The sequence below is a fragment of the Jaculus jaculus genome, chromosome 10 (assembly GCF_020740685.1).
Source record: "Jaculus jaculus isolate mJacJac1 chromosome 10, mJacJac1.mat.Y.cur, whole genome shotgun sequence".
NCBI classification, from domain to species: Eukaryota; Metazoa; Chordata; class Mammalia; order Rodentia; family Dipodidae; genus Jaculus; species Jaculus jaculus.
This window is the reverse complement of record NC_059111.1, coordinates 28,958,798-29,080,420: the sequence shown is the minus strand read 5'-3', so window position 1 is coordinate 29,080,420 and position 121,623 is coordinate 28,958,798. Positions and strand designations below refer to the sequence as shown.

The following is a 121,623-nucleotide window of genomic DNA, read 5'->3' as shown; positions in this document are numbered from 1 at the left end:
AACTCACTTCAAGGGTCAAATTATTCTACCAAAATAAATACCTTTCCAAAAATGGTCTTTTATCCTGTGGTGTTGTGTGTGTGTGTGCATGTGTGTGTGTGTGTGTGGTGTGTATACATGTGTGTGAGGGGTTATACACAAGTGCGCTGTATGTGTGTATAGAGGCAAGAGGTCTATGCTGGGTGTCTTCCTCTGTCTCCACCTTTTTTTTTTTTTTTTTTTTAGGTAAGCCCAACAGCCAGCCTTTTGAAATAAGATGGTGAGAGAGCAAAAAAAGAGACAAAGAGAATTGGTGCACTAGGGCCTCCAGCCACTATGATCGAACCCCAGATGCATGTGCCCCTTGTGCGCATGTGTGATCTTGTGTGCTTGCATCACTGTGTGTCTGTCCTTAGGCTTCACAGGTAAGCACCTTAACTTCTAAGCCAGCTCTCCAGTCCCCAACCTTATATTTTTAAAATATCTTTATTAATTTATTTGAGAGAAGAAAAACAGAAAGAAAGAGGCTGACAGAGAGAAAAAATGAGTATAGGCATACCAGGACCTCCGGCCACTGCAAACAAACTCCAGACAGCTGCATCTGGCTTTACATTGGAACTGGAGAATTGAACCCAGGTTATCAGGCCTTGCGAAGAAGTGCCTTTAACCATGGAGTCATCTCTCCAGCTCTCCACCTTATTTATGAGGCAGAGTTTACCAATTCCACCAAACTAACTAGCCAGAAGCTCTGGAAACCCCGTCTGTATCTTTCCAGCTCAGGGACTCGAGGTAGACCACCACACCTATCCAAGTTTTAAGTGGGTCCTGGGAACCCAAACTCAGGTCTTCTTGCTTGTGCAGCAAGTGTTTTACCAACTGATCCAACTTCTACCCTTATTCCTAAATGTCTTTCAAGAAAAGTTTTATTCTTTAGGATTCTAACACAAAGCAGTAGAACAGACATGGAATATTTAATATAATTAAAGCTACTTTAACAAATTATTGCTGAGAGATCCTTGTTATTTTCATGATTTTTTTGCAAGAGAAAAAGAGTAAGAATATGCTAATGTATATGGGTATTATCCATAAGATACTTAACTAAATATAGGTCATGGGCTATTAAAATTGTTCTTATGTAGAAGTAGATTGGTTAAAAGACCAAGAACATTTAAAAGTTGGAAAAATGCTCCTGGCTGGATCATATTGTTAAGAGCTAGACATTAAGATTGCTAAGAGCTAGAGATTAAGAACTGTGAAGCCCTAAGTTTTTATTGACCTCTATAATTTAGCAGACTACTTGTTAACAAATCTCATGGATGCTTCGAGAAGATGTAAGACTTATTTATTTATTTTTAATATTTATATTATTTATTTGCAAGGGAAGAGAGAGAAAAAAAAAAAACAGTAACAGGGCTGCTTGCCCCTGCCAACAAACTCCACATATATATTCCACATTTTGCACCTTGCTTTGCTCAGATTTTGGGGACTCAAACCTGGGCTGGGAGACTTTGCAAGGAAGGCCCCTTGGCTGCTGAGCCATCTCTCCAGCCCAGACACATAATTTATGATCAGAGACCAACAATTTCATTGAAAGACAGTTAGGTTTCATGTACAACATATGCAGGTTGGTGTCTGAATTTTCTTCCTGTGACCTTTATGATAAATTATGCCAGATACTGGTTTAAAGCAACAAAAATCTATTCTAAGTCCCAAATGTGTCTGAGATAGCCAAAAACCAAGGTATTAGCAGAGCTGTGTCCCATCTAGAAATGTCGGAGCTCATATCTGGAATATCCTCTATGGGTTCATATGTGGAAGAACTTACTTGGTCCCCAGTGCTGCAATGCCCAGAGATGGGACTTCTGGGAAGTGACTGGATCATGAGAACTCTGTCATTTGTGGATTAATTCACTGATGGGTTCCTTACTTGGGTTATTAGGGAGGGATACAGGAGATAGGACACAGTTGAAGGACCATGTTCTTATGGGCATGCTTTGGGGAGATACATCTTACTGCTGACTCTTTCCTTTCCCTGCTTCCTGGCTACCATGAAGTGAGCAGCCTCCTTCACCGTGTGCTCTGGCTTCCCTGGTGTGCTGCCACAGACCCAGAAAGGACAGAGCTAAATGTCTGCGACTCCTGAAACTATGAGACAAAACAAGCTTTTCCTCCTTCAAGTGAATGTCTTCCAGGCATTTTTCTCAGAGCAATGGAAACAAAATGCGCTGGAAAGAATCCATTATTCTGCCTACCTTTATTCCGGTTTCTGGAGGTGGACTATTATGATCTTGTATGGCTGTGCCCTCCTCTTTCACATCATGTCTCTGTCTCTCACTGCCCTGCTTCCCACGCTGGTGCTCATGCCGATTACTGAGGATTACCTCCACACCTCAAGATTCTTGCCATGGTCACACCTGCAAAATTTCTTTTGTCATGTAAAGTAACATATCCCCAGTTTCCAGGGATTACAACATGGGCGTGTTTGATAGCCATGAGCCTTATCCATCTTCCTTGACCCTATAGATTCATGCTGATCCCACTTGCAAAATGTATTTTTTCTGGGCTGGAGAGATGGCTCTGTAGTTAAGACACTTGCCTGCAAAGCCTGAGGACCTGAGTCTGATTTCCAAGAATACTTATAAAGTCAGATACACAAAGAGACTCATGCATCAAGAGTTTGCAGTGTCTGGATGCCATGGTGTGCCCATTCTCTTTGTCTGTCTCTCTGCTTGAAAATAAATTAATAAAAATATTTAACATATATTTTTCTCAATATACTATCAAGCTCAATTTATTAAAATTCCAATATATCATCAAAATGTCATTCTCTTAACTATCTAAGCCAGGTACTAATGGATAAAAATAGTCATCTCCATCTGTAGACCCATACAGCCTGAAAAACTTGGGGGCTGGGAAGATGGCTCAGGCTTAAAGACAGTCGCTTGCAAAGCCTTCCAGCCCATGTTTAATTCCCCAGCCACCTGCAGTAGGAATTTGTTTGCAGTGGTGGGAGACTTTGGCATCCCCTAACATACATACATGCATGCAAATAAAAAATAAGATGAAGGAAAATACCTTATTTGCTGCCTTGGCATGAAAAGTATAATAGTGATTATTGCTATTCACAAAAGAAAATGAAAGACTCACTAGCCCCAGTAAATTTCAAAATTCAGCAGAAACCTTGTGAGTCCATATTCTGAGCCTGAAATTCTACATTTAGAATAGTCTTTCCTTTTCCTTGGACATTTTGTTTTTATCCTAAGTATTTTTATCAGCTTTTTGAAAATAGAAAATTATCTTGTCTTCTCTCTCTTCTGCTTCAATTTGAAAGTGTCACTGAAATTATATTTTCAGTAACATTACGGGTCACCTAAATAGATCACAGATAGCTAATTTCCTCTATATTGTTAAGAAATCTTACAGATTTAGAATTGTTCCATTGCTTGACATCTTCCAAGTCTCTCAGCCTTGTTGCCACCACAGTGCTTTGAAGAATAATGGGGTAATTATTTCCCAAGTGCTCAAACTTGAATTGACATGTGATGATAATTACATGCAGCTGTGTCTCAACAACACCCTTTCTCATCAGTACTCTTGGGGGAACATCACCGTATCTCTATAAAGACCAATGATATATGGTTACCAAAGCAACAGTCCCTCACCTCTGAGCTACTCTTTCCAGCTCTATTCTGACCCTCCTTTGAAGGCAGCTGCTTACAAGCTCATTATTGGGAAGAATTTTGGTTCGCAGTATAACCACGTTCTTCACAGGGGAGAAATTCAGCCCAGTGGTATATAGCATGGGAATATATTTAACCTGCCTTGTGTGGGGCTAAAATTATTCTGTATTTACTAGAAATGAATACAGTGAGGATTTTTGTTTTAGCAATTAACAAATTAGCATCACTACGTGAGAAAGAGCATCAGCCTTCCTGTCATACTCAGGGGTCATGCCCATGTGACACTCACCTGGCAATTGTTTCCTTCCTGTGAGCAATGCAAAACTGAGGACACTTAGGAATGTTTTCATAGTCATTTCACTTTCATTGCATCTAATGTGATCATATGAATTCTGTTCATTTGTACTACCACACGAATCTTTAATGAAGCATTATGTTTGTTTAAAGGCTGACCGATGATTCATTAGAAGTTTTTAAAATATTTTTTTGAGAGAGACAGAGAGAAAGGGAGAGAGAGAGAGACAGAGAGAGAGAGAGGCGGGGAATAGGCACTCCGGGGCTATCAGCCGTGAACTCCAGACACATGCGCCATCTTGTGCATCTGGCTCATGTGGATCTTGGGGAATCAAACCTGGTACTTTGGCTTTGCAGGCAAACGCCTTAACTGCTAAACCATCTCTCCAGCCATCATTAGAAAATTTAAAAGTTTGGGGCTGGAGAGATGGCTTAGCAATTAGGGCGCTTGCCTGCAAAGCCAAAGGATCTTGGTTCGATTCCCCAGGACTCATGTAAGCCAGATGCACAAGGCAGCACATGCGTCTGGAGTTCGTTTGCAGTGTCTGGAGGCCCTAGTGTGCCAATTCTCTCTCTCTCTCAAATCAATACATAATAAAAATATTTTGAAAAAATTTTATAAAAGAAAATTTAAAAGTTTTAAAAAATTAAGTACAGAGCTGGGCATGGTGGCGCATGCCTACAATCCCAGCACTCAGGAGGCTGAGGCAGCAGTAATGCCATAAGTTAGAGGCTACCTAGGGCTACATAGTAAAACTCTGTTTTGGAAAAAAAAATTAAATAGAGATACAACTTAACAATGGTTAACTTAGTTGATTTTTGTTTTGTTTTGTTTTTTGTTTTTCAAGGTAGGTTCTCACTTTGGTCCAGGCTGACCTAGAATTAACTCTGTCGTCTCAGGGTGGCCTTGAACTTAGTTGATTTTATTAAACACTGTAGCAATCATTTGCCTTTAAGACTGTGTTGTGAGTGTGCATTTATGATAATGCAGAATTCATAGCTTTCCCCTCAAGGGGAATAAGAGATAGATTACTCTGGAGCCAAATATGAGTGACCATGGCCTGGTAATACAGATTTAGGTTACACCTAATTCTATGTTCTAAGCTTCATAGTTTTTATAGTGACAGTACAAAGAAAGCCCAAAATCAGAACACTTATCAAATACAGTGTTGGAAACATCAGGGAGGCAGTTATAGCAAAGCAAGTATGATGGTTAAATTCTGTTGTCAAGTGGATTAGATTAAGAATCCATGAGCATTCCTCTTGGTTGCTTCCTGGAAGGGTTAACTGGAGGAGGAACTCCTTCCTCCAGAGTGGGTGGTCCTCCCTGTGTGGTGGGCTCTGAAAGGCAGCAGTGCCTTTTCAACCTGGCTGCCAGTGCTGCTTGCTAGAGAGTGCCTTCACTCATGCATGCATCTATCCTGTTCCACTGTACTTCATCAGGATTAGAAACAAGTTTACTGAGCCTTCCAACATGGACTGAAGACCAGCAGCTCTTTAGGAAGCCTTCAGGACTTCACTGTGGGATTGGAACTGCTGAGGCATCCAACCTCATTGTCTGAGCAGCCACGAGGTTCCTTGACTCTCAAGGCTGCAGACTGCTACTGTTGGACAGCCATGAACTAATCTAATGAATTCCCCTTTTAAAACAACTCATTCTATTGGTTCTGTTCTTCTAGAGAACCCTGACTGAGACAGCATCAAATATCTGTTATAGACCTCACACACCATCTGATGCCATTCTTAGTTTTTATGTTGGTGGAAGCTACGGGAGTTGGTCTCATAATATATTCCAAAAGAACTTACTTTATGATCGCAGGATGTTAGGTCATATACAGAGGTGGGTAATAAATAGTCACGCCAGGGGCTCAAAAAGCCAAGATAAACTGGTTCTGGACCTGTAACATCCGAACTCCTACAGTCATTGAAATTCTTTTTTAAAAATATTTTATTTATATTTATTTATTTGAAACAGAGAGAGAACGAGGCAGAGAGAGAGAGAGCAAGTGGGAGGGAGAGAATGGGCACACAAGGGCCTCTAGTTGCTGTAAACAACCTCCAGTTGCATGTGCCCCTTAGTACATCTGGCTTATGTGGGAACTGGGGAATTGAGCTTGCGCCTTTGGCTTTGCAGGGAAGAACCTTAACTGCTAAGCCATCTCTCTAGCCCAGTCACTGAATTTTAATCATGTTAGGATGCTTAACACAAGTGTGGCTTCTTTCGGGAAATAAATGCACATCCAGGATTTATTGAATAGGAATCACTTCATAAGGAATGGTGGTTGTATTTGCAACCATTTGCCAGATACTCCCATCTTCCTTGATAGTCCTGACAGAGACAGACACAGGTTCTTCTATTTCAATCTTATTATTAATATTAATATTTTAAGTTTTTGAGGTAGGGTCTCACTCTAGCCCAGGCTGACATGGAATTCACTATGTAGTCTCAGGGTGACCTCAAACTCAGAGCAATTCTCCTGCCTCTGCCTCCCAAGTACTGGGATTATAGGTGTTTGCCACTATGCTTGACTATTCCAATCTTAATTATAGTATTTACTACGAGATCACACATTGCATAGCACACAGCAGATCGCTCTCTCCCAGCATGTGCACATGTGCTTGTGGGTGCATGCCTGCGGGCCTGATTAAAGAATGGCCACAAAGGGTTAAGAGGCAAGGGTTTTCAAAGAGGCCCGGAGGAGAGAGCTGGAACAGGCGGGACTGGCTGGAGCTGCAGAAGAGCCAGAAGTAGGTCCTGCATCTGCTGGTCAGAACCGGCCCTAGGCCAGAACAGCACTACAGGAGTGAGGCAAAGTGAAGGGCAGGACTGGACCAGACACATGAACAGGCAGGCAGAGACACAGAAGGACCAGATGGGTGAACAGGCAGATAGGCAGGTGGCAACTTGGGTAGACTGCATCAGCAGTGGGGCCGAGAAGTGCTGAGACCTCGGCAACACTTAGGAGTCCTTTGCCTGTAAATATGTGACGCACATGTGCTGGGTGGTCAGATGACAGGCCAGTGGTGACATTGCCATCATAGTGTTAGGTGTCTGCCTCTCTATGGAGCTCAGGTACGAGCCAGACACACACTGAAAAGCCATCGTTTTACCCAATAGATGGGATAACTTAGTGCAGGGCACAGCCTGATCCCAACAGCTTATTAATTTCTGTGCTACCTTCGTAGAGATTCACTTTGTTATGAAAGAGGCAGTAGCTGGTTAGAAATTAGCAGGCATGAAAGTCATCAAGGACGGCCCTCCCTCCTCACCAAATAACAGCCCCACCACCAGTGTCCTTGCCAATATACTAATTTTGCAAGTGAGAAATAGGGAGGAGGGGGCGTAGAGATGGTTCATTGGTTAAAAGCACTTCCTGGGCAAGCATGTGGGCATGAGGGAGCTTGACACTACTGGAGTTTGAATCTCCAGAATGTTGTGCCAAGACCCTGACCAGGAGCCAAGTCTCCCAGTCACCCAGGAGTCACCCAGAAAACCGCCACAGAAGCCGAGACACTCGAATGCAAATGCAACAGGTTTCTTTATTGCAAGCCTGGGCCTGGGCTCCGTCCCCACAGTCCGGCACAGCGGTAGTGAGGGAGAGAGCCCCTTTCTTTTGGGGGAAGGGGTTCATATAGGAATTCGAACAAAGAAGTAGGGGATAGATACATGATTGGTTGATTTAAACAGTTCTGATTGGCTTGGGGTTTCAGCGGACAAAGTTGGGGGCAGGAGCTAGGGGCACTCCAGGCAGATGACGTCATCTCCATCGTCCTTGGAGATTCCTAAGTTTCTTATCTAAGCAGGTGGTCAGAGGGCCCCACGCAGTGGAGTGTTTCTGCAATGTCCTTGAAATGTTAGGGGGAAAGGCAGCAATTAAGCAAGCAAAGTTTACAGAAGCAAAAGGTCAGCACATTGACCGGCTAGTTCTCTATCTAAGTCAGGCCTGGGCCTTTTTTTTTTTTTTTTTACTTAAAATGGTTATATTTGGTCTCACACAGAACTCACATGAAACAGCTGGGCATGGCTACATGCATGCACCAGTATTCCCAGTACAGCAGGAGATTATAGGAGTGTGTGTAAAAAGGGAGCTTCATATGCACAGGAGCCCACAAGACTAAAGAAGGTGATTAATTTCTCATCCCACTGTGTGTGAGAGGCTGGGCTGCTGCGAAGGCTTTAAGTCCAATGACACACCCGCACTCTCTCACTGGCGCTCCTTCCACCTGTTCATGATAGGGAGCAATACAGATGGGAAGATATGACTATGCAACTTCACACTGATAGCTGGAGCTAGTGAGATCATACCACACAGGTTTCCCTGCCCCCCACTAAGAAGGCGCCATTTCCCATTTTACATATAACTTAAAAAATTAAAATCTTTCCCTCATGACCTCACTTATTATTCATTTATTTAAAAGAGGGAGAGAGTGAGCTGATGGGTGCGCCAGGACCTCCAGCCACTGCAAACAAACTCTAGACACATGCACTACCTTGTGCATCTGGCTTATGTGGGTACTGGGAAATTGAACCTGGGTTCTTAGGCTTTGCAGGCAAGCACCTTAACCACTAAGCCATCTCTCCAGCCCCATGACCTCACTTTTGTTTGCCTCACAAGTTATTCCCAAGAATCCTGTTCTAATGTTTCTTTTGTAACATTTTATTTATTGATGTGTGTGTGTGTGTATGTGTGTGTTGCTAGGGCCTCTTGCCAGTGCAAATGAGTACAAGATGGTTGTTTGTGTCTGGCTTACATGAGCTACCGGGGAATAGAATCCTGGGTATGCAGGCTTTGCAAACAAGCACCTTAAAGCTTAAAACTAAGCCACCTTCCCAGCCCTTCTCAATCTTTTTATTTTTTCCCCAAGAACTTACACCAAGTTCTTGTACTTCTGTTTGCTATCTATCACCCAGGCCCATGTAAGGATTTCCTCCCTGTACCATCTGTTCCATAGGTGTGGACCACTGGTAGGTGATTGGAGAGGTGCCAAATGCAAGGCATTCTTGCTGCACTGGAGTCATTCACTCCTGCCGGGCTCCGCCAGCGGGGGCAGGTAGTGCTGAGGGAAGGACCAGGCCTGCTGGTTCCTCCCTAGGAGTTGAGGGGATGATGAGCGTCGGAACATCTCAGAAACCTCTCCTGGCCCCTGGAGAAAAACCACACTGAGTCGGGAGTCTTTTTGTAGCAGGAACTCACAGGAACTCTCTTTATTGTTAAAAGCAGTTGCCTATATCATGTTGGAGACAAAGGCGGGGATTTTAGGATGGGGAAGAGGTAAGGGCCAATAGTAAACTGTAACTATTGAAATGGTAATTACAATTGTCACGCGGAAGTGGCAGGCCAGAAGCCATTAGGTAGGTGTCTTGCTGAGTCCTAGCTGGCCAGAGACAGGTCGCCAAACGTTAGCTAGGCTCAGGGAGTTCCAGTAGACCTCACGCCTGGGCCTTTCAGGGCCCAACACACTCCTCCTATGTTCTTGGCTCCTGCACTTTGAAATGGGCACTTAGAAGCAGCTTTTGCTAAAAAAACAAACAAAAAAAAGAACCCCAAGAAACGCATCAACTCCCTCACTTGTGCCTGCAATAAGTAGAAAGGAAAGGAAATCTTGGCACCTCTGCATTTGTGCCTATCTGTCTCCTTTATTTTGCCTGAACGTACAGAGATTCGTCATTGTCATAAATGTGCCGTCATTTTGGATTCCAGGAAAAGCAATACCTCAGGGGTCAGATGATCCTCCCACATCAGCGCACTCACTCACTGGGGTGAGATGCCACGCTGGCGCAGGAAGGATCACAAGAATGGCTTCTTCAGACACACCGTCCCTCTTTCAGGACAGGATCTGACACAGGGATCAAGGAGAGCCAGCACACCTGGACTGGGTATTTAACCATGCATACCTCTTGCCTCTTGATCCAGCCCCTCCTTTATTTAAATCTAGAACTCATGTCAATACCAAGACAGATTAAGGGTCACTGGACCCCTTTATTTGTCCCTCTTTCCAACATGACAACATTAAATAAATCTCATTTCTCTGCCTTTTAAGAATATATGTATTTATTTACAAGCAGAGGAGGGGTGCACCAGGGTCTCCAGCTGCTGCAAACGATCTACATGTGTCACTTTGTGCATCTGGCTTTATGTGGGTACTGGGGTAGACTTTGCAAGCAAGTCCCTTTATCTGATGAGCCATCTCTCCAGGGCTTTGTCTGTCTTTCTAATTACTTATCTCTTTAAGTGGCATTTGGGGATGGGTGGCAGAACCTAGAGTGCGGGCTGCCTGAGGCCCAGGATGTTTTCTTAATAACTTCTACTGTAACTTTTGTGATCCAAGAACAGGTAAGGGGTGCAATTACCCTATCAATTATTTTGTTTGCTAGTCTACAAAGTCTCCATTTTTATTTTTACCTGAATTTACTAACAATTATATTTGCTCAACTTACTGATAATCTCTTTAAAAAATGTTTCATTATTTATTTGTAAGGAGAGGGAAGGAGAGAGACAGAGAGGGAGGGAAAGAGAATGGGTACACTAGGGTCTCTTGCCACTGCAAACAAATTCCAGACACATGCACTACTTTGTGTATCTGGCTCTATGTGGGTACTGGAGATTTGAATCCAGGCCCTCAGGATTTGCAAGCAAGTGGTTTTAACTACTGAGCCATTTCTCCAGCCAAACTGGAATCCATGAATCTGTGGAACAGATTCCATTTTGATTAGTCCTTCCATCAACAAACTTAACTGTAAAAACAGTCCTCAAAGTACATGTAAGTTTGCCCCTGTCTGTACTATGAGGTGGTTGTGATAGAAGCCTTCAGCAAATCTCGAAAGATATACATGGACTATCATGGCTTAGGCAAGAAGATCTAAACTTCTATAGAAACAGAGAGAAGGCTGTTAGTGATTTCAAATTGTAAAACAAAGCCAGAGTAACTTTCAGACTTTTTTCTTTTGTATGTATATGTGTACATGCATGTACTATGGTGTATGTGTGGAAGTCAGAGGACAACCTTGAGGTACCTGTGCTCCACTTTCTGTGAGGCAGGGTTTCTTGCTGCTGCAAGTGAGCTGGGCCCCCAAGCTTCAGATTCTCCTGGCTCTGCCTCCTATTGTAGGTTCTGGGAATCCAGCCACATGCGCCATGTCATGTCTAACTTTACATGAGTTCTGGGGAAATTGAACACAGGCTGGGAGGCTTTGCAAGCAAGTGCCTTTAACCACTGAGCCACCACACCAGCCCAAATGTTACTCTTTCTACCACACATTGCTAAGAGCTAAGGGGTTCTTTAAAGCACGATGGCCCCTGTGTAACCACATAACAACATGTTTATCTTTTCCTAAAAGGCTCTGTTGAGCACTGTGCCTACAGACCTTGGATCTAATTAGAGCTCTCAGTAGGTACAGGTAGGAAATACAAGTAATCTATTATTTATTTATTTTAAAGTTTTATTGATGAACGATGAATGAATGGATGAAATTGGGCATGCCAGGGCTCCTGCCATTGCAAATGAACTACAGACACATGCACCCCTTTGTGGGCCTGGCTTTACGTGGACTCTGGGGAACTGAACCCAGGCTACCAGGCTTTGCAAGTAAGCACCTTTAACAGCTGACCCACCTCCTCAGCACCCCCCACCCAATAATTGATTTTTCACCTACTTGGTATTTAAAAGGAGACTGAATTTCAGCAATGTAGGACTCCCAATACTGAAGTCTGCATTCTCATAGGTTTCCAGGTAGATGGTCACTATAAACTGATATTGTAGCCATCTCGGCAGGAATGAAGGAAGATATGCTAGAGGCTTTTACCCTTCACTTTGGCCATCAGACTATTGAGACAACACACTCCAAGGAGTTAGAATTTTCCCCAGGAACCTCATACTGGAAGAAGGAAGAAGTTGTGAACCTAGTGCCAGCCAGCAGGGGGACTATATCTCTCAAAAAGATTTTCAACTTATGTCAGACAACTTACAGGAGAGACTGGACCCCAGTCAACGACGGGCAGGACCACACCTCGACCAGGATTGCTTAGCTGGGCATGCCTCTTGCCCTCTGTTCATACCTAAACCTCATATCAGGACTCTAAAGATGGAAGAGGGACTTGTGAGAAGATGAACACTGAACCTATTTGCTCCTCCTCCTAGTGTGGCCACATTGAATAAATCTCCATTTTCTGCTTTCTTTGTGATTACTTGTTTCATTTGCCTATCAAGGATGGGTGCTGAACCTCGCTTATTATGGACTGGGAGAGCCCAATTCTGACCTCCAACACCTCAAGTAACAATTCTGGCAAGCCAGTCAAGAGAAAAGACACATTTTGGTGTCAGCCATTCACAGCAAGTTGACCCCAGATGGAGAAGATTGAATGATCCTACACAGCCATGGAATTGCTTTATTCCAAGGACCTTTCTTATCTTCCCTTTTGAACCACCATCAGCTGCTTTTTTTTAAACCTCTTTTTGGTTAGGCAGAGAGATGAGTTTTTGGATTTAATTTGGACTGTCATTTCTTCCCAGCTTGTACCTTGGGGCTTTGCCTTCCTATTGGTTTGGGGCTCCTCTGAGCTAGCTGAATACTGTGTTGTACAACAGGCTTCTAAACAGCACGGGGCAAAATAATCTGCCCCAGGACTTCCTGAAAATAACCAAGTGACAAACCTTGTGTCACTTCAGTTTTGCATTTCCTTTTGAACTTATTGCATAGTTAAATCCACATCTAGAGGGTCTGAGTTATGACAAACCCACTCATCCCTGATGAAACTAATCAGTGTAATCAAGCAGCCACCAGCTAAATGGATGATCACCCTGAGCAATGGTGCCATACTGGAGACTCAATGCTGATCTCTGCTGCTGGCATATTGAGCTCTCAGCAGTGGGCAAGACCAGGCAGGACTTAGTGAGTGGAAGTCCATGTTGCTGGGGACATGACCTTGCCTCTGTGGCTTCTTTGTCCCTGAACTCATTGGGTAGAGACAAAGGAGGATGGGCAATGATGCTGCTCTCCACAGCAGGTCATCATGTCCATTCATTAAGTCTCTCCTGCTGAGGTCACCCTTTTCTTCATGGGCCACAAATATGTCCATCTTTTTTGACCATTCATGGAAATGTATCCACATACTTCTTTCCAGAATTTCCATCATCAATTCTTTGAATTATGTTCTGGTCCCATGCCCACCCAGCTAAACCGCTGGCTACAGCCATGATTTTTTTTTTTTTTAATAGTTACACATGTGAACATGTTTCTCTCTAAGCAAAGTTTGCAACCAGGTGAATGTCCAGTGCTCCGTCCACTGGGATATCCCAGAAAGGAGATAATCTGCTGCAGTTGCCCATCTTGTGGCACCTGTGGTGACTTGAATGAAATGTCCTCTCTGTAGGCTCATGCATCATGAATGCCTGGGTGCCAGCTGGTGACAATTTGGGATTGCTGTCAGTGGAGCATTGCTGTAGGAGGTGTTGCTGGGGCAGGCTTTAAAGTAAAACAGCCCAGCTCCAAGCCCTGTGGTCAGACTACGTCCTTCCTGCTATGGAATGAGATGCTGTGCTGGCTGCTCTTGCTATGCCTTCCCACCATCGTGGCTCCACTGGCCCCCAGACCCTCGTACTCTGACGAGAGGCTCACACTGATGTTTTGGTTCTTTGGACTGAATATTACTTAAGACACTATGTCCAGCATTCCCCCAAAGCCCTGATTATTTCCTTTTACCCAAATTACATTTGCCCTATTATAAACTACAGATCCCTGGAGTAAGGCTTGTGTAGCCCACAGCTTCAGGTTCACTGAGCTAAACTTCCAGACCAGGCACAGTTATGGTGGAAGGGATTTACTGAAGCTTACAGATCCAGAGGAAGTTCAATAATGGCAGAAGAAGCTGGTCTGCCTCCACAGGTCCAAGCAGAGAGAGAGAAGCACAAGCCAAAAGCCACACAGCACAGCACACTTCAGGAACTCTAGCTAGGCTCACTTTGCCTATCTTTAGATTGAAATCTCAAACCCACCACCACACCTTAAGATCAGCCCAGTGACTGCCTCCAGCCAGGTGGCTGCAAATGCAAACTACAAGCTAATAAACCACTGAATATATTGGGGGCCATCTATTCAAACTACTACAGTTGGGAGAAAGACTAAAAACACACATGTTCAGTAATGTAATGGGACTTCTCTTCAAGAAAACCCAGCCTCCTTTTCCTTCAAGGTGCCTGGGTCTGTAAACCTATTTTGCTTCAAAATGGATTTTCAAAACGGATGGAAGGGCCCTGATTCTATCCTTAAGATTCCACTTCCAGTCTTTATTCATTTGACTCCTGGCTCGTCTGACCCAGTCAGTGGGAGGCTTCCTGCGTATTTCTCTTGGAGGAACACTGGACTAAGCAGCCACAGGTCTGCACGATCCCAGAACTCTGTCTCTCTGACTCTGCGGCTCATTCTAACAATGGTGGTTGAATCTTGCCAGACTCCTATCATGCTGGGATGCTTTTTTTTTTTTTTTTAAATTTACTGCTTTCATTTTTATTATAGTCTTAGTTTCTTTAATCTGTCAACAAGATAAGATAAATTCATATAAAGTATTAAGTAAAGTATGTTTTGGTTATCTGTAAACTTCTTGTCCTATCTTCCTTGATATTTTATCTATCTTGCTTGTAAAGCTAAACATAACAATGAAACACAACAGTACTTGGAACAAGAGTTACTATTTGGAAATCTTTGATCATTAATTTCACAAACAACAGATTAGATAGAGAAACACACCCTCTTCTTTTTCCATCTATATACATAATTTCTGATTTTAAACTATAATGTTATCTCTCATTTTCTGCCATATTTTCTAGACATATTAAAACATTATGTTAAAGGTTATACTGCTATAGGTAAAATATAAAATTATTTTTAGGCTAATTCTGTGTGCGGATTATTCTAATTTTATTCTACCATTTTGAGTCATGAACAATAATATTGTTAAATGTAGGGCTGTGTAACTATAGATTTAGATCTCATTTCTATGGCTCACATTATATTTTCATCTATAAAATTTAGTTGAAAATTTAAAGAATATCGCAAGGAAGAGAATTTTATCTGCAATGTTCTAAAATAGTCATTATCTTTCTTTTTTTTCTTTTCACAATTTTTATTAACATTTTCCATGATATAAAAAATATCCCATGGTAATACCCTCCTTCCCCCCATTGCACTTTCCCCTGTGAAATTCCATTCTCCATCATATTACCTCCCCAACTCAATCATTGTAGTTACAAATATACAATACCAACCTACTAAGTACACTCCCTTCCTTTCTCTTCCCTTTATATCTCCTTTTTAACGTACTGGCCTCTGCTACTAAGTATTTTTCTTCTCACACAGAAGCCCAGTCATCTGTAGCTAGGATCCACATATGAGGGAGAACATGTGGCGCTTGGCTTTCTGGGCCTGAGGAGATATGCCTAGGAGTGCTATAGCTGGGTCATATGGTAGATCAATCTTTAGCTGTTTTAGGAAACTCCACACTGATTTCCACAATGACTGGAACAGATTGAATTCCCACCAGAAGTGTAGAAGGGTTCCTCTTTTTCCACATCCCCACCAACATTTATGATCATTTGTTTTCATGATGGTAGCCAATCTGACACAAGTGAGATGGAACCTCAATGTAGTTTTAATCTGCATTTCCCTGATGACTAGTGACATAGAACATTTTTTTAGATACTTATATATGACATTTGTATGTCTTCTTTGAGAATGCTCTATTTAGCTCCATAGCCCATTTATTGATTGGCTTATTTGGTTCCTTATTTAACTTTTTGAGTTCTTTGTATATCCTAGATATTAATCCTCTATCAGATATATAACTGGTGAAGATTTTTTCCCATTCTGTAGGTTGCCTCTTTGCTTTTTTCACTGTGTCCTTTGCAGTGCAAAATCTTTGTAATTTCATGAGGTCCCAGTGATGAATCTGTGGTTTTATTGCCTGGGCAATTGGGTTGTATTCAGAAAGTCTTTGCCAAGACCAATATGTTGAAGGGTTCCCCCTAGTTTTTCCTCTAGCAGTTTCAGAAATTCAGGTCTGATGCTAAGGTCTTTAATCCACTTGGACTTAATTCTTGTGCATGGAGAGAGAGAAGAATCTATTTTCATCCTTCTACAGATATATATCCAGTTTTCCCAACACCATTTGCTGAAGAGGCTGTCTTTTCTCCAAAGAGTATTTTTGGCATTTTTATTGAGTATCAGGTGGCTATAGCTACCTGGACTTAGATCTGGGACCTCCATTCTGTTCCCCTGATCTACATATTTTTTTTTAATTTTTATTTATTTATTTATTTATTTGAGAGCGACAGACACAAAGAGAAAGACAGATAGAGGGAGAGAGAGAGAGAATGAGCGCGCCAGGGCTTCCAGCCTCTGCAAACGAACTCCAGACGCGTGCGCCCCCTTGTGCATCTGGCTAACATGGGACCTGGGGAACCGAGCCTCGAACCGGGGTCCTTAGGCTTCACAGGCAAGTGCTTAACCGCTAAGCCATCTCTCCAGCCCTGATCTACATATTTTTGTGCCAGTACCATGCTGTTTTTGTTACTATGGCTCTGTAGTATAGGTGAAAAACAGGTATGGTGATACCACCAGCCTTATTTTTGTTGCTCAGTATTATTTTAGATATTTGAGGTTTTTTGTGATTCCAAATGAGTTTTTGGATTGTTTTTTCTATTTCCATGAAGAATGCCTTTGGAATTTTGATACGGATTGCATTAAATGTGCAGATTGCTTTTGGTAAGATTGCCATTTTCACAATATTGATTCTTCCAATCCAGGAACAAGGGAGGTTTCTCCACTTTCTCGTGTCTTCTGCAATTTCTTACTTGAGTGTTTTAAAGTTCTCATTGTAGAGATTCTTTACTTCCTTGGTTAGGTTTATTCCAAGGTACTTTATTTTTTTTTGATGCAATTGTGAATGGGAGTGATTCTCTGATTTCATCCTCTGTGTGTTTGTTGTTAGCATATATGAAGGCTACTGATTTCTGTGTATTTATTTTGTATCCTGCTGCATGGCTGTAGGTTTTTATCAGCTCTAACAGTTTGCTAGTAGAGTCTTTTGGGTCCTTTAAGTATAGAATCATGTCATCTGCAAATAATAACTTGATCTCTTCCTTTCCAATTTGTATCCCTTTTATGTGTGTCTCTTGCTTTATTGCTATGGCTAAGACTTCCAAAACTATATTAAATAAAAGTGGGGACAGTGGACACCCTTGTCTTGTTCCTGATTTAAGTGGAAAAGCTTCTAGTTTTTCCCCATTTAGTAATATGTTGGCTGTAGGCTTGTCATTAATAGCTTTTATTATATTGCGATATGTTCCTTCTATTCCCAGTCTCTGTAAGACTTTTATCATGAAGGGATGTTGGATTTTGTCGAACGCCTTCTCTGCATCTAATGAGATGATCATGTGATTTTTGTTCTTCAACCCATTTATATAATGTATTACATTTATAGATTTGCATATATTGAACCATCCCTGCATCTCTGGGATAAAGCCTACTTGGTCAGGGTGAATAATCTTTTTGATATATTGTTGTATTCTGTTTGCCAATATTTTGTTGAGAATTTTTGCATCTATGTTCATGAGGGAGATTGGTCTGTAATTTTCCTTTTTTTGTTCTATCTTTGCCTGGTTTTGGTATCAGGGTGATGCTGGCTTCATAGAAAGTTTGGTAGAATTCCTTCTTTTTCTATTTCCTGGAAAAGCTTAAGAAGCAGTGGCTCTTCCTTGAAGGTCTGATAAAATTCAGCAGTGAGTCCATCTGGGCCTGGGCTGTTTTTAGTTGGGAGCTTATTGATAACTGTTCGGATCTCCATGTTTGTTATAGGTCTATTTAAGTGATTAGTCTCATTTTGATTTAATTTAAGTAGGTGACATAAATCAAGGAAATCATCCATTTCTTTCAGATTTTCATACTTTGTGGGGTATATGCTTTTATAGTATGTCCCTATGATTTTTTTGAATTTCTCTGGAATCTGTTGTGATTTTACCTTTTTCATGTCCGATTTTATTAGTTTGTGTCTCTTCTCTCTTTTGGTCAGATTTGCTAAGGGTTCTTTATTATTTCTATTTCCTTATTTATGTCTTGTATTGCCTTATTTATGTCATGAAATTGGTGTCCTGTGTCTTCTTTGATTTCCTATTTGATTCCTTTGATTTGTTCTCTGACTTCTTTGAAAATATTTACAATCATTCTTTTGAAATCTTTCTCAGGCATTTCCTCTAACTCGTTCTCACTGGAGGACATTTCTGATGCATTAATACTTTTAGGTGGATTTATATCATCTTGCTTTTTAGTGTTTCTTGTGTTATAATGTATATATTTTTGCATCTTGGATTAAGTTAATGCTTGGATTTTCTAGCTAGCTGGGTATTCTTAGCTGTATCAATTGATTTGATGTTATATATTTTCAGGGTAGGAACTTAAGGTGTTAGGTGTGGCTCTTAAGACTCTCAGAGTATCTACAAAGGGGTTCCTAGGGCTTGAGTTTCCCTGCTATGGAAGTATTCAAGTAGGCTGAGTGGAATAAAATTAGATATAAGAAGATTCTAAAATTTAACTAAACATTGTACACATTCAATCAAAAACTGCACTGAATATTTATGCAAGAGTACTTATTATAACAACCAGATCCTTGATCAATGAAGAGGTTAAGATTTCTGGTCTGTAGAGGGATCCAAGTCAGTTGTGACCAAGTGAGACCCTTCCCTGGTGCAATCCCAGTTACCTTGGATGATTTTGGTCTCAGTCAAGGTGCTGGCTGGGTCATTGGGCTACTGTTCTGATTTCTGGAACTGGGCACTCCTGCGGTGCAAACTGAGCCTGGCAACTGTGGCCCTGCAGAACGGCACCCCAGCTGTTGGAACCGCTACTGCTGCTGCTGAAGCTGCCGCTGCTGGATCTTTCACCGCTGCTGCTGCTGGAGCCACCACTGCTGCTGCTACTATATCTGCTGCTGCTGGGGTCGCTGTTGCCAGTGCCAGAGCCTATGTTGCTGCTGGACTCTGCTCCTGCTTGGGTCCCACTGTCGGCTCAAGCTGGCATGGCTGGCTCCCAGGACCGCTGCTCTATCTACTGGAGCTGGGCACAGTCGGTGGGGGAGGGGAAGGAGCTGATGCTGCTCTAGTTCTCTCGCTGTTCCATGCTTTCTTCTACCTTGTGATCTGCTCCTCTGTTGTTCACTGCTGCTCTCCCTTCACGTTTCTTGAGTTGCGGAGAGCTCAGGTGTGAGTGGAAGCTCCCCTCACCTGGTTTTTCTGCCACAGTCAGCAGTCCTGCCAGGGCCACTTTTGCCGGCCTGTGCGGGCTCTGGATGCTCTGGATCTCTTCTACTTCTCTCCTGCCATTTCAATTTCCTATACACCTCACTTTTTAGTAAAAGTGTGTATTTTGCTGAGTTTTTTTGGTCTTTTTCCCCCCTACGCTGCTTTGTCACGGTACCTATGCCACCATCTTAATCGGAAGTCTGGGATGCATTTTATTTACGCTTTCCAAATGAATGACTGTAGCTTCTCCAGTCCACACAACACTTCCAGAATGTTAATCCTCTCAAATACATTCTCAAAGTATTAGTGAAAGGAATGCCCCTGGACCTTCCCAGTGTGTGTGAATAGGTTTTAGGTGACAACTACAAGGTAACATCCCAGTATCCCTAAGCTGTCCCATCTCTTCCTCTGGGAAAAACCAAGGACTTGTGCAACTTGCTCACCATTAGCCACCTTTGATCTGTGCTTCTGTCAAACAAGTGCTTAGGAGGCCTTCTGAACTCCTTGAGATGCAACATTAAATCCAGAAGCTGTGTTCTGTTGGGTGCATATACTTGCCTGGTTCAACCTCTCTTTCTCCTTCTAGCCTTTTCATATCTATCCTCACACCAATTCCTTGCAGCTCTACTTGCATAGTTAGAAAAACCAAGTAACTGTTTTGGAGAGTAGCATACCTCACTTTTGGGAGCTTCTCGAGATATACATCTAGTTATAGGTATAGGGGTCATGGTTGCTTGCCCTCCTTACCCTTTGCCTCAGAGAGCCCATTACCATTCTGTCAAGCAACATAAGGCAGCCAAAGGCTACTACCACTAGGGCTGGGGAGGCCATTTCTGAGGAAAAGGCTCATCAGAAGCCACCTAGAAGGCATGTGCCTTTGAGCCCAGTTGATTGTCCTGAATGGTCCACATATTGAATCAGCCAAAATGACAAAAGTAGGGATGGGTGCAACTCTCTATTCAGACAGGCTTTCCAATAAAAGAACCACAACACACACACACACAAATAATGTAATAAATTATTTGTATTATAGCTTTAAAACCATCTTCCACGTGAAAAAGTAGTTCACTATAATGCTTTCCCCTCTTAGGGAAAGTACATTAAACTCCTGCTGATGTTAAGACAATAACTGGTGGTGGAGTGGTTGCCTAGCATGCACAGGCCCTGGGTTCAATCCCCAGTGCATATACCCTGGGTGTGATGGTGTATGCTTCTACTCCCAGCACTGGGGGGTGGAAATAGAAGGATCACAAGTTTAAGGTCACCCTTGGCTACATGAGTCTCTTCCTCAAGAGAACAAAAAATTAGGACTTCCAGTTAAGATGGCGGCATAGGTACCACGCCAAAGCAGCCTAGGGGGAAAAAGACCAAAAAAACTCAGCAAAATACACACTTTTACTAAAAAGTGAGGTGTATAGGAAATTAAAGCGGCAGCGGAGAAGTAGAAGAGTTATAGAGCATCCAGAGCCTGCACAGGCGGGAAAAGCGGCTCTGGCAGCTCAGCCAACCGCCGCGGCCGCGGCCGCGGCGCAGCAGAAAACCGCCAGACTCGGCTCGAGCTGCAGGAAAAGCCAGGTGCGGGATTTTCCCCTCACACCGCGCTCTCCGCAACTCGGGAAACGTGAGGGGAGAGCGGCAGCGAGCAGCGGAGGAGCAGACCGCGAGGTAGAAGAACACGTGGAGCAGCGAGACAACCAGAGCAGCCGCGGCTCCCTCCCATCCCCCAACGCCTGAACCCAGCTCCAGCGAACAGAGCAGCGGCCCGGGACCTGGCCACGCCAACTTGGGCTGACAACGGGACCCAAGCAGGAGCAGAGTTCGGGAGCAACATCAGCGGCTCCAGCACCGGTACCAGCGGCCCCAGCAGCAGCAGACCCAGGAGTGGCAGCAGCGGCAGACTCGGCAGCAGCTTCACGGGGGGCAAGCGGCAGTGGACACAGCAGCAGCAGCTTCAGCAGCAGTGGTGGCTCCAGCAGTGGCAGCTACAGCAGCAGCAGAGGCTCAGTTTGCCCCGTAGGAAAAGCAAGTGCCCAGCTCCAGAAATCAGAACAGCAGCCCGACGACCCAGGCAGCAACTTGACTGAGACCAAAATCACCCAAGGTAACTGGGATTGCACCAGGGAAGGGTCTCACTTGGTCACAAGCTGACTTGGATCCCTCAACAGACCAGAAATCTAAACCTCTTTGTTGATAGGGGATCTGGTCATTATAATAACTACTCTTGCATACATACTCGGGGCTGTTTTTTGATTGAATGTGTACAGTGTTTAGTTAAATTTTAGAATCTACCTGTATTTTATTCCACTCAGCCTGCTTGAATACTCCTATAGCAGGGAAACTCAACCCCTAAGAACATCTTTGTAGATACTCTGAGAGCCTTAAGAACCACACCTAATCCCTTAAGGTCCTACCCTGAAAATATATTACATCAAATCAATTGATACAGCTAAGAATACACAGCTAGCTAGAAAATCCAAGCATTAACTTAATCCAAGATGCAAAAATATATACATTATAACACAAGAAACACTAAAAAGCAAGACGATATAAATCCACCTAAAAGTATTAATGCATCAGAAATGTCCTCCAGTGAGAAAGAGTTAGAGGAAATGCCTGAGAAAGAGTTCAAAAGAATAATTATAAATATGTTCAAAGAGGTCAAAGAACACATGAAAACAATCAAAGAAGAAATCAAAGAGGAAATCAAAGGAATCAAAGAAGAGGCAGGAAACCAATTTAATGAAATAAAGAAGGCAATACAAGACATAAATAGGGAAATAGAAATAATAAAGAAAAACCAGTCAGAATTACTAGCAATGAAGAACACAGTTAATGAAATAAAAAACTCTGTAGAAAATCTCACCAGTAGGATGGATGAGGGAGAGGACAGAAGATCTAAGCTAGAAGACCAGGTGGCAGACCTAATGTAGTCCAACAAAGAGAAAGACAAACTTATAGAAAAGTATGAGTGGGAATTTCAAGATATTCGGGACACCATGAAAAGATCCAATATAAGAATTCAGGGCATAGTAGAAGGAGAAGAACTCCACTCCAGAGGCATAGTAGGCATCTTCAACAAAATCATAGAGGAAAATTTTCCCCAAATTGGGAAAGAGGTGCCAATACAGATACAGGAAGCCTTTAGAACCCCAGCCAGACAAAACCCAGAAAGAACCTCTCCTCGCCAAATTATAATCAAACTTCCAAACACACACACCAAAGAAAAAATATTGAAAGCAGTTAGAGAGAAAAATCAAGTTACCTACAAAAGCAAGCCCATCAGGATTACAGCAGATTATTCAACACAAACTTTTAAAGCCAGAAGGGCTTGGAGTGATATATTCCAAGTTCTGAAAGATAACAACTGTCAACCAAGGTTACTTTATCCTGCAAAGTTATCCATTCAAATAGATGGAGAAATAAAGACATTCCATGACAAAAGCAGGTTAAAGGAGTATTTGAAGACAAAACCAGCTCGACAGAAAATATTTGATAGAATCCTCCATGCTGAGGAAAAGGAAAAGCACACATATAAGGTACCTAGAAAAAACAAGCTATACTCAAATACCAGTTAAAAGAAGAGAGCACAGGTAGAACCAGAAACACACACACACACACAAAAATGGCAAACATAAATACACACCTTTCAATAATATCTCTTAATATCAACGGCCTCAATGCCCCAACGAAAAGACATAGATTTGCAGACTGGGTTAAAAAGCAGGATCCTACAATTTGTTGTCTCCAAGAAACTCACCTTTCTACAAAGGATAGACATTATCTTAGAGTGAAAGGTTGGAAGACGGTGTTTCAAGCAAATGGGCCTAGAAAACAAGCAGGGGTTGCTATCCTAATATCAGACAGGGTAGACATTAGTCCGACGTTAGTCAAGAAAGATAAGGAAGGTCACTTTATATTGATTAAGGGCACACTCCAACAGGAGGACATTACAATCCTAAACATATATGCACCTAACATGGGGGCTCCCAAATTCGTCAAACAAACACTATTAGAACTAAGGTCACAGATAACACCAAACACAGTGGTGGTGGGTGACTTTAACACCCCACTCTCATCAATTGACAGGTCATCCAGGGAAAGAATAAACAGAGAGGCATCTGGACTAAATGAGGTCATAGAAGGAATGGACCTAACAGATATACACAGGACATTTCATCCAAAGGCTGCAGAATATACATTCTTTTCAGCAGCACATGGAACATTCTCTAAAATAGACCATATATTAGGACACAAAGCAAATCTTAACAAATTCAGGAAAATTGAAATAATTCCTTGCATTCTATCTGACCACAATGGAATTAAACTACAAATCAGTAGCAAGAAAGGCTATAGAGCATACACAAAATCATGGAAACTAAACAATACACTACTAAATGATGAGTGGGTCAATGAAGAAATCAAAAAGGAAATCAAAAAATTTATAGAGTCAAATGATAATGAGAACACAACATACCAAAATCTCTGGGACACAATGAAGGCAGTTCTAAGAGGTAAATTTATAGCCTTAAGTGCCTATATTAAGAAATTAGAAAGGTCGCAAGTAAACGACCTAATGCTTCGCCTTAAAGCCTTGGAAAAAGAAGAACAAGGCAAACCAAAAACCAGTAGATGGGAAGAAATAATAAAGATTAGGGCAGAAATTAATGAAATAGAAACAAAAAGAACAATCCAAAGAATTAATGAAACAAAGAGTTGGTTCTTTGAAAGGATAAACAAGATTGATAAACCCTTAGCAAATCTGACCAAAAGAAAGAGAGAAGAGGGCTGGAGAGATGGCTTAGCGGTTAAGCGCTTGCCTGTGAAGCCTAAGGACCCTGGATTGAGGCTCGGTTCCCCAGGTCCCACGTTAGCCAGATGCACAAGGGGGCGCACGCGTCTGGAGTTCGTTTGCAGAGGCTGGAAGCCCTGGCGCGCCCATTCTCTCTCTCTCCCTCTACCTGTCTTTCTCTCTGTGTCTGTCGTTCTCAAAATAAATAAATAAAAAATTTTTTAAAAAAAAAAGAAAGAGAGAAGAGACACAAATTAATAAAATCAGAGATGAACAAGGTAACATCACAACAGATTGCAGAGAAATTCAAAAAATCATAGGGACATACTATAAAAGCATATACTCCACAAAGTATGAAAATCTGAAAGAAATGGATGATTTCCTTGATCTATATGACCTACCTAAATTAAATCAAAATGAGATTAATCACTTAAATAGACCTATAACAAACATGGAGATCCGAACAGTTATCAATAATCTCCCAACTAAAAAAAGCCCAGGCCCGAAGGGATTCACTGCTGAATTTTACCAGACTTTTAAGGAAGAGCTAACACCATTGCTTCTTAAGCTTTTCCAGGAAATAGAAAAAGAAGGAATTCTACCAAACTCCTTCCATGAGGCCAGCATCACCCTGATACCAAAACCAGGCAAAGATAGAACAAAAAAAGAAAATTACAGACCAATCTCCCTCATGAACATAGATGCAAAAATTCTCAACAAAATACTGGCAAACAGAATACAAGAGTATATCAAAAAGATCATTCACTCTGACCAAGTAGGCTTTATCCCAGAGATGCAGGGATGGTTCAACATACGCAAATCTATAAATGTAATACATTACATAAATGGGTTGAAGGACAAAAATCACGTGATCATCTCATTACATGCAGAGAAAGCATTTGACAAAATCCAACATCCCTTCATGATAAAAGTCCTACAGAGACTGGGAATAGAAGGAACATATCTCAATATAATAAAGGCTATTTATGACAAGCCTACAGCCAACATATTACTAAATGGGGAAAAACTGGAAGCTTTTCCACTAAAATCAGGAACAAGACAAGGGTGTCCACTGTCCCCACTTCTATTTAATATAGTTTTGGAAGTCTTAGCCATAGCAATAAGGCAAGAGACACACATCAAAGGGATACAAATTGGAAAGGAAGAAATGAAGTTATCATTATTTGCAGATGACATGATTCTATACATAAAGGACTCTAAAGACTCTACTAGTAAGCTGCAGAGCTGATCAAAACCTACAGCAATGTAGCAGGATACAAAATAAATACACAGAAATCAGTAGCCTTCATATATGCTAACAACAAACACACAAGAGGATGAAATCAGAGAATCACTCCCATTCACAATTGCATCAAAAAAAATAAAATACCTTGGAATAAACCTAACCAAGGAAATAAAGAATCTATACAATGAGAACTTTAAAACACTCAAGCGAGAAATTGCAGAAGACACTAGAAAGTGGAGAAACATCCCTTGTTCCTGGATTGGAAGAATCAATATCGTGAAAATGGCAATCTTACCTAAAGCAATCTACACATTTAATGCAATCCCTATCAAAATTCCAAAGGCTTTCTTCATGGAAATAGAAAAAACAATCCAAAAATTCATTTGGAATCACAAAAAACCTCGAATATCTAAAATAATACTGAGCAACAAAAAGAGGCTGGTGATATCACCATACCTGATTTTAACCTATACTACAGAGCCATAGTAACAAAAACAGCATGGTACTGGCACAAAAACAGACATGTAGATCAGTGGAACAGAATAGAGGACCCAGATGTAAGCCCAAGTAGCTATAGCCACCTGATATTCGATAAAAATGCCAAAAATACTCATTTGAGAAGAGACAGCCTTTTGAGCAAATGGTGTTTTGAAAACTGGATAAATATCTGCAGAAGGATGAAAATAGATTCTTCTCTCTCGCCATGCACAAGAATTAAGTCCAAATGGATTAACGACCTTAACATCAGACCAGAAACTCTGAAACTGCTAGAGGAAAAAGTAGGGGAAACCCTTCAACATATTGGTCTTGGCAAAGACTTTCTGAATACAACCCCAATTGCTCAGGCAATAAAACCACAGATTAACCACTGGGACCTAATGAAATTACAAAGATTTTGCACCGCAAAGGACACAGTGAAAAAAGCAGAGAGGCAACCTACAGAATGGGAAAAAATCTTCGCCAGCTATATATCTGATAGAGGATTAATATCTAGGATATACAAAGAACTCAAAAAGTTAAATAATAAGGAATCAAACAAGCCAATCAAAAAATGGGCTATGGAGCTAAATAGAGAGTTCTCAAAGGAAGAAATACGAATGGCATATAAGCATCTAAAAAAATGTTCTACGTCACTAGTCATCAGGGAAATGCAGATTAAAACTACATTGAGATTCCATCTCACTCCTGTCAGATTGGCCACCATCATGAAAACAAGTGATCATAAATGTTGGCGGGGATGTGGAAAAAAAGGAACCCTTCTGCACTGCTGGTGGGAATGCAATCTGGTCCAGCCATTGTGGAAAACAGTGTGGAGGTTCCTAAAACAGCTAGAGATTGATCTACCATATGACCCAGCTATAGCACTCCTAGGCATATATTCAAAGGACTCATCTCATTTCCTTAGAAGTACATGCTCAACCATGTTTATTGCTGCTCAATTTATAATAGCTGGGAAATGGAACCAGCCTAGATGTCCCTCAACAGATGAGTGGATAATGAAGATGTGGTACATTTATACAATGGAGTTCTACTCAGCGGTAAAGAAAAATGAAGTTATGAAATTTGTAGAAAAATGGATGGACCTGGAAAGTATTATACTAAGTCAGGTAACCCAGGCCCAGAAAGCCAAGCGCCACATGTTCTCTCTCATATGTGGATCCTAGCTACAGATGACTGGGCTTCTGTGTGAGAATGAAAATACTTAGTAGCAGAGGCCAGTAAGTTGAAAAGGAGACATAAAGGGTGGAGAAAGGAAGGGAGGAGGATACTTAATAGGTTGATATTGTATATATGTAATTACAATGATTGTAACGGGGAGGTAATATGATGGAGAATGGAATTTCAAATGGGAAAGTGTGGGGGTGGGGAGGGAGGGAATTACCATGGGATATATTTTATAATCATGGAAAATGTTAATAAAAATTAAAAAAAAAAAAAGAGAACAAAAAATTAGAGAATTGCACCATTTGCATTTAACAACTGCCACACTTCACAACTGCTGCTCAGAGTCACACTAAGATGTGACTCACTTGTCCTTTATGAAGTGTTTCACTTTGCAATTACTACCCTAAAATTGCACTTAATGGCCTTTGGTCACTGATCACTTGGTATGTGGCTAGTACAGAGTGAAAAGTGCTTGAGTTGCGGAGAGCTCACGTGGAATGCATAACACATTCTGAAGACAACATGAAAAAATGCAAAAAACTTGATTTATATACATTTTTAGATGTAGCTGCCAAAAACATTAAAATTTACTAATGTAATGTAGCTCACATTAGAGTGTTGGGAGACATCTGAAAATAAACTGCTATCGCTCTGCCCTACCACTATCATGCATTTCTTATCTCCTTTTTAGCAAAATGGGGCTATAAAATAAACTAACAATCCAGATATTTCTAATATACACTTGTTTTTGTTCTAATTGACATATATTGTTTTTTCAATGGAAAAGGTAAAAACTTATATTCTGTAATTCTAATCACCAAAGTCAGTGCTCTCATTTATGTGAAGTAGTTCAGAACAATACATCCAATTCTGCTGTTGTGTGTGTCATGTATCAGGAAACCAAGTGAACCTGGGGTAACACAGAGCACCCCCTGTTTACCTGTACATGGTGTCCCATTCACCTGACTCACTGAGAAGGTGGCAGGACTCAGCAGGCCTTGACGGCCATGTGTGCCATGGGACCCCCACTCCTCCACCCACTTCGGTGAGGAAGAAGCTTATTGCCACCTAGGAAATGAAGAGCTTGCATCTGGTCAGTGATTATGTGGCGGGCTGTGTGTGACACTTTTTTTTCTGTGAGCATCTGTGCCATTAATCTTGCCACTTATATGACATCTGGCCACCACACACACATCACTTACATTGTGACCAGTTAAGGCTTTTCAGTAAATTCATCATAATATACATTGAAACCCTTGTTGGTTGGACCATTTAGTCCTGGCAGCAAGCAGACTGGAATCCTTCTTTTGCAAAACAGATGCTGACAGTGGCACATCGTCTGTCTTCAGGGCTTTCACTGAGGTCACACAAAATCACATTTCTAGTCCAATTCTGGTCCATTTATTTCATCTGCAAAAGCCATGGGAATGACCACCCCCTGCCGGTGCAACTCCCGAAGCACATCTAAGATGGAGTCCAGCTCTGTGCGGAACTTGTCCAGTTCCCGATTCTTTAACTGCGCCAGTCTTTTCCACTTCTCAACTTCTTTGTTCTGCTCGGTTTCTACTACTTGGCGTGTTTGCTGGATTATCTGCAAATACGAAATTCCACATTACTTTACAGGTTATAGTGGAAACAAAGAACATCTAACAGTCTCAAAGAGCGAGTGTGGGACATTGCTAAGCAGGTGTATGTGGGGCTGGGAACTCAGGTCAACTGCAAAGCTTTACAAGCATTTCTGTCTTCAAAAGGTTTCTAGAAATTCATACTGTCAGTTATGAACCAGATGGCTGTGGTACCCTCAACTCTGTATGTTGAAGCCCTAATCCTTGGTGTAGAGTAAGGAAATAAAGTTAAATTAGGCTACAAGGCCAGGGCCCTGATCTGACAGTTTAGTGTCACCATAAGAATAGACATCTAAGCACTATCTAAGCCTTTCTCCACCTCCCCAACACCACATTCACGTGAGCCCATGGTGACTGCAGGAACACAGAGGTCTATATGCCAGGAGCACAGCCCTCACCACAGACCAAATCAACAGAAATCTTCATCAGCCTAGACTTCTGGCCTCTAGAACTGTGAGAAAACAAATCTTGACTGTTGTGACCATCTCTCAGGCTGCTCTGACCATCTCAGGCTGTTGTGACCATCTCTTAGGCTGCTCTGACCATCTCAGGCTGTTCTGACCATCTCTCTGGGATACTGCCATGGAAGCTTGAGCAAACTAGTCACTGTTCATGCAAAGCTGAGTATCATCAAGGCAAGCACCTAAAAAATACCATGTCCTTATTATCTGCCACTTTTAATCCTTATTAATTTATGTTTGTTGTTAAAAGTGATAAGCATATTACTAATGCTCGGTACATAATGTTTCATTAATTTTTAAAAATATGAATTTGTTGTACACATTTACTGAAATGACTTGAATACAGAATATGGCTCCCAAGATAAGATGTAGTACTACTTGGCATCCAGCAATAGTTAAGAACATAACACAAGTCCTCTCTCCAAATACAAGGGTAATCAATATTCAAGTGTCTAATTTTCTCTTAAATAGTGTAGGCCAGGCTTGCTAGCTCACAACTTTTTCTTTTTTTATTTTTTTATTTATTTATTTGAGAGCTACAGACACAGAAAGAAAGACAGATAGAGGGAGAGTGAGAGAATGGGCGCGCCAGGGCTTCCAGCCTCTGCAAACGAACTCCAGACGCGTGCGCCCCCTTGTGCATCTGACTAACGTGGGACCTGGGGAACCGAGCCTCGAACCGGGGTCCTTAGGCTTCACAGGCAAGCGCTTAACCGCTAAGCCATCTCTCCAGCCCTCTAATTTTCTCTTAAAGGCTGTGTATTTACTTTTATATATTTTTATTTGTTTGTTTGTTTGACAGAGAAAGAGGGAGAGAGAGAGAGAGCGAATGGGCATACCAGGGCCTCCAGCCACTGCAAACGAACTCCAGATGCATGCACCACTTCATGCATCTGGCTAACGTGGGTCCTGGGGAATCAAACCTGGGTCCGTTGGCCTTGCAGGCAAACGCTTAACCGCTAAGTCATCCCTCCAGCCCTGTATATTTACTTTTAAAGATGATAAAAACACGTTAGGAAACAGGGCTATCAAAACCACAGCAAACCAAACACACTTAGGAGAGCTATAAAATTAGTAAATGTGACCATCTACTTTACCTGTTGAAGCTCCTCTTCTCTCTGCTTATGCCTCATTTCCATCTGCTTAATTTTTCTTTCTAAGCCCATGAAATGTCTCATCTCTGGTGTGTGGTTTTCTTTGGCTTCTTTCAATTCTTCTAAAAGTTTTGTAATCTAAATGAGGTGGGAAGTGAAAAACTATGACCACAAGGAAATAACTCTCTTTGAACAGGCAATTCCTAAAAACATTTGTATACAATTTCTTTAGATAAAGGACATCTTGGGTTCTTCCACAAATTAATAGCTTCCATTCCCTACGTGTAGGAGGTAAAGGGACTCATTCTAGCTGAGCTGACCTCACATTCTAATTAGTTTCAAACGACTGGACCACCTCCTCCCTCACATGTATCAGTCACGTGAAGCTGGCTGCTCCCTCTGGCTCTAAGGTATCTGTTCCTAGGGTCATTACCTTTAGGTTTAAAATGTTTGTCTCAATTATCCAACAAAATATAGTGTTCAGTGAACAGTCTGATGAATCTATAGACCTCTTTTATCAACTTCCAGTAATTTTTTTAAATTATTTATTTATTTATTTGAGAGCAACAGACACAGAGAGAAAGACAGATAGAGGGAGAGAGAGAGAATGGGCGCGCCAGGGCTTCCAGCCTCTGCAAACGAACTCCAGACGTGTACGCCCCCTTGTGCATCTGACTAACGTGAGACCTGGGGAACCGAGCCTCGAACCAGGGTCCTTAGGCTTCACAGGCAAGCGCTTAACCGCTAAGCCATCTCTCCAGCCCAACTTCCAGTAATTTTATTTGTACTTATGTCCTTTACCACTTTATGATGTTACTCACTCACTCCACAGAAGAGGCCTGCACAGCAGGAAAGGACTGATGGGAGGCCCTGTTATACACAGGGCAGGCAAATAACATTTCATTTTCTGGAAATTTCTTTTAGGGTGTGTGTGTGCTGAAGCATGATGTATACTAGGGAATTGCCCTACCATTTTGCTATGCTCCAATATCTCTATACAAGTTTTCATGGTTGGAAATAATTTTATTTGTCCTTATACAACATTCCAAGCCATTATCATCACAGTAGTCACTTGCTGATAGTGGCTGTAACTTGTGTGTGGTCTTGTGAAGGACGCTCTTGTGTGAGTAGTATTAAGACAAGGTCAAGAGGCAGTGAGGTGCTGAACAATACTTAATTGAGGTAGGATTCCTAAGGCACTGCCACTAAAATGAGTCTTGAAGTCTTAATGGACAAGTCACAGCAAGTTAGCACAGGCATTGTGCTAAGCAATTACACATGAAGTCTCACTTAACTTACTCAATCTTACATTCTGGCTGCAGAGATGGCTTAACAGTTAAGGCACTTGCCTGCAAAGCCCAAGGACCCATGTGCAACTCTCCAGGTCCTATGTAAGACAGATACCCAAGGTGATGCACTTGCAGGGTCGCACATATGCACACATCTGGAGTTTCACTGCAGTGGCTAGAGATATTGATGCACCAATTCCTCACCACCGCCCTCTCATTCTCTTGCATAAACAAAAAAGGCTAATCTGTTGGGCTTGCCTCAAAAAAAAAAAAAAAATCTAACATACTGATGCATTCTAATGTTGGCATTTCTTTCCGTACACTGGTTGGGAATCTTGCTTAAATTATTTCACGTTTTAGCATCAAGTTCTTTATCTATACAAGGGGAAAGTAGCACCTACTTTTTAGGGTTGTCAAAATCAAATAAAACAATGCATGCATGTAAAGCACTTTCATAGTCTATACACAAACCAAACAATAAACACTTGTTGCCATTATTAGAACTCTGGTAAAATGGTATAAGAAAACGAGGTCACACGCTAGCTGACTTGAAAAAGGTAGCTGTATAAACTGTTGGGTTAAAAAGGCCTTAAAAATCACATGCATCCACACACAAATGATCATACAACTCCAATACTATTCATACCTCTTTCTATATGCAAGAATAAGAAAATTTAAAGCAAAAATAAATGTACTTTGTGGTGGTGGGACCACAGCTGACTTTGTACCTTCTAATTTATAGCATCTACTAACATTAGTATAAGGAGAATGTATTGTATCCATGTTCAACAGGGACAGAGATGGGCAACACCAATGCAATGTATGGAAGTATACATTCCTTAATCAGAGCCTCTTAGTTCATTGTTTTTACTCAGATTAGACAGTGATTCTCCCAGAGCATGTCACTTGAGGTGGGTGGACATGTTCTTTTCCTACATGAGGAGACAGACTTCACGGGTGCTTGCAGTGGGCTGAGGTGAGGGCTAGACACACCTGTGTGCAGCTCAAAGATTTCTGAGGTTTGTCTTCTGTCCTCTTCCTCAGCAGTGTGTGGGCACTCTCACAACCTGTGGTGCAATGCAGATACAACCCCAGGATTCTTGCTGCATTTACTGCTTTGAAACAGCGTGGTCTGCAGCTGTCTATGTGCATGCTGAAGCCTTCATGCTTCTGTAAACCCTGGCACGAGTGTTGCTGGCTTTTTTTTCAGGAGTGGACGGAGAGTGTGGACAGAGACTGAGTATTTAGTCCAGAGGGCTGACTCTAGCCAAGCTGGCATTGAAGGAGGTGCTGCATGTTGCCTTTTAAAGAGCCAGTTCTTCCATTTTGCTGACAGAACTCCAATACTATTCATGGGACGCTGGGGAAGTTTAGACTAGTTCAAGCTCACTGTAGCTATCCAGTTTGCCCTGGAGGTGACAGGTTTAGGAGTTGGCATGTAGCTCAGTTCTAATGTAAGTAACGGAAGTTAGGTGGAGATGATCTATTTGAATTTGTGGAATTTTCACGCCCCTGGCTAGACTGTGAGCTGCTAAAGCAGTATGTTGTATCCTGGCCAGGACCCAGTGCACCAGTGTAGCTAAGTTGTGTGGCAGTGTCTACTTGCAGCAGCCGTTTAGCCTCTTAGTGGCAAGCACTAGGTATAGCCTGCATCTTCAGTGTCCCCTAAAGGGCCAAGTGTTACCTGCATAGTCTCTGGCACTACTGAAAAGTGAAAGAAATGATTTTATTTTTTCCATATGTGCACACCTTTACAGGGTACATTGTAATTCAATGTGTACAATGTGTTATAATCAAGTCAGAGTAAGGAGGAAGACTGCTATTTCTTGCTCACTCGTGAATGGCTTCTTTGTCCTTTTTTCCCATTCCTTTACATAGGGTTTCACTATGAGCCCCGATTAGCCTGGAACTTGTGAGCCTCCGTCTTGAGGCTCCCACATGCTTGTACCAGGCAAGTACCACTAGCCCCAGTTTGGTTCCTAAAGCTTTTAGAAAGCATTTACGTAAGTTACAAACAAAATGTCCCTTATAAAAACAATCCATAACCAGTAATAGGCATATTCTAACTACAAAGCTTACAAACATAAAATATCAGCTTCAGTCCCTCAGCTGTCTTTAGGAGTTCTGAGATGCAAGTCCTTTCTCTACAACTTCATGGTGCGAGGAAATAAGTGAACTGAAGTTTTTATAGTCACGCAGGCAGGGAAAGATTATGTTGAAAATCTATAATGAATGCTAATGTATGAATGAGTATTTTCTTTTGTTAAGAGTATCAAAAGTCCCTAAGATGTGAGGAATATGTAACTGCGATTGCACTGATTGATAATACATCAGGAGGTTTACTGAATTCCTTCACAGCATTGCAGCAGATATGATTTTGAAGGGATTTGTTTTGAAAACATGTTAGGTATGAAAGGCACAGAAAAGAATGCATAGTACAGAAAAATCCTTTCAGTTTCCATAATGAACATGCAGAGTGAGAGAGGTTCACTCACCATGACATTGAGTATAGCTGCTTTACTGTGTTGAAAACCTCTAATCACTGCTTAGGTTTGAGAGCTCATATATGAATTTCATATATGAATATGTATATTTTTTTCTACAAGTATGAGCGACTAAAAGACATAATGGGCTGGGGAGATGGCTCAGTGGTTAGGAAAGCTTGTGGATTAAGTATGAAGGCCTCTGGGCCAGGCTGTCCAGTCTGACACATGTCTGTAATTGCAATTCATGACGGATAGAGACCTGAGAACTGTTGGGGCTTGCTGACAGCTTTTGGTTGAAGAAAAGATCCCGTCTCAAGAAAACATATGGATAAGTGATAAAGAGGACACCCAGCAACATAAATACTCTTTCTCTTTCTCTACACACATACACACACATATAACAAGATTTACCACTGTTTAAAAACCTGTAGTGTGTTTTCATGTGTGGCTATGTGGAATAACCAGGACAGGGATTTCTCCTTGCCTGGACAACTGAAATACAAGGTGCCAACACATAAACCAGCTGTTTCAGACACTGAGAAGCAGCATGTGGGACTGTGATTCCTGAGAAGGGATATAAGGCAAACTCCTTAGCTGCCCAGTATATTGCTCAGTGACAGCTGAGCAGCAGGGACTAGCCTAAATAATCCCAGGAGCTCTAAAGGGACAGGGACACTCCATGTTCCCATCAGACTGGGATGGAATGCCTCACAATACATAGGATGACAGAGAGTCAATGGGCACTCATCACTGGTGAAGATATATTAGCCTTGCTAAAGCAGCTATTGCAAATTACTTCACATTAAAAAGCAGGTATTCAAAGGAACAGGGATGGTGTCTTTATTTAAGAGACAGTGGCTTATTCAGCTTTAGAGTAAGAAAGCTTGAAAACACATGCAGCTGTTGTGGTTTGAATGTTTTCCTACAAAGGCCATGACTGGATTGGTGCTGTTACAGCAGGAGCAGGTTATTTATTTTGAGAATGGTTTGTTGTAAAAGCAACTCTGACCTCTTCTGCCTCACTATATGGGATGTTGCAGCAGCACGAAGGCTTGCTTAGATGCTGCCATCATGCATGTAGACTTTTCAGTGACTTTATACATACATAAACACACACAAACACATACATACCACACACAAGTTTTTCATTCTCAGGTGCTGTATTGTTGGAGAAAACAAATTAAGACAATGGCTTTTCTACTTTCAGGCATCTGCTATTCTTAAACTAAGAACTGTCTTTGCCACCACTGTTGCTGAACTAATGATACTCTCCCTGCTCTAAAACCAACCTTGCTGGCGATCTTGCAAACATGAATATGTATTTACTTTTATCATTTGTCTTAAAAACTTTACCTCAACTCTGTAGGCTCTTTAAACTGACTGCTTATGGCTAACAAAACTGTATGAATATTTTAAGTACTATAAACAAAGCCTAACACCAATCCAGTCTCACAACTCCTGTAACAAGATTTTAAAAAGCAATGCTGCATAATTGTAGTGTTGCTAGACTCTGAACCATTCATGATGCAATTAGACGGTGAGTGTGTGTGTGCATGTATGTGAGTATACATGTATATGTGTGTAAGTGTGTGTGCATGCATATGTGTGTATATATGTGGGCACATGTTTGTATATGTATATGTATGTGCATGTGTACAAGTATGTATTTGTGTATGTATGTGCATATGTTTGTGCATGTGAGCACCTATGTATGTGCATGTGTGTTTGGGTGCATGCATGTATGGGTATTTATGTCTGCATGTGCATGTATGTGTCTGTATGTGTCTGCATGTGTATGTGTTTTTGTGTGTATATGTTTGTGTCTCTGTGTGTATATGTGCATGCATGTGTGATTTAAAAGATCCAAAAATTAAAATGATGCCTATGCTTGAGAAGAGAATGCACATTTTCCCCCATTTTTCTTTTTCTAGGATTAAAAGGATCATAGATTAACCATGGTGCTTTACAGAGTGACAAACTTCTGTTAATGACATTGTTACTGTGAGCTACCATGACTGTCAAGGTTTCTTTATTTCTAAAGTAAATAAAAAATCAGAACTTGTCACCCTCAAATCGGCCTCTCTGGCATTTCATTTGGGGTAATTTATTTATTTATTATTTATTTGAGACAGAGAGAGGGACAGACACAGAATGGCCAAACACCAGGGCCTCTAGCCACCTTGTGCATCTGGCTTACATGAGACCTAGAGAATCTAATCTGGGTCCTTACACTTTTGCAAGCATGCACCTTAACCACTAAGCCATCTCTCCAGCCCAGCAGAAGTAAATTAAAAGGCAGAAAAAGGAGAAACCACTCTCTTCTCTACCCTCCACTCTTTCTTTCCTGTCTCAAGGCAGGGTTTGAATAACTTCTCTTTCTCTGGAGACAACTCTGCTTCTATCAGTCCAGAAGGCACCAGATAAATTTGAAAACAAACTCCCATAGTTTCCTCCCATTTATTCCTTCCTACAGTTTGCTGTCTTTGCAACTCTAAAAGTTATGTCCTTTGTCCTTTCCTCTCTGTACAGATCACTGTTCTTGTCAGCTAAGGCAGTGCTCTGTCAGGACTGAGGGGTTACTTTCCAGCTCGGTGTGTTAAGAAACGTGTTTGCTTTTCTCTGTGGTAAGCTATTGTTTGTTAGAAAGAGTCTGTCCCAATTAAACTTATGAGAGCTGAGGAAGTAACAGTTTCTGGAGACATAGAATTTTCTGGGAAGTCCTACCTATTCCTGGTGGAGTTGGCATATGGGCTCCTTGGAAAGCTAGGAGAAGCTAGTACAAGCTAAGGGTTCTCACCAAAGTCAGTTCTCCCAGATCTCAATCTCTTTCCCTTTCTCTGCTGTTGTGTTTTAAATAAAGTCTCATTCTGTAGTCCAGGCTGGCCTTAATTAAAACTCACAGCAATCCTCCTGCTTCGGTCTGAATGATAGGTATGCGTTATCATGCATGGGTTCCTAGTTCTCTACAGAAATTTGTTAAGAGAGGAAGGTAGAATGTTTTCACGTTCCTTCCTTTACAAATTCATATTGGCAGGGATTAAAAATGTAAAATTGGGCAGGAGAGATGGCTCAACTTTATGATAGTATTTGAGTTTCATATGTTGGGATAGAAGACTTTTTTTTTCTTTTCACAATTTTTATTAACATTTTCCATGATTATAAGAAAAATCCCATGGTCATACCCCCCCCCCCCGCACTTTCCCCTTTGAAATTCCATTCTCCATCATATTACCTCCCCATCTAAATCATTGTAGTTACATATATACAATACCAACCTATTAAGTACCCTTCACCCTTCCTTTCTCTTCCCTTTATATCTCCTTTTTAACTTACTGGCCTCTGCTACTAAGTATTTTCCTTCTCACACAGAAGCCCAGTCTTCTGTAGCTAGGATCCACATATGAGAGAGAACATGTGGCGCTTGGCTTCTGGGCCTGGGTTACCTCACTTAGTATAATCCTCTCCAGATCCATCCATTTTTTGGGATAGCAGACTTTATAAATAGAAGTTACTAATATTTTCATTTTTTGAAAACAAAGTGTTTATTTGTAAGATGAGAGATAACAAGAGAGAGAGAGAGAATGAGAATGGATACACCAGATGAACTGTAGGTACATGTGCCACTCTGTGCATCGGGCTTTACATGGGTACTGGGGAATTGAACCCTGGGCAGCAGGCATTGTAGGCAAGCACCTTTAACCATTGATTCATCTCTCCAACCACTAATATTTTCTTGATATATGATAGAAACTTCCGTTTGTTTAAAATGTATACATAAATATGAATAAGACTGAAGCACCTGAGAAAAACTTACTTACCAATATTTACTTACCGATATTTTCATTATTTCTTACCTCTTTCTGTAGGATTTCTTCTCGAACTTGAGAAACTGCAAGAGACTCTTGTTTACCCTGTAGCTCATTAACTTGACTTTGAAAATGTTTTATAAGTACCTAAGAAATAGTTAGAAGTACAGGATTAATAAGGCTGTCCCCTGAACATTATGTGAAAAATATACAAAAGTCAACTCACAACTAAAAAAAAAATCTGTAAAAATAATTTATAAAGTCCAACATTTGGGAGTAGAAAATATTATCTTTATACTTTGTGATTAAGTAGGACAATTAGTTTTTATTCAAAAGCTATTAACTAAAGATAACACAGCCACACAACCTGTGAAATAAATGTGACCTTCATATTGTCAGTGAAACAAACTAAAATGCATGAAGAAGCATTCTCACAGACTGGGAACTGAGAGGTCTTGGGCCTCCCTGTGATGGGGCTTCACTGCTTCAGTGACCAGACAAACTGACCATGTCACTCACGACTGGGCAGCATGACATGTGTAATCCTCAAAAATACCGTACTGGTGGCAATACTGTGTATGACATTCCTCTTCTCATTTTCTGATTGCTCCTTACCACAAAATCACTGACATAATGCTTACAACTACTTTGTGACACCTCTTGTGATGAGGAGAAAGCTAGAAATGTCTGCATGGGTTGTTATGTTGAAAAATACTTTAAATACCTTTAAAAAACATTTAAATACATTTCACTACATTACTAGGCAAACCTCCTTCTGAGCCAAATGACATTAAGATACTAATTAAGATACTACCATCTACTTCATTATAATTGGGACATTTTTTTTTTATTTGCTTTTCAACGTAGGGGTTTTAGCCCAGGCTGATCTGGAAATCACTATGCAGTCTCAGGGTGGCCTCAAACTCAAGGCAATCCTCCTACCTCTGCCTCTCTAGTACTGGGATTAAATGTGTGTGCCAGTATGCCTGACAATAGGGCATTTCTCAGGAACATTTTTATATCTATGAAAACTTACAATAATATCTTAATATTTAATACCACTGCTATTTAAATTTCTTCAACTAGAGAATTTCTAATTACAATGGTAGGAAGTAATTACAAATGGAAGACATAGTAACGACTGGATTATCTGTTGATGTTTTTCCCTTAAGCTTGTTTCAACAAGCTTTTAATCAACAATTAAAACCTAGAAAAAGGACGAAAACCAACACCAACATTTATATCTTCTTTAGTAGCTTTGTCTACCAATGCTAATATCTTCCTCCTTCCCTTTTTGTGGCTCTGTGTAGTAGACATCACAGAGCTAAAACACTTATTAATTTGCACTTTCTTACATGTGTGGGGGTGGGGTGCGTACCAGACACATGTGCTACTTTTTGCTTCTGGCATTATGTGGGAAGTTGTCGATAAAAGTTCTCGTTTAAAGCTTGTGTCACTCTAACATCACAGGAAAAGGGCCACGTGAGAGACAGTGTCAGATATCTAAGTAGACAAACCTATTATCCAATAAAGAAGGCACACTTTCTCAAGGGAGTGCTGACGTGCTATCAGCTCTCCATCACAGCTGTCAGGAGACTGGTTCCTAAGGGCCGGAGTTGCACAAGCCTCTCTGTTCATCACTGCGTACCCAGGGCCAGTCTGACTGTAGACCTGGGTTGTTATTTGTGCTAAGAATGAAAGGTAATGGGCAGGAAGAATGTCTGAGGACTAGCTCTTATCATTTGGGACAGGGAATGGAGGGAGGCACTCAACATTCAAGTTCAAATGATAAGGTCCAAGTCATCCAGCTAGCTAGAGACACACTTCAGCTACTGACTACATTTACAGGAAAAGTTATTGAAGAAACATAACAACAAAAACTGTAAAACACTGTTTATAGGGCATTTTTGAAGTAAAATTAAATATATTGTAATTATATTTTCTATTTTAACAAATCAAGCAATAATTTCCCATTTGTGTCATCAACTTAAAAAAGTGAAATTAAAGTGTCTTAAAAACATCCTCGTGGGGACTAGGAGAGGGGCAGACTTGCCACCTACCTCCTGAGTTGCCAGTTTACGATTCAGTTCAGCTACTTTGGAAGAAGAATTTTCGACTGCATTTTGGCAAAGCAGTTTCTCTATTTCCCTCTGATGAGATGCTTTGAGGGATGTAATGTGTGCTGCAGTGTCCTCCTTGACCCTGCAGAACAAATGAGAAGACGTTAAAGTGGCGCCTATACCTCCAACTCAAGTTACTCTCTGAAGCAGCACTGGAAGCCTGGGGACTGAGCAGAAAAGGGTGAGAGTCCTGCTAGATGTCTGATCCCCCAACAATCACTCCAGGAGCTATTATTCAGTAGATTTTATAGAAGCAAATTAAATTCAGGAAAAGTGATCTACTTGGGTCCCAGATCAGTAGACTGTAGAGCCAGAGTTGAAATTGAGCAGAGTCAGACTTTACAGTCTGACTGTACTCCAGACCAGGACTATGTTTTCCAAGGGAACAGAAGGCTCCAGCACACACATGACACACCCAGATTTCCTGCTCAGGTTCTTGTCTGGAGACTCACATGACTTTATGGTAATTCTCAGGACACATCATTTAATGAATTTGGATGTAAACGTGAATGACATTTCATTTGTCTGGCAAAATACATGCTTTTGCAGCCAGCTAAGTCATGAACCACTGCTGATAAGTACTAGTGGCGAATCATAAACTCGTCAGTGCTTCTTTCTCTGTATGACTATATCTCTAAGCAGTAGAAGTTCTAGGAAAAAGATAAAAACTACACACAATACTAATATGACTCAGTTATAGTAAAGACATCTTAATCTAGGAAGGAAACCTTGCTCCTCAGGCTCAGGAGCTACGAGAGAACACACTAACAATACTAGAAAGACTTTAAAGGAAATTTCCCTGAAAGAAAATTATAGGACACAACTTTATTTTGATTTCTAGGAAAGAATGTTATTCTCCAAAAATTCCCTCACACACCTAGATTCAAGACTGAGTAAGGTTTCAGTGTGAAATAAAGTTTCAGGATGGACTGATGTGGTTGCCATGACTCAGTCACCAACTTGGCTGTCAGTAAGGACTGAACATGCTTCCCATGTGCATTCTCCCCAAATCAGCTCGCTAAGGGCAAGCTAGAGCAGTGGCTTGTGTGTGTTCTCAAGGAGCTACACAGCTCTGCAAGATGCATGCTTACGCAGGAGATGCATGTATAGAACAGCCACCTTCCTGGGAAGCTTTCAGAAATGTGTGTGGACAGGGCACGACTTGAACACAACTGGACAGTGGTATGAAGAAAACAGCAGGCTGGGCATGTGGAGCAGCACAAGCGTGGTCATGGGGCTTAGGGTCCTACACAGGAAGTTTAGGCTTGATATTGTAAGAAGCTGGAGTCTCCAGAAGACACAGGGACCAGCGATGGATATGGGAGCACTTAAAGAATACTAGTGCTATGTTTTTGTTTTTAACAAGATGATAGAGAAAGGCAGAAACAAAAGGGGATCAGGGTGGGAAGAGCACAGAACATGCTGTACTGCTCACTACAGTGAGGAAGAAGGCCCAGTACCCTAGACACCACAAGCTCAAGGCACAGAGGCAGTAAAGCTTCCTGGCAAATGGAATGAAGGTCACTGTGGACAGGGTTAAGAACAGGGTATCTGAGAGGAGAAACTAGAAAATGAGCTATTGATGAGAGAAACAACCTAATAAAAGGTTGCAGCTTTAGCATGTGGCATTAAGCCTTGGAAAGCAAATCTAGGGACCATGACTCAGAGAAGCCACAAGAGCACAGAAGCTTAGCCATGGAGAAGACACTGAGAATAATCAGAAAGCCAAGAGCTAAATTCTAGTAAAAAGTTATATTCTGGGGGAAGACAAAGTGGAGTCAGAATCTTAGAGGTGAAGTAGGGACAAACCATTTTTGGAAAGGCTGTTCAGTCCATGCCATCACAGGAAAGTGAGGAGAAACTGTCTCCAAATGGGTCAAGTAACTGGTGAGAGATCTGTCTGAGAAGAGCTGTGAGGCCAAGTGCGTGCCTATGCCCCCAGCAAGCTGGAGCCCCAAGCAGAAGGATGACAAATTTGGGATACAGAGTAAGAACCTTGTCTCACAAACAAAACCAGTAGTGATAAGAGCCACTTTTCAGCAGAGACGAAGTGGAAACAGAGAGATTATTTTTGAAAATCTGATACTCAACAACAGAAAGAAAATTGGAACCTGGTTTGATCAGGGGAGAGAAAGATCTAAGGCTGTCAGAAAACTCATAAATGACACTGGTTTGTATCTAGAGATTCTGGAAGGGGTTGAGTATAAAAGTTCTTCAAGGACTGGGAAGATGGTTAAAGGCCTATGATTTCAAAGCCTGGCACCCCAGTTCAATTTCCAAGCCAGACACAAAAATGGCTCAAGTGTCTGGCATTCATTTGCAATGCCAAGAGGCCCATGTACAAAGAAATAAAATTAAAATGAAAGTTCTTCAAGGAATGTGTAGACTGTAAGGTCAGCTTGAAGAATTACTTTTGAAAAGAGGAATTTTGCTCTCAGGATTGTCAGTGAGTTTTCAGGAGTAGCTGTTTTCTGACAGTCATCTGCCTAGAGCACTCATCAGTGAGGATGGGCTCAGAGGGTACACACAGCAAGCCCTGGCAACCCAAAGATACAGTTGAGACTGGCATGGAGATTCAGGTCTATTTGGAATCTGGGGTTCCACAGGCAGGGATTCTACGCAGAAAGACAGCCAGTCTCAGCAAAGGAATACGATGTCACAAAATCTACTCATGGATTCAGTTCAAGTCAAAGAATACATAGAAAAGATGATTTACAACAAAAAATATCCTTGGTGCTCCCATATGATTATGAACAATTTAACACGTTACCTTTTCATGGAGTTTTCAAATTGGGATCTGGCTGCTTCTGATTCCGCCTTCAGCTTGTTTCTCTCTAGCACAAGTCCCTCCAGCTCACTTTTCAGTCTGTAGTTTTCCTGCAGCACCTCTGAAATATGGGAGTCAGTAAAGGAATGTGGGTGGTACAGCTTGGCACCCGAGGTTCCAGGGATGGAGCTGGCATTTCCTGGACTTGGGTGAGCAGCATCTTTCTTCACCCGCCTGGCAGACGCCTCCTCTCTGCTCTTGGAGGTCTGACTGGACAGCATCATTCTCCTCTCCTTCTGAAGCTTCTCCACGGTTTTTGAAAGGTCTTGTATTTCCCTTCCTTTTGCAGCCAGCTCTTCGTTGAGCCTTGCCAGCTTAGCTTTCGCATGGGCCTGTTCTACCTGGAGCTCTATAGACTGAAATTCATTGTCATCTCTGCCATTTCTCTTGTGTTCTAACTTGGCATTCTCATGTTTAAGAACATCTATTTCAGCTTCAAGCTTTCTCACAGTGACCTGATGGGCTTCCTTAACATCCGCAAGTTCTGACTCAAGTTCTTTAAGCCTGGCAGAGCTGTCCCGTTGGTTCTGGGGAGCTTCCTTCAGTTTGTGGGCAAGCAGCTGCTCCTGCTCCTCTAGTCTCTGTTCATACTGAATCTGAAGAGAGAATCCAGGCAAGATCAAGCCCCTGCTGAACATCTCATTAGCTATCAAAGCCAGGCACTCTGCTGAGACGTAGGCCTTCATTCATACACTCACATATTCTTATATCTTCAAGTCTTTGTGTAAGGTACTCAAATGTATTTAAGTCCTACTTTGCCAAGGGTGTACAGTACATATTTTCATAATTGTTTCATTTATATTAGATTACACATGTGCTTATATCCCTTCAAAATGTTTAAACCTTAAAAATAAGAGGTAGATATGGTAGTGAAGTCTGTAATTCCAGTACTTGCAAAGTGAAGGGAGGAGAATCCTAAGTTCAAGGTCAGGCTAAGTTACTCAGCCAGTTTGAAGCCAGCCTGGACCATGTGAATCCTATCTAAAATAAATCAATTAATCTACAAAGGATAAATAATACTAACACTTTAAATTGATATGTTAGCACTTATGGGCCCCTCTCCATGCAAACTGTCAAACATACTCTTTGAGGAGAAACATGTGAAGTAACCAGAGGTATTAAAGTGAAACAAGATATTTTTTCTCTCTGTTTTGTTTAGATTTTTAAAAAATTCATTTATCTGCGCGCATGCGTGTGTGTGTGTGTGTGTGTGTGTGCGCGCGCGTATGTATGAGAGAGAGAGAGAGAATGCTAGATGTTTGCAACCACAGAAAGAGTTCAGGTTGATTTTAAACTTGCAATCCTCCTGCCTTGACCTTTAGAGAAAAGAACACTTTCAACCTTGTAAAATAAATTTGGTATCAGGGAACATGGTAGCCTAGAATTTGTATACTGGAGCTGTAATGCAAAATAAATGGCATACCCAGACTTGACTTAAGTAAATCAGGGCCTGGGAGGAGAGCACGCTGTAGTTGCAGCAACACCCCAGGATGCCTGTGGCATGGGGACAAGGAATAGGGCTGCGGCAGCCCTGCTTAGAGGCCTGAAGACAGTGCAAACACCGCACAGACACAGCAGTCACACCACCGCCCCAGGACACCTGTGGCACAGGGAAGAGGTAGTCCTGCTTGGAGGTCGAAGAGAGTGCAAACACTGCACAAACACAGCAGATGCAAGAAGGTCCCGGACAGCTGTGGCACAGGGGTGAGGTGCAGGGAGGCCTAAAGATCGTATAAACAAGCCGGTGTGGTGGCGCACGCCTTTAATCCCAGCACTTGGGAGCAGAGGTAGGAGGACCACCATGAGTTCGAGGCCACCCTGAGAACACAGACTGAATTCCAGGTCAGCTTGGGCTACAGTGAGACTCCATCTGGATAAAACAAACAAGCATACAAAAAACCAAAAAGATAAGTGTAAACATTACACCTTTAAGTTTGGTCTTAAGGATGAGTGAAAAATTTGGTTAGGTGGATGCAGAAATATTTAGGAATAAGAGGAGGCTATGCAGAGGTTACTGAATGCTTGGTACATATTTAGAATCAGAAATGAAAGAAATATGGAGTCGGTAGTAAGGAATGGGTAAGATGGGGCAGGGGATTGTAAAACAAGGAAAAATTAGGGCTTGGGATGTGGCTCAGTTGATACAGTACTTGCTAGAGGCAGGGGCGAGAGGATCAAAACTTCAAGGTCAAATCCGGCTACAAAGCAAAGGAGGCCAGACTGGAATGTACGAGATCTTGTCTCCAAAAAGAAAAAAAAAAATAGCGTGGGCAGATTTAGATAGATAGATAAGAATAGGACAGGGATAAGAGTTCATTCCTGAGAGCCCCCCACTATATGTGAACTACTAGTAATAATTATAACCATTTTTTTAAAATTTTTGTTTTATTTTTATTTATTTATTTATTTGAGAGCAACAGACAAACACAGAGAGAAAGAGGCAGAGAGAGAGAATGAGCATACCAGGGTTTCCAGGCACTGCAAACAAACTCCAGATACATACACCACCTTGTGCTTCTGGAGTATATGGGTACTGGGGAATAGAGCCTCAAACCAATGTCCTGAGGCTTCACAAGCAAGCACTTAAACTCTAAGCCATCTCTCTAGCCCTATAACCATTTTTGAGTGCTTACACGGTTCTAAGGTCTTGGATGACACTCAATCCTCCTACTATCCCAGAATTAAAAATGACCCGATTACAATATTTGTTGAGTGTCTAATCTGGAACAACCACTGTGCTTTCAAAGATGGACTACAACAGTAATATCAGAACATTACGAGCCACCAGAGTTCAGAATTTGAAGGGGAGAGAGATCACAAACAATCTAATTGAAATGACTATAACCAAGGTGAATGCTGTGAAGGAGTACAGTACAATGTCTGCAGAGAGAATTGCTCTATCAGGGAGTCCAGAGAAGGTTTCACTAGACAATCAGAACACTGTCATTGTGGGAACGGGGTGGGGTAGAGCACGCTGCTCAGAGGTAGGAGTATACAAACCTATGAGGCGATAGGAAAACAGCAAACAGAAGAAACAGGCTAGTAGTACTGGATCAAAACAACATGGTAAGACAATTGTGGAGAGCAAGGGAAGGTCTAATCATCTGGGTATGAATGAAAGGTATTCAATGGGGCTGAGATGTAGCTCAGTGGTAGAGAACCTGCCTAGCACACACAGGACCCTGATTCTATCTCCAGCACCACCACCAAAACACAAAACAAAACAGAACAAACAACAACTACAACAAAAGGCTGGCACTGTGTTTATGTGCACATGTGTGCAGACGACAGAGATATGAAAACATAATTTTAGCTATGATCTAGAGCTAAACGTGAAGGGAAAGTGGATGTATAAAGCTTAGTCAGATGGTTATAGTAACCCAGGCCATTTTTATTAATGATTATTGCATGGTGACATGCTAATGCAAAGCAATGGTGGAATCGGGCTGGGGAGATGACTGGGTAGCTAAAGGAGCAGCCACATGACCTGTGTTTGACTCACCAGTACCCAAGGAAAGCCAGATGCACAAAGATGCATCTAGTTTGCAGTAGCCAGTGACACTGGTATGCCCATACTCACTCACTCTCTCAAATAAATAAATAAAATTTTAAAATGGTAAAAGTAAAAAATGTTAAAAAAAATATATATATATATAAGTGAAAGTGGATAACTGGGACAGGTCAGCTATTATTTCTTTTACACATTAGGAAATCAAGGCTCAATGCTGGGAGTAATTGATACAAAGTCATAGCAGACACAGACAGTGGTCCTACACTGAACATAGTCGGATTCCCACACATACGGGCAAGGTCTGCTCAAAGTGGAATGGATAAGCATGCAGCAGGGGGCCGCAACAAATGCTCAGAAGACCAGAGGAAAGAACCAACAGAAACTGTGTGTAAAAGGCTCACAAAGGAGCAGTGCAAAAACTCTTGACACTGCACCACATCCTTAGGGGCGGCTTCTCTCACTAGTCTCTTCAGACACACAAGAAGACAGGATGAAGCAGGGCCTAGGCGTGTCCTAGGTGAAGGACACTGAAGTCTTAGATGTGAGGGGGTATGTGTTAGGATGCACGGGACTGAAAGAGAACAGGAATATAACCTGCTCAAGGTTCACTGCCACTTCTCAATCTCTACTGCTTCTGTAATCTAATGTTCTCAATTTGTCATTTCTCTTGGGATAGAAATGTGTGGAGAATGAGAGCAGCTCTGTAGAAGCAGAGTGGCACAGGTTTGGAGCTCGAGGCCTCGGAGCACCCGCTAGCGGTGGCGCCTGGTCCGAGACGGTTGCCTTGTGAGCATTTGCTTCCTCTCTGGGAAACCAGGGTCTACTTCGTGCCGGGGAGTGGAAGGATTAAGCAAGAAGAACTGAGACATTGTGCAAGTACCGGCACAGACTTTTGATGAGACAATGTACTTAAGAAACGCTGTGATCCCAGCACTTGGGAGCCTGAGGCAGAAGGATCCCATATTCCGGGCGAGCCTGAGCTACGCACAGAGATCACATCTGAACAAGTAACTTCTGCCTCATGCCCTCACCCATCACTAGATAACTTCAATGAAAATACTTTGAACAATGCTTTCTTCTTTCATTTTCTTCTGAATACACATCAAGATGCTTTACTTTCTCCCAACTTAATTTCCACTAACTCCAACACTGGAATGTCTGAAATACAAAAACGCTGCAAGAGCACATTTAGAAGGGTGGGTCTAGGTTTCTTCGCACTGGCGGACACTGGTGGTACAGGCTTATGGGCAAGGAGGCCTGTCCCAAAGCCACCTGAGGCCTCCCTCTCTCTGGCTCCACCACACTGACCTTCATTTTCTGAAACTGTTGCTCCATGGCACGAAGGCTTTTCTTGGCTTCTTCATCTTTGCCCTCCAGATCGGCTTCTAGCTTCTGAATCCTTTTTTCCATAAACTCCACTGTGTTTCTGTCTACTGCATCACCAGCAGCCGAGGCAGCTAATATTAGAGCAGGTAAGGAGTTGGGGTATCTTCTCTTCAAAATTCCTTCCATCTCCTTAACCTATCAAAATATTTTATACTTAAGTAAGTTTATAAATATATGTAAAAATAAACAGCTTAATAGACAAATAGATTAAGCTAAATCAGTCATGTCAAAGATGGTTATATATGCTTATATGCTGAATCAAAGGCACTAATGCAAAAGATTTTAACAGATTATCTGGTCTTAAAAATCCTCTAGTAACACATTTAATTTACTATTGGTTAATTTACAGAAATCCTTCCACAGTCACTCAAGACACACCTTCAACCTTTCTCTTCTATAGTAAGAGCATCTGTACTCAGAAGACATTGTACTACTATGTCTTCTGAGTACAAAGGCTCTTCTTTGTCCTTTGGTCTGTACTCCCTCACATGACAGTGCTTCTACTAACCACTAAGTGGAAAATTACTTATATGCACACAACATACAAACTTGTTGCACTACACAGAAAACTTCCTAAGTCCTTGTCCCTGGCTGCAAGACTCTATCCCCGCTCAGCATTCCCCTTCGAGAAAGATTTCATTTAAAGCCGGGCATGGTGGCGCACGCCTTTAATCCCAGCACTTGGGAGGCAGAGGTAGGAGACCATGAGTTCGAAGCTACCCTGAGACTACAGTGACAAAAGACTAAATACTTTTCATAAAAGTCTATACATATGTCAAGATGTATATGTATTTTCTTACATTTTTGTAAGAAAAACTGTATCAGAGTGTACAGAAATTACAGCTTTGTATAACATATACCTCTATGAATAGACCTGCAAAATAGCCTTAAAAATGTTTATAAAAGTTTCCTGGCACATGCACAGCTGAGAGGGGATGTGGTGCAGTGGTGAAAAGTGAAAAGTATGTTTGGTTAGACTGTATACTATTATCAGCTTTACAGCCTTGAGTGGCCCAATCCAAACTGTGCTTCATAGGTAAAATGGAGAAGCTAACAGCATAACTGACAGGGTCCATACCAGTGGATCTAACTGACTTTCATTGAAATAAAGCTTTGCAGATGCCTCAGCTATAGTGAGGACTGATTCATGCTGGCTTTTTTTTTTTTTTTTTTGAGGCAAGCCCAACAGGCTGGCCTTTAAAAAAAAAAGAGAGAGAGAGAGAGAGAGAAAGAAAACTGGAGCACCAGGACCTCCAGCCACTGTAATCCTTGTGTGCATGTGCGACCTTGTGCATGTATCACTGTGCATTATGTGGCATTTGGGAAGTGGGATATAGATCCTTAGGCTTCACAGGTAGCACTAAGCCATCTCTCCAGGCCAATTTTGGCTTTTATTATGATTTTGTCTAATAAAAAAATACTTTTCCTGGGCTAGAGAGATGGCTTAGCCATTAAGGAACTTTCCTGCAAAGCCTAAGGACACAGGTTTGATTCTCCAGGTACTATGTAAACCAGATGCACAAGGTGGCACATGTTTCTGGAGTTTGTTTGCAGTGGCTGGAGGCTCTGGTGTACCCATTCTCTCTCTCCCTCTCTCTTTGTCTCAAATAAATAAAAATTTAAAAAGTTAAAAAAAAAACCCTTTCCTAACTGCTAAAGTTCAAAATCCTGTTTACAGACAACATGATTGCTATTGGGCATTTCAGATCACACCACTGGCAAAGTTAACAGCATTTCTTTTCCTGAAATTTGCCCATACACTCATTGATGCATCATAAATTAGGATATATTAAGATATAAATGTGATCATTTACTTCATCTGGACAATTTTCAGAGCTTTTTAAAAATCTAGGTATCTCGGTGAATTGTGTTAGGACAGATATGCATGCTATATTTATTAAACAGATAACTGGATTCTAAAAGATCAATTTATTTTGAAATATTTGTAATTAATTTATTTAAAAATTTAAGAAATATTGTCAATCTAATCTAATTTTGTTAACTTAAAATACATTCTACATTGTTGGGGAAAATTAAATTTTATTTGTACCTTTAATTTTGTATTAAACTATCACTCCATGGTTATCAATAACATTATGAATGGTATACAAAGGAAGTTAGAGTTTTACTGACAAACTATGAAATACTCCATTAAATAAAAGCATGAATAGTTACAATCTGAAGTATCATTATGAAGTGAATACAATTAGACTCATTTTACTTGTGTCCTACTTAGAAAATACATTTTATTTACAATTAATATACTTTAAATTATGGCTCCAAGATGATTCTGACTAGAATATGATCTGATTATAAAACATATTCTGATTAAAAATCATTACAGTAGAAATGCTCAAAGAAACAAGTAAGTACATCTGAAATGAACTATGAAATATTAATAAGTAATGGATAATATTATACAAACATATCATCTAAGACAGTAAGCCAATCCCACAGTTAGTGAAAGGGTTAGTTTTATACACTTCTGACCAATATACATAAACACTTGAAGTCATAATTTTCATATTAAGCACATTTTCTTCCCTGACTCTCACACATTCAGTTTGACATGACTTCTCATAAAGAGGTCATCTAATGGACTTTCACAGCTCTGTCTGGATGTCCTTTTCTACACTGGCTAATTGAAATCTCAAGTACTGAAGAAATTCCAAGCAAAATCATAGACAACACTTGCATCAGAAGAGTTCTAGCTCTTCCAGCCATTTTTGTCCTACCTGTGATCATTAGAGAAGGTCCTGTGAAATTTCTACAGCTGGATTCTGCTAGTCAACCTCTTCATAAAACTAAGCTCATACTCAGCCCATTGATGACCTCACTGTTTTGGATTTGTGATGGAATAATATCAGAGAACCATGCTACCTTATGAACAAGGCTGTGGCTTCTTATTTTAGTATTTACCTATGAATGTAAATACTACATAGAATGTTTCAAAAACAGGAGGAAAAATAAACTGTAATTGTGCCTCACACACCCCCAAAATACTTTAATGGAAACATCTTCATTCTAATAAGCCTTATTATGATATTTTACTTTTTTTTTTTTTTCAGAAAGAGAATGGAAGAGAGAGGGAGGGAGAGTGAGTATTTGGCAGGGCCTCTAGCCACTGCGAACAAACTCCATATGCATACACCACTGTGTATCTGGTTTACGTGGGTACTGAGAAATCGAACTTGGATCCTTAGACTTCACAGGCAAGTACCTTAACCATTAAGCCATTTCTCCAGCCCTCATTATTTGATTTTAATAAAAGGCTCCTAGCCACACTGATTATAAAATGAATAGTTTGGGCTGAAGAGATGGCTTAGTAGTTAAGGTGCTTGCTTGTGAAGCATAAGGACCCACGTTTGACTCTCCAGATCCCACGTAAGCCAGATGCACAAAGCTGAGGCAAGCACAAGGTCACACATGCCCACTAGGTGGCACAGGCTTCTGGAGTTTGATTACAGTGGCCAAGGCCCTGGTGCACCAATTCTCTCTCTCGCCCTCTCTCTCTAAAAAAAGTACAATAAAATTGCAAAAATGAATTATTTTGCTCTTTTAAGAAAATTTAAAGAGACAGTGAGAAAGAAAGGAATAGAGAGAGAATTGGCATGCCAGGGCCTCAGCCCCTGCAATCGCACTCAATGCTTGCACCACCTGGTGTGCATGTGCGACCTTACATTTATGTCACCTTTGTGCATCTGGCTTATGTGGGATCTGGAGAGAGATCTAACATGGGTCTTTTGGCTTTGCAGGCAAGCGCCTTAACTGCTGAGCTATCTCTCCAGCCCCCCTTTTTATTATTTATTTTGAGAGACAGAGAGAAAGAGGTGGAAAGACAGGGAGAGACAATGGGCACACCAGGGCCTTCAGGAGCTGCAAACTCCAGAAGCATGTGCCCCCTTGTGTGCATGTGCGACACTGCGTGCTTGCCTCATTGTGCGTCTGGCTGTACGGGACCTGAAGATTTGAACATGAGTTCTGAGGCCTCACAGCCAAGCGCCTTAACCACTAAGCCATCTCTTTTTCCCTCTCCAGCCCTTTTTAATTCTTTTAACATCTTTTTTATGTTTACTTTTTTATTAGAGAGAGACAGATAGGGAATGGATGCACTAGGACCTCTAGTCACTGCAAACAAACTCCAGATGTATGTGCTACCATGTGCATCTGGCTTATGTGGGTACTGGGGAATGGAACCTAGGTCCATAGACTTCACAGGCAAGCCATCTCTCCAGTTCCAATTTTCTTTTCTTAAGAGTGTGTGCATTTCTATGTGTATGGGCGCACATGTGTACATGTGGAAGTCAGAGAACAGCCTTGGATGTTGCTCCTCAGCTACACTATCCACTTCCTTTGAGACAAGGTTTCTTATTTGACTGGAGCTCACAAATTAGGCTTGACTGAACCTCAGGGATTCTCCTATCTCTCTCTTCTCATCACTGGGATTATAGGCATAAACTACTGCAACTGGCATTTTTACATTGGTTCTAGGAATCAAACTCAGGTCCTCAGGCTTGCAAGGCAAATACTCTACTGACTGAGCTATCTCCCCAGTCTTGAGAGGTTAATACTAAGCCTGACCAGTAAACAAGAATTTACTATTATGGAAGTTGCCAACAGTAAAAAACAAAAACTAAAAACAAAGAAAACAATATGGCTGGGTGGCGCATGCCTTTAATCCTAGCACTTGGGAGGCAGAGGTAGGAGGATTGTTATGAGTTCACAGTCATCCTGAGACTAAAGAGTAAAGAGTGAATTCTAGGTCAGCCTGGGCTAGAGTGAAATCTTACCTTGAAAAAACAACAACAACAAAAACAAAAAAGATTATGATGTTAGGGGTCCAGGAAGATGACTGGGGAGCAATCAACGGGACATGCTTGCAAAGCCTGCCAGCCAGGGTTCAATTCCTCAGCCATCTGTGTAAAGTGAGATGTTGATTCATTTGTAGTGGCGAATGACCCTGGCACATGCACGCACACACACACACCCAGTTTGAAAACAATATGGCATTAATAGTAGTTATCTGGGTAGTGGAGCTTTATTATGCAATTCACTTATTATTTTCTCTATTATTGTTACAAATGATCTTTTAGCCCAGGTTGACCTGGAACACTATGCCTAGCCTAAATGTTCTTATGTTAATTTGAATTACTTTTGTAATCAAGAAAATACACACCCTAAAAATGGGGAAAAAAAAAGTTTACATGATGGCAGCTCACTGAGTGGCTGATCTTGTTGTTTACAAGGTGCTTTGTAACATGTTTCCAAGCATTATCAACATTTCCAGTTCTAGGATTTTCCTCTCTTATCTTGTGTCAAGATAAGGATTCGTTCTTTTTTTTAAAAAAAAAATGATAGAAAATTGTTATGTTGCTTGGGTTGGCCCTGAACCCCTGCTTCAGCCTCCCATGTAGCTGAATACTATAGTTATGTACAACCGTGCCTGGCTTATGAGAAGGAATACCAACTCTGTACATACCCAGAGCTTTAAATGCATGCTTACATCCTCCTAGGTATGAAAGAGAATTAGCAAGAAAACTGTTTATAGCTGAGGAACATCAATCTAAAAATTATTTATGAGGTCATGGATAATATAAAATGGTATTCATTTTATTAATGGTATTTTAAAACAAGAATTTCCTGGATAATTACATCTTGTGGGAAAGCCTGAAATAAAGTGTGCGTGTGCGTGCACATGTGCGCGCGCGTGCGCGCGCACACACACACACACACACACACACACACACACACACACACACACACACACACCTCAATAAATTTATACCCAGCATATACCTGTCTCTCCAGATCCTGAATTCTTTTGGCATCTGCTGCTCTTTCCTTTGAGCGTAACTTCTGTTGAGTAGATGGACTTCCTGAATCAGCTTTCAATTTCTCAATCTGTCAATGAAGAAAGAACATGGCAGCTGGGTGTGGTGGCACAGGCCTTTAATCCCAGCACTCAGGAGGGAGGCAGAGGTAGGAGGATCACTGTGAGTTCGAGGTCACCCTGAGACTACATAGTATATTCCAGGTGAGTCTGGGCTAGAGTGAGACCCTACCTCAAAAAACCAAGTTAAAAAAAAAAAAAAAAACATGGTAAGAAGTGTATCAAACTGAAAAGCAGTGGATGAGGGGCACAATATTGATTCCTTAGCAAACATAGATGAAGCTCTTATCTTGTTCCACAAGGGCAAACAAGACAAACTGGGCCCCTGTTCTTATAGAGAGAGATGGCCAGGAAGCTAAATAGACCAGTTAGCAAATAAAATTACTTGAGAGAGCAACAAGTGCTATGTAGAACACAGAACAGAGAAAAAGGACCAGAAACAAGGCCAAGGGGTCAGGGAAACTACCTATTCAAGAAAGGTTTCCTTAGGAGTAGAACTTAAGCTGAGATGTGAGGAAGGAGCCATGAGATGTGAGCAAAGCCAAGATCCAGGCAGCAAGCAGGAGCCTGGTTCATTCACGAGCAGAGCACTGCGCAGCAGGAGGAGAGGCAGTACAGAGGCAAGGCTCGAAGGGGCAGGCTAAATGGGGACCTGACAGGCTGTAATTAAAAGTGAACCTTTATTTGCAATCCAACCTAAAAAATAACTAGTGATCTAACACCAACCAAAACCTCAAACCAGCTATTCAAATTCAGACTTGAGCAATTGGGCAATGACGCAGTTATGTAAAGCCGATAATGAGCACAAGAGGGCTCATTGGCAAAGTACATCTACGGTGACAGAATACCTCCAGTGCCAGCTTCTCAATTTCTTCATTTGCTTCTTTAAGCCGAACTGCATCTTTATCCAGAAGTTCCTGATTTTCAGCATACCACTGCAATCTTTTCTGTAGTCGAATGAGTTCTTGTTTATGGGTCTCTTCTAAAATTTTAATTTCATATAATTTTTCTCCTATAAGATAAAGTAATTCAATAACCTGATTGCAATACATGGACATACAAAAACCAAGTATTTGAGTAAAACTAACAGCTGCTTAATGAGAGCATTATGAAGAAACAAGACTCTTAACAGTCAATGTGTACAACAAAGTATCTGGTGTAATCAGTAATGGGAGACAAGACAGTGTGTCCATGACTCAAACCTCCCTCATAGTAAAGTTGACTAACTAGAAATTTTGGACAAATCAAATGTTTCCCACTGACTTTATGGGTTTCCACAGTTAAAGAAACATACTCAAGGGCCTATAAAAAGAAAGGATGACCACAACTGAATTTAAAAGAATTATGGCCAATGCTGACGAGGGGGTCATGTATTGTTATAGTTACCAAAGTAAACTTCTAAGAAAAAGGTCTTCTAACTGTGTGTGTGTGTGTGTGTGTGTGTGTGTGTGTGTGTGTGTGTGTGGTGTTGGGGATTGAACTCAGGTCCTTATGCTTGGCAAGCAGGTGCTGAATCACTGACCCTACAAGCTTTAAAAAATAGTTTCAAAGACTAACAATACTTCTATTTTGCACATGCAAACATCACTGCATTGGGGCTCAGGAGGTAGATCAGAGTTTACGTTCTTGCCTTTCAGACACAAGGAGCTGTAACATCCCTAGAACCCATGTAAAAAAAAAAAAAAAAAGCAGGACATGGTGACATGTGCTTGTAATTCTCGTGCTAGGAAGGCAGAGACAGGCAGATACCTGGGGCTCATTAGCAAGCCAGTCTAGTATACCTTGTGAGTTACAGGACAGGAAGACCCTGTCTCAAAATAGGTGGATGGCACCTGAGGAATGACACCTAAGGTTGTCCTTTGCCCTCTATACATAACACATCATTTTCGAACAAACTAGTACAAGCAGATTTCTTGGTACATGTGATACAGTGAAGCTGAAGGTACTGCACATGAGAGCATTATTCTGGGAAAAGTGTTCTTTGCTTTTCCTAGTCCTGTGTTCTGCCTCTATGCTGTGATTCGATGGTGGGCTAGAGGGTACATAAGCCCTCCCTCCGTTCTTTCACTTTGATGTCTGACTACCTGTCAGGTTTACAAACACTGCTGTGCATCTGTATCTGCCTCCCCATGGTTCCCTGGTGGCCATGCCATGTTTTATCTCTGCATTCACTGCAAAGCAGTACAGCAGTATGTATTTGTGTAGAAAGACTTGAAGAACTGCGTTTGGACGCAGGGACAAAAACACAGACTTTGCCTTCAGAAAGTGTACATGGTCTAGCTAGGATCACAGACATATGGATAAGTAGCCATAAAAAGCCACAAATTCAAAGCAATTCTTGATTTTCATTGATTTTGCAATTGCTCCGATTAAAGCCAGTCACAGGGTAAACATTTTTAATAACTAATTTTTTTAAGTTTCTAAGATCACAGGATACTTCAAGAAACAGCATTTTGTACCATCCAGTAATCACTCAAACCCAAGACGGGAGTGTTAGATGACAAAGGTAACGTCTTCCGCTCGGGCTATACCTGTGGCATAGGCAACCTGATCCTTGGCTTGGTCTCTCTCCTTCTTCATCTTTTCCAAGTCCACTTCCAGAGCTTGTTTGTCCTGTTTCAGTCTTCTGATTTCTTCCAACAAACTGCCTTTTTCTTTCTTGGATATTGAAGGAAATAAAAAAATAAGTTACAAATATAATAAATTGTGATAGGCTATCCCTCCTCAATCTATCAAAAATCCCACTGTGACATACTTTCCTAAAAAACGGACTAGGGTTCCCTAGGGATCCCCATCTGTGAATCACAGTAGCTCATAATATTCTCTAAGGATCAATTCTAGTAATCTTGGCATTGCATTAAAGATTTTCCAATTACTCTTGTTCTAAATTCTTCTCATTCTACTTAGAAAGCACACTGATGTTCCAGACTTCTCTTTCTTGGATGCTACAATAACCTAACATACCTCCATCTTCCATGCCCAGCCCCTACAGGCAAGTCTCCTGTAGCTAGGAGGATGGTCGAGGAAGTAAGCACTACTCCTCTGTCCGAAACACTGGTGGTTCTTTTCCTAGAGTTAACTTCAAGTCCTTAACCATGGCCTCCAATGTCATACAGACTAGACTGACTGACAACATGACTGGCCCCAACTACTAGAAACCTTCTCCCTCCTACTGCACTTAGGCCAGAGACCTATGAACCACCTCCTCCTCAACACTCACTACCCCTCAGTCCCCAGGTAGTCAGGTAGCGTGCTCCTTCACTTCAATGGGATTTCTTCTCAAAAGCAGCCCCAGGAAGACTTTACCTGGGAACTTTTTTTTTTTTTTTCCTAAAAGAGCATGTTTCCCCTCCCCCACTTCTATAATTCACTGTCCATTTTCTGTGCTTGAATGTAAGCTACAACTGAGCAAGACCTCTGTCTCTCATTTACCAACTGCATTTGCAATACTCAACGAGACACAGTAGAAGTTACCAATCACTGACCCAGGCCCACTGTTTACACTATTTTTTGTTTGCATACTCCATTTGATACACTTTGAAACCTGGGACTGGACAGAGAGCTTAGCCTAAAAAGCTATCATACTGTGTATGGGTTGTTTTAGAATTCTATGCTAACGTGACTGTACCATAAAATGTCTTATTAAATGTCAGTATGTAATTAGATCCAGCCCAGCAGCTTTTATTGAAATAAAGTATGCATGTCCCCAATATTTAATGTTAATGATATGGCTTCAATGTTAGACTGTAAAGAGGGTGCAATTTAAGCCAGTATTACAATTTTTCTCTATTTTAAAGTCACATAACTATTAAATCTTAGATGTTTTTAATTTTAACTGGTATATTACAATATACAACCTATATATGTGTTATTAAACAGTTTTCACACATATTGGGAGATGGCCTTTTACCATCTCTAATAGTTAAAATTCCTTTTGCAACTTACCTGTGCCGCCCGTAACTCTGCTAGTAAGTCTGTAAAATTCTGAGTTTTGGTGGGCTCAGAATCTTCAACCACTTGAGTCAGGAATCGATTTTTGTGCATCTGTTCTCTGATTTTGAAAAGAAAGAGATTCTTTTTACCCTCTCCCTTTTAAATCAAGGTATTCCTAACAATACAAAATATCCTAACAACTCTGGAAAGGCAATAAGCACCAAAAATAACAATCTTTTTTGGTCTAAAAGAAAAATAGTAACATACTAAACAAAAAGTAGATTTTAAGGGAAATGTTTGTAATTTCAATCTAAAAGGACACAAATGGTAAAATTTTTGGTTTATTTCAAATGTAAAAAAAATCCATTGCAGAGCCAGGCATGGTGGGTACGCCTTCAATCCCAGCATCCAGCACTTGGGAGGCAGAGGTAGGAGGATCACCATGAGTTCAAGGCCACACTGAGACTACATAGTTAATTTCAGTCAGCCTGGACCAGAGTGAGAACCTACCTCAACCACCCCCCCCCCAAAAAGAAATTCCATTCCAAACTCAAGAGAAAAAATAATCATGCATGAAAATGTGCTGTGGGGTTGGAGAGATGGCTTAGTGGTTAAACGCTTGCCTGTGAAGCCTAAGGATCCTGGTTTGAGGCTCAATTCCCCAGGACCCACATTAGCCAGATGCACAAGGAGGCGCACACCTCTGGAATTCATTTGCAGTGGCTGGAGGCCCTGGCGTGCACACATTCTCTCTCTTTCTCTATCTCTCTGCCTCTTTCTCTCTCTCTCTGTTGCTCTCAATAAATAAATGAAATAAATTAAAAAAATGAATAAATAAAAATAAACAAAAGAATTTTTAAAAATGTGCTGTGTTTCTCTGGCAGTTTCAACTATGTCCTTTCCCCCATTGTTCTAGACTCCTTCCTCCTAAGAAACAAGAAGATAAAACCAAATCATATTTGGGCCTTAGATTCAATTTTTCTGTTTTCCAAGAGACCGTGTACAAAGAGTTTAGGAATCTCTGTACACCATCATTTATGACTGGTTTTCTAAGTAAGCCATGTATTTTATCATTTAGTGTGCTGACAGCTTTGGCTTGGGATACAACTCTTTCTACAAGCCAGGTGGTATAAGATGTTATGTCATATTTTTCTCTTTTTAACTTTTAAAAATTTTTTATTATGGTCTCGAACTCCCTGTGCAGAAGAAGATAACCCTGAACCACTGAGCCCCTTGCCTCCACTTCCTAAGTGCTAGGATTACAAGCATGCACCATCGTATCTTGTTTATGTGGTGCCAAGGAACCTAGGGCTTTGTGGATGCTAGGCATGCCCTCTACTGAATAAGTTATATCCCCGCTCAGATAAAATATTAACAAAAAAATAACAGAAACATCAGGAAACAAAGCAGATTGTAAATGTTTTCAAACATAAGATCATCACTGTTGGCCTTAAGGTTATAGCTATTAATCAAGAGAAAGGGAAATGTATGTGTGTGTATAAAGATTCCTTCTGTTTGCCCAGACCTGTGTAGCTGCTGCCTCTGTCTACCACAGGGTGTTTTTTTTTTTTTTCTACTACTTATATATGAAAGATTACTGATAGCTAATGGCCATATGTTTATACCACAGGCTTTTTCTTCCCCTGTTTTTATGAGGTAGGGTCTTACTGTAACCCAGGCTGACCTGGAATTCACTATGTAGTTTCAGGGTGGCCTCAAACTCAGTGATCCTCCTACCTTTGCCTCCCAAGTGCTGGGATTAAAGGCGTGTGCCACCATAACAGGCTATCATGTTTTTGTTTTATAAGAGGAGCCAGTGGGTAAGATAGCAAAAAATATGGCACATTCAGACACTCATGATCAAAAACACTTCTAATAATATCCTGAATGATTGGGCATTTATGTGAAATGATGCACTGACAGTAGTCATTTCCTAACAGACAGGGCCATGGCTTGTTCATTGGCATTTTTTACTAACAGTGTTAAGGTAACAGTCCACAGATGTCAGAGTTTGAAACATGAACAAGTAGGCTCGGGGCCCTCACTGGCCTCTGTGGCAAGTGTTAGATGTTAGCAGCTTACAGGTGTCTACTTTTAGGGGAGAAATGTCCTCATCCAAACCATAGCCCTTGACTTGCAGTTTATCTCCAGGCCCTTCCCATGGGCATCCCAGCCAGCATCTGGCACTGAACCTTTGCTCAAGTATGGACAATGGTGGAATCTTGGGACAAAGAATTCAGCAGGCTCCAGCTGAGACCAGACCCTTGCTCTCTCCCCAGCCTCTTCTTCTTGGGACTTATCTACTGTTACTCTATTTCCACAAAACCTGACTTAAGACCAAAGTGATTGTGTAGTGGTTTTTTTTTTTTTTCTTATCCGATTTTTAGTATTAACTACTACTTAGGAAATGGCTAAGCACCTCAGGCTTACTGACTGAGCAAGATAAATACTATTATTTTCAATTATATGAAAGTGATTCAAACTCAAATATGAATATGTTGAACATAATGAAATATATACTAGTCATCAACACTTAAATAAAATTTCTCTGAGACTGGAGAGATGGCTTAGTGGTTAAGACACTTGTCTGCAAAGGCTAAGGACCCAGATTTGATTCTCCAGGTCCCACATAAGCCAGATGCACATGGTGGCATATATATCTGGAGTTCATTTGCAGTAGCTACAGGCCCTGGTGTGCCCATTCTTTCTCATTGTTTCTCTCTCTCTCTTTCTCTGTCTCAAATAAATAAATACATAAATAAAAATCAGAAAAATAAATAAACAAAATTTCTCTCTGTATAGTCAATATACAAAAGCTCTACTAGAGAGGCAGTCAGTGTACAAATGGAAATAAATATATGTTTAAAAAACCACTATTTCTAAGAAAAATAAATATATTACTATAACAGCAAAATACTTGGAAACAGTTAAATATATTTTGATTGTAAGGGTTTCAAAAGAACTTACTTTAAAGAAGCTAACTCACTGAATAAATTCTGGTTTTCCTTAAACATTCGCTCTTCATTTTTTTTGTTTTGTTCTTGGAGACCTTTTACTTGATTATATAATTTTTCATTTTCCTTTTTGAAAATAGAAAAAATAAAATTTTGTTCAAAAGTTAGCAGTATTTGTGTAACAAAATGTTTATAATACATAAATCATTTATACTAAGGTCTTTTAAGTTTCTTTAATTTTTAAATATATAAAATCTTTTTCAAAAAGCCGGACATGGTGGCTCATGCCTTTAATCTCAGCACTCAGGAGGCAGAGGATAGCTGTGAGTTCGAGGCTACCCTGAGCCTACATAGTGAATTCCAGGTCAGCCTGAGCTAGACTGAGACCCTACCTGGAAAAAAACCAAAAACCAAAAAAAGACTTTTTCAAAAGTCTATTATCTTACAAGATAATTGTTATCTTAAAACAATTCTTTCTGTCCCCTCTTCTGATTCTGTCCTGAGAAGGGAAGAAAAAAAATCACAACTTGGGGAAGACTCTAAGAACCTGGCTTCCAATGGTGAGACAGTCAATATAGCCACAATGGATGTCTGTACTTGTATGTAAAAGTTTTATGCTGGAATTCAAGACCAAGTGTTTGTGAAAGCTGTCAAAACAAAGTAGAGCCCGGAGCTGACCCCAGAATACTGTGAGGCTTGTGCTAGAGAATGGGTTCAGCCTAGCTGAGGTAGACAGAGGAAGAGGTACTAGTCTGCACTCAGATGCTCTGGCTTATTGACATCTTAAAATTAAAACCTTTGGGTTATCTCACCACGCATGGAACACGCCTGGCAGATGGCAGTTCAGTACATACAGAACAAGTGGCTCAGATCTGTAAGTTCCACAGTGTCAGAGAGGACAGATGGATTTGTAAAATCTTAAATTCCTCTCTATATGACAAGATCAAGGCAGGTAAACATGCATTTATAACTTGAGGGAAGTGTATCCTGAAAAATCATCCAGAGCAATTGGTGATGTGAGGCTTTTGCTGAACGCTCATGGGTGATAATGCACAGCTCAAAGCTCAGGTTATAGTTGTAAAAGAGAAGAATATAATGAAAGAGGAGGAGAAGAGGAGTTAGAAAAATAAATGAGAGGAGGAAGATAATCTTAACCTGCCTAGGCTGTTAACACTAGAAATACCTGCCTATACAAACAAACACATCTCACATTAAGTTCAAAAAGTGTTTTGTCCTTGGGGCATTAGCAATTGACTTGAGATTCATATTTATGAATACAGTATCAAATCTCACTAATATCTATTACAAAGTATTGTTGAAAATTGAAAAAAAGGGTTAATTCCTTAGAAATAAGGGTATTAGAACTAGCAACAGGTAACATTTACTATATTTTGTGACTGGTTACAATGTACTAGGCTAAATGGCTGGTAATCACCATTTATTTATTGCCGTATCCCTATTTCAAGGAGGAGGACACAGGTGTAGAGAGGGGAGAAGGCTTGGCCATGGCTGCAAAGATCCACAGTACCTAATGTAACTATTTTGGGGACATGAAAAACTTCTGCTCATCCCAGATAAGGCAGCAATGACAGACCACAGTAAAAATTCCACCCAAGTCCAAGGTGGTGAGTGCATTTATTGGGGAAACTTGTGGAGCATTCAAAGAGGGTATTAAAGAGAGATAATCCACAAAGATATACTTAGCTATTTTAATTTGGACCATAAGAAATGTTCAGACCAGCTGGGCATGGTGCTACATGCCTGTAACCCCAAAAATTAGGAGGCAGAGGCAGGATCACAAGTTTGAGGCCCACTGGGCTGTGATAGTGAGCTCTAGAGCATGGGAAGACTCTGAATTTGAAAAACAAGCAGGAAAAAGGTATAGCCGAGTCAGATTATGACCTTCCTCATAATTGCTGGTTAAATGAGCTAGAAATATGTTTTTGTTGTGTGTATGTGTGGTGAGTGCAGGTACAGTCATATATGTATGGCTGCATGTGAAGCCAGAGGACAACCCTGGGCACCATCCTCAGGAGCACTGTCCACCTGTTTTTAAGACAGGGTCCTCCAATGGCCTGGAACACACTGATCAGTCTAGACTGGCAGGCCAGTGAGCTCAGGAATCTGCCTGTCTCTGCCTCTCCGGTGCTAGGATCACAGGCATGTGCCTCCACACACAGCATTTATAGTGGTGTTGCATAGTAATGCTCCTTAAGACTCAGAAAATAATCAGAACATTCAGTCTCAAGAAGTTAACTCAAAAGACTCCGACTGACAAAGTTACAGAAGCAGCAGTAAGAACTGCTAGAGAGAAGACTCATCCAGCTGAGCTCCCACACACAGCAAGGAGCTCAAGGGATTCAGCTCTCTTGATCAACACCTATGCTGGAGTGGACATTCTGATGAGACAGACGCCTGAGTCCCATCCTCTGGTACAAAGCCCCTCATTTAACCCAACCAATTCAATGTTTCACCAAGTTGGACTTGGGTAGAATTTGACTTTGGTCTGTCAGTGGTGTCCTATCTGGAATGAGTAAGTTTGTTCCCATTTCCCCCCAAATGTAGAAGAGTGGGTTACTCAGGTCAAACTCAGGTTCTCATTCTTGCAAAGCAAGCACTTGGCACCAGAAACATTTTCATATATTTTCTCTTTGTTAACGAGTGGATCTAAAGAACGCGCTGAAGGTGTGCCCCACCTGCTGATAGCCCTGAAGAAGCGCCTCTTGTTCTTGGATCTCTTTCTGGATTTGCTTCAGTTTTTCCCCGGTGATGGGATCAGTGGGTTCTCCAAAATGTAACCACCTTTGCTTTCTGCTTGTTTCTTCAAAGCCACTTAACTTCCAGAAAATACAGAAATTGTTTTATTTGGTAGAAATTAGAAATGAGAAGAACAGAGGGGGTGTTTAGACTCAAAAGTCCTCTATTACTGACCAACCATCTTATCTGTAGTGGCTTTATGGTGAGTAAAGGAACCTGGACGCTGCAGTAACATCCTCTGGGCCTACATATTCTACAGCAGTTCTTGCTGAAACTTTTGTTTTTTCTCAAAGTTAAAATGAACAAAACAACTTGTTCATTTCTACTTTTATTAATTATGCACTTTACTGTAGGAAAATGCTGCATATTAGTCATATTCCCATCAGGCTGTACTCTGTTTCTCCTCCCCCACCCCATTCCACTGAAGGCCTTTCTCAATTGGGTACAGGATTGCTAACACTGGAAAATCATCAAAACAATACAATTTGGGTTTCTCTCCAGGTTCACTCTGGTCAGGTTAAGGACGTACCTTCCAGAACCAGGCCCTTGTTTTATGCGGCAATATATCAAGTCAAACCGCTCCAGGAACCAAGAATGACAATGCATTTACCAGGAAGCACATTTTTTAAATAAAGTAGAAAACCGTAAATCTGTTTAGTACCTTGGCCTGAAGAATATAATTTTCTTGATTCAATTTCAAGATTTCTTTTTCCTGTTGTTTCTTTAGTTTTTCCAACTCATTTTCTAGCTCCTTCTCTTTTTCTGAGAATGTGACTTTAATTTGCTCAATTACAGCTTGTGCGCCCCTCCATTTTTCCTCTGCTTCCTGAACTCTTTTAAACATAAATAATTCTTTCTCCTTGTTCCCATCACAGAATCCTGCAGACTCCTTCCAAGAAAAAAAGACGATTTCATTAAACTGGTTGTACATTTGATACTAGAACATAAACAGAAAAACAAAGCAGACAAGGACTATAAATGACATGGTTAATGATGTTCTTGTAAAAAAAAATCAGTAAGACGTCCCTCTTGAAGGAAACAAAATTCATGCTTGTATTTTACACGTACAAGAGATTCTTATGTTTTCTTATGTGCATAGTATGCAATAATCACATATTTTATAACTTAGTGTTACTATAATTTTAGATCATGAAGTTATAAATAATTACTGTGAACTTAATACCCACCATGTGAAACGGAACAAAGGAATCCACTGTAGGAGCACCAGCCTTCTTAGGAGCAGTCAGACAACTCTTACTTTTGGGAGCTGATTTATTTGAAGCTGCAGGCTTGAGGAGTTTTGTTCCAGATAATATTTCTAAGTATTGCAAACAATGGAAGAAAGCACCACAAATATCAAGTTGAATGTGTATTCAGCAATGATGGAAAAACTGAGGCCTACCACCACACCTGCCCCACTGAGATCCTTGCATTCAGAACAACTGCCCAGAGTCCACCTGCTGCTCACTCTGACACAAGGCACCTGAAATGTCGAATGGAGCTAAATAAATGTGAGAGAACTATGAACTTCAGGCTTCAAGTAAATTATTCTTTTTGATACTCACAGTAGCAGGATTTCTGTATGATAAATGAGAGACAGGGCAGCTGTTAACTATGGAGCATTTTAGCTCAGACTGAGTGTATGTGACATCACTTTCTATAGACAATGCATAATGAGATATTAATGGCACCAATGGCACAAGACACACTTCATACAAGATGTTAAAGCAGCTTGCCTAATATTGCTAGAATTCAATGGCAATATATAGTAAATTAAGAGAAAAACGTGATTCTGTATATGGCTCTATGTATTTTGGCCTAATTTTTCACTTTGTATGTGTGCCCCTCTGAATGCGTGTTGGAGTCCACAAGCCTTGGCATACACGTGGAGGTCAGGTTGGTCCTTGCATGTGCACCTCATGTGAGGTGGGTTTTTGCTCTTGAAGTCTCATTTCGCTGTTCCATGCTGCACTTGAAACATGTTTCCAGGAAATCTCTGTCTCTACTTGTCACCTTGTATGATGGGATTATAGAACCTGCCCCAGCTTTCAGCTTTTTATGTGGGGGCTGGGGTTGAGCTCCACTGCTCCAGCTTGAGCTCTACCTACTAAACCATCTCCCCAACCCTAATTTTTCACTTTTAAAGTAACTTCTAAATCTCCAAAGAGTAGAAATAATTCAGTTAGTAATAAGCAGTTTTTAAAGGAAATACTTAGAAAGAATCTGAAAAAGGCCATATTCTAACATTACAGGTTCTGAACACTCCATAAACATTATCTAATTATCTTAGGGCTAAATAAGTAAGTTCAAATTTTATACCTTTACAGTGATTTCCCTCAAAATGTTAACTCTATTTGTTTTAAATTTTTTGAGGTAAGGTCTTATTCTACCCCAACTAACCATAGTCCCAAACTGGCCTCAAACTCAAAGCAATCCTCCTACCTCTGCCTCCCAAGCACTGGGATTAAAAGATATGTGCCACTCAAATATTAACTTTTAAAAATGTCAAGGTATATTTTCATTAAAATGGTTATTAGATATTTAGAAACTATAAAAAATCCAAAAGAAACAATTCCATCAATAGTCTGTCATGGAAAAATTTTATTTCTATCTTTTTTCATAGGTATACAAAGGTTTCTCTTCATAGTCACTACCCACTTGACCAGGCTGCTTCAGGTAGATTTTCAGCATTCATCACGAAATTGTGGTGGTCGGAATGAAAACCCTCCCCCAGGTCTACGTGTCTGTAGACTTAGTCCCCAGCTGGTGCTGCTGGACTGAAGTGTGTCAGTAGGAGGCAGGCCTTGAGGTTACAGCCCAACCCATGGGCTGCGCTCGCTCATGCTCGCTCGCTCTCTCAATCTCTCTCGGTTTCTACCTGTCAATGCGATGCTAACTTCCTGCTCAGCCATGCTTTCCCAGCCACAATGGATTCTACTCGGTGGAACTGTCAGCCACAATAAGCTTTCTTTCCCTAAGGCGCTTCTGGTCTAGTATTTGTTCTGATAGTTTGAATCATTGTTGAGGCAACATATAATCCTTTCAGATCACTGTGTGTTCTGCTAGCACATGATTCTCCTCAGAACCTGGCAGCTGAAAACAGGTGGTTCTCTGCTCATAACTAGTCTGACAGTCCTTTTACCTACGACTTTCCCCTGCCTGAATTCTGATTTTAATATTAAGATACCAAAATATTGTAATTATTTTAACAATGATACACTGGTAATATCTTTTCTCAATTTAGGAATGAAAAGTTTCTTGAACATGAAATTCAAACATAAAAATATTGCAGAGATTGGATGTTAAAAGCCCTCTTAAAAAACATATTAAAAAAATTCAGTCAAAAAAAAAACAAGAGGGCTGGAGAGATGGCCTAGCGGTTAAGCGCTTGCCTGTGAAGCCTAAGGACCCCGGTTCGAGGCTCGGTTCCCCAGGTCCCACGTTAGCCAGATGCACAAGGGGGCGCACGCATCTGGAGTTCGTTTGCAGAGGCTGGAAGCCCTGGCGCGCCCATTCTCTCTCTCTCCCTCTATCTGTCTTTCTCTCTGTGTCTGTCGCTCTCAAATAAATTAAAAAAAAAAATTAAAAAAAAAAGAAACCAAAATAATTTCAGATTAGAGAAATAATGGATAAGAAGCATTCAGTCTCCTTAGTAACCAGACCAAGAACTAAATCTAAGGTCAAGGGAATTAAGGTTTCAGGAAAGAATAAATATGCCTTAGGGAAATAAAAACAGAGCCAGCAAAAATGATTAGAAGGTAAAGAAGTAGGGCCTGTCACCATATTACAGAAGGGAAGAAAGTAAATGACTTACTTTTCAATTGTATACATTATAGCTTTACCAACCACTGAATAGTTATCTATTTTCTTAAAGAGATTTTCTGGGATGTGCTATTTTTTGGATGAATTTTGCCTTCTACAGATTTAGGTAAGCCTAAATCTAATGTACTTAAAAGGAACTTGTAAAATATTGACTCATTCTTTTTGTTTTTATGGAGAGCTCTTTCTACCCATCCATCCATTCTCTTCTAAGCCCAGTGTTTAATGTGGGAGCTGGGGACCAAAATAGAAGTCCTCACGCTTTCACAGCAAGCACTTTATCCACACTGAGCCATCTCCCCAGCCTTGGTACCAGTTTTTCTTATTACTGTTTCCTTCTTTTTACTTTCCTAAGGTTTTGAATTTTACATAACCAGAACATTTTCTTTTCATAACAATATTACTAGTTTAACAACAATAACAACAAAAAGTAGGAGTTAAGAGCCAAAGAAAAGTTTATCCAGAATAAAAAGGAAATCACCATGTGGCAGGTTTACTAGTTGCTGATCTCTACTTTCTCCCTACTAGCAGATACCCAATTTTGTCCTGGGCAGAAGTGAGCTTAGGTAAACTTTGCAAATTGTGGTGTCCAAAAAGTTAATATTCTGGTCAAAAGGTGGAAGTAAACACATTTCCTTCATGAGAGTCCCACAAAAGTTATTACTGATTTAAACTCTAACGATCTGGCTGCCCTACTTTCATTTTGCTTCATGTACAGGGCTTGGGGACACTAGCCATCTTGAGAAATTAAGACAGAAGTCACACTGAATGGATTGTGCCTAGGAAAAGGGGCTGTGCTTTCTTTCAGAGCAGTAGCTGCGTGCTCCCCATCTCTGCACTCTTTCTTATGTGAAGAGAAGCCTTTTATTTGACTGAACCCTAGTAACTGGGTTTAATGTTAGCCTAACCAATGCTGATCCCAACAGCTTTCTCAATACTTCTATACACCAGTCTCTTCCCAGTCTGCTTCCTGAAGGGCTAAGAGTAAAGCTAAAACTGCTATGGGCAATTCTTCAATACAAATACAGATATAAAAATAGTAGCTAAAACATAGTCTAATGGAAAAACTTAACACGGCGTAACAATAGATGCTCATTACACTTTAGTGTAAATTTTCTGATGGCTACAAATACTATAAAAATTGAAAAATGGAAAAAAGTTTAAACCATTACTTGTTTATTCACAAAAATACTGCTGTTTCCACCTATCACCTCTATATCGTTCCCCTTTTTCTTTTACAATCAATGTGACACTTCCAACCTCATCTGTAGTGATTCAGCATATTCAGGTGACCCTTCCAAGCCTATGGATTTTACTTCCTAACTTCCCCTTTAAGCTACTCACTCCTACTGGCTGACAGTGTCGGTCTTGACATTCCCAGTAATGCAAGGTCTGCCTAATCTCTGCCTTAAAAACCTTTGGGATAGTGACTTTACATCTCCTCTTTTTTTCATAAACTTCAGTTCCTCTGCCCAAGCCTCACTGCCATCTAATAACCTTGCTTTTGACTTCTGAGAAAACAGATTACCCACATTCTCTCCCTCCCACATCTATCCAACCCCACATGCAATCTTCCTTCCTCTGGCTGCCTCCACATTTCCTAGAACGTGGGGCTCTCCGTGTTCCTCGCTAATGCTAATCCTACTCTTCTACTCAATGGCAGGGCACTGCCCTGGTAAACAAAATACACCCTCTATCTACCGCACTGTCCATTCTTTTCCCTTCTACTCACTCTTTCTTAACAGCAAACAACCAAGCTGCCACCTTCCCAGGGAGAGAAGAGCCATGTTTCTCTTTACCTTACCACCCAAGTAACTATGGCTCCTCCTTGTCTTTTACAGGAACTTCCCCTGGGTGTTCTAGCAGTAAAGCTCCAGCCCCTCCCAGCCTCTCCTCCTCTTAAGAAATTAGCAGTCTCTGCTCCATAGAAACTGACTGACCTTCCTGAAGATCTCCTGCTTGCTAAAAAACAAAGGGGACTTCTCAGTCCTCATCTTTCTTTACCTATCAGCAATGACAGAGCTGATCCTTTCTGAGGTCATGATTCTTCAAGACCCCACGCTTGATTTCATGATTATCCATGCTCTCAGGCTTCCTCTAACCTCATTCTATCAGCTTTGAAGGGTCCCCTCCCAACCCCATTCTGACTGACCACTGTGGTTAGCATTCATGGCCCCCAGCCTTGGTTTGGGTTGTCCTTCTATTTATCCTTACAGTCCAGAGAGTGTCATGACTCCAAAAATCATTGCTTTTTTTTTGAGATAGGTCTCACTCTGGCCCAGGGTAACCAGGTACAGGTGTGTGCTACCATGCCTCGCCTGCTATGAGTGTGTAACAATGCTCTCAAATGGTATCTTTAGTCTGTATCTCTCCCCTGAACTGTAACTTTTCTAACTGCTTCCTTTCCATCTCCACTTGTAAGGCAAACATTCTCCCTGTTTACTCTTAGCCCTAATCTACTTCCACTTTTCTCATCACAAGCGTAGCTCCATTATTCCAGTTGCTTGGCCCAAAACATTAGTAACCCCAAGCTAATTTTTCTTATTTTTGGTTCTACCTTTAAAAATTATGCTCATCTAACCACTTTTTCTTCACTATCATTATCTTCGGTCATCAGCTGTTATTACCTATTATAACATGCACCTAGCAAAAAATCAGTGTAGCTCCTTAAGAGTGATTCTCTTCTACAAAAATAAAGAGAAAAATAACACACTGTATGCAATAAGTTCTATCTTGGAAAGAGCGACCTCTTACCTTTCTTTCTGGCTGAATTTGAGGTCGGAATGGATCTCAAGTTTTTGCTATTTGCAATGTCCTTTGAAGTTTTTTTTTCAAGTACATCAAACAACTTGAGTGGTGAGCTGGGTTTGCCATACCCTGAGCTCCTAACTGATGCATAGAGGCCACTCTGGGGTTTTCTCTTAAGCAAAGGAGGTGCACTTCTGGCCTTCTTATATGGTACCAGCTTACCAAGCACAGCCGCTTCTTCTCCAGAAGTGAGGTGAGATCTGAACTCCTGTGAAGAGCAAACACAAACTCTAGTGTCTGAATGATTCAACCTCTGTTGTTAACGAGGATTTAACAAATGGAAAAACAGTGATCCACAAATAATGTAGCTGGCGAAAGGTTAGCTACTATAACAAAGGGTTCTCTAATTCACTAGAACTTTAGCATTTTGAAGCATACCTTCAAAGTTAATATTAAGATAAATGCAAATAAAACAAAATGTAGTTCTCCAGAAAGCAAGATGTGTTACTAGTATGAGAGTAATCAAAGAAGACGGTAAGAAAAAACTTATTTTGACATTTTACATTTCTTGTTTCTGGACTTAAGATGCTCCACCAAGACCTGGAGCTGACTCAAAATTCTAATGAACAAACAGAATATTGGGACCTTGGTAACTATAAATCGGAGAAGATAAAAAATCAAAGAAAGAAACAGTGAAATATAAGTCTCATAATGTTAGTAACATTCCTGTAAAATGCCAGTGCATGGACAGTGCATACTGCCTGGAAGCCAGCATACCAACAGAGCATACTACCCAAGAGCCAGGGAGCCAGCAGTGCACACCACCCGGAAGCCAGCGTGCCGACAGTACACACCACCCGGAAGCCAGCGTGCCGACAGTACACACCACCCGGAAGCCAGCGTGCCGACAGTACACACCACCCGGAAGCCAGCGTGCCAATAGTGCACACCACCCGGAAGCCAGCGTGCCGACAGTACACACCACCCGGAAGCCAGCAAGCCAGCAGTGCACACCACCTGGAAGCCAGCGTGCCAACAGTGCACACCACCTGGAAGCCAGTGTGAAGACAGTGCACACCACCCGACAGTACACACCACCCGGAAGCCAGCGTGCCAATAGTGCACACCACCCGGAAGCCAGCGTGCTGACAGTACACACCACCTGGAAGCCAGCGTGCCGACAGTGCACACCACCTGGAAGCCAGCGTGCCGACAGTGCACACCACCCGGAAGCCAGTGTGAAGACAGTGCACACCACCCAACAGTGCACACCACCCGGAAGCCAGTGTGCCGACAGTGTTCACTATCTGGAAGGCTTGGCAGTGAGCACTCCAAGGATGAGCAAACCTCATTCACTGAGTTATTACATCATAGCCTATAGCTACTAAAAGAAAAGTAGAGAAAAGTATAAAGACTTGCCTCTAAAAGAAAGCTAATGTTAACAAGGCATTTTAAATTTGGAAATTGGAAAGTTTGGGAATAAACCTCATGCACCGAAATCCGGGATCTGCGTGGAGGTTATGTAACACACAAGGAGGCTGTGGAGTGGCTACAAAGCACTTACTTTCTCATCTACGGTGCTCACGCACTTCATACTACTTCTCTGTGGCAAACTGACTTACTTTACTAGCTCCGTCATCCTGAGGTAATAATGAAGGGTTAATGGGTAATTTTTTCCTTAAAATGTCAAGGTACATTTTTTCAATATGTTCCTCGGTAGCAGCTTCCACCGGACGGCCACTTCCCATGCTCTCATTTGGTGTCTTCGGTAGAGCCACATTCTCATCATTTTTGTCGGAAAGTTGGTCCACATGTCTTGGGTCTTGAGACACAGAATTCACATATTCAGTTGTTTTACTGTCAGCCACTTTCTCAGAACTAAAAGTAAATAAATAAATAAAACATGACACAGAATAAGCTATACATTGTATGGTTGCCCACATTAACAGCTATACACACACATTTACATGCACACATACACAAATCATAAATAGCCAACTTAGTTACTAATGTTAAACACATTAGTTATATTTGTTTAATAGGATACCTACATAGTATCATACAATTGTTTTTAATTTAAGATAATTTTAATTGTAATATAATAGGAGACTGCACAGTATAAGATACAAGGGACTCAGAATTACTTTATAGAAAGGCTAACCCAAGTAAGACAGAAATTGCTCTTTTGTTTTTTGGAGCTATCTGGATGCCAATCCAAGTTGTTTCCCTTCTAACCTATACTTCCTTGCTACCTTGCCCCTAGATGGGCCAGTTCCTAGCTCTGGCTTTAGAACGGGAGTGCCTAGACAAAGAGACCCTGTCTGTGTCACAGGCTTAGCAGGCAGGTTTTAGGGGGCACCAAGTTAACAGTAAAGGGGGATATAGATGGCCACCTATGTCCCAGTGTAAGACATTTGCTAACCTGTCACCTAGCACAATCTGCAAAGCAGAGTTTCTACACACAAAACCTGAAGGAGGAGAGGAGTAAGTAGCTGGAAAGAACAGAACTAGCAAGGGCTGGCTGATTTCAACAAAGCACTACAAAAGTCCACACGAGCTCAGAACAGAAAGGCTCTTCTACAGAGTGGAGGGCACAAGAAGCCTGGGAAACTCAGGCCACTGGGTTCACTCTGGGCATAAGCGCCAGCAAGAAGACTCACCCTGGAAAAGATGGTATGAGAAACAAGAGTTCATGAGGCTTCTCAGTTGTAAAGAGTGGCTCAAAGCCTTCACGAAGGTCATGCATACAAGTGTGTCCTCTTTATACTTAAAGATGACTGCTTCCAGATGGGCAGGGAACCAGGAAGATAAAGTAGATATAAAATCTGTCTAGCAATGAACTTGAGTTTGGTTACTGGCATATGAGGCTCGCTAGAACCAAACAGGTTGCAAGGCTACTGAAGGCTCACAACACTATTTAAAAACAAAAAACATGCCAAATTCCAGAAACTGGGAGTCTAAATAATGTAGCCTGTAGGCAAGAAGAGGACTGAGAGAGGGGCATAAGCCCCAAGATGGGCTTCCTCTCCTCACAAACCCCACTTCAGGAAGATCCAGTGGTGAGAAGACAAATCTCAGGCACTGAAGCAGGGTCGCCCAAGACAGAACGTACAAGGTAGTCCTCTGCACAAGTAGACGAGCCCCGTCAGGGTCACGCCCATTCGTTCCAGCTCCTCCAAGTTACAATCCTGACCACTGATTTTCCCTCCTCCTTGTTCCTTTATGTATAGGACATGGTAGGTCCATCATGACAAATTGAGAGGGGGTAAGCAAGTGTGCTATGCATCTTGTAATTCATCCTGTGGTTGGCAATGGGGAGCCACACTCAAGTCTGATGGGGAGGGCTGGGCTCCACCTAGAAATCCAGGCCTTTGATACAGAGGAGTTTTGAGTTGGGCTTTGTATGAAGAAGGATGAGACAGATATCTGGTTATTAAGAACGTACATTCAGGCAGAGACCAGTTAAATACTACCAACTAATTTTCTTTCTAGGCACATAAGCAAATCACATTTTCCAGCCCTTTTGGGAACTAAAATATGAATTCAAGTGATAAGCTTTCTGTGCTGAGGCAGTTAAAAGAAAGTTATTTTCTGTCCATGATGACTGGTCTGATGATGCCATGGCCATCTTAAAGTTGTGGCAGAATACAGAGGCAGCCTGGGCACCAAGACTTTTGGGGGACAAAGGTCACCCCAGCCCCACTGGCACACATGAAAGCAAGGAGTAACTGTTGGAGGAAACTACTGAGGTTTCAAGATCTACCTGCTACAGCAGCTCAGATTACCTATCAGACAGCTAACTAAGAGTTTTATGTATGTATACTGAAGGTCGTACTGACATTGCTGAAGTGACTGCTATGCCTTTGATCAGGTATACATACTTGTTTCCAGCTTTTAAACAGAAATAAAATGTTATGTTTTAGAATTTGTATTACTAAAATGGTTTTACCTATAAAAACAAAAACAAAAGTTATACAACAAAATCCTTTAGCAGCATTTAATATTCTCCAAGAGTAAAAATGGGCAAACTTTAAAAATGCTAACTAGGGGTCTACAGAGATGGCTCAGTGGGTAAATGTGCTTCCTAAATAGGCATAAAGGCCTAAGGGGCCTGAGACCACCTGAGTTTGATCCTCAGCAACCACATCAATAGTTGGGAATGGCCATGCCTGTCTGTAACCCCAATCCTATGAGGAGCAGGGAACAGAAAAATCACTGGGGCTCATAAAATGGAAAGCTCTGAAATGAGGGACTCTCAGCCTCACGGAAAAATGCAGATAAGCAATGCAAGGGGACAATCCAAGTTCTCCTCTGGCCTCTGTATGCACATCATGCATCTACTACACACATCTACCACATAACAACTCCCCCCGCCAAGAAAGTTAACTTGCACTACAGATGAATGAAGAATACCATATTTAGCATTCCAATGGATGGATTTTAGTGTAAGCTTCACTCGGTCATTTTCTCTAAGTGTACGAATAAGGCCAAGAAATTACAAGTAGATGTGCATGATAAGAAGTGGCTCAAATGTCATGAATGAGCAAATGACTTGATAATTTCATGGAATCAAAGGTTGGAGAATATAAGTGGTTAAGTACATGGGCTGCCTGTGTTTCCTGATTAAAGTCATAAGATCTTGGGCAATTATTTTAACCTCTAACCTCAGTTTTCTTGTCTATGAAATGGGGATAATAATGGAGCATACTCACAGAGTTGCTGAAGGGCACAAAAAAGGACATATATAGAGAAGTGGGCACCATACTGCCTACTTTTGAAATGTGTAAAATGCAAGCTTTTATCACTGCCATCTGGTCCTTGTCATTGCCCTCCTGAGTGATGAGTATAAAGAGATCTGTCCTACACGTTAGGAGGATCATGTGAGAGACAGGATGTGACACTGTAAATGCTACATAAACACGAAGCTACTCTGTACTGATAACTGACAGTGGATGGCACATACTTATATCACATTGTACTGGACCTAGAGGGTTTGTATAAAGACCATTCCTCACACCACAGAACTCCTGTCCATTGATGGCCAGATGTATAAAAGAGCAAAGCAATAAGGCACGTAAACATGCAATTCACTTTCCCCTGTGCTATTTAAAGCTGAGGGGATCATAGTTTTTAGGTTTAAATAATGGTGGTAGCTTTCTTAGTAGTAATCACTTTTTCTCTTTTAGTACTAGAAGAGTTCTGATGAGCTGACAATACTGGTAGATTTATAGAGGTTAATATCTGCCATAATCATTCATTATCAGTGATTTCAGAAAAGAAATAGTTGTAAAAATATCCAATGACCACACAATAAGCAAACAAAATTCAGCTAATACACCTGCCTCCCCCCGCCTCCAGCTCATACCTGACAGGCAGTAAGTCAGAACCACTGACCCCAAGGGACTCTATCCTGATAGGGTTCATCAGCTCCTCTACAGTGGGCAGATCTAAGGGTGAGGGGGGAGACAAGTTAAAGAACCAAAAATGTTACCTAAATTGTCAAGTTTATGTATCAACCCCATCCCAGTTTTTCCTAATTGAACATAGTTAACAAAACACATGGGCAACAAGCAAAGTCATAATACACTTGGATCACAAAAGCTTCTTTAGATACTCAGCAAGGATCACACTGAGTATGTGCCTACCACATGTATATGTCCACACTGCACCCACAGTTCCATTTATCCTCGAATCTCATAATACCACTGTCTATCTAAGCAGCACTAATATGCACACATGCCCATGTCAACTTCTGTGATTATTAGTTTGGTCAAGGCACGTTAGAGGGACTGAAACTTTACAATCAGTTCACTCTAACTTGATACCTAAACCAAAGATTCCCAGGATTTGTGTGAACATACTCTAAGTTCAGTGACCACAGATGCCATCACCATGGCAAACTGTATTTAAAATATACTTCATTGGACTCAAAAGAAGGTCTCAAGTCAAAATTTCTTCTCATCTTATCAAACTGCCAGCTTTTACCGGATTCAGTAGTAGAGATGTGTTTTGAAGACTCTTCATTTTCTTGAGGACAATCTTTCACTGAGCTTTTGATGTTTTCTACCTTGTCGGTCTCAGTTTTTTGTTCACCTGTATCTCCCAGAGAGTGAGCTATGTCACAATAAGCCTGATGGAGGGCTTCAGTGTCACCACTGCTCTGTCCACAGGAAATACCTGTGGACATAGAAAGAATCACTAGTTATCATTACACAGGAAACATAGGAGAAATACTCATCTGCTAGGAATGGTGAGCGAGGCTACAGGACAACGGCAATGTTCTAGAAGTAGAGTCAAGTAGAAACCTGGGTAAGCTGTCAGTATGAATGAAAGCAGCTCAGTAATTCTCTGTAGCAAGCAGAGACATGTCCTGACTAGGGGCTGTGCAGTCTTGACCTCCGTTGTTATTGCCCTTTCATCCTACTATCCTTAACCAACCTCTGTGTACTGGGGAAAACATCGGTTACATTCCTCTGAAGGGGCCTGTCTTCACCTTGCTACTACCCTCTCACTGCTTATGCAACTGTTCATCTACAGCTCGGCTCTCACTTTGCAAACCACTGTACACCCCCACAGTGTGCTGGAGCTGCTACAATGCAAAGCAGTCTCCTGAGAGCCAAATCCACCCAGCTTCAGTTATTTTCATTCATGTGAGACATTTTACATTATCCCTTCCCTAGTCAGTTTCTTTTATGTCTTTTCTCCTCACAATTCCTACCACTCCAAATGGCTGCTTCTCCATCTCTTATGGTCAGTGGCTCATCTCGAGAGTCTAATTTCTTTTTCTACTGCTCTTTTTATCTAAGTGTCTCAAGCAGTTTACTAGACTGCAAGTATCATGAGACTGTAAGGTAAGCTGATGAAAAAGTTCTCAATTGTAACTACTAATGTGGTAAATCAAGAATATCTTGTACTATTCATCAGAATGAATTTACACTGGCCAGTACAATCTTGTTTTCCATAAGGTGCCCATTAGTCATATGGTACTACTGTTTTAAAGTTTGCAAAGGCATTATGTCAAAGAGTTTTACAAGTTTTAAGAGATAGCTTAGAATTTAGGGGTGTGACCTGGCCTTTTCTTAAAGGGACCAAGCTACAAGAAACACAATGAGGCTGGGTGTGACAGTGCATGCCTTTAATCCCAGCACTGGGGAGGCAGAGGTAGGTGGACTGCTGTGAGTTCAAAGCCAACCTAACACTACAGAGTGAATTCCAGGTCAGCCTGGGCCAGAAAGTGAGATCCTTCCTCAAAAAACCAAAAAAAAAAAAAAAAGCCCAGAAAAACAATGAAGAGTATACCCATGGCAAATTAAACCGAAGCACACATCAATCGGGAGTATTCGTCCATGGGCCACAGTTGGTATGGACATTTCCTGGTACTTATTTAAAAATCACACCTGACTTAGCCTATTAGTATCAAGTGTCACCACTGGCAAGTTGTAATTACTTAACATTGTTAAGCACAGTGGAAAGAATGTGAGTTTGAAGTTTTTATTGTCCATATGGCTACTTTATGCATTTTTTCCTAGAAGTCAGTTTAGTCATGAGGTATTCCATATGTAGACCAGCCAGGCTTTGAATACTTTACCTGTTCCTGCCGTGTCCCTGTCAGTCAACGCCGGGGGAGCCCTGGCTCTGGCTGAGGCTCTACCATGCTCAGCGCAGCCGGCCTCCTCTTCAGAGTCCAGCGAGTCGAGCAGCACAACTGCAAGCACACACGGGAAACGTAAGGGATGCAGACAAATGTGCAGGTGCCTTGGAGCCAATGCAGTAAACGCCTGCAATGTCTGAAACTCTGCATGCGTGTGCAGATTGTATGCATACACACACACATACACATCATTTTCTTCCTAGGTAAAAGAAAATAAGCTCATACCAACATTCACATCAGTAATTATATGTAGCTCCAATGTACATTTACATGTGGAAGGTAAAGAGCTTGAAAGAAATAATCAAAGGAAATATTCTGAAATATAAGAGGATGGATTCAAGATAAGCATAAAGGACAATGATTGAGGGAAGCAATGAAATGTTTAACTCCTTACAGATATTTAAAAACAAAGACAATATTTTATTTAGAATTTAGATGAGATCCTGAACAGACCACTGTCAACTAACACTTACCATTAGCCAGCATGCCAGTTTTCTCTTTTTCCTAAATTAAAGGAAGAAAATTATGTTTTCAGTGTAATATTATGTGAGATGACCCCAAAGATGAAGAGTCACAAATCTGAAATGCACTGCTTTATCTGACTATGAAAAAGCCAGAAACTGTGCTACTTTCTAAATTCCCTTCACCCTCACTAATAATTCTATAGGCATAGAGGCACCTCAGCTCACAACGGCTCCTGTAAGTCTCTGCTAAATCTTATCGCAGCTATGCTAAGCCTTCAGAAGCTTTGCGCCTATCTAGAAGCTTTTCTACTGTGCTCAAAAATTCTTTGGCTGGGTTTTTTTTTTTTTTTTTAACATCACATCGTCCCTTACTGTTAAAACTTAGTTATCAACTATACATCACATTTACTATTTACTCTATATTTTGATGAACACAACTTCACATAGGCAGATCACCAGTGCCAGGATACATGAAGTTCTTCCATACTGAATTTTTAAATCCTATCACTGTGGTTCCTTTGCTGACCAGGTAGGTACAGGGTCCCCATCACAATAAGAGCTTCTATTTCACTCAGCTCTCTGAGACTCCTGCAACTCTATGCTGAATACACTCTCTTAATACACTGCACTATCATGCCATCTATTGACTTACTGATTGCTTTCACAAAACACTGGAATGGCCACCTCTGTGTTATTTCTAAAACTATCTTGTTTCTTCTTCCTATCAGTGATACCTAGACACTCAAGGAAAAATACTAAATAAACTTAAAATGAGAGTAATTATATATATCCCAGTGTTTGTCTATTTAAAAGAGTCTATAGTTATACTTATGCTTAAAACACCTCATCCTAGCATGCACTCCTAAAACTGTCCTGATCAGAATCAAAATAATAAACAGCAATTATCCAACTAGTTACTATTACATAGCCTGAAAGACAATTATAAATTGTAAAGCACACACAATATTAAGAGAACTGAGAGAATTAGAATACAGCATGACTGAATATGAATCAACTAATGTAATTCCTTGTCACTGCAACCTAAGTTTCATATATTAATGTTGCCACTCACATAAATCCTGAGAAGAGGAATTTTCTATATATTTCAGAAGGTCAAAGAAAGGTTTAATTTAACAAACATTAAGTTTTAGGATTTCTGTTGTGCTTCACTTCTAAAGCTTACTTACAGAAGTTCTCTGGCAAAAGTCCCCCTTACAAAATCATCAGCTGTCATGATTGTTTTCTTTAACATTTATATTAATACCCTGGGTTTAGAACATGTCTAGGTGGTTTAGACCTGTAAGTGTACCATGCGCCAGTCTATAAAGAACGCTGTTCTTCCATCTTCGACCCGACACCAGTCAGCCGCACTGATGAAAGTGGCTACGAAGTACGATGACATACCTGCCTGGGGGCGTCTGCTTCTTCGGAGTCGTGGTCTTCTTTGGATTTCGCCTCTTTATCTTTAGAAATCAAAGGTGCGTCACCATCCTCTGCATCCTCAAAGTCATCACTGTAATTCTCTGCAGGAAAATTTCAAGAGCACACACAAGGATCAGAACACTAACATGTCATACTTCAATTGCTGATTTCCACAGGATGTCTCTGTATAAGAAAAATTTACTAAGAAATTAACACCAAGGTACATTTAGAGACCTTTTCTTAAAAAATAAAGGTTGAACATTCAACTTAAAATTAAGACTATCTTAGGTTTATTTCATTTTTTGTACTTTTGCATAGGTCTAAAAGTTTCCTGTTTTAATCTCCTATGGACTGTCAGTTAGATACTTATTGGCCTTATAGTACCTTTACTGTTCTTTAGTCCTAGACACTTCTTGGCTTAAAGCCCCAAGAATGTATCTCAAAGGCTTTGCAGCACCCAGTTACCCGAGGACATTAGTCTCCTTGTGGGGAAGGTGTTATTTGACCAAGATCTCTTCGTCAACTTTCAAGTTACTTAAACTTTTAAATCAACAGACTGACATCCGTGAGCTGTACTCAGAATGAATGGGGCTGGGGCCTGCGTGAGTGCAGACAGTGAAGCAGCACTTCAGGCTGCCTGACACCGCGCTCAGCAGCATGGCCTGGAGTCAGAGGCACTGAGTTTGGTCCCCTGATCTACACTTTCAGCTTTAGGATTGGGGCAGGTCATAAAATCTCCTGGCCTCACTTCTCTCACCTACAAAGGGAAGGACAGCACTTACCTCAAAGGACTGCTGAGAAGATTTATGAGTTAAACTATTCAACTGTCACCTACTTAATATGCACAAATGTTCAGAATTAGGGTTAATAATAGCAATTACTAGTAACAGTGTGCAATAAATGTTAATAAATAATTATTAATTTCTTTAGTACTATAGGCATGCTATGCAAGCACTTAGCCACTGAACTACACCCCAGCCCTCCACATGTAACTTCTAACTGGGTAAACAGCTACTGTAATCTGTGTTAGTCCAAACTATATTTTTTAAACTGTTTTCTTTCGCTTGTTCTTTTTTTTTTTTTTTTTACCATGGGATTTTTTTTTTTTTTTTTAATAATCATGGAAAATGCTAATAAAACTGTGCCAGATACGGTGGCTCGCAGGGACGCTTGTTCTTTTTTTTAAGTAAGGTCTTGCTAGAGCAAAACCAGGCTGACCTGAAACTTACCATGTAGTCTCAAGCTGGCCTCGACCTAACAGTGATCTTCCTACCTCAGCCTCTGCAGTTCTGGGATTTAAGGCATGTGCCAATATACCTGGTCTGAACTATATATTTTTTTTTCTTTTTTTTTAAATTTTTATTAGCATTTTCCATGATTATAAAAAAATATCCCATGGTAATTCCCTCTCTTCCCCCCCCGCCACTTTCCCCTTTGAAATTCCATTCTCCATCATACAAGTCTCTATTCTTGAAGCTATTATTAAGGGAGGAAAAATACACAACATGATATGAAAAGCAATAAGGCACAGAGATGTGTGACCACTGGAGGAATCCAGGAACAGACAGTCTAACTCGGTCTTTGGGTCGTGGAAGGCAGGACGCTCGTGAAGCCTTTGGTCCTGTACCTAAAACACTTCTGATGTTGATGGCATCTCTCTGCTCCCCGCTCCCAGACCTATGAGCAGCGCAAGGTGGTGGAGTTCACGTGTCAGACAGCCTTCTTTACCAGCATCGTGGTAGTGCAGTGGGCTGACCTCATCATCTGCAAGACCCGCCGCAACTCAGTCTTCCAGCAGGGCATGAAGTGAGTGTCCATCCGACAGCTCTCCCTCCCTCCAAAGGCCATTTCCCCGTTTGTCCTCCTCAATTTTATTACATTTGTAAATGTTTCTGGGTTTTTTTTTGGGGGGGCGCGGGTTCCAAAGTAGGGTCTCACTCTAGCCCAGGCTGACCTAGAACTTACTGTAGTCCCAGGCTGGCCTCAAACTCATGGTGATCTTCATACCTCTGCCTCCCAACTGCTGAGATTAAAGGCATGTATCACCATGCCCAGCTAAATGTTTCTTTTTAGTCCTTTTTTTTTTTTTTTCTTGAGACAGGGTCTCACTCTAGCCCAGGCTGACCTGGAATTCACTCTGTAGTCTCAGGGTGGCCTTGAACTCTCAGTGATCCTCCTACCACTGCCTCCCGAGTGCTGGGATTAAAGGCTTGTGTCACCACGCCCAGCTCCTTTCTTTTCTTTTCTTTTCTTTTTTTTTTTTTTTGTAGTTTTTCAAGGTAGGGTATCACACTAGCTCAGGCTGACCTAGAATTCACTATGTAGCCTCAGGGTGGCCTCCAACTCACAGCGATCCTCCTATCTCAGCCTCCCAAGTGCTGGGATTAAAGGCATGCACTACTATGCCCTGCCCAAATATTTCTTTCTAGAAACAAGATCTTACTCTTTGGACTCCTGGAGGAGACATTCCTGGCAGCTTTCCTGTCCTACACTCCAGGCATGGATGTGGCCTTGCGAATGTACCCACTTAAGTGAGTAAGAGAAGAGATTCCAGGGCTCTCCAGATTCAGGGAGAGCTTTGGAGAGGAAGTGGGAGGAAGTGCCATCACCAGCTAGGGGTTGCCTAGATAATGGAGCTTCTCTCAGTGACTTCAGGAGACAGCCTCTGTTCTCCAAGAAGTGGGTTATGTTTAGGGAACTGTAGAGACTGTGTCAAGTGATCGCAAGTCTCATTTGACTTGCAAATTTAGCAGACTTGGAAGTGTTTAAACAAGTGAGATCAAGCGGAATCTTTTCTTTTACAATAGCCTGTGGTGTAGCTGTGTAAGGAGACATATTTCTTGGCACTGATATAACAATAACTGATCATAATAGCCTAATTTACCAGGTACAGTGGCACACCTATAATACCACTATTTGAGAGGCAGAGTGAGCAGAATCACCACAAGTCTGAGGTCAGCTTGGTCTACATAGAGAGCTCCAGATCAGCCTGGGCTTCATAGTGAAACCTTATTTCAAAACAGACAAGCTGGGTGTGGTGGCACACGCCTTTAATCCCAGCACTCGGGAGGCAGAGGTAGGAGGATCGCCATGAGTTTGAGGCCACCCTAAGAGTGAATTCCAGGCCAGCCTGAGCTAGAGGGAGACCTTATATCAGAAAACGAAACACAAAAAAAAGCCAGATTTATACTTTGCTAACTATGTTGTATTTATGCAAATATATTTTAATGTGTATATATGCGAATTATACACTGAAACTTTTATTGTCTGGTTCCTTGTTTTATACAACTCCCAGCTTTTTGTTATGCCTAGTCTTAACATTAATAGATCCTTGTGGCTCATGCCTTTAACCCCAGCACTCAGGAGGCAGGTAGGAGGATCGCAGTGAGTTCAAGGCCACTCTGAGACTACACAGTGAATTCCAGGTCAGCCTGAGCTAGAGACCCCACCTCGAAAAACAAACGAGCATCATCATCATCATCATCATGATCATAATAATAATAATATTTTTTGAGAAAAGGTCTTATGTAGCCCAGGCTGGCCTTGAACCCCTGATTCTTCACCCCCAGCCTCCCAAGTGCTGGGATTGTAAGTATATACCACCGTGCCCAGCTGAAGCGCTTTATTTTAAAATTTGTGTGGGAGGGTTATGAGAGAGTAATGGAGTGTGAATATGATAAAAATATATACAAATATGAAAATGCTGTAATGAAACCCATTGTTATGCATAATTAATGCACATTAATAAAATACCCTTTGTAGTAAAATTTACAGAGCAATTGGGGGTATTCCTTAGTGGTAGAGTGCTTGCGTAGCCTGCCTGAATTCCATCTATAGCATTGCAATAAAAAGAGTCCTAAAATTTAGAGGGAAAAAAGCAAAAGTGGCATTCCTCTCCCATCCTCACCAATCCACCCTGCACAGGCAGCCTCTGTCAATGATTTGCTGCGAATCCCTCCAGCGCATTCCCCAGGCCACCGTGTGTTTTGTTCATCTGTCCATTCCTTGCAGCATTAGGCAAACCACTTTATATTATGTAGGTGCTCACTTAATGTTTAAAGATATTTTATTGGGAATGGAGGAATGGCTTAGCAGATAAGACACTTGCCTGCAAAGCCAAAGGACCCAGGTTTGATTCCCCAGGACCCAAGTAAGCCAGATGTACAAGGAGCCGCATGTTTCTGGAATACATGTACAGTGGCTGAATGCCCATTCTCTCTCTCTCATAAATAAAATTAAAAATTTTTTAAATTAAAGACAATATTTTATTGGGCTGGAGAGATTGCTCAGCAGTTATAGGCACCTGCTTACAAAGCCTGACAGCCTGGGTTTGATTCCTCTGTGCCCACGTAAGCCAGATGCACAAAATGACGCAAGCATCTGGAGTTCATTTGCAATGGCAAGATGCCCTGATGTGCCCATTCCCTCTCTCTTTCTTATTCTTTTTTTTTTTTTTTAATTTTTATTTATTTATTGTTTTTTTGGTTTTTTTTTTTTTTAAATTTTTATTAACATTTTCCATGATTATAAAATATATCCCATGGTAATTCCCTCCCTTCCCACCCCCACACTTTCCCGTTTGAAATTCCATTCTCAAACATATTACCTCCCCATTACAATCATTGTAATTGCATATATACAATATCAACCTATTAAGTATCCTCCTCCCTTCCTTTCTCCACCCTTTATGTCTCCTTTTCAACTTACTGGCCTCTGCTACTAAGTATTTTCATTCTCACACAGAAGCCCAGTCATCTGTAGCTAGGATCCCCATATGAGGGAGAACATGTGGCGCTTGGCTTTCTGGGCCTGGGTTACCTGACTTAGTATAATACTTTCCAGGTCCATCCATTTTTCTGCAAATTTCATAACTTCATTTTTCTTTACCGCTGAGTAGAACTCCATTGTATAAATGTACCACATCTTCATTATCCACTCATCTTTTGAGGGACATCTAGGCTGGTTCCATTTCCCAGCTATTATAAATTGAGCAGCAACAAACATGGTTGAGCATGTACTTCTAAGGAAATGAGATGAGTCCTTTGGATATATGCCTAGGAGTGCTATAGCTGGGTCATATGGTAGATCAATCTCTAGCTGCTTTAGGAACCTCCACACTGTTTTCCACAATGGCTGGACCAGATTGCATTCCCACCAGCAGTGCAGAAGGGTTCCTTTTTTTCCACATCCCCGCCAACATTTATGATCATTTGTTTTCATGATGGTAGCCAATCTGACAGGAGTGAGATGGAATATCAATGTAGTTTTAATCTGCATTTCCCTGATGACTAGTGACGTAGAACTTTTTTTTAGATGCTTATATGCCATTCGTATTTCTTCCTTTGAGAACTCTCTATTTAGCTCCATAGCCCATTTTTTGATTGGCTTGTTTGATTCCTTATTATTTAACTTTTTGAGTTCTTTGTATATCCTAGATATTAATCCTCTATCAGATATATAGCTGCCGAAGATTTTTTCCCATTCTGTAGGTTGCCTCTTTGCTTTTTTCACTGTGTCCTTTGCGGTGCAAAATCTTTGTAATTTCATTAGGTCCCAGTGGTTAATCTGTGGTTTTATTGCCTGAGCAATTGGGGTTGTATTCAGAAAGTCTTTGCCAAGACCAATATGTTGAAGGGTTTCCCCTACTTTTTCCTCTAGCAGTTTCAGAGTTTCTGGTCTGATGTTAAGGTCTTTAATCCATTTGGACTTAATTCTTGTGCATGGCGAGAGAGAAGAATCTATTTTCATCCTTCTGCAGATATTTATCCAGTTTTCAAAACACCATTTGCTGAAGAGGCTGTCACTTCTCCAATGAGTATTTTTGGCATTTTTATCGAATATCAGGTGTCTATAGCTACTTGGCCTTACATCTGGGTCCTCTATTCTGTTCCACTGATCTACATGTCTGTTTTTGTGCCAGTACCATGCTGTTTTTGTTACTATGGCTCTGTAGTATAGGTTAAAATCAGGTATGGTGATACCACCAGCCTCTTTTTTGTTGCTCAGTATTATTTTAGATATTCGAGGTTTTTTATGATTCCAAATGAATTTTTGGATTGTTTTTTCTATTTCCATGAAGAAAGCCTTTGGAATTTTGATAGGGATTGCATTAAATGTGTAGATTGCTTTAGGTAAGATTGCCATTTTCACGATATTGATTCTTCCAAGCCAGGAACAAGGGATGTTTCTCCACTTTCTAGTGTCTTCTGCAATTTCTCGCTTGAGTGTCTTAAAGTTCTCATTGTATAGATTCTTTACTTCCTTAGTTAGGTTTATTCCAAGGTATTTTATTATTTTTGATGCAATTGTGAATGGGAGTGATTCTCTGATTTCATCCTCTGTGTGTTTGTTGTTAGCATATATGAAGGCTACTGATTTCTGTGTATTTATTTTGTATCCTGCTACATTGCTGTAGGTTTTGATCAGCTCTAACAGTTTGCTAGTAGAGTCTTTAGGGTCCTTTATGTATAGAATCATGTCATCTGCAAATAATGATAACTTGATTTCTTCCTTTCCAATTTGTATCCCTTTTATGTGTGTCTCTTGCCTTATTGCTATGGCTAGACTTCCAAAACTATATTAAATAGAAGTGGAGACAGTGGACACACTTGTCTTGTTCCTGATTTTAGTGGAAAAGCTTCCAGTTTTTCCCCATTTAGTAATATGTTGGCTGTAGGCTTGTCATAAATAGCCTTTATTATATTGAGATATGTTCCTTCTATTCCCAGTCTCTGTAGGACTTTTATCATGAAGGGATGTTGGATTTTGTCAAATGCTTTCTCTGCATCTAATGAGATGATCATGTGATTTTTGTCCTTCAACCCATTTATGTAATGTATTACATTTATAGATTTGCGTATGTTGAACCATCCCTGCATCTCTGGGATAAAGCCTACTTGGTCAGGGTGAATGATCTTTTTGATATACTCTTGTATTCTGTTTGCCAATATTTTGTTGAGAATTTTTGCATCTATGTTCATGAGGGAGATTGGTCTGTAATTTTCTTTTTTTGTTCTATCTTTGCCTGGTTTTGGTATCAGGGTGATGCTGGCCTCATAGAAGGAGTTTGGTAGGATTCCTTCTTTTTCTATTTCCTGGAAAAGCTTAAGAAGCAATGGTGTTAGCTCTTCCTTAAAAGTCTGGTAAAATTCAGCAGTGAATCCATCCGGGCCTGGGCTGTTTTTAGTTGGGAGATTATTGATAACTGCTCGGATCTCCATGTTTGTTATAGGTCTATTTAAGTGGTTAATCTCATTTTGATTTAATTTAGGTAGGTCATATAGATCAAGGAAATCATCCATTTCTTTCAGATTTTCATACTTTGTGGAGTATATGCTTTTATAGTATGTCCCTATAATTTTTTGAATTTCTCTGGAATCTGTTGTGATGTTACCTTGTTCATCTCTGATTTTATTAATTTGTGTCTCTTCTCTCTTTCTTTTGGTCAGATTTGCTAAGGGTTTATCAATCTTCTTTATCCTTTCAAAGAACCAACTCTTTGTTTCATTAATTCTTTGGATTGTTCTTTTTGTTTCTATTTCATTAATTTCTGCCCTAATCTTTATTATTTCTTCCCGTCTACTACTTTTTGGTTTGCCTTGTTCTTCTTTTTCCAAGGCTTTAAGGCGAAGCATTAGGTCGTTTACTTGCGACCTTTCTAATTTCTTAATATAGGCACTTAAGGCTATAAATTTACCTCTTAGAACTGCCTTCATTGTGTCCCAGAGATTTTGGTATGTTGTGTTCTCATTGTCATTTGACTCTATAAATTTTTTGATTTCCTTTTTGATTTCTTCATTGACCCACTCATCATTTAGTAGTGTATTGTTTAGTTTCCATGATTTTGTGTATGCTCTATAGCCTTTCTTGCTACTGATTTGTAGTTTAATTCCATTGTGGTCAGATAGAATGCAAGGAATTATTTCAATTTTCCTGAATTTGTTAAGATTTGCTTTGTGTCCTAATATATGGTCTATTTTAGAGAATGTTCCATGTGCTGCTGAAAAGAATGTATATTCAGCAGCCTTTGGATGAAATATCCTGTATATATCTGTTAGGTCCATTCCTTCTATGACCTCATTTAGTCCAGATGCCTCTCTGTTTATTCTTTCCCTGGATGACCTGTCAATTGATGAGAGTGGGGTGTTAAAGTCACCCACCACCACCGTGTTTGGTGTTATCTGTGACCTTAGTTCTAATAGTGTTTGTTTGACGAATTTGGGAGCCCCCATGTTAGGTGCATATATGTTTAGGATTGTAATGTCCTCCTGTTGTAGTGTGCCCTTAATCAATATAAAGTGACCTTCCTTATCTTTTTTGACTAACTTCGGACTAAAGTCCACCCTGTCTGATATTAGGATAGCAACCCCTGCTTGTTTTCTAGGCCCATTTGCTTGAAACACCGTCTTCCAACCTTTCACCCTAAGATAATGTCTATCCTTTGTAGAAAGGTGAGTTTCTTGAAGACAACAAATTGTAGGATCCTGCTTTTTAACCCAGTCTGCAAATCTATGTCTTTTCGTTGGGGCATTGAGACCGTTGATATTAAGAGATATTATTGAAAGGTGTGTATTTATGTTTGCCATTTGTGTGTGTGTGTGTGTGTTACTTGTTCTACCTGTGCTCTCTTCTGTTAACTGGTATTTGAGTATGGCTGGTTTTTTCTAGGTTCCTTATATGTGTGCTTTTCCTTTTGTTCAGCATGGAGGATTCTATCAAGTATTTTCTGTAGAGCTGGTTTTGTCTTCAGATATTCCTTTAACCTGCTTTTGTCATGGAATGTCTTTATTTCTCCATCTATTTGGATGGATAACTTTGCAGGATAAAGTAACCTTGGTTGACAGTTGTTATCTTTCAGAACTTGGAATATATCACTCCAGGCCCTTCTGGCTTTAAAAGTTTGTGTTGAATAATCTGCTGTAATCCTGATGGGCTTGCTTTTGTAGGTAACTTGATTTTTCTCTCTAACTGCTTTCAATATTTTTTCTTTGGTTTGTGTGTTGGAAGTTTGAGTATAATGTGGCGAGGAGAGTTTCTTTCTGGGTTTTGTCTGGCTGGGGTTCTAAAGGCTTCCTGTATCTGTATTGGCACCTCTTTCCCAATTTGGGGAAAATTTTCCTCTATGATTTTGTTGAAGATGCCTACTATGCCTCTGGAGTGGAATTCTTCTCCTTCTACTATGCCCTGAATTCTTATATTGGATCTTTTCATAGTGTCCCGAATATCTTGAAATTCCCACTCATACTTTTCTATAAGTTTGTCTTTCTCTTTGTTGGACTGCATTAGGTCTGCCACCTGATCTTCTTCTAGCTTAGATATTCTGTCCTCTCCCTCATCCATCCTACTGGTGAGATTTTCTACAGAGTTTTTGATTTCATTAACTGTGTTCTTCATTGCTAGTAATTCTGACTGGTTTTTCTTTATTATTTCTATTTCTCTATTTATGTCTTGTATTGCCTTCTTTATTTCATTAAATTGGTGTCCTGCCTCTTCTTTGATTCCTTTGATTTCCTCTTTGATTTCTTCTTTGATTGTTTTCATGTGTTCTTTGACCTCTTTGAACATATTTATAATTATTCTTTTGAACTCTTTCTCAGGCATTTCCTCTAACTCTTTCTCACTGGAGGACATTTCTGATGCATTAATACTTTTAGGTGGATTTATATCGTCTTGCTTTTTAGTGTTTCTTGTGTTATAATGTATATATTTTTGCATCTTGGATTAAGTTAATGCTTGGATTTTCTAGCTAGCTGTGTATTCTTAGCTGTATCAATTGATTTGATGTAATATATTTTCAGGGTAGGACCTTAAGGTATTAGGTGTGGCTCTTAAGACTCTCAGAGTATCTACAAAGATGTTCTTAGGGGTTGAGTTTCCCTGCTATAGGAGTATTCAAGCAGGCTGAGTGGAATAATATACTGGTAGATTCTAAAATTTAACTAAACACTGTACCCATTCCATCAAAAACAGCCCCGAGTATGTATGCAAGAGTAGTTATTATAATGACCAGATCCCCTATCAACAAAGAGGTTTAGATTTCTGGTCTGTTGAGGGATCCAAGTCAGCTTGTGACCAAGTGAGACCCTTCCCTGGTGCAATCCCAGTTACCTTGGGTGATTGTGGTCTCAGTCAAGTTGCTGCCTGGGTCGTCGGGCTGCTGTTCTGATTTCTGGAGCTGGGCACTTGCTTTTCCTACGGGGCAAACTGAGCCGCTGCTGCCGCCTCTGCAGCTATTGTAGCTGCCACCCTTCGGAGCCCCCACCGCTGCTGAAGCTGCCGTTGCCGTGTCCACCGCTGCTGCTCACCCCGAAGCCGCTGCTCTCCTGGGTCCGCTGCTGCTGGGGCCACTGGTACCGGTGCTGGAGCCGCTGAAGTTGCTGCCGAATTCTGCTCCTGCTTGGGTCCCGCCGTCAGCCCAAGTTGGCGTGGCCGGGTCCCGGGCCGCTGCTGTGTTCGCTGGAGCTGGGTTCAGGCGGCGGGGGAGGGGAGGGAGCCGCGGCTGCTCTGGTTGTATCGCTTCTCCACGTGTGCTTTTACCTCGCGGTCTGCTCCTCCCTCCGTTGCTCGCTGCCGCTCTCCCCTCACGTTTCCCGAGTTGCGGAGAGCGCGGTGTGAGGGGAAAATCCCGCACCTGGCTTCTCCTGCGGCTCGAGCCGAGAGTCCGGCGGTTTTCTGCCGCTCCGCGGTTGCGGCGGGTAGCCGAGCCGCCCCGGAGCCGCTGTTCCCGCCTGTGCAGGCTCTGGATGCTCTATAACTCTTCCACTTCTCCGCTGCTGCCTCAACTTCCTATACACCTCACTTTTTAGTAAAAGTGTGTATTTTGCTGAGTTTTTTTTGGTCTTTCCCCCCCCCAGGCTGCTTTGGCGTGGTACCTACGCCGCCATCTTAACCGGAAGTCTCCTGAACTATATTTTAATATAACACTACAAATGGTAGAAAAATATTTCCGTACAACATATGAATAACCAACCTATTTTCCAGGAATCTGTTCCAAGTCAAGTTAATTTGAAGTATGAAGGAAGTGGCAGTGGTAGACATAGGAAACAAAGTAAAAAGAAGGGAATGGCATGTCAGAACCAAACATCAAAGCAAATTAAGCTTATGTAAAAACAAAAACATGAGCCCAGTGGAGCTAACTTATGAGAGCTGTGTGAATCACGGTTACTGTTCAGGCTCTTCCAATACTGGCAAACAAGGAGAACAGTAGCTGGCAGCACTCTACTGTTTTGGGCAGGAGGAGGTGACATATTCAGGACAGTTTCTACTCATATATTCAAAATATTATTTGCATAAATAGAAAATGCTCTTAAATTTCAGATAGACCATATTCAATGTACAAGGTCAAACAGCTCCACCCTTTACTGGCAAATTTAGCTGTAAATTTTAAGCACACTGAAATCCTAAAGACCCCTGTAATGCCGGGCATGGTGGTGCACGCCTTTAATCCCAGCACTTGGGAGGCAGAGGTAGGAGGATCGCCATGAGTTCGAGGCCACCCTGAGACTCCATAGTGAATTCCAGGTCAGCCTGGGCTAGAGTGAAACCCTACCTGGAAAAACCAAAAAAAAAAAAAAAAAAAAAAGACCCCTGTCATGGTAGAAGTAAAGGGGCTGGATTTAACTTCTACTGAAAACAATTAGTAAACTGGACAAAATAAATTAAGTAACTGTTCTTAAGGCATTGGACAAGTGACAGGGAAAACGGAGAGTCCTAAGAACTATGAACAAGTGAGATGAGCCCCACAGTTAGCTGAAAGTATGTACATTCTATAGTGCTGAGGGGACGGCGCAGCTGCACGGAGCTGAGGAAACAGTTCAGAAAGGTGAGATAACAAGGGATCACAGAGCAGTAACAGGACAGGAGATCTATATGTAGGAACAGAGTTCCAGAAGAAATCTGCATGGGGAGCGAGCCTTCTGGGCCCTTCCTAAATAAGCCCTTAATGAGAAGCTATTGGACAATTCCCAGGTTACACAGAGCAGAGAGAATTTGGGGCTGTATGATCACCACAGACATTCAGAAACCTCTGAAGGGACATGCTCTAAGTATGAAGGGACAACTGATAACTGAAGTGGCTATTCTAGACTTCCCTAACAAAACTAAGAAGTCTCACAGGAATCAGGTTGCAGGATCTCTAGAAAAAGATTCAACATTTTTTTCACAGAAGAAAATGAAATCCATGCAATGTAAACTGGAATGCCATAGAAAATCTGTAAAATAAAGAAAGAATAAATAGTATCCTGTAACCAAGAGAAACAGCAGCCAATACAGAGACCCAGAATGGAACAAAAAATGTAATCTGTAGATAGGATTAAAAGTTTGGTAAAAATAAACAGTAAGGATAGTTAAAAGTTTCTAAAGGTACTTTTAGAATAAAAGAAAAAAAACTGGATACAATTACAACAGATTAAAGAAACTATATTCGAAAGCAAAGCATTAGAAACTGAAGCAACAAAAGAAAAAAAAGTCCTTAGAAAAATCTTAGTGACCTGTGGGGCAAAGTTCAAAAGTTCTTTTCTGCTTTGTTTTCTTTTTTAAAGTTTTTTTTTTTTTTTTTTTTTTTTAAGCTGAATCCTTACAAGGAGAGAGTTCTAACAGGTAACACCTGCTATCAACCTCTGGCTTCCATGCAGACCCACAAGCATGTGCAGACACACATACACACACACAGACACACACCCCACCATCACCACCCCCCCCCCACCAACAACAACAAAGAAAAAAATACAACAAAGGGGCATAACTAAAAAGTCAAAGAGAGAAATAAAATGGAATGCTATAAACAATCCAGTAGATTTCTGGACAAAAGCAACAACAGAATGAAATACAGAAACCAAGCTACATGTATAATTATTTGGAGCATTTAGGAGGAAAAACTGTGAGTCTGTGGCCAGCTTAGGTTACATAGCAAGACCTTGTCCCAGAAAACCAAAAAAGAAAGCAATGTTAACCATATTGATGCACATGTTTTCTAAAGTAATTATTTCTAGAGTAATTAAAAGTCAGAAGAGGCTCTTGTACGGATCCACTGTGTTGGTGAAGTCAAGACTCTGAGCTTAAGCATGAAATAAAGCTCCTGAAAAATAAATAAATAAATAAAAATAAATAAAAGTCAGAAGTGCCGGGCGTGGTGGCGCATGCCTTTAATCCCAGCACTTGGGAGGAAGGGGTAGGAGGATTGCAGTGAGTTCAAGGCCACCCTGAGGCTACATAGTTAATTCCAGATCAGCCTGAGCCACAATGAGACCCTACCTCGGAAAAAAAATAAAAGAGATGGGGATGGGATGATTCAGGGTTGAAAAGCTCTTGCAGCGTAAGCACGAGGCCCTGGCAGGGCTATGACCACTCTTGATTCGTTTCCCCCAGAATGCACCGAGAAGGATGTGGTCATGAAAGGCCCAAGAATTCAGAAGCTCAGAAATACTATCACGCTCCAAAGGGAGCTTAAGCGGGCCACCTGCATACCTCAAACTCCAGGTTTTACTCTCTGTCAGAAGCAAGTAAAGAATCCCTCTTCTCATTGTATCAGAGCCCACTCCTAATATAAAACTAGGTAAAAGGGCATGAGATAGCCCTCAAGGATGGGAAATGAGTAATAAAGTGAACCACTTATTTGGTTTCTGTAAATAGCCTGCACCATAAGCCTTAATAGCCCACACTGTAAGCCTTAGTAGCCTACACTGTAAGCCTTAGTAACTCGCACCATAGGCTGTAGCAGCCTGCCTCAGACCACCAAGGTCATAGGAGGCTGATACCATACTCTGTTACCCCCACCTAAGGAATTGCACAAGTGCTGACCTCCAAGGTCACAGGAGACTGATACCACACTCTGCTACTCCCACCCAAGGACCTGCGCAAACGCTGACCACCAAGGTCATAAACTAATTGGCTTAGAAACTATGGGGTGGCACCAACTGACTGGCTAACATCCTGCGGGGCTCCTAATATTAGAAAATGATTGGTCTAAGGCACAGGCTTTGTTAGAAACCCTGTAAAAACTACCCCATTCCTGCATTCGGGGCTCTGCAGTCCTCTACCCCTGTGCGGTGTACGACTGTGGGCCCCAGCGCGCTTGGAATAAAATCCTCTTGCAGTTTGCATCAAGACCGCTTCTCGTGAGTGAGTGATTTGGGGTGTCGCCTTATCCGGGCAGAGCGTGGGGACCCCCTGTGGGGGTTTTTTCCTACAGTCACACATATCTGTGACCCACTGGGCAGGGACAAAGACCAGAGAATCCCTAGGGCTTGCTGACTGCAAAACAGCAGCTCTGGAGAAACTCTCCCCCCATCTCAAGGCAGCCTGCGGTTGAGCAAGAGTAAGCAGCCGACGTCCCCAAGTTCTTTAGAGGTTACCACACGCGTGCACATGGTACCTGCATCTGTATACACACTGGTGGGTGCACACACCACACATAACAGCCCCCCCCCATGCACACAAATGACAGAGATGGTTATCTCACATTATAAAGCAAAACCCAGCTACATATATGACCTCAGCAAGCAAACCATTTTAACGATAAAAACAGACACATAAAGGTGGGAAAAGCATTGCTCCCCAGTGCTGTGCTTCAGAGGTTTGCTCTGGCTTCAGAGTTCCAGCACAAGCCTCCTTTCCTGACTTTCTGCGTGGTTCACTGCCCAGTCTCACATGAGGCAGCAGTTCCCTTTCAGTACTTTCTCAGAGACTCCAATTGGAACACTGGCAACTCTACATCCTACCTGTCTGGTGCATTTTCCAAGGCAGTAGGATTCGCCTGTTCAAATTTAAAAGCTGTACTGTCTGTTCAAATGTCGTTAAGACCATGGAAGTTACCTGGCAGCTCTTCACGCTTAGATTCACTCTCAAGATCATCTTCAATCAGTTCCACATTACTTCGAACACTGGAAAAACATTGATATGTAAATCACATGTTAATAATATCTTTCCATACAATTTGTTGCATATGTATTTTAAATGGTCTCAAATTATGTCTTATCAAGTACCCTTGCTCTATAAAAAGTTAGAAATTTACAAGCTATTAGGAATTTGTTGTTTGTTGTTGTGTAAGGCAGTGTCTCACTCTAGTCCAGGCTGACTTGAAATTCAGTCTGTAGTCTTAGGGAGGCCTCAAACTCAGGGAAATCCTCCTACCTAGGCCTCCCAAGTGCTGAGATTAAAGATGTGCTCCACCATGCCCAGCCAGGAAAATATTTTGAAGACAAAAGACCTCCAAGGCCTAAGCTAACTGTAGCTACATATGTAATCAGAGGAAAAAAATACCACTGTTCTTAAATGTATATGCAAATATATATAATTTTGTACACAAGTGTATGTATTAACATGCATATACATCATCCCATGCACCACATATCCCTTCTTCACTGAAGGTTAGGGATTGACCACAAGGTATGAGAACTATCTGAAGTTTACAGAAAGATCAGAAAATAAATGTCAAGATCAGCACACACACCCTAATAAGCAATGTATCTTGAGGCTGAAGATGAATACAACCCTTAAACCATGAAAAACTCAGCAAAAATGCCTGTTGTGCTGGTTTGACTAAGGTGTCCCCCATAAACTTAGGTGGTCTGAATGCTAGGTTCCCAGCTGATGGAGGTTTGGGAATTAACGCCTCATGGAGGCAGTGTATTGTTGAGGGTGGACTTAAGGGTGTTATAGCCAGTTTCCTCTTGCCAGTGTTTGGCATACTCTTGGACTGGGCTAGCAGTTTGTATGAGAAACTTGCTGTTATGTCTGTGTTCTGAGAAATTATGCAGGGTTGCTTTGCATAGAAATAAAATGGTGTGAACAGAGGGATATGGTACAAAAGTCTTTGGGCCCAAATTGCTGAACGTTCGTTCACCAGCAAATTGTTTGACAGATTACAACCACTGAGATTGGGCCAGCTGACCTACACTGGGGCAACAGAAATAATGCACTCTTTTGAAGGGGCCTGATTGCTCAAGGAGTGTCCTGTTCTTTAAAGTCTGCTTTATTCCCCTGTGGATTAACAAATTGGCACTCTACCTGGTATTATGGGGTATAAAAATGCAGGAAAGAGAGGGTCATTGAGTTTGCAATGCTGTCTTGTTTTGGAAATGGCCTTGGGCAGTGTGAAGCTGGACGCCTGCATGGAGACCCTGTGGAACCATGAGGATGAACTGTGGATTGCAGTGGAGACCCAGTGGAGATGCCAGGACCACAAGATGGCTGATAAGGAAATCTGCCAGTGCTGATGAAGTTTTCTAGAACTGTGAGTAGCCTAGCTGGAGGGGTGGAATTGGAATACCAGAGACTTGCTGCTGGTTAGAATTATTGGACTTGGAGATTTGTCACTGACTAGAGTTGTTGGACTTGAAACTAAGAGTTTGATGTTTGCCCTGGTTATTTTAAATCTTGTATTGGCTGAATATTGTTTGCTATGCCCAATGCCATATTTTGCAGTGTGAATGTTTATTCTGTGCCCTTATGGGTTTTTTGAGGTTATTTTTTGGTATTATGGCTCAGTTAAAACACCTTGAATTGTGGAGATGGATATATGAACATCATTGGAATTGATAAAAACTACAGGGACTTTTAAAGTTGGATGAATGCAATGCATTTTCCATCATGTATGGTTATCAGTTTATGAGGGCCAGGGGTAGAATGTGGTGGTTTGATTCAGATGTTCCCCATAAACTTAGGTGTTCTGAATGCTAGGTTCCCAGTTGATGGATATTCGGGAATTAACAACTCCTGGAGGCAGTGTATTGTTGGGGACGAGCTTATGGGTGTTATAGCCAATTTCCCCTTCGCTGGTGTCTGGCACAGTCTTCCATTGCTATTGTCCATGTGATGTTGGCCAGGGGGTGATGTCCACCCTCTGCTCATGCCATCATTTCCCCCTGTCATCGTGGAGCAGATTCCCCTCAAGCCTGTAAGCCAAAATAAACCTCTTTTCCCCAAACGCTGATCTTAGTTGGGTGATATCAACCAGCAATGCAAACATGACTTTAACACTTGTGCATATTTTAATTAAAGTGGCTATATAAGTTTATATCATACTTTATTTCAAACCAAATTATATTTCGAATCAGTTCTTTTTCAATCCATTAATGTTGTCTTTAGTGAGATCATTAGCCACTCCTTAGAAACTATGACTGTAATAACAGCAGCAAACTCTTTTAATATTACTGTACTCATTGCTATCCTGCTGTCTGGCCAGCATTTTAGAGTAAAATAGCATTGGTTAGAAAGATTTTTAAGAGAGGCTGAAGAGATGACTCAGTTGGCAAAGTGCTTGCCATACAAGCTTGAGGATGTGAGTTTGGATTCCTAGCACCCATGGAGGGTAAGTGGATGTGGCAGAGTGTCCCAGAGCTGGGCAGGTAGAGACAAGAGGATTCTTGGGGCTCATTGGGCAGCTAGTCTAGTCAAATGGGTGAGCTCCAGGTTCAGTGAGATCATGGCTCAAAAAAAAGGTAGTAAGGTAGAAAGTAACTGAGGAAGACACCAGACACTGACCTTTGGCCTCCACATGCATATCAACATGCATGCAGGTATACCACACATGCACACGTGTGTCCTCACACATTCAACACACACATGTGCAAAAAAATCCTAACTAAAACCATAATCTGTTTTTTTTTAGTTAATAGAACTTATATGAATAATTAAACTAAGAAAAATTCTGTCTGCAGTAAGTCATTTCATTTCCTTCTCAGTGATGACATGGCAATGTACCACAGGTTTAATAGTTTCTTAGGTATGAAATTTCAGGCATCTGGAACAGAATGGGGATTCAACTACATGTCAGTGCATCCTGTCTATACATTCAAAAACTCCAATACAATAATGATGAGATAACATGAGTTCCAAAGGTAAGATTTAATCTTGTCTGTTATATTTATCTAGCTGAATCCATTCATACATTATAAAACATAGAAAAATGTGAAAGTCAGCTAATATTGCATTTACCTATGTAAAGCTTTAAATTGTGTGGAGTCATCAGAATCCAATTCCTTATTTAATCTTGAATAATCAATAGACGATGTCAAGCCTTTCTCAAGCCTGGCAAAAAACTGCTCTTTCTCTTCCTGTTCTTCTAATGTGTCCAATCCCAGTCCAAGAGCACTATGATTGAGTTCAGAAACTATCAGTTCTAGGTAGAAAGCACAGTATCTTTTATTAGTATACAGAATTTTCATGAACATAAATGATTAATTTATTGATATTATAGAGTAATTTTTCATAGGCTCATATGTTTTGAATACTTGGTCCCTAGCCAGTGGCAGTTTGGGATTCTGGTCAGGCCTTTGGGAACCAGAGGAGATATGTCACTGGGGGTGGGCCTTGAGGTATTCTATTAGTCCAGCCCCATTGGATAATCAGAGAGCTTCCTGTTGCTGCTCCTTCCATGCTGTTGTGACAAGATGTGACATTATGGTTGGGTTTGCTTTGACATGTTTTCCCTGCCATGATGAAACCATCCCTTGAAGTTGTAAAGCCAAAATAAACCCTTTCCTTCACAATTGCTTCTGGGCAGGTATTTTGTCCCAGTAATGAGACAATCAATAAGGGTTTATGCTTCCCTGGAGTTGTGATTCTAAAACTGGGGGAAGAGATCATATCATCTGTCCACATACTTAAGTCATGGAAGCTCCAGGTTAGTTATGAGTTAATTTTAATAAAAATTCTGAATACAAGCAGAGTAGTTAATAGTTTACTGACTCATCTCTATCTCTCCATTGCTTACCATTTGCTTCTAAGCTGTCAGCACTTAGGATAGAAGTGCCACTACTCTTAAGAAGCTGGATTTTTTCAGCAGAATCCTCTTCTGCTTCCACGATAGGCTGAGAAGTCGTCTTCGTTTTCAAGTAGCTCACATTTGCTCCAAACAGTACTGGAAATAAGGCTTCATGAGTTAGTATTTATGTTCAAGGAGCTGTTCTGATTGCTATGCCAACATAAGACTACTGCTGGATGAATTTTGTGTACGTACAATAACTAAAAAATGAATCTGTCCTATTAAGTAAAAATGTATTGGCTCTGGAGTTCACAAAAGAAATATAATAATTTAAATGTGGTGTACATTATTATATAGAACATTTCAAAAAGTTGCACAAGATTCCTATAATTTATTGTCAAGCATAAGTACTTCCTATAGCTCACATCACTTTTTTTTTTTTTTTTTTGGCCTTATTCTTCCTGTCCTTTGACTTGTAACACTTTTGGAAACAGACTGTGAGAAGTATGAACCAGCCTAGAAAATATAAGAACAGGAGCCTCAAGAACAATTATAGGGTCTAGACAAGATGTTCTGTTATTGTTAATATCACTTCAAGAAAGTAGATGGGAATACAAAAAATCTTCAAGGTCGGGCTGGAGAGATGGCTTAGTGGTTAAGCACTTGCCTGTGAAGCCTAAGGACCCCGGTTCGAGGCTCGATTCCCCAGGACCCACGTTAGCCAGATGCACAAGGGGGCGCACGCATCTGGAGTTTGTTTGCAGTGGCTGGAGGCCCTGGTGCACCCATTCTCTCTGTCTCTGTCTGCCTCTTTCTCTCTGTTGCTCTCAAATAAATAAATAAAAATAACCAAAAATAATTTAAAAAAAATCTCCAAGGTCATAATTTCTAAAATTAGGAGAGAGTCTCACATCTCATGTATGTTTATATTGTTGCAGGACGGAAGGGTATCACAGTCTCTCACAGTATTTGGAAAGGGTTCCAGAGTCAGTTTATTTTATGACTTTATGTGAATAATGGTCTTACTGGATCAAAAAACAATTCTTATGCAACTCTAGAAAGGCAAGAAATATGTCATAGTCATGACAAAATGCAAACATGGTTGCAGCAGCTGTCCATAGTCTTGCCCTGGGTCTGAAGCTGGACTCAGAGCTGTTACCCAGGCAACAAGCTCCACATACAGTGCAACAGAAACCCAGCGTTACTTCAGGTACTTACACTGAGCAGTACTGCCAGGGAGAGGATTAGTTTTAATCTCCCCAAGCAAAACTGAAAAAAAATCAAGATTAAAACATTGTATTTATTCAGTTTTAATGTTTAATCATAGCTACCCAAGACTCGTAAAACATTTCTCTCCTCAAGATGGGGTGTTCAAGAAGCTTCTACAATCTTGATGGCAGGAATCTATCTTGTCCAAGCACCAACAGTGCCTGGTGTGCAAATGTGCTAACTCAGTAAATGTTATAATTGAAGCAGGGACCAGGTTATACCCTGGGAAGGGAAACCGACTCTCTTGTGTTTAAGAAGCCACTATAAAGTTTGCTTCTCTTTTACCTTTCCTTGCTTCATTCACTAAGTGAATCTATTTTGGATGGACACAGCCTTTGAAAACAAGTAGTACTTTTAGCCAGGTAACACACGCATTTCTGTTCTAGGAGTGAATCCCTTAGGATCTGCACACTTCTGTTCTGATTCAGTATCTCCTGGGGGCAGGGAGGCTTCAATGCTCAGATCTTTAGCACCAATCTCAAGAGTACTTTATCCTATAATGCCCCCATTTGAGCATTACAAGGAGAAATAATTCTGAAAAGAATTCTCTACATGCAAACCTTAACACTGCTGCACAGTTTGAGGATTTATGAAAAATCAACTGAGGCTTTCACCAAGGTAATTCCTTAATGTATCAGAGCATTAAAATCTAAGGAATGAGGGCTGGAGAAATGGCTCAGCAGTTAAGGTACCTGCCTGCAAAGCCTAATGACCTGGGTTTCATTCCCCAGCAACTATATAGAGCCAGATGCACAAAGTGGCACATGCATGTAGAGTCTGTTTGTACTGGGTAGGGGCCCTGACATGCCCATTAATTTCCTCTCTCTCTTCTTGCAAATAAATAAATAAAAATATTTTTTAAAACCAAGAAACAATCTAACAAACAAAGTGAACCTGTACTAGCATACGTTAAATGCACCTATCATTTACACGAGGAGAAAAGGCTTTCTGACCACACAAAACTCTCAGCTCTAGGAGGGCTAGAGGCTCTACCCTGGGCGAAAAGGCTATCTCAGTTTTCTAGCCTCAAACAAAGCAGAAAATAACAGAGAGCTAGACAAGTCACTGCAGAACTGCCAAGACTGGTGAAGCTGGCCTTAGTGGAGCATTCAAACAGCAGGGACATTTACCCAAAACAAATGACAGAGGCTGAGATCCAGAAGACCATATCTGAGTGTGTCCAGAGCAAGGAAGGCAGAGAGGAAGGCTCCTGTCAGTCAGGCTGAGTAGTGACCCTATTGTTTCCTTAAAGAATTCAGATGCAATTTTATGGTGAAAAATTTAAAAAGCCATGGTAAATTTTTTATTTGTTTGTTGTTTTTGTTTTTCCAGGTAGGGTCTCACTCTAGGCCATGCTGACCTGGAATTCACTCTGTATATTCTCATGGTGGCCTCGAACTCAGTGATCCTCCTCCCTCTGCCTCCCGAGTGCTAGGATTAAAGGCATGAACCACCACATCTGGATGCAAGTAAATTTTTTTTCCTTAGGAAGGAGAAACAGAAATTCTATCCATCTTCACAATGATGGAGACTGCAAACACAGAAGAGGCCTGTGTTCTTTGTAGGTATGAAGGTACCATAGGAAAAAACATGTCAAATTCTACAGATTTGTTAATGTGGTCAACATAATTACATTGGTATGCTGCCATATTTTATTAAACTGCCTTAAATTTATGTATTATATATGTTGATATGTAAATATACTATAATTATTTATCTTCTTCATTTGGATTAATATAAATGTCTCAATGTAAAATAACCTAATGATGCACATTCTCTACATAATACATAATAAAATAAAGTAACATTAAAAAAATCAATTCAAACCTCAAAATTCCACATAATTAGTGTTATTTATATGTTTATATTACAGTAACAAAATGAAGAATTGAAGGTCTTGACTGACCTCTGGTGGCCAAATAATTTAAGAAAAAAGAAATCAGTATTACTTACCATCATCTTCTAAATCATCTTCAGTTATCCACCAAGGCATTATATCTTTCTTCTTCATCTCTTTTCTTGGTTGCTTAGGTGTTGTATTTGTATTGTCAAAAGAATCATCTGAAAGCTAAACCAGACACAAATTACTAAATTTAAAATACACTGTAAATAAGTGTAAAGTACAGTTATTATGAAAAATATTTGTATTAGTTATCTTAGTTATCACATAAAAAATATTCTAAAAAATAGTTTAGAAGTTTCCATTTCCAAACTCAAGTGGCCACATGGCTTAAAAGTCAAGCCTATGTCTTTGAACACTGATTTCATATTCAGAATCAGACAAGTGTATTACAAAACAAAGACAATTTGATCAATATACTTGTTCAGAACAGAAAATAAAGATATAATCCTATCTTGCAGTCATTCTCTGGGGTCCAAGAGTAAGTGGCAGTTGAACAAAATGACACAGGATAGCTCCAGAAGAACTTAAGAGTTCCAAAACAGGTGAACTTTGCTGTGTGGAGACAAAGATGATGTTGGCCAGAGAAATATTTTGTCACAGTGATTTATCGACTTGTATTTGTCCTTTTCTATTCCTTGGCACAAATTTTACTATAATCCTCAATCCCTTTCTCCAGTCCTCATGCTTTCCTCCCTCCTAGCTAGGAAGGAGGCCTCCCTCCACCTTCTCTGAGGGACCTGACCAGTCCCTTACTCCACCTCTAACTCCAGCCTCTCTCAGGAGACTATTCTTTTTCTTCCATTCCCAAGAGTACCTGCAGAGAGGGGCACCTCTCCACTCCAGCTGTTCTTTTCCCTGTTACCCACTTGATCTATCTGCACTCCCCTCACACTTCTATCTCCCATCTTCCCTCAGATGTGCATGCTCACACCAGGTGTGACATTTGGCACAGCTATGAAATGAAAGAATGCTCATGTCCACTCCATTTTGAAAAGCATAAGGAAAACCAAAGCAGGACAAACTTCTTAACTCACGTCTACCTGTCTTTTCCTTGAGATGCCAATTCTTGCACTGACTGCTCAACTTTCATAAAACCTGCTTTCTAGACACAAGCTTTGCTCAGGTTCCAAAGGACTTCTAAATGGGACAAGTAAAGAACGACTGTCAGCCATCCTCTTTGACCACATTATGGAAATTGCCACCTCTTAAAATTCTACCAAAGGTGTCCTGTGGCCTGGGTTGCTGGAGATGATATTCTCATCTACAAAGTTTACTCTCAATAACTGCATGAGAAAAAAAAAAAAAAAAAAGCAAAGAAAATCCCATGTTTTAGTTAAGTTAAGCTCTCCCTGCCTTCAACAGCATCTCGTATACCAGGTCAGCACCATACCCACAAACTGTTCAATACAACATGAGACTTCTCTTAGAGCTTGCCCTTAATCCTTTTTTTTTTTTTGGTTTTTCCCTCAATCTACACATTTTCCTGGGGAAGAACTCAATGTTATTACATGCCGGTCCTATGTGAGGATAAGCACTCAGGTTCCCCCAATCTCTAACGAATCCTGCAGATTTACTGGTGAGCAAACACAGTTCAGAGGTTATCGTGCTGGAATAGGCTATGAAAATTTATCCTAATGGCTGTTGACATGCCTGTACCCCATGCAGATAAAATATCTTGGAAAACAACATAACCTGTTTGGGTTGATCAATGGCCCTTAACTTCTGAAAACTTAGCTGTAGCCATATGGAACCTACCACCTCTCCTTGGAATACTCCTATCTTTGTTATAAAGAAAAAATCTGGAAAATGGAGATTGTTCCAGGACTTTAGAGAAATTAATAAGGCCATGGTACCTATGGGGGCCCTACAAACAGGCCTCCCCACTCCAGTAGCAATTCCTGTAGGATATTGTAAAATCATTATTGACCTAAAGGTTTGCTTTTTTTACAATTCCCTTACACCCTGAGGATCATCAGCATTTTGCATTTAGTTTTCCTGTGGTAAATTTTAGAGGACCTATGTAGAGACTGCAATGGAAAGTATTGCCCCAAGGGATAGCTAACAGCCCTATGCTATGTCAAAAACTTGTGGCCCAAATTATAGATCCATTTAGACATAGATGGCCTTCCTTGTATATCGTTCATTATATGGATGACATCCTCTTGGCTGGTCCTGATCCCACTAAACTCCTTACTTGCTCTCAAGAGCTTTTTAGGGCCCTTACCAGAGCTGGTCTTCAGATAGGTCCTGATAAAATTCAATTAACCTCCTTACTTATTCTTAGGCTTTGAACTTTTTATAACAAAATTCTTTCACAAAAGATTCAGCTTAGAATTAATCATCTAAAACCTCTAAATGATTTTCAAAAACTCATAGGAGATATCAATTGGCTCAGGCCTTATCTTAAGCTAACTACCAGAGAGCTTAAACCCTTGTTTGACATCCTCAAAGGAGACCCAGACCCTGCCTCAGGCTGCTCATTAACAGCCCCCCCCCCCCCCAGAGGCTCTGAAGATAGTAGAGGCCTCAATTCTGAGCCAAAGGGTCACCTTTATCTCTTATGAGAAGCCTCTTCTCCTGGTCATTTGTGCCACTGACTTTACACCCACTGGGGTGTTCTGGCAGGAGGGGCCCCTCTTCTGGGTCCATTTACTTGCTTCACCACCCAGAGCCCTTACCCCTTACACCTCATGGGTGGCAGAGTTAATAAAAACTGGACGTGATCAAAGCAGAAAAATATTTGGTAAGGGCCCTGATAAAATCATTCTACCCTACTCCACTTCCCAAATACAATGGTTAATACAAAATGATGACAAATGGGCAATATCTTGCACCTCTTTTCAGGGATCCCTTGATAACCACTACCCTGCTAACAAGCTTCTCCACTTTCTGAGAATTCGGCCGTTTTCCCTACATTAACCTCTCCCCGACCTCTTCCCCATGTCCCCATAGTTTTCACTGACGGCTCCTCTAATGGAGTGGCAGCCTTCACTGTAGACAATCAAACCACTTCCCTACAATCCCCATTACACTCTGCTCAACTGGTGGAACTTTTCGCTGTTTTAAAGGTTTTTCAACAACTTCCAAATACCTCCTTTACTCTGTATACTGATAGTACTTATATTGCTCAATCCATCCCCCTGCTAGAAACTGTGCCATACATAAAACCCACCACCAACACTACCCCTCTGTTTTTCTCCATCCAGCAATGCTTACATTCTAGGCAACATCCTTTTTATATAGGCCATATTCGTGCTCATTCTGGGCTCCCTGGGCCTCTAGCCACAGGCAATGCCATGACTGAGGAAGCCACCCAGTTTGCCTTCCTTGTTAAGCTCAATCCTGTGGCCCAGGCCAAAGCAGCTCACTCTGTACATCATCTTAACGCTCAAACCTTGCGTCTTCTTTTTAAAATCACTAGGGAACAAGCTCGCCAGATAGTCAATGCACAAACTGTGTCACCCTCCTACCTGTTCCCCACTTAGGTGTGAATCCAGGAGGTTTAATGCCCAATGAGATCTGGCAAATGGATGTAACACATATTCCCTCATTTGGTAATCTTAAGTACCTCCATGTTACTGTGTATACCTTTAGTGGATTCATTTTTGCCAGCCTCCATGCTGGAGAAGCTTCAAAAAATGCCATTGCTCATGTACTCAATTGCCTTGGTGTCATGGGAAAGCCCCAAATTATTAAAACCGATAATGGTCCTGGATATACTGGTAAAAAATTCCAAAATTTCTGTCATCAAAATTAAACACATTACAGGCATACCATACAATCCCCTGGTTCAAGAAATTGTTGAGCAAGCTCATCAAACTATTAAACATACTCTCTAAAAGTTAAAAACAGGGGATTTATATCCCATAAAAGGCTCTCCAAGAAATATCCTTCATCATGCCTTGTCTGTCCTAAACTTTTTAACGCTTGATACTCAGGGAAATTCAGCTGCTGATCACTTTGGCACACAAATACAAAAACTACCTTTGCCAAAAGCCATGTGGAAAGATCCTTCAACCTTAAAATGGAATGGCCCAGACCCAGTACTTATTTGGGACCAAGGATCAGTATGCTTGTTTGACACCAAAGAAAATGCTACAAGATGGCTGCCAGAGAGACTTGTAAACTAAGCTGATGATCCTCCAGTGACATCTCATATATCCAAGGAAGAAACACTTCCCTGAGAGAATCTCCTTTTTTCCCTAACAGGACAAAGCTGGAAGGACCTCTACTTATCTTAATCCTCTTACTCACAATCGGACCAGTTATTATTAATAAAATCACGTCTTTTGTAATCAACAGATTGAAGCCATTAAGATGCAGCCTTTACAGGGTCCATTATCATAGACTGGAGTTGGCAGATCAAGGCCTTGCCACTGAAGACCTACCACCTGCAGCTGTCATTGTCCCTTGATCTTACATTCTGTACTCATTTACTATACTACATACATTCTGTACTTATTTACTATACTACTTACTGTCCTCTACTCCTCTGCTCTCGCTGTGGTCTACCGGTGTTGGCCAAATAGCTACCCCTCCTATGAGAGCTGCATAGGATCCAGACCTATGCATTTCGGCTCACAATAAACTGAGTGCAATATGGGCACCAATGTGGGTGCGAGGCAAAGCACTGCAAGGGAAGGTCCCTTTCTGACCACTTCTGAATTTCCTGAGAGAAAAACCTGACTTACATGGAGGTTGGTACTATAACTGTTATCACTCACTCTCCGGCCACATAGGCCCTGCCTCCCCACCCCAAAAGGTACCAAGGGCCAAAGATTATGGGAAAAAGACATCCCCACAGGAGGAGTCAGGTCCCCACTCCCCCAGTTGGTTAATGCCCACCACTACAAAGCGGGCCTCCCCTCTTTTTGTATAAAAGAAGGGGGAGATGTTGGGAGCTATGAACCAAACCTCAGCCATGTTAACAGAAACCACCATATAGCAAGTTAAGTTTCTACTTCCCCACCTAATATTCAACTACCAGAAACAAAGACTGCCATGTAGCAAGTTAAGTCTCTACTTCCTCACATAATATTCAACTACCAGAAACAAACGGATCATACGCTTGGCTGATTACTCCCCCATGCTGCCGGTAGCTGATGAAGAAACAAAGGCATTGCAGCTTAACCAGTAACTCTGTGACCTTTGGCCTTATTATGTCCCCTACCCCCCACAACCTTATATAAACCTATATGTAAAAATAAACTCTCCAGGCCTTGACAAACACCTAGCATGGTCTCCTTCTTGTGTATGTTTGCCTTTTCCCACTCAGGTTAACTTCCCCTCAGGTCCTTGTTCAACTCCCTGCTGGCTGGGGCACCAGGGTCCTCAGGCTTCACAGGCAAGTGCTTAACCACTAAGCCATCTCTCCAGTCCTATTTCTTTATTTCAATATGCCTACAGAGTTTTAGGTATCATTATGGCATAATGACATACACAATGTGTCTTAATTATTATTTTTATTTATTTATGCATTTGAGGGGGGGCAAAGAAAGAGAAACAGAGAGAATGGGAGTGCCAGGGCCTCCAGCCACTGCAAATGAACTCCAGATGCATACACACCCCCTTGTGAATCTGGATTATACAGGTAATGGGAAATCAAACCTAGGTCCTTAGGCTTCTCAGGCAAGTGCCTTTAATAGCTAACCCATCTCTCCAGACCCTACAATGTGTTTTTTAGTTTTTTAGTTGATTCTCCTCCTCCATCTCCTCTATCTCTTTTGTATACCCCTTCCTTTCTGTTTACATATCACATATGTTCTTTCATCCTTCTTCCAAAAGCCAAAACCTTTCCTCCTCTTCTATTATCTCTTGGTTGCCTTTATAGCTTTTTTGGACTTTACCATGCTTATCTCCATCTTGACACATACACGGAAACACTACAAACTAAGACTTGCATATGAGAGAGAAGATGTGCTTCTAGCCTTTCTGAGTTTGGGTCACCTCACTTAATAGAATTCTTTCCAGACCTTTCACTCAGCAGTAAAGAAAAATGAAATTATGCCTAATACCCTTTAAAAGGGTGAATTAAATAGTACGTGAATTACATTGCATAATAGCTAATTTTAAAAAGTTAGTACCTAAAAACAAAGGTATGTGAACTGTATCTTTTAATAACCTATGCAACAATTATCAAAATGACCAAGTTAGCGTGATTCTTACAACCATGGCTTTCATTGTTAAAACTAAAACATTACCCAAATTTCTAATATGAAACAACAGCTTTTATAACTCGAGGAAGGCTATGAGCAGGAGACAGATGGACAGTGAAGGGGAGGAGTTCAGACAATGTTTCTGAGGGTTGGTAAATAAAAGTACAAGAAAAATGTTTTCCAAAAGTCTTATATGACACTACTATCAATATTTCCCAATGAAAATAATACCAGTAAGTTTAGTTTTCAAATGCATGCATATTTGAAATCTAAGTCAGTTGTTTGAATGGGAAATGAGACTTATTCTGTGGAGTTTTCTTGCAGTGGCTAGAGATCCTGGCATGCCCATTCTCTCCCTCCCTCCCTCTCTCTGCATCTCTGCTTGCAAATAAATAAAATAAAAATAACTAAATATATGGTGTACTAAGAAGTGATATAATGACTTTTTATTGGGCTAGCAGACACTCTGGATGACAGTAATATTTAAAGTAAGGTCTTCAGCAGCAAGAAAAATAAGGGAATGGCCCTGTTGGTGCAGTGATCACAGGCAGTACAACGCACTCAAGGTGAAATGAGCCTGACAAAAATGAAACAAAGGTTTTTTTGTTTTGTTTTGTTTTGTAAAATCTGCATGTGATGGTACAGCAGGACAGTTTTATAACACACATGAAAAGGGTCAATGCCAGGTATTAGCTGTCAGGAGCTAGAGTAGGCCACGTGACATGATGGTACTGAACTAGCAGGTGCCAGCATTTGAAAAGGGAAAGAGCTAGCTATTCTGGAAGGGAGGTGAAGGAATCTGTTGATGTGCTAATTCTATCTTAGAGGTGGATGGAGTTAAGGAAGAACCTCAAGACATAGATTTACAATACAGTTTTTAAAAACAGGAACTTACTTCTTTCATAAATTGTTCAAATTCTTCATCCAGCTCTTCTTTGGAATAGTGAGCCATGGTCATTAATTTTCACTTTGCAAAGCAAACATTCTAACAGTATTTACAGCACTGAAAATGCTGAACGAAAAAAAGACAAAAAAAAAAAAAAAACTGTTAAAGAAATCTATCACATGAAAACAACACTAGCTGAAATTCACAAATTTCATCATGACTTCGCAGGTATGTATAATTTTGATTAGTAAGCTGGTCAAGTCCTAACACATTAAAGCAAACTGATTTGGAGAATTAGGTTGTAAAGTTTACTTCCACAGAAGGCCTAGAATTACATTTTCATCCACTAACATCCAATTGCTAAAAGGGCAGTCTTTATCTTTCATAACAGTAGCCAGAGCCTCAGAGATCATCTTCAATAATTGTTACCAAGTCAAGTGTGGGGGGGGGGGTGTCATTTTTTTCTTTTCTTGTAAAGCAGGCCATGCAACCTGATGCAGCTAGTAATTTTACCAGTCCAAATTAATAATATTGCAGAACGGACTTTCCAGGTGGTAGTATTTCTTGACACACACAAAGTGAATGTATTAAGCAGACGAGAATAAAGAGTACTTCAGTTATGACACGTGCCTCTATGCTAGTAACTCAGAAGACAGGTTGATTCCCAGTTTGAGACCAGCCTGAGCTCAGTAGGGAGGTGCTATCGCAAAAACAAAGCAGCAAAAATCCCTCAAAATTAATGAGGTACACAAATCATGTTTCTTCAGAAGCAAAGGCCAACAAAACCTGTCCTGAACACAGTAGGTAGGGTCCGGTGGTGTGCAGTGCAGCGCTCACCTGTGGGTCCTACGCACCCAGCTTCGGATCTGCCCCAGCTTTCGGAAGAACTGGATGCAGCGCAAACCCCAGCCTTCTTCGGCAGTGTGCGGTGGGGACCAAGGCCCGCACGGTACCCTCCCCGAACTGCACAGTAACACCCCCTTCCCTCCTTCTGGTTTGTTTGTTTGGGCAGTTCGGGTCGGGAGTGAGCAGCGGGAGTGGGACCTGGGCCGTGCAGGGGCTGGCACTGCGGGGCCCTCGCCGCCCGGACTCCGGGAAGAGCGACGCCGAGGAGTCGGGCGGCGGCGTCCCGGCAGGGCTGCGGGGTCACGCGGCGGAACGAGCCCGAGCAGCGGGCCTGGCGCACGGCCGGGCCGCCGGGGCCCGCGCGGAGCCAGCGTCCCCACACCGCACCTACCTTCGCCCCCGGAGCCCGCGCGGCCCCCGGAAGGTGCGAGCAAGGCGCGCGTTGTCACGGCAACAGACCTCCGCTGGCGGGCTCCGCACTCACGTGGCCCGGGCAGGTCACGTGACCAGCCGGGTCAGCCATTAGATTCTGGTCATTTTGCAAAGAGACAGGAACCGTGAACGGGATGCTACGGCCGTCAGAGCCGTGATAGCCGCAGCCCGCTCCACGCCTTCCCTCAGCTGTTTGTAAAGCCGCGGGCCACCAGCGGCTTCCGGGATCCCGAGTACGCAGGCGCATCGGAGCTCGCCCGTGGCTTCCTGGGAGTTGTAGTTTACTTGCTTTGGTTCTAATATTTCCGCACTGGGCATCTCCTCTTAGGCTTTCTCGCCCTTTTTTCTCATTTGATGCCCTGTTTTCCAAATTTACATTTAACGGAGTTTAATTTGTTGTTTTTCCTTCACATCACAAACTGTGAGAGAGACACGTATCTGTAAGAATTCTGATGGTGGAGACTGTTCCACCACCTAGTGGACAAGAAGTTTAAAATAAACGCTTCACAGCACCACTAAGGCTTTCGTATTCTGCTTTTCAAAACTCCTTCTATAGTGGCTGGTGGCACTAACTCAGGACTCTAGCCTTTCCATTTAACGAGCGTTTATTGCCATTCAAGAGTGTACAAGTCAAACACTGTCCTGTTATAAAATGCCAGTAATGGGCTGGAGGGATGGCTTAGCTGTTAAGGCGTTTGCCTGCAAAGCCAAAGGACCCAAGTCCATCCCCCAGGACCCACGTTAGAGAGAGGCACAGGGGGAACATATGTATCTGGAGTTTCGTTTGCAGTTGCTGGAGGCCCTGGCGCACCCATTCTTTCTCCCTCCCCCACTCTCTCTCCCTCTTTCTCTGCCAAATAAATAAATATTTTTTTAAAGTAATAACAGAGACAATTTAAGCTCTCATTTATCGATAGGACCCATTTACGTGCATTATTTAACTTCATGCTTTATGCTAACAAGTCCATTAAATTTAGTTTGTATTTTTCTTTCTTTGATCCTCTTTTTCCTTCTTTCTCTTCTCTTTTCTTTCTTTTTTGAGGCAGGATCTCATGCCAGCCAGGCTGACCTGGACCTCAAAACTCACTCTGTCACCCAGGCTGGCCTTGAACTCACAGTGATACTCCTACCTCGTAGCCTGTCTAGTGAGTGTTTTTGTTTCAAACACATGCTAAGTAAAAGTACCAGCATAATCTTTCCCTATCGTCTCTGGTACAGCAGAACAGACTGACAAGTAGCTCAGACAATTTTTAAGGAAACTGTGACACTTTATTTATGATGAACTGAGAAAAACTTTGGACCTTTTCCACATGGGATACAACTTGTGGTCTGATGTCAGTCTTACTAAGTATACAGTAATTTTGTGAATTCATGATCACCATTAACTGAACCCTAAACACCAGTCAGTTTACCCTTTGTAAGCTCTGCTTCTACTCTGTACAAAGACACTACTTTACACCACCTGCAACCTTGCTCAGGTTTTAGAATAAGCAACCTTTTCCACCCTCCTGAGATTTTCTCTTCTTAGGAACTCCCAAGTCATAGGAGCGGTTTTTTGGTCCATTCAAACTCAAAAGTTGGGTCACCCCATTCTTTTCCTCCTTGATTGCTTCTTCCCTTGACATCACCCAACAACCATTATGAACACATGGCCCTGCCTCGTTTATCATTAAAAATATATCCCAAGAGGATGTAATTTCTTCATCCTCTCCCATTAAACCTACATGCCATGTTTGCTTCTGTATCCATCCTAATCTGTCTTCAAAGATTCATCTTCTAACATGTAGTCTGAAGCTCCTTTCTATTCTTCTCAGTGATCTTGTTCCATTGGTTGTTCCGCTTTTCACTATAGCTATCTGTGGGAGTATTGCTCACATCAAATATGCCCTAGGCTCTTCCATCTAAAAGGCTGCATTGAAAATGCTTACCTCACTCTGTATTTCCGCGATTGAGCTTCCCTCTCTCCTCCCGCCAGTTCATGTTGGGGGAAGTATTCTCCCCTCCCCTCCCTACTGTCAAACTTTCTGGGTCAGCTTTCATTCACGCAAGGCCACTAAAACAACTCTTGGTGGAATCACAGGAAAAACAGGCTGAAAGCATCACCTTACTTGATCACCAATACTTGCATACTTTGCCCTTATTTCTTTTCTTCCAGTTTTATGATCTTTCCTCAGGGTCTCACTTTTCCCCCATTTTATTATGCTTGACCTCTAAAATGTTAGAATCTAATAAGGGTCATTTCTCAATTCTAGTGTCTTCTCCTTAGTTTTTACATTTTCATTGTAGGCATTCTGATATTCATGGCTTTAAATATCATCTTTATTTATATGTATTTTAAAATAAATATCTTAAATATAGCCTTAAGTAAGTAGACTTGTAAATATATGTCCCCTGCTCTAAACTCTCTTTAGAGCTCTAATGTTCTATGAAACCATCTTGTAGTCAGCTCCATGTTGCTGGGAAGAACATCCAACCAGACACTGTTTATGGGAGAAAGGGATTTATTTCAGGCTTAGAGCCCAGGGGAACACCATGACTGGCAGAAGAAGCTGCCTCCCTTTCATAGATACGAGCAGAGAGACACCAAGACAGCCAGCACTACCAGCCAGCATGAATGTAACCACCAGAGCTTAAAGTGAACCACCAGAGCTCAAACTATTCTCAACACACTTAGTAGGGCTGGGCTGAAGATTGGCTCCAAACACACCTTAAAGCTGGACCCCCAGGATCCACCCCCAGTGACACTCCCTCCTCTACAGAGATCTACCTGCTAGGGCCTAAAATTTCAAGCTCAGCTTATTTTATTTACAAGCAGAGAGAACAGAAGAGAGATGGATAGAGAGAATGAATGTATGAATGAATGGGTGGGCCAGGTCCTCTAGCTGCTACAGATGACCTCCAGATGAATTCTCTACTTTGTGCATCTGGCTTTACCTAGTTACTTGAGAATCCACCTTGGGTCCTTAGGCTTTTCAGACAAGCATCTTAGCCACTGAGCCATCTCTTCAGCTCTGTAAGCTCACTTTAATAAAACATCTGAGTCTATGGGGCCATATATTTGACCTACACATTCAAACTACAATAAAATTAAAGCCTTCATCTTATGTTCTCTCCCACAATAATAAAATTTTATAAAATATTTATCACACTATGTGCTTTCTCTCATTATCCTGTTATTCAACAGAAATTGAGAAGTTCTCTCTTCCCCATATGCATCATCAAGACTTGTCAATGCTACCTGCAAAATATGCCCACATCCTTTTCACTTCTTTACCTTTCAAGTGCTCATATCTTGCTTGAGCCATGTGGCAGTTTGAATGGATGTCCCCCAATTGATTCAGAGGTTTATTAAAGCTTTTAGTTTAGCTCTCCAGCCACCTAGCTAGAGGAGGTGTCCCTGTAGAGGATCTTAGAGTCCAGCCCTAAGGTGTGGGGGTGGACCTGGAATTCTAGTTTAAAGGTATGCAAAGTATCTATGGTGATGGTGGTGGTTTTTCTCTCTGCATGGACCTGTAAAATCTTCTGCCGTTATGGAACTTTCCCTATATCTGTAAGCTTCAAATAAATTCCATTCCTCCCATAAACTGAGCCTGGTTTGGAAGGTCATCCCAACAATGTGAGGCTGACTGTTACAAGCCAAGACATTTACTCTTGCCTGAACTATTTAAATTGCCTCCCAACAAGTCTCTGTTTCTACACATGTCCTGCTCTAACTCATTGTCTATGTAATTTGAATATATTGCTCCATCGTTTCAGATCCTTCAGTGAACTCATTGAACTTACATTGCTCAATCCTAACACCTATGAGGCCTGATATGATAGGTTGGTGCTCATATCCAGGTAGCCTCCTCATCTCATCCTCACTCACTAGGACTCACAGAATTGTTTACACCTCTGCTTTCCTCTAGCATTTGGTCCTTTTGGTCCTATAGATATTGCAATGGCAGCCTTGATAAAAGGGGGCTATGATGATTATGACCATATCGACAGAGTGAACATCTATTATTTTATACCAATGTATAAATCTACATAATTATGTTTCAGAGTTCAATTGTTACTTTTTAAATTTTTTTTGTTTATTTTTTTATTTGAGAGAGACAGACGGGGGTGGGGGGAGAGAATGGGCGTGCCAGGGCCTCTGGCCACTGCAAATGAACTCCAGACATGTGCGCCCCTTGTGCATCTGGCTAACGTGGGTCCTGGGGAATCCAGCCTCGAACCAGTGTCCTTAGGCTTCACAGGCAAGCACTTAACTGCTAAGCCATCTCTCCAGACCTCAATTGTTTCTTATACTGAATTGTAGTAGATGACTTACTAAATTTTTGATACTTGGTCTAACTGTTTCCTTTATTTATTTATTTTTGAGAATATGAATTTTTGAGAGCTTTGTACTGGGCACTGTTGCATCCATTTTATTTTATTTGGTTTGCATGACTATAAGTTGAAGTAGATGGTATTGTCTGCATTATAAAAAAATTTAGTATTTAGGGCTGGAGAGATGGCTTAGCAGTTAAGCACTCGCCTGTGAAGCCTAAGGACCCTGGTCCAAGGCTCAATTTCCCAGGACCCACGTTAGCCAGATCCACAAGGGGGCGCATGCGTCTAGAGTTCGTTTGCAGTGGCTGGAGGCCCTGGTGTGCCCATTCTCCCTCTCTCTCTGCCTCTTTCTGTCTCTGTCACTCTCAAATAAATAAAAATAAACAAAAAAATTTAGTATTTAAAGAATAACTTTCTTACCCAAACATGGTGGTGCACGTCTTTAAACCCAGCACTTGGGAGGCAGAGGTAGAAGGACTACTATGAGTTCAAGGCCACTCTGAGACTCCATAGTTAATTCCAGGTCAGCCTGGGCTAAAGTGAGTCTCTACCTCAAAAACAAAGAGAGAGAGAATAACTATTTGAAGTTTATAACTGAAAGGTGGAAGATCCAAGATTCCAGTTCTGACATATTGCTTTGAGACCCCCCCTAAGTTTAAATGTGCATAATATTAAGTCTCACGTATATAGCTCTAGCAAAAATGTCTCAGAGTTGCCAAAGTCAGTGGGCTATGTTAGTAATTGTTGTTTTGGATAGGATCAAAGATTCCTACTTTGCTAGTTCTTTGTAATTGTTGTAGGCTTTATATATGTGTATGGTTCTTTGACTGACGGGAACTTTGATATACATTTTGTGTCTAGCTCGGGTCTCAGATCTCAGGGAAGATACTGACAGCAATAGTACTCTGTGGGAACTCGGTCAGACTGATGACATAGTCGACGCTGTAACATGCAGTGTCAGAGGGGTGCAAACCCAGAACATTCTGGGATTTAATAAAGGAGCCCAAACAGAATCACATTCAGTTAGACAATGGTTCAATTTAACAACATCCTGCTTCTTTACCTCTTTTTCAGATGTGGGGATTCTCTTAACTCTCTTTATGTAGGTAATGAGAAGGACATTGAAAGCATTCAGTTATTGTGGTCACGAACAAATTAAATTTAGTAGCTGGACAGTAGATGCTTATTGTTTGTTGTTGTTACTGTTTCCTCCATTTCTTCTGCCCTGATTGCTTTTGTTTTAATTATTCAAATTTTTTCTTAATTCTTTTGTACATAAATGAAATCTAGCATTCAAAGTTTTTTCTGATGTTATATTTTTCCCTAGGAAAAATATGATTAATTATCTATAATAGAATTTTGAGAAATTATACAGTCATCTTCCTAAGGATTTAAATGTTTCTGGAACCCAGGCAGATACTTTTTCCCTAGGCTATGCAAAATTGTCAGTTGACAATTATATCATGACGACATGGATAGTGATTCAGTTATGAAACTTTTGAAAATAATTCTCCATTAATCCAGCAAAAATGGTCACTAGGGGCTGTCAGTAATCATAGCAATTTGGTCACACTACTAAATAAGATAATTAACAACATAGTTTTGTATTTATTATATAAATGAAAAAAAATCACAAAAATCACTAAATGGGGTATTATCAATGAAGTAAAAAGTGTTTGGCGGGTGTGGCAACATACACATTTAATCCCAGAACTTGGAGGCTGAGATAGAAAGAGTGCCTGTTGCAGTCAGGTTTACCCTGCTGGCAGAAAATACCTGACCAAGAGCGGCTTGTGGGGAAAAAATAGAAAAAGGTTTATTTTAGCATGTAGTCTTGAAGGGAAGTTCCATGATGGCAGGGGAAAATGAAGGCATGAGCAGTGGATATCACTTCTCAGCCAACATCAGGTAGACAACAGCAACAGGAGAGTGTGCCAAACACTGACAAGAGGAATCTGGCTATAAAACCCATAAACCCGTCCTCAACAATACACTGCCTCCAGGTGCTATAAATTCCCAAATCACCATCAGCTGGGAACCTAGCATTCAGAGTACCTAAGTTTATGAGTGACATCTCAATCAAACCACCACATTGCCATGAGTTTGAGGCCAGCCTGAGACTACAGAATGAATTCCAGGTCAGCCTGGACTAGAGTGAGACCCTACCTTAAAAAAAAAAAAAAGGATGGAGGAATGGCTTAGCTGTTAAGGCATTTGCCTGCAAGGCCAAAGGACCCAAGTTCAATTCCCCAGGACCCACATTAGCCAGAGACACAAGGGGGCACATGAGTCTGGAATTTGTTTGCAGTGTCTGGAGGCCCTGGCACACCCATTCTCTCTCTCTCTGTCTCTTTGTCTCTGTCAAATAAATTAATTAAAATAAAATATTTAAAAATGTATTATTTCTTAAACATTCTTGTAAGAGAATGAAGCGATAAGCTAAACACCAAGATAAAAATATTTGAATGTTAGAGCATATAGAGAACTCTTAAAGCTGAACAGTTAAAAATACAATTAGAAAATGGAGGAAAAACATGAAAATACATTTCATGAAAGAGGATATGAGAATAGCACATAAGTGTATGGAAAGATGCAATCTATCATTATTATGGTAATACAAAGGAAAGCCACCACTAGACAGCAATGGGTGAGTGCAGGTATGGAAAGACAGCGCAGCAAGTCTTTGTAGTGATGGGACAATTCTCTATTTTGCACTAGCGGTTACAGTAGGCGATATATGCCATAAAGTGCATGGAACTACACACACCTCACATACATTTGACTGTATGTAAAACAGGTGAGATCTGAAAAACTTACATACTATTTGTTCAACTTTCTGCAACTCACAATATTGTAGTCTTAAGTACACATAAGCCATACATATAGGCCATATACAGGGCATGCTACTTTATTTGTTCAAATTCTGGTGCTTAATACTATTTTCTCTGTGCTCTGTTGGACTACCACATATATCACACCCACAGCTTCTTGGCCTTTTACTTTTCTCTTATCACTGTTAGTGGGACTAAGTCCACTGGGCTGTGACTCGCTCCGCACAAGTGTACTTCAACAGTGTGACTGCCTTGAGCTCTCATATGGATCTTGCCTTCTGTTCCCTGATCCTTGTGGGAACCCATACAGTGCTTAGAAATGTGTGGAACTAAAAGTCTGCAGGCCCCCCTTGACCAGTGGTGTGTAACTAATGCATAAATGCTTCCCACTTTAAGTATGGGGTGGGCAGTACTAGTAGGTTTTATAAGATTTCTTTGGATGTCCAAGTGGGATTCAGAACCAGTTCTTCAAAGAAATGCTTTCAAAGCATAGTCTTGTATTAATTTTTCCTCTCTTAAGTCCATTCCTATGCTATATAGTGGTCCATTTTCCACTGAAATTCCTTTTATTCAGATCTGTGTTTCACATTCTGCTTTTAAGGAAAGATAGACGGTATTAGGACTAGCCCCTGAATGTGGTCTTTTAGAATGGGGTTTGGAAATTGGATGGCTCACCATTTAGATGGCAGTGAAGACCCCACTTCTTATGTGTAATGCAGTTGTAACAACTCAGTAACTTGTAATTATGAAGATTCTCACATGAGGTTAACTGGGCAGAGACAGGTCTAAAGTGAAGGGTTGACTCATATACTCTCTGTGATATGTGATGGTAATGGCAATGATAACTAAGAATTGTAGCTAGGCGTGGTGGCACATACCTTTAGTCCCAGCACTTGGGAGGCAGAGGTAAGAGGATTGCTGTGAATTCAAGGCCACCCTGAGACTATATAGTGAATTCCAGGACAGACTGGGCTAGAGTGAGACCCTACATAAAAAAAATAAATAAATAAAAAAATTCAGAAAACCAAACAAACAAAATAAAAGAATTGTAGCTTGGCTACATTAATTGCTGTTAGTGCCTTGTGTGGTGGTTTGAATATATGGCCCCATAGACTCAGGTGAGCTTGCAACTTGAGTCTCAAGTAGGCAGATCCCTTCTGGGGAAGCCGTTCTTCACTGGAGGCAGATCTTGAGTCCAGCTCGAGAAGGCACACAGAGAGCAGTTTTGAGATCTGGCTGTTGGTGCTTGCTGCTTGCTGTGGTCATTTCCCTCTGCATCTGTGGAAGCGAGCCACCTTTTTTTTTTTTTTTTTTTTTTTTTTTTTTTGCCATAATGGAACTTCCCCTGGACTCTGTAAGCCTGAAATGAACCTTCCCTCCCATAATCTCTTTCTGGTCAGGTGTTTGTCCAGCAACGAGAATCTAACTACATCACCTTGAAATGATGAAAATGGCTGGTCCAGGTCAACAAAAGCAACATAAAACCAAGGTCTCTACTGACATTGTAGGACATCATTTTGTGCAGCTGCGGGAGAGTCTGGTGGAACACAAACCCAACATCAAATCATAACCACGAAGGAGAGGAAAGGCAAGGCTTCATCAAGTCAGAGCCAGAAGCTGGAACCTGTATCATTGGAGTGAGTGAGTCTGGGAATATTTAACTCTCATATTTCCATAAACTCTCGACATTGTTTCATTCTACTTTCTAAAGGAGACCATCCTTTGTTTGTCTGGAGACCTTGAAAAGACCCAGAGAGTCTTGTATGAGAAAAATCACAAGAGGAGGCTTGTCTTCCTCCAGGTTTGGCAAGCAACCATTCATGCTGTCTACACTATTAGCTCAAAACACTTGATGATGGAAATATTCTTTTTTTTTTCCCAGGAGGAAATGGTTTATTGGAATTTTAATCCCCAGACTAAATATGCCAAAAGGAACCAGAGGAATGTATGCAGGAGCAAATGTTTAAAGTTAGAATGGGCAGGAGAAGACAGAGACAATGATTTTCCATAAGGCTTTATAGCAGCTACAGCAGCAGGGACTGCTGTTAATTCTACAAACCCTCTTCCAGAGATTATGGCTGGCCACTTTTTTTATTTTTTATTTTTTTCATTTTTATTTATTTTTATTATTTCTCAATGTTTATTAACATTTTCCATGATTATAAAAAATATCCCATGTTAATGCCCTCCTGCCCCCCCATCTTCCCCTTTGAAATTCCATTCTCCATCATATGCCCTCCCCATCTCAATCAGTCTCTCTTTTATTTTGATGTCATGATCATTTCCTCCTCTTATGATGGTCTTGTGTAGGTAGTGTCAGGCACTATGAGGTCATGGATATCCAGGCCATTTTATGTCTGGAGGGAGCACGTTGTAAGGAGTCCTACCCCTCCTTTGGCTCTTACATTCTTTCCTCCACCTCTTCCACATTAGACCCTGAGCCTTGGAAGGTGTGATCGATGTTACTCAGTACTCCAGTCACCTCTTTCCAACACTATGGTACCTTCTGAGTCATCCCAAGGTCACTGCCATCTGAAAGGAGAAGATTCTCTACCCAAAGTGAGAGTAGCATTAATATAAGGTTATGAATATGAAGAGAAGTACTTACTGGGCAGTTTGATAAGCATAGTATATACACTTATCCAGACATCAGCAGATGTTACACCCCTACGGCTCATGACAACCCCTGTTTTAAGTTTTCAGTATCAGGGATGTGTTCCCCCCCATAGAGCAGGCCTCCAGTCCAATTGGAGGGCAGTTGGTTTCTACCATGACAGACCTGCCACTATTGAACCCGTTGGCTCATTTGGCCTAGCTGACCAATTATAAGGCTTGCAGTATCCACAGTTGAGTATCTTCAGTGGTGATATCTCTTTCTCCCATTGAACTACATGTAGAATGACTTCTTCCAGCTTTCTGTCAGCTGATCTACATGGAGGAAGTTATCAGCTCAGTTCCAGCAGGATTTCTCAGTGGCCTTACAGCCCAAGTATGTGCAGTCTTCAGCAATAGGGTCTTACCATCTAGTTCTGGTGGGAAACCAAGGGCCTTTGCAATGGCCTATAATGTTTTGGTGGCATCAGGGACCTCCCTGTTCAACAACTCACTGGAGGTATCCCATCCCTGCTGGCCACTTTTTTAAAGGGGAGTCTATGATAGGTTCGAGTTAATGAGCAAAATCAATGGATCTGAGAAGTATGAAGGGCCTGTTGAATCAGATATCACTGTAAATTTTATCAGTCCCTTATCTTAACTACTGTCACTGCATTTTTATGCATCTGTTTATGTATGAAGTGTGTGTGTGTGTGTGTGTGTGTGTGTGTGTGTGTGTGTGTGTGTTTGCAGGTTAGAGGACAACTTTCAAGTGTCAGTCTCATCTTCCAGTTCCTTTCAGGCAGGGTTTCTCTTTACTGCACTCAGCATGAGCTGGGGGGGGGGGCGGTGGGGTCTGTCTCCACCTCCCATCTTGCTGGGATGACAGAAGCTCTCAGTGGCTTTAGCATTTTTACATGGAGGCTGGGGGTTGAACTTGGATGCTCAGATGGGAGTAGCAAGCAATAATTTTATTACTGAGCCACCTCTCTAGCCCCTATAGTCATTGTTTTCACAACTAGTTCTCACAGACTTTGTCCAGCTTACCTCTGGTGTAAATAGAGAGTGTCTCACTTCTGGCCAAGGTATAAGCCTCTTAACACCCTGGAACTTTTCTGACATTGACTGTGGAATTTCCATGGAACGCTGGTGCACACACATGCAACCATCAAGTGGTTATGCAATAATCAAAGCTCCAAAGACACCTTTGCCTATGGTGAGAAATGATACTGTGTCCATCCTCCAACCCGAGGCATTTCATTACACTACTGCAGAAAATATTTGAATCTAGCATAGGTTGGCCACAATAGTTATCATTTGATAAAGCATTCTTGTTTTTGCATTTCCTTCCTTCTTTCATTATTTTTGTTCCCTGGAATAATATTCCCAGATAAATTGAATGTGGGAGAGCCTTTTTGTGGGATGAAAGTCAGGCCTAGACAGTAGCCTTATGAACTAAACTGAGATAATAAATAAACTCAAATAATTCAGGTCTAAATATGCATATTACTCTTCATTGTTTATACATTCAGAGATGTAGATACTGTGGTTATTTTATAAATTAAAGTCATTGTTTCAATTTATCAATACTTTATACCTGAGAGTTAGTAGTCACTGAAAGCTGTAAACTCCCGAATCACTACACTGTTTATTCTGTTATGTATAGTGCACACATGTTTGAGGACTTACAGCAGTCTGAGAAGGAGTGCTTCTTCCACACTTTAAAGTAGCATGAAATTTCCCAACCTTATTTCCATACTGTTTAATAATTGGTGATATTACTTTCTTAAGGTAGATGTGGTATAGAAAAAGGGAAAAGTTCTTCTGTAGCAAGTAAAACAGAACTTGTGGTATTTCTGTGTTCCTGGTATTTTTAATGTCAGTTTACATTTTCACCATCAGAGGTCATGAAAGGACAATGTAGAACAATATAGAGCAGAAAATTTGAGTTCTGTAGAAAATAAACTCATTTGAAATTAGAACTGTTGCTTCTTAGAAGGCTGGCAAAAAAAAAAAATATCATAACTGACTTAATGTCACTTGTAAGTGAAGAAAACTAATGTTTTGTATTAAGATTATCTAGTGGGCTACAATAACACCAGCTATTCTTTAACCCAGTGCTCTCAGTTTTAAGAATCAAATTTAAAATGCAGAGTGGTTAAAGGTATTTGTTTGCAAAGCCTGATGGCCTGAGTTCAATTCCCCAGTACCCAAGTAAAGCCAGGTGCACAAAATAGCTTATGCATCTGGAGTTCATTTTCAGTGGCAAAGGCCTTGGTACACCTATGCTCTATTTTTCTTTGTCTGCCTATTCTCTGTCTCTGTTTTTCTCTGCCTCTCCCCCCTTTCAAATAAATAAATAAATTTTAAAAACATATAAAGAGGCTAATTATAAAAAATAAGGGAGTCAGTGGAGGAGAGATGGTGATGGAGAAAAGGGAGGGTGGAGAGATGGGATTATGATCATGATGTACTGTCCACATATATGGAGGTTGTCAATAAGAT

The 121,623-nt window shown here is 41.1% G+C and overlaps 1 protein-coding gene across 2 annotated transcripts; it reads right to left on the bottom strand.

The window, feature by feature from the left end:
* Window positions 1-28,319: 28,319 nt before the first annotated feature.
* Window positions 28,320-109,556, bottom strand: Cep162 (centrosomal protein 162). 2 transcript variants are annotated; one of them, XM_045160480.1, is made up of 27 exons: window positions 109,338-109,556; window positions 108,110-108,226; window positions 101,110-101,224; window positions 97,897-98,043; window positions 97,119-97,302; window positions 93,996-94,063; window positions 79,167-79,285; window positions 77,772-77,802; window positions 77,236-77,352; window positions 75,633-75,824; window positions 75,013-75,094; window positions 71,270-71,525; window positions 69,654-69,915; window positions 64,268-64,398; window positions 63,742-63,969; window positions 63,020-63,160; window positions 60,337-60,449; window positions 57,382-57,487; window positions 55,968-56,094; window positions 54,285-54,448; window positions 53,343-53,447; window positions 47,469-47,681; window positions 42,593-43,245; window positions 39,763-39,904; window positions 37,751-37,849; window positions 30,125-30,259; window positions 28,320-28,532 (listed from the first exon to the last, which is right to left on the bottom strand). In XM_045160480.1, the coding sequence occupies exons 2-27, from the start codon at window positions 108,170-108,172 to the stop codon at window positions 28,323-28,325; spliced, it is 4,203 nt and encodes a 1,400-aa protein (XP_045016415.1). In that variant the 5' UTR covers window positions 108,173-108,226; window positions 109,338-109,556; the 3' UTR covers window positions 28,320-28,322. The 2 variants fall into 2 exon arrangements, with proteins under 2 accessions (XP_045016415.1, XP_045016414.1); XM_045160479.1 differs by lacking the exon at window positions 109,338-109,556 and adding an exon at window positions 108,938-109,215.
* Window positions 109,557-121,623: the final 12,067 nt, after the last annotated feature.

Excerpts from the sequence above, each read along its gene's own strand:
- Cep162 (XM_045160480.1), bottom strand. The coding sequence starts at position 108,172 with ATGACCATGGCTCACTATTCCAAAGAAGAGCTGGATGAAGAATTTGAA. Across the intron at positions 63,161-63,741 it reads ATTATATTCTTCAGGCCAAG|TTAAGTGGCTTTGAAGAAAC; the intron begins GTACTAAACAGA and ends ATTTTCTGGAAG. Across the intron at positions 60,450-63,019 it reads TTCTTCAGGGCTATCAGCAG|GAAAATGAAAAATTATATAA; the intron begins GTGGGGCACACC and ends ATTTTCAAAAAG.